At 42.3% G+C, this 144,179-nt stretch overlaps 4 protein-coding genes across 9 annotated transcripts in view; 2 read left to right on the top strand and 2 right to left on the bottom strand.

Moving 5' to 3' along the window:
* DNTT (DNA nucleotidylexotransferase) overlaps positions 1 to 10,117 on the bottom strand; it is a 24,798-nt gene extending 14,681 nt beyond the window's left edge. The window contains exons 1-3 of the mRNA XM_087824153.1: positions 9,915 to 10,117; positions 1,127 to 1,301; positions 290 to 418 (exon numbers count right to left, since the gene is read on the bottom strand). Coding sequence (XP_087680279.1) covers positions 290 to 418; positions 1,127 to 1,301; positions 9,915 to 10,117 — 507 coding nt within the window. The remainder of the gene's footprint in view (positions 1 to 289; positions 419 to 1,126; positions 1,302 to 9,914) is intronic.
* Positions 10,118 to 33,282: 23,165 nt separating this feature from the next.
* Positions 33,283 to 50,559, top strand: LOC107542553 (sodium-dependent serotonin transporter-like). Of its 2 annotated transcripts, XM_087824152.1 has the most exons (14): positions 33,283 to 33,625; positions 35,772 to 35,906; positions 36,335 to 36,554; positions 37,320 to 37,458; positions 38,028 to 38,162; positions 38,523 to 38,626; positions 39,721 to 39,848; positions 40,106 to 40,218; positions 40,889 to 41,020; positions 42,041 to 42,140; positions 43,559 to 43,659; positions 46,491 to 46,658; positions 47,938 to 48,020; positions 50,485 to 50,548. In XM_087824152.1, the coding sequence occupies exons 1-14, from the start codon at positions 33,283 to 33,285 to the stop codon at positions 50,546 to 50,548; spliced, it is 1,965 nt and encodes a 654-aa protein (XP_087680278.1). The 2 variants fall into 2 exon arrangements, with proteins under 2 accessions (XP_087680278.1, XP_016075359.2); XM_016219873.2 differs by lacking the exon at positions 47,938 to 48,020 and having other exon boundaries at positions 50,485 to 50,559.
* A 9,132-nt stretch (positions 50,560 to 59,691) lies between these two features.
* Positions 59,692 to 118,633, top strand: BLNK (B cell linker). The gene is made up of 17 exons (XM_016219984.2): positions 59,692 to 59,854; positions 81,053 to 81,118; positions 84,519 to 84,568; positions 89,943 to 89,983; positions 94,380 to 94,536; positions 96,403 to 96,566; positions 98,612 to 98,693; positions 100,076 to 100,147; positions 103,039 to 103,108; positions 104,719 to 104,746; positions 105,530 to 105,572; positions 106,897 to 106,981; positions 107,428 to 107,459; positions 110,676 to 110,752; positions 111,566 to 111,649; positions 113,412 to 113,567; positions 118,309 to 118,633. The coding sequence occupies exons 1-17, from the start codon at positions 59,808 to 59,810 to the stop codon at positions 118,426 to 118,428; spliced, it is 1,374 nt and encodes a 457-aa protein (XP_016075470.2). The 5' UTR covers positions 59,692 to 59,807; the 3' UTR covers positions 118,429 to 118,633.
* On the bottom strand, positions 116,714 to 142,911 carry ZNF518A (zinc finger protein 518A). Of its 5 annotated transcripts, none has more exons than XM_016219981.2 (6): positions 142,859 to 142,911; positions 140,352 to 140,437; positions 131,931 to 132,078; positions 129,210 to 129,261; positions 128,548 to 128,676; positions 121,592 to 128,398 (listed from the first exon to the last, which is right to left on the bottom strand). In XM_016219981.2, the coding sequence occupies exon 6, from the start codon at positions 128,271 to 128,273 to the stop codon at positions 123,828 to 123,830; it is 4,446 nt and encodes a 1,481-aa protein (XP_016075467.2). In that variant the 5' UTR covers positions 128,274 to 128,398; positions 128,548 to 128,676; positions 129,210 to 129,261; positions 131,931 to 132,078; positions 140,352 to 140,437; positions 142,859 to 142,911; the 3' UTR covers positions 121,592 to 123,827. The 5 variants fall into 5 exon arrangements, 4 of the variants coding, with proteins under 4 accessions (XP_016075467.2, XP_016075469.2, XP_016075468.2 ...); XM_016219983.2 differs by lacking the exon at positions 142,859 to 142,911 and adding an exon at positions 142,378 to 142,418; XR_001603732.2 differs by lacking the exons at positions 121,592 to 128,398; positions 142,859 to 142,911 and adding an exon at positions 116,714 to 117,216 and having other exon boundaries at positions 140,352 to 142,082.
* Between the last annotated feature and the right edge of the window lie 1,268 nt (positions 142,912 to 144,179).

Genomic DNA, 144,179 nt, shown 5'->3' with positions numbered 1-144,179 from the left:
TATTAGATTTCTCAGGATATTTGCCTTTGACAAGAGTCGTGCCCAATAATGACAGCGCTCAATAAATAGTAATCTACCATCTCTAAAGAGTATAATCCGAATATACTTGTCCATTTCCACGATAGAAGTAGACCTATTATTGATAGAAAGAAAAACCAGACATCAGGGTTGGGGAGGCAGGTGAGTGCGGGGAAACTTCCCTAGCTTTTCAGAAGAATTCATAATCTGTAGGCCCAGGGGAAGGAGCTGCACGCCCGTCATCGGCTCTGGGTGTCCACAGCCCCGTTACCGTGAATAGGCGGTTGCAGTTGTTTAAAGTGGTTCTTCTCTGACATGCGTACGGAGAGACCTTTCTCAGAGCAAGTGGCGGAGTCTCCTGGGGCTCCGGGCTGGGGCTCCCTGAATCGTCTCTTCTCACCTAAACAAATGCAGAAGCACCCACTTCTAATAACAATCAATACTAATAGTAATAGATACGTATGAAGACAATATCAGAGCCAATTTAATGGCAATTATCTCTGGAAAATAGATAAAAGGACAAGAGAGTCAAATTGTATGTGATACAAATCTCTAATATTTGAATTTGTTATAATTAACATGTATTATTTTTGCAACCAGGGAAAAAAAAACATGAAAAGGGACCATCAGTGAAATTTTCCAGGAAAAAAAAATGAACCTTCCTCCTGAGGGTTCTAGCACATTGGTGAAGGATTTTGAATTAAGAGCTTAATTTACTTAATTTTTTTCATTACGAATGGTCATAGTAAGAAAACAATAGGAACCTTCTACTTCTCTGGCTGCCAGAGCACCAAGGCTTCAATATTTTGAAGCATTTGTGTACAGACCCCTTCATAAACATAGCCACCACATATGAAGTGCCTACTATATAGGTCAGGTTTTTGGTTAAGTGCTTTGCATGTATGTTATTCTAACCCTCAGCACCATCGTATGAAGTAGGCACTATGGTTGTCCCACATTACAGAGGAGGAAACTAAAGCTCAGAAAAGCCAAGTGACTTGCCCAAGGTCACACAGAGAGTGAGCAGAGAATCCATGTCTGTTGATTCCACAGCCCACGTCCTAACCATCAAGCCAAGGACAATGGAAATCACAACCAGGACACTTACCACAAGCTGGTGTTGTCCCGTCATCTCCACCGGTTTTCCTGCTCTCATGCATTCTATCAGCCAGGAGACATCGAGGAGTTCCAGCTGTGAGCTCGCTTTTACATTCTGTACCTGAAGCCACTCCAGCACATCGGAACCAGAATTATTTTCTGCCACAATGTGGGTGACGGAATCACTGCAGAGTAAGACAAATTACCAGCTGAAGGGGCTTTTAGAGTCAGAAGCTCTCCTCTTCCCTCAGGGTGTTCAGAACATTCCGTCTAATGGAGAAAGACACATACTAGACCCGACCACAGGCACGGAGAAGTTAGGCCTCAGGGCAAGGGAATTCTCTCTATTTTAATAGTGTGGCAACAGTGGCCTGTTACATGTGAGATGCAAGAAGCATTAACTAAACATTAGCAAGATCGTGGTGTCAGTGCAAAGCCAAGGTCCAGAGACTGTGGAAGATGGGATAGTCCTTGAAGTAGCACCCAGCGCTCTGCATGGGGCTTTGGTGAGCTCTTCCATTTTTATTTGTAGAGAGTTTTAGTCTAGTGCCTTTCAAACTGGTTGACTGTGTCCCACAGTGAGAAATACATTTTATATCATGACCCAAAACAGAAATAGACATAGATGTAGATATGCTTATAACCTCCCAGTCACTTGATCACACAGCCCATTAATAGGTAGTGACCAGCCTGTGGGAAATGTTGCTTTCCATGTTCTTCTGTGATGTAAGACGGGCCGGGATCTTTTCCCTAATATCCACTGAGCAGGTACCATGTTTCAGCAATGTCCAAGACCTTTACACACATCATCTTGTTTAATACTCACATAGCTCCCCAAGTAAGTGTATGTCACTCACACTTCAAAAATGAGGAAACTGAAGAACAGAGAGGTTATGTGACATCCTGAAGGTGACACAGCTAGTAAATGATATTTATCCTTTTTGATGATTTTTTCTGGGTCAAGTATGTTATTTTTAGTTTTTAACAAGTCTTCACAGTCAGCATTATATCATTGGGACCAATGATTTTTAAGGCTCTTACAGTTCCAATAGTCTGAAACTGGGAGAGAGCAAGATGCATATCTAGGCATCCAAGAGAAAACTAGAATTCTTTTCTCTTATTTTTCCTACCTTTCATTCTTGACTTCCTTTTTCTCCTCCATTTTTGGATTGACTCTTGGATTCATTCGGTATTTTTTGGTTTACCAAAATCCTCGATGCTCTAGTCCCTTATATAAAATATATAACCTATGCACACCTTAGTATTTGCATATAACCTATGCACACCCTCTCGTATATGTACTTTAAATCATCTTTAGATTACTTATAGCCCCGAATACAGTGTAAATGCTATGTAAATAGCTATTATACTTTATTGTTAAGGGATCAACTTTCTGGAATTTTAAAGTTATTTTCCACCTATGATTGGTTGAATCTGGGGAACCAGTGGATATGAAGGCTCAACTGTATATTCTTACTTAATCCCTCCAAGAGTCTTTGAAGGTGCGCAAGGTAATTTTAGATGAGAAAAACATGGCTTGCAGAGGTTACATGAAGCCAGGATTCAAACCCAGGTGTGCATGACTCTAGCAATCTCTTAACGTTCTACTAGACTGTGGTTAGACCCCTCGGTGAGGTTTTGTTTGTTTTGGTATTTTTCTGTCATGAGCCGTCTATTATCATTTTTCTTCTTAGGAGAAAAAATATGCATGAATGTAATTTTCAAGGACAAAAAAGCCTGGGCTGGGGCTGAGGTAGTATCTGCCTTGCCCCTGAGGCCTGGGCTTCCTTCTTATAATAAAAGGTGATAGGAGGCCTCACACAGCCAGCCCCAAACTTTCAAAGACCCCAAGGCCCTGCTGAGATGGCTGTTGCGGAAATATCAGTGGATTCAGTTCCTTAAATGCACCTAGTTTCTTAGCCATGGCTAATTCATGTGTTGGTCTAGGTTTGGGAGGCCTTGAGCCAATTAAAGCAGTTCTGAGACAGAATTTGTCCCTCAGCTTCCCACAGGGCAAACATGCAGGGTCTTCTGCAACGAGTGCTGGACTGAAATGTTCTCCTCGTGCTCACTGGTGTCCGAGGGCGAGGGGAGTGTTATAATCTGCCTCTTGACAGTCTGGGTTAGAATCATGCCTGGTGCCCAGCACATGGCCAGATTCATAGTAATGGTCAATAGGTAGACCACTGGTAGAATGAATAAATGAACTGATCAATCAATGGCTCTAAAGGAATGTTTCTGTTTTTTTGTTTTTTAAGATTTTTTATTAATTTTTAGAGAGAGAGGGAAACATCGATGTGAGAACAAAACATCAATTGGCTGCCTCCAGCACGTCCCCTATTGGGGATCACACAAGGTATCTGCCCTGACTTGGAATCAAATCAGCAACCTTTCAGTGCACAGGATGACACCCAACCAAATGAGCCACACCAGCCAGGGAAGGAATGTTTCTAAATTCTAGTGTCTACTGGAGACACCCAGGAAGCTGGGTTAAAATTCAAATGCCAGTCCTTATTACCAGAGAATCAGATTCAGTAAATCTTACCTAGGGCCCAGGAATATGCATTTTGACAAAATCCCTCGGTGGTTCTGACATGGTCAGTCAGTCCTAGTTATCTGTTGGTATGTACCAACTGCCCCAAAATGTAATGACTTAAAAAGGGTAATGATTTTATTATATCTGCAATTTTGTGGGCCAGGAATTCAGGCAGCTTGGCTGTGATCCTTCCGTTTGGTGTGGTCCCGATAGAGGTGCAATGTTCCACATGTCTGACACCTCGGTGAGGATGGCTGGGAGGCTGGGCTCAATGCACCTATCAACCTGACACCTTTACAGGGCCTCTCTCAGAGGAGACTCAAACTCCTTAAGTGAGGTTCTGTGATCCAGGGAACAAGAGAAGTCACCAGGCCTTTTATAACTCGGCCTCAAAAGCCAATAGTGTCACTATACGTTGAAGCAGTCACAAGCCCTCCCAGATGCAATGAAAGGGAGAATAGCCCCTGCCTCTCCCTGGGAGTGCCCATATTTTAAAACCCACCCTCAGCTCAAGGACTCCACTTTGAGAAACACTGCTGGAAAGAAAGATCTTTCTTTAACTGCTCCACACTGGATGTTGGGCTCAATTGCAGCAATGTTTCCCAACATGGTACTCATTTCCCTGCAGGTACATCAGATAATTTTAGTAGGCACACAGCTGAACATTTAAAAGGCATATGTGTTTATATATATCTACATTTTAAAATTATGCCTATCAGACATGGTTTTAATGGGTTTTATGGTTTTTACATTACTCCTTAGGACAAAGCTAAATTACTTTTAACAATACAGTTTAGGAACACATTAAGTGTATGATAGCACATTATGGTAAAGCATGTAAGAACCCTAACTGTGGCACTCAGATGCCTGGAAAGCCCTGAGTTACGGAATTAACTCATAAATCTTAGTTCTGATTTTTTTTTTTCTCTGATACCTATATCCTGGCTTTTTCTTCTTTCTTTTCCTAGTTGGTCCTGCCTCTCAGTATAATTAGAAAAACCCTCCTTGGAGAAAGAGGCAGCCATCCCTTTTGACAGGAGCCGGGCCTCCAATCTGACTTCCCCGGTTTTTATCTTTGTTTTTAAAACTGTTTTTTTCCCCCCTGGAAAGGTCGTTCCTGATTCTTCCCATCTGATGTAGGGCTTATTTTATAAGCAATGATTTTAAATAGTAATTTATAGCTCAGCTGAGCTGTTTACAGTTTAAAAACCCTCCTGCCAATTTTTCTTAGCAACTGATCTCTTTCAGAATCCCTGAAACAGAAAAATTGAAGCAGTAAAGACAGGTTTCTATTTCCAACCCTGACAGACTTAAGACTGATAGGGCCTTGCCTTACTTTTTTGGTCTTCTTAAATAGTACTATGAACATTTCCATTAATTTAAATTCCACAAATCTCAAAATACCAAGTAATTTGGACCAGAGCAGGACCAACGTGTACATTGCATGCTCTTGAATTTATAAAAATGAAATCTTTATCATTTTGCTGCTTACAGAAGTAATACTGATATATTGTAGAAAAAAATTTCAATTACTAAAGCTAACCTTGGTTATCACAAGTTCCTCTGCTGGTTCCGTAGCCAGCAGATAAATCATTCTTTTGAGCAAATATTTCCTGAAGCCTACTGTGTGTAAGGAAATTGTGAGAGGCCTAAGGGTGAGGTGTGCGTGATGGCCCTGCAGGCGCCCTGCCCTCCTGGAGCCAGGGAGGGGTTACTGGGTGGGGTGAAGAACAGGCCAAGCGGGAGGCCACGGATCACACCTGTGGGCCAGGGAGGGCGCTCTCTCCTCTAAGAGGGTTTCCAGGGGCCTTAGGTCTTATAGAGAGGTGTAGGGGGAAGGGGTTCGAGGTCGGGGGGGGGGGGGAGAGTAAGAAAAAAAAATAGAGAAAAACCAGGGAAGACGTGTTTGGATATTAGACCTGGAAGGGACCTAGAGATGAGCTAGTTCTAGAGCTGGTAGCATCTTTTTCATCTGGGATTCAGTTATTTTGCAAACAACAATTTTTAATATTTTGATTTCAGACACCATGAATTTGAAGTGATGGGACTTTGTCAAAGATAAACAAAGCTGGACACTAGTTAGAGCTACAAGGATAGATTTTATTTAGTAATAACTTTCGCAGCAGGGAAGACCATCCAGCATGACTGGAGTTCAACTTCAAGGAAACAAGGCAGGAGACCTTTCAGAGGCTGGGGTGTGTTAAGGGAAAGGCCCTGAGGGGCAATGAGGGGAGTCGGTCCATGTGACCAGGCCACCTGGATTTGCTAGCTGGTGCTTACTCAGAGGAGAAACAAATTTCTTGAATCTTTAGGACAGGAGGCAGTGGTGCAAGTTAGCGCCTTTGCCTTCCCGCAGAGAATGGGACTGGGACTTCTCTCCCTGAATGCTTGCCTTTCAAAGAGCCAACTCTCTGGTCTGTGAGAAGACCGTTTGGGGTGGTTGGAAGATTTACATCTCAGAGGCAAAGGGAGGGTTTATAACTTAAAGATTTCTACAGCAACTGCTCCAAGAGGGTGTTCAGGGGCCCATCTGCTTGCTGCTAGGTTTTGGCTGGAACAACAATACCTTCCCCTGGCAGCCTTGAGCTTTCTCAGGCAGGCACTTTTGGGGGGGGGGGGGGGAGGAGGGCATCCTGGGAACATGGCCTTATGCTGCTAGAAACCATGTTAGAGAGAGTTTTTTTTAATCAACATTCAGGTGAAAAACCATGGGTTTCCCAAGGTGAGATTCCTTGGGACGCTGGAGATAATAGTTTGGGATAATGACTGAGGCCCAAGCCACATTTCCAATGTGACATAGGAAATGAATGGAAAGTGCAGGCAGGCGGGGTAGATAAAACTAAGCCAAAATAACACAAGAAGGCTGAATGTGAAGGGCTGGGCAGGAAAATGCTATTTTTTTTAAAAAAAGAAGACCAGTACCTACTTGGAAAATATATTACGGTCTCTTAATTCTAGATGATAACCAAGCTACAGTTGCTGACTCCCTTGTCCAACTGTAAACTCCTCGCCGGCAGGGCTCACGTCTTCTAGTTTGCATCTCCAGAACCAGGCCAATGTGCAGAGCGGGCATGAACTGAACGCCTTCCTTGTGATGGTCTGCCTTGCTGTTTTTGAAGACAATGCCTTCCAAAGGTACCATTGTAGATGAATTATGGAGGTCTGGGCAGGACAAAAGTGTCATTTGATGGATTTCTACTGCTCGAACAGGGAAACTCAGCAAGTGTTAAGCTGCTGGATGGCACCACCCTGGGGAGCCACCCTTCCAGCCCCGGCTCTTTCTTCTTCAACACAGAAGGACGCGCAGGAGAATAAAACAGTGCCAGCCGGCTCCGTGCACCCAGGTGGCCATTTCTAAGCTGTGCGCCAGGCCCAGGGGAAGTAAGAACCAGATCTGCCCGCAAATTCAGTCCTTCCAGAGGCCAAAGAATGTGCCGGGAACCACGAAGGCTGCTGCCTGTTTTCGGAACATACTTTTTTCCTTCGTTCCTCTTGCTCTGATTCTTAATTACCAGAAAGGACAGGCATAGCTAGTCTTCACTATTGAGAAGCATCCTTTCTTTTAAAAATCAGCTTTTATTTTCATTTTTAAAATATATGTATATTGTAGCCCGGCTGGGCGTGGCTCAGCAGTTGAGCGTCAACCTAGGATCCAGGCGATCGGGGTTCGATTCCCGGTCAGGGTACATGCTCGTGTTGTGGGCTGCAGCTGGTCAATGACTCTCTCATCATTGATGTTTCTATCTCCCTCTCTCCCTCTCCTTTCCTCTCTCTGAAATCAATAAAGATATATTTAAAGAAAAAAATAAAAAATAAAATATATGTATATTGTAAAAAATTTGGATAACACAGAGAATAAAAGCAGCCATAATCCTTCCCTACTACTCCTCCCCCTCCCCCAAAATAACCACTTATAACATTTGATGGTTTCCTTCCTGCCTTTGTTCTATTGTTTATATCACTTGACCTAGTTCATACTGAGGAGAAAGAACCCTCTCCTTAGGGTTTTCTGTAAAGGTCAATGGAGCCAGCTGATTAACAAGAAAACAATCACACTTTACATTTGCATAACTTTTAATTTATCAAAGCCCATTGACATCCATCATGGAATTCAGTGAGCACATCAGATAGACTAAACCATGTATCTGGAAACTAAGGTCAGAGAGGAGAGAGGGGGGCCTTGCCCCACATGATGTGGCTGAGAAGGGTCAGAGCCAGAATCTGAGGTCTCTCTATTTCTTATCTAGAGATTTCCCCTACAATGATTTCTATTGTCCTTTCCAATTAAAGCCTTTATGTCTAAGCACAGAAATTCCGTTTGAGAGTTAGGACTTCTACTTCCTGTGGTTTATTTTTGTGCCATTGAACACATTTGTATTTAATGTGTCTGCTGAGCTGCCAGCCTGGGAACTTTGCCACCATCGCATGCACAGCAGCAGTTTGCTCACCATGCACCAGTTTCCTCTGTTGCCCAAGCAGCTGGGCTTGGTCCCTGGCAGCAGGCACCTGGGGCACAGCGCAGCCTCTAGGGCCTCTTGCCAGAAGAAGAAACTTGCCTCCATCATTTCCCCAAGTACCTGCCTCAGCCACCATGTACGTGTTTGTAGCTGTGCCTGTAACCAAACTAGTCAGCCCTTGCTGGAGGTATGGACCGTTCAACAGAGAGCTTTCTGTGTAAGTGGTACCTCAACCATCTGGCTCTCACCTTCCTGCCTGGCCCTTGCCAAATTTCTTTACCACAGAAAAAGCAGTTCTGTGTATGCTAAGGCTTTTAATTTCTGTTTTTTCTATTTCTTCTTGTTTTAATTTCTGATTTTTCTATTTCTTTTTGTTTTAATTTCTGATTTTTGGTCTCTTTGCCTATGTCATCTTTCCCTTCCTAATTTCAGCATTTTATGTAAGTCTGTAAAATTAGGCAGACTTAACAATTTGATGAAATCGAAGATTTCGTAGAAAAAATGTTAAGCCCCCAAATGGTGTTTTGGGTTTCACATCACTAATGAGATAGGGATTAAAGAGAAAAAAGAGGCAGAGAGGGGACAAAGAAGACCATATAGAGAGAAATGAGAGGGGACAGAGACCACGGAAGACTCAGGAATTTCTGAACAGGGCACTTTATTTAGTAAAAAAGAAAATGTTTCTGTGCCATTGCAAATGTTTCTGTTCTCATGTGAATTATAGGTCTCGTGAACATTATCACATCTGATTATCGACTTTTCACAAGCAATTTGAAGCTGGCATTTCTTCAGCAGAAAAGGCTTGGCAGTTTTATTTTTAAACATCAAGGACTATTTTTTAAATGCAAATTTACTTTCACATAGAATCCTTATAGTTTTCCCTGGAGAGAGAAAAAATTCTATAGCCTATTCCTTTGGCTGTGAAAGCTATCGATTGTGTTAGTCACCACTCTTTCGTCACTGCAGGCCCCCTGCTGGTTCTGATTGGAGCCATTTGTGTCACGGTTCTAATACTATTTACTTTTGGATTTCCTTTTGTTTACTTGCCACCTGTTTGAGACCAGCGAAGAGCTTATATACCAGTTAGAAAAGCAATAAGGCAACTGCTGGGATGTGAGTGGGTTTGCAAGTGAACCAGGCCAGGCAGCCCAATGCCAGCTTGGCTAGCTCCTCTTATGCCATCCACCCCATCACTCAGTGTGGGAGCCACCACCCTGGGACAGGGCTGTGCCTGAGCCTTTAGCTAGCATCTCTACAAACCCCACTCAGACTGATCTTTGAAAAAGCAAGATCAAGGCCACATTGGGGTGTCTGTGGTGAGCCAGCTACAGTCACTCATCCTCCTAGCCTGTCACAGACAGTGGTCACCTCAGTATAGCTAGATGTTTAGCTCAAGAGAAAAGCCACCGAAGCATTCTTTCTGCCTCAAAGTAGCTGAATTCTTTTATTGAACTCAGCGGTGTTTTGTGTTCAAACTGGTCAAGAATGAAACTGAGTGGTTTCAGGATTGAATTTTCCAACTAGGTTTCTGTTTATCAGCTTTAGATACCTCATCTCATAAAATTGAAAGGGGAAAAAAAATTGTACCTTATTTTTGGATGCTAACTAGTTTCAATATAATTGTATTCAATATCCACTCATCTTATTTCCCATAACTAATTGGCTCAGATTTGTTCCTTGATTTCAAACCTGTCCTCCCAAAGGGAGCATCGCCTCTTCCCTACATAGGAGAAAACACAGGTTCCTTGGCTTTTGAAGGAGCTGTTCACAAAATTGATTCACAAACGAAATCAGTGGTGTCCTACCTGAGCTCATTCTCAACCCTGAATCCTTTTCTTCGAGCCAGCTCCATGAGGAAGGCCCTGCGGGTAGTTCCCATTTTCTTCTCCAAAATGAACAGGACCAGGTCTCGGAACTTGATGTCCTGAGGTGGGGAAGCCATCGAGCCGCCCATCTGCCTGGATCTCTTCTTCCGAGGGCCCAAGTGGGCCATGCACAGCGAGTCCATGGCAAGGAGCCTGCTTCTGCTCCTGGCTGTGTCTTAAAGTGGTGTCTCCAGAAGCTGGGGAGAGGCTGCCCCTCCTTCATAAGAGCTCTGATGTCACCTCACCAGCACACGCTGAAGGCAAGGCTCCTGGGCCCTGCCCTTACCATGTTCTTCCTGGTGAAGAGTGATGGGGAATCTTTGCCTCTGTTCAGCTCATTTGTTCAATGTGGAGATCACAATGGAAGCAGTAAATTAATTTTTGCTTACCTACACATAATCTCATCAGATCCTTAGAATAATCTCGTTAGAAAGGTAGAGAAGCATTTTTTTCCCATTTAAAAATTTTGTTTATTTATTTATTTGTTGGGGCCCCTCTTGTCTTTATTTTTTTCTCCCTTTTAATCTCCCAACTCACTTGCACTCTCTTTCTCTCATAGACAATCCTTACAACACATTGGATTTCTTTAATTTACATCAGCATCATGATACATTGTGTGTGGTTGTTTTGATTTTGCATAAATGGGATTATTATAGTTCTCATTCTGCTGGTCACTTATGTCACTCAAAGCAATGTTTTCAGATCCATCCACATTGCTCTGTGCTCTAATATGTTGCTTCTAATTGCTCCATAGTACTTCATGGTGGGCATGTTAGCTATGTTGATGCATTTTATATGTGAAAATAACAAGATTCAGACAATTTACTCAAGATCACAGAATGAGGGGCGGAACCAGATCTTGAATTCAGGTCTTTAGACCCCACATGCTTTCTATCTCAGCTTTTTCACTGGACTGAAAGGCTGTCTGGAGAATAGTCCATTATGGAACTCAAAAATTGATCTTTTGGGATGAAATGGGCTGATCTATGAGAATTACTGCCATAAAGAGACATTTTTATAACTTTATATGCAAATAAAATTAGTGTTTTTCATTGATACACTTGATGAATCTCATTTCCTGAGCATCTCCTGTGTGGCAAAGGCAAGTACCGACAAGCCTCAGCTGACTGAACTCTCACAACAACTCTGTCTGGTAGCTACTAACATTCCCACTGGGCTAAACAACCTGCTCAAAGTCACAGAACTAGTAAGTGGTCTCAAGTAGGAAATGATTAAGCCAGGACTTGAACTCAGATTGCTCTTAATCACCAAGAAAACATTCTCTATGTGTATGTTCTCCAGTAAAAAATTCAAGTTCTGCTCCTCGTCTCTGCCATATTTGGGACTTTTGCTACCTCCAAAAGTACATGAGCGACTCACCACAACACCAGGAGAAGACTGACCTGTCAGCTGCCTTCAAGCATTTACAAAGCTGTGCTGCTCAGGAGAGCAAGATAAAAAATCTTCAGGTGGAGCTTGTAGAGTAATAGATCTTAACACTCTGCGAGTAAGGACTTTTTATTAACCAGGGCTGTTGAAAAACAGAGAGAGGCTGCATTGTATATGACAGGTCATGAGAAGTGTTCAAGTAGAGTCTGGACAACTACTTATTGAAATGTTACAGAAGGGATTCAGATATCTGATAAGGCCTTTTTATGCTCTGTGATTCCAGTTTGCTATGATTGCTTGCTGAAGATCAAAATCTGGGGTGAGCCCATTCTGGTCCTTACTGTTAGGCCTTTTGTTACTGTAATGCCGAAAGCTTCAGCTGAGAGCAGTCTTAACTACCAAGAGGCCCTGAAGCATGGAGCAAGCAAAAGATTCTCTCAGTGTACTCGCTTTACCTTTCAACCTTCCAATGCCTATTAAGCCAATGCTTATATTAAATTCTCTTTGTTGAAATGCCCAGTGTGTTTTTCTTTTTACTAACTGGCCCCTGACCGATACACCTTCCAATTAAAGAGAGGTGTAGGAGATGGGGACTTACCTACACTACTCTTTCTAAAGGGAAATTTGACAACAGTGTGAAAAGATCTTAAGGTGTCCAAATCCTTCAATCCAGCATTTCCACTTCTTTTTAGGAAAGAGAAACACATAAAGATGAGTGTGCTAAGAGCTTCACCACAACATTGTGCAGGGGAGACTTAAAGCAACATGAATGCTCAGTAACAGGAGGGTTAGAAGTATGATAGAACCCAATGCAGCTTCTAAAATCATGTCATATGAGAATATTAAAGCATGGGTAAATGGTCACAATATAACTATAAAACCAGTTTACAAAATATTTACTGTATGACATCAATTTTGATAGAAAATATGGCAAGTAATATAATAGTAGATATCACTAGTTGTTTGGTTTATGGGTAACTTATATTTTTGTATTTGTGCTCTTCTGTATCTTAAATTTTCTATAATAAAAATAAATTATAACCACAAAAAAACCCACAAATTACTTTAAAAAATAATCTTAAGTTGACACCATGTGGCCTTCGTGAAAAGCTGCGATTCAAAGGCAGCAAGGTTGCTCTGAGTAAGCTAAATAGTACTTGAAGATGTTTTCTTATAATTAAGGCATAGGGCTGAGAGAGAAACGCTATTCTACAGTATGTAAAAGTCATTTCTTACTGCCAGGCAAGGCTCCAAGGGTGTCAGGTTCCTATGCTGAGGAGTGGAGGGGTTGTGTAATTTTGCCTGCCCATAATTCACTGATGCTGACTCTGGGAGGGAGCTGGAAGCTTCTAAGTGCTTTCTGCTGCCTTATTGTTCCCCTTCCCTCCCATGTCCCTCCCTTGTTTCTGTCAGAGTACTTCCCACTGGCCTTTAGCTTTCCCTGGACTCTTCCAAAAATGGTATCAGTCCCACTCAAGAACAGTCTCGGGATCTCAATGAGACCACAAGGGTGTCCTGAAATGATTCTCAACCTGGGTTCCAGGGAACACCAGTCTCAAAACAGAAAGTTCTGTAGTGAATTAAGTTTAGGCAAGCTAGACAACTCCATACAATTTGTGTTAGAACACTGAGGAAACCTGGTTAATTTTGTTTATAGCCCAGTGTATTCCCAACTTGATTGTTTTTTATTTGTGGGTTTTCTAGAAACTTACAGCACCTTGATGAACACTGCAAATGTTCATCGGCTACATATGTACTAAGTCTGGGAGCTTGGAGTTAGGCATACCTGGTAACCACCTGCCACTCACCAGGTGTGTGATCTTGGGCAAGGCACTTAACCTGTGGAATTCTCAGCTTCCAATTTGTAAAATGGCAATCACGGCCAACTTCACTGCATCGGGAGTGATAAATAAGATGGCATGAACATACCTGCCTGGCCCACTGTGGATACTGAGTCTACCCTCTCCTTTGTCCTGCCACTCCCACATGCTGGCAGACACATCCAGCTCCTGACTTGGGTCAGTGATGACAGCTAAGAGGAAACTGAGGGCACACCTGGTCACTGGCCACCCCTCTCATGCTCTTGTGCTGTTGCTGCTCTTCTTGGCTTGATATTGATTTGTTTTCCCATTTGGGGTAATACCTGGACCCACATGATGGTTCTTAGGGAGCTTTATTGAGTGCGTGTGTATGGGCAGGGAAGAGGGAGAGGGTGCAGGGTTTCCCTGGTTCCGTGCAAAGTGAGGCTCTTCCCATCAACAAACATCACTTTTATCCCTAGGAGTCCTGTTGTTGCTCTGTGCATGTGCATCAGGAGAAGTCCGTTTGAGACAGAAACCTTCTGCTTCCGGCAGTTTTCTTTTATATGAAATATCATGTATCATCTACTCCTTTCAAGCTGTGGATCTGGGAACTTTGCCATCCTTGACTGTGAGGGCAGAGTTTGGTCTGGTTTGGTTTTTTTACCGAGAGCCAGCTTCCTCTGCGGCCTGAACAGCTGTGTCTGGTTCTTGGCAGCAAGTGTCTCCTGCAGCTTAGAGCTGCCTCCTCAGGAAAACTGGTAGAATTGGTTTCTTTTTATACTAGGGTAGTTGTTTTATTTTATTTTTAAACTTTTTTTCAATTACAGTTGACATTCAAAATTATATTAGTTTCAGGCGTACGGCATAGTGGTTAGGCATCTATATACTTTATGAAGTGATCCTTCCTGAATAAGTCTAGTACCACCTGACACCACACAGTTATTACAACATGATTGACTATATTCCCTACGCTGTACTTTGCATTCCCATGACTATTTTGTACCAATTTGTACTTTTTTAATCCCTTCACCTTTTTCACCCAGCCCCCCAACCCCCACCCCTCTGGCAACCATCTGTTTGTTCTCTGTATCTATGAGTTTGTTTCTGTTTTGTTTGTTCATTTATTTTGTTTTTGTAGATTCCCCATATAAGTGAAATCATATGATATTTGTCTTCCTCTGTCCTGACTTATTTCACTTAGCACAATATCTTCTAGGTGCATCCATGTTGTCACAAATGGTAAGATTTCATTCTTTTTTATGGCCAAGTAATATTCCATTGCAGATATGTCTAAAAAAATCTTGAAAAATTTGCTTCTTGCCATTGAGAAGCAATCCATAGTCATATATCCTTGATGCTAATAAACACAAGAAAATTCTGTATTTTAGTGATAACTTGGGGTTTCACCTTCATCCACAAGGTGAGAAATGATGACAAGGACAAGGGAACTGATGGAAGCAGCAGCCTATATGTGACTTCTAGTCTTTATCAAAACTATTTATTAGACTCCAGCTATGCACAAGATGGCAGTAAGACTACAGAGGGGATAAACCACACAACCCCGGCCCTCATGGAATTTGCATTCCATTAAGGGGAAACTGATAATAAATACAATTAATAAATAAACTGGAATAGGCCTGATGGTGATAAGTGCCATGGGAAGAAACAAAGGGGTTGGAGTGGCAATTTTAACCAAGATGTCAGAAGGCCTCACTGAGGAGGTGAGATTTGAGCAAAGACCTGAAGGAAGCTAATTTCAATAGGAATAGAGGCTGGGGGTAAGTGTGACAGATCAAGGAGGTGAATCATAAAGAAGCAACTTTCAAAAGAGAATCTCACAACACTGTAGACAATGAATTAGAAAACAATAGCTTCATAACTAAAATAGTAACATATGCAGAATGAAGACAAACGGTATGTGCTTGTCCTTTCCAGTTTGAAAAGAGTTGGTTGTTTTTTCAGTAATTTTTTACTAGATTGTGTGGGGGAAATTTTATGCTATAGTAGTATCTGTTAACTTGAGGGGTCTGAGATGGTCTTAGGTCAAAGTGAAATGAATAGGAAACAGAGCCTGATGGTAGTAATACAAGGTGTGCAAAAGGAGGTTTACAGCTGTGAGTACACAAAACACAGAGTTTATGCTCATATTATTATTTATTAATTATTGTATTATTTATTTGTATTACAACTGTAAACCTCCTTTTGCCCTCACTGTGTGCTTCACATTCCCCGATGCTCCTTTTCCCTTAGCATCAATCTTTGTCCCTCTCCTGCCATAAACATTCATAGTCGAGGTCACTGAAATTCCCCCATAGTAGAACCCTGATCACTGATAGTAGATGCTGTGGTTTGCTGCCTAGAGCCCCTCTTTAGGTCCGAGGGACTCATTTCCTTTGCTGCTGGGCATGTTGTGAGGTGATGGCTCATTGCCTAAAGGAGCCACTTGGCCTCAGGTCAGGCCCCTTTCTGGTGGGCGTGAGGGGTTATGAAGACCTTGTTTCAAGGGGTGACAACTCTGAAGGGCTCCTCTAGCCCCAGAGCATCCCATGGGATTGACTGAAGCCTGTGACTGCACTGTGGACCAACTGTTCCCTCCACCAAGTCTATTTCCTTCATTCCCCCCACTCCCCACCCCAAGACATTAATCCCAAGGGCAGCCTCAGTAGACTTCCGGCACACAAATCCCCATTGCAGGGCCAGCTTCTGGGGAACTTGCCCTTAGAACACCCATTTTGATTGTCTTCTGCCCCTAACTACCTTTCTTTATGTAGACAAGCATGGCTTGTCTTCCCAACTAGGTCATAACCTTCCTGAAGGTAGGGAGACCATCTTTGACCTCCTTGTATATCCCGGAGAGACTAGAATGGATCCTTGTATGTAGATGACATCTCCTCATTACAGGCTTAGACACACTGTTTCTGCTCCCATCCAGAGAGACCAAAGAATTCTGTGAATGACCCACCCCAGTGCATAGAAAAGAGATGCTGGGTCCCACAAGTGTTTGTGCCAAAGCAGTTCTCTAAAGCTGGCTTTGCTGGGGATGCAGCCAAAACCCTCTCTGATTCCCTGCCAGGAAGTGAAAGTCTTTTATCACCACCTGGGAGGAAAAGGGGGCTCAACTGCCAGGCCCAGTAGAAACAATCGCACATTGGTGAGTATGGTACTAAACTCAGCTACTGATGCAACGACCTTGAGAAATTTATCCTGAATGTGTATTTCTCAAAGAGAATAATTTAGGGAGAGGGGATCAGGGACTCCCTTTTAGCAGAGTAATTGTTTCCCATAAAGGTTTGTGAGCTATTGTTTACTTTTTTCTAAAAATAACAGAAAATTTCATATTCGATGTTTTAAAGTTTTAGAGACAATAATTTAGCTTATAGCTCTTTGCTAAATAGTTTGATTGTATTTAACCAAATATTTTAACTTGTGTAAACTATATGTTATAGTGGAATGAAAGAGCCTGGTTCCTTTCAAAAGTTTTCTGAGGCAGCCGGTTACTTAGTCACGGAGGAAATAGACCTATATACTACTAGTAATTCTGAGCTCTATTAGAAAAAGCAGAAGAGGGTTCAGAAGAAAGAACTTCTGCTGAAGGAAAAAGTTTGCTTCAGAGAGCAAAAGCAAAACCAGCTTGGGAAGATAACATAGGGAGAGAGAGGGGAGAGTTCCAGAAAAATCCAAGAGGAGGTCATCAGCTCTGAGAGGAAAATTCTGTAAATTCTAGATGTTAAGAATCTCTGGGGGCATGGTGAGTGTCTTAGTCAGTTTGGGCTGCTATAACAAAAATACCATAGGCTGGGTGGCTTAGACCATAGAAATTTATTTCTCACTGTTCTGGAGGCTGAAAAGTTTAAGATCAAGGTGCCAGCTGATTCGGTTCCTGGTGAGGGCTCTCTTATGGTTTGCGGATGGCTACCTTCTTGCTGTGTCCTCACATGACACAGAGAGAGCACCCCTCTTGTCTCTTGTCTAATAAAAGCACTAATCTCCACCATCATCACCTAGTGACCTCCCAAAGACCTCACCTCCAGGTATCATCACACTGGGGGTTAGGGCTTCAATGAGTGAATTCTGAGGGAACACAAACAGTCCATAACAGTGGGTAAAAACAAAAGCAAAAGCAAAATCACTGTTTGCTTGTTATATGCATACATTGTTACATAAATACTTGTTCTCTGCTTAGAACATTGGTTCACAACCCTAGCTATACAATAGCACTACCCCAGCTTTTAAAATATCAGGGACCAGGCTCCATCCCAGACTAATGAAATCAGAATCTCAGAGGATGGGGATTAAGCTGGACATCTGTGTTTTCTCCCAGCTCCCCAGTTACCCTCCTGTGCAGCCGAGGCTGACAAACAACTGATTTAGATTTTTGTTGTTGGGGATGGCTGTCATTGCTAACTGTGCTTTGTCTTCCTTTATAAAAGCTAAAAAGGTATGGCAAAATAGACTCCTTCCCTACCCCTTTTTGATATTGCAATTTGCTAAATGAAATCACTACCTTTAAGCAAGGCATCATGAGAAGGCATCAACTCCCGCTTTAAGCACAAACTCCACTTCATTGTCACCCTGTGACACGGTGTTCCCCAATGCCACAAGAACACATGGCCACATGCTTCTTCCATTCATCTGGGAGCTATCTTGAGGGGGTTACATTTCCTGGAATTATCCAAGAAGACTCTGAGTTACCTAATGGGACAGTTTAAATTATTTGATTGGACTGAAATGGACAGATGAGGCTAAACTTTAAAATTTCCCCCACATTCCAGCAAGAAGAAACTCAGCTCTTCTCTAGACAAAATAACAAAGGCTCACATTTTCTCTTCACACAAAAGGTAAAGTAAGTGGTCTTGCACCCTGACACATGAGCTTATAAATCCATTTGCATGTGCTTACATAAGTACAGGGTGGGTAAAAGTAGGTTAAATTATCAGCCATCATTACCTAAAAGATAAATCATAAGTAAGTTTATGAAATAATAATAATAATGCAATAATTAGTAAATAAATAATAATACACAAATAAGCTCTGTTTTGTGTACTCACAACTGTAAACTTACTTTTGCCCACCCAGGTATACATGTCCACACACTGTAGACCAAGGCAGTGTGAACAGGAACTTAGAAGTGCAGTCATCAGTGAGCAGCACCCCTGGCAAGCTCTGGGATTCTGGTCACAAAGAAGAAATGCTAGCTTCTTGGGGGCAAATCCTGACACACATGTGGGAAATGCTGCAAAATGAGGCCAGTCAGTGGCGCCGTTCACAAGCCCATTTGCCTGAATTATTGCAGTTGTTCAGTGAGCTGGCCAATGCCTCGCTTCATCTCCAATGACTGTTGCCCAGAGCATGTGAGGAAGTTCTCATTGTCACCATGCAGTGTCAGTATTTTCTATCTTAAAAGGTCGCTGGATTGTAAAGCAAAGTTCCTGTTGTAGAAAATCTGGAGCATTTGATTGTGAATAAATGACTTTATTTAATTAGATTTTAATCTTCTTCTTAGCCTTAACTCCTTCATTTTCTGCTTTGTATATTTTTCCCCCTTCCTGGTGCAGAAAAAGGGCAGCATCCTCTTAATCCGCAAAGGCCAGCGTAGGAACATATCATTCCTTCATTCAACCAACAAATTCTGAGGATCAGCGTTGTGTCACACAAGCCCCTCTCCCGTGGAGATGTTGGGGTTCTAGATGTCGGCATAGACAAGGCAGACGCAGCAGCTCTGTACGAAAAGAGGCTGTCCCTGGCTTTGCTGCTCAGCAGCTGTGTGGCCTTGAACGGAAAACTTAATCTCTCTGAGCCAGTCTCTCAGGCATAATAGCACTTTTCTTTCAGTTTATCATGAAAATTAAAGGTGTTATTTGCACTTGTGGCTACTTATTGAATGTCTGTTTAATGCTTAGGTAGGGGCTGCTCTGGTCTCGTGGTCCCGCCGCTCTGGGGCTGTGCAATAAATAGCGTGGAGTTTGGAGACAAGTCTGGGTTCCATCATTTACACTTGATGACAAGGTAGTCGGCTTAAATCCTCAATATGTGCATTTAAATTTTTATAGATATTTCCCATCTGCAAATTGCTCTCCATTGAAGATGTACTAATTTACACTCAGATTATACACCAGAGAGGTGGCAATGGACCCATTTCCTCATACAGTGTGTTATAAACTGTAGGATCTTTGCCAATCTGATGTTGAAAAAAGGTATCCCAGTGGAGTTTTCATTTGCATTTCCTTTAATATGAATGAGTTTGTGCATCTTTTTCATCTATCTAGTGGCTATGCCTGTTTCTATAAACCATCATTTATATATTTTGCCTAGTTTCTATTGGGTGTATTGTGTTTTTCTTGTCAGTTTGTGGAATTTATTTACATATTACAAAATTAGCCCTTTTCCTGCATATGGTTTGCAAATACTTGGCCTAATTTGTCTTCTGACTTTTGATTTGGTAAATGGTGGTGGTTTTGAAGATAGATTTTTTTTTTATGTAGTCATATATCAGTTTTATCTTTTATGACTTCTATGTTTTGTGTCATACTTAGAAAGCTCTTTCCCACTCTAAGATTGTAAAACAGGGAGGAAGTGGAGAGGGAGAGGCGGGAAATTCCTTGTTTTCTTTTAGGTTTTTAAAAATGGTTTTATTTTCATGTTTAAATCTTTAATCTTCTTGGAACTGACTTTCATGTACAAAGTGAGGTATTGGATCAAGTTTCTTTACCCCCAAGTAGCTTCCTAGTTGTCACAGATTTTTTTAAATTAAATAATTTCTGTTTTCCCACTGATCTGAAACCTACTAGAGTTTTGAAAGAAGGTCAGTAACTTCTAAATTTGGCAGCCGGAAGATGTCAAGCTGCAGAACTTTAGGTTCTTAGATCGTTCTGAATTGTATCTCTCTTGTCATTTGGAAAAAAAGATGTGTGCACTGACCTGAAAATAGTTCAACAACTAGCTGTGTGGGAGAGTAGAAAAAACATGAGCTCCCAAGTTAGAAAACCTGACTTCACTTTTCCTATTGAGTAACTGTGGGAAAGTCACTTCACTGCTCTGTGCCTCAGTTTTCTCCTCTGTAAAATGGATCTGTGAATAGCATCTGTGTTATACTGTATTGTGAAGTTCAAATGCATTAATACAAGTGAAACAGTTTTATAAACTATGAAGGTCTATAAGCACAATAGTTATTTTAACTTTTACAAGTTGGTACGGCATTGCCAGTTAACTTAAGCAACACAATTCTAGATTTTGAAATTTACCAACTTTCCTGAAATCCTTCCAACTTCTTTGGAGATGGCTAGCTTCTTTCTCCCTGCTGGTGAGTATTCTGGGTTTGCTGATTTTTGTTTATTTGTTTTCCGACAGCATCTGAGTGGGAGGAGGTGGTGATAGGAAGAGAAGGGAAGATTAGGAAGTTCGAATCATCTGCTAGGTTTTGAGGGAGAGGGAGGTGAATCAGCATAGGGGTAGGGGAGTGATTTGGTGGAGAGAGAAAACGGGGAAAACCAGAGGGAGCATGAATGAGCTTATTTGCAATCTTATAATTATTTCCCAGAAAAATCTTAACATGTTTTCTAAATTACCTTACAGTAGGCTTTGTGGGCAGTACAGAATAAAGGGTAAAGGTCAGATAGTGCAGTGACTGAATCTGAGTCCCTCCTCTTTTTGGCAGCCCCAGTTTTCTCATCTCTGAGGCAGCAAGCTATACATATATGCATTCCTCATGCTCATGTGAGACTGGACTGGGGACTGGTGTGGGCAATCAAGAAAATACCTCATGATGGTGACTTGTGTTTGCTCTTGGAAAATGCAGTAGAATCTGCATTTTCTGCTGGAGATGAATACAACTGGAGTCCGGGCAACCACCCTTCCCCATCCCACAGACAAATGCCCCTCCCCACTGTGAAGCTAGCAGATGCCTGGGCAGAGGAAGATGGTACTAACACTCTGCCAAATTTGCAAGAATGGACATGGGACGATGACTCCATTATCACAAGGGGAAGATAGAGTGTCCAGGAGGACAAGGGATGGAGACACTGAATGGGGACTTGGTGGGGGTGGGGAGTCCATGAGATCAGCAGAAGGACTAGGAGACAATAAAACTACCATTCAGGTTGTACCATTCAGTGAAGGAAAATCTGACTGTGATTTACTTTGTTGGAACCAGAGAAACCTGTTCTTCATAATTCTCTTGACTGTAAACCAGGCTTTATCAGTCGGTCTGTCAATCCATTACAAGTGACTAAGGTCGACCATGCTTTCCAACACACAGAGCTAGTCCATGTACATTATTACAAATGCTCTCAGCCCCAGGGGAAAAGTGACTTCAAAGTTCCTTCTCTGTTTAGCACATTCTGAGTTATTAAGTTCTAAAAGTTTGACAACAGGTCACCCCAAACACCCCGGTCATCAGTTGGCCCAGATGCTGTTATGAATTACAATATTTTCTTAGAGTCAGTTATTGTAAATAAGTGAATTCTCAGGAAGTGTATGGAAACCACCACAGGATGTCTGCACTTTTTATGAGGTCACGTTATTAAATTTTCAGCTTGAATTTCTGATTAATTCTATACCAGCCTAGAGAACTGTGCTGTGTCTATATGTATGTGCTCTCATTTAAAAAATCCACTGGCAGGGCCAGCTCCATGGGCACACGACCTACACAGTCACATAGGACCCCACACTCAGAAGAGCCCCACACTTGGTTAACGCTCTGCTATCACCATCCTGAAATTATTAATAATATTTGAACAGGGGTCCACACATTTTCATTTTTAATTGGATTCCACAAAATACGTAGCCAGTCCTGCTCACTACAAAATATTGAGCTTGGTCCAAAAGGGCAAACAAGGTTTTTAAAAATCTTTAATTTGATAGTTATCAGTGTTTTATTTTTCTAAATGCCTTCCATTCAGGTACATAGAAAATACACACCAATGCTTGTAGGGAAAATGTATATACCTTAGGCTAATGTATATACAAAAGGTCTGAATCTTGAATAAGCAACAGTAAGTTAATGGTTTTGAAAGGGGGAAAAAACCCCTATAGTTGAGTTAGTTTCTTTGGTTCAGGAGCATTAATTACCATGTCATCCCTTATAGTTAGAGGAAGTGAGAGAGAAATCAGACTAAATAGAGAAGATCAGTCAAGGGTGTAGAAAGAAAGAGAGAGGAATATAGGGTGGGAGAGTGAAACTACTCAAGTATTGATTAATTGATGCAAAGAAAAACAGTTCACACGGTCACCCCTTCAGCTCTGAGCATTAGCTGATGGTATTGACTTAGTAGGAGACAGATGGGTGGTCTCTTCACTGTGTGGTTTTTAAATTTTGCTGTGTCCGAACTGGCTTTGCAACAGATGAGAAACATCTTGGCGATCTCTTTGGGTGACTGAGCCCGAAGTGACACCAAGTTGTTCAGCTGGCTTTGATCCCTATCTCTCCTTCTACTTGGAGGCATTTTACTATTTTTCCTTAACCTGTAATTATAAAGTTAAAAAATAAGTTAACCTCTTTTCTTATACTGTGCAAGTATCCACCTTTTTCCTCCTAAAATTTCAGCACTGCTATTTTTATTTTTTGGCCCCAGTCATTTTTCCACCAAGTTTCCTCTTAAACAGATATGTGTTCCCCAAAGAAATGAGTCTGTTGCTTTAAGGGGGGAAAAAAATGTTACACTTGGTCAGTTTGAAAATGGAACACCTGGCACCCATATTTAGAAATTTTAAACACACACACACACACACACACACCAGTCTTTAGCACTGAAGTGTACAAAACATTACAGGAAGCTCACTGCTTAAAAGCAGTTGAGTTCAATCATTTATTTGTAACTTGGTTGTTTGGAACTTGAAAGCACTTTTTCCCATAGAAGCAAAGCTATAAATGGTGCTTTGGTCCCCAGGCTCCAATGACTGTTGCAGAAACATCTACTCTGGCAATGAAAATAAACGGTTCTGTGGCAATATAGTAATTGAGCCAAAGAGAAAAGCTAGCCAGCGTAAGAATTTGTTTGCTTTGAATGCTTATGCTTGAAGAGGACTGGCTTTCATCTGAGAAGGTGGTAGAGGCAGCTGGAGGTTTCCAAGGTGCTGTGGGTCACTTCAGTGCCCCAGACCCTAAAAGCTGAGGTGTTCTTCATCCCCAGGGCAAGGGTAAACCACACTGTGCTTGGGTGTAATGCCTTGTTTAGGTTCTATTTTTGGCTCAGAATGAAAAGGAGAGCAAGAGAGGAAGGGATTCTTCCTAAGTGTATAGAGTTTTGGGGAAAAGAAAAGGGTAAATAAAGCTGGGTGACTTTGTGGTACCACAGCTCACATTGTTCCCCTGGAATAGAAAGTCCCCTCTGAACTCCTCTTGCCACACAGGGAACTTCCTACGTGTCTGTAAAGCTCCAGCCCACAAGTCCTCCTCCCTGGGGAGCTGCCCCATTTTCCTAACTCCCCCACTAGCTGTCAGTGCAGCTTAAGTATCTCTCTGTGGAAGCACACTTTACACTGTTTTGTAATTATTTATGTGTCTCCTCCACTTGATGAGGACCCCTCAAAGGAAGAAATAATATAAATTAATTTTTAAAAATATCCCAGGAAACTACACAACATAGGAATGCATATTTCATTTGTCTAAGTTGAAAGCAAGCTGTGATCAGTAAAAAACAGGCCCAAGGGAAGATAGTGGGGACATCATCCCACCAAAGGGGAAGATTGGAGACTGTAGGGAAGAGGTCTCAGATCCGAGCTTACCCATCTCTCCCTACTTATCAGAAGCGTCATTGGCCCAGAACCACTTGCCTCTTATCCAAGATGAATGGAAGAAGGGATCTTGAGGTGGGTTAGGGGAGATTGACACCAAGGATAAGTTACTGCTTCACAAGCTATGGTGGTCATAAAATCACTGACAGTCCTGACGTTCACTTGGGGATCATGTGGGGAATACCCCAAATACATGGGCTTGGGTGGGCCTCTAACCCAGCTCCAGGATGGAGGACAAGGCATCACTTTCTTCTTGGCCTTGGTGTTTGCTTCAGGAATGAATATGTAATGAAAATATCTAATCAGAGTGGATCTCACAACTTTTGAGGGTGCTGTCACCATCCTGTTGTACTTGAACCTGAGGCTGGAGGAGCCAAAGCGGTGGTGTGTTGGTGAAAGTATAATAATTCGCTCTGAAGGGGAAAAAAAGCCCTAATTTATAGTACTTTCCAATTCCTATGTATACACACACACACACACACACACACACACACATATATAGCATTTATCCTGCTGGGTGTTCTCTGAGCTTCCTGGATCTATGGTTTGGTGTCTGAAATTAATTTGGTGAAAATTCCATCATAATGGTTTAAAATATTTATTCTGTTCTTTTCTTCTCATTCTGGTATTTCCATTGCATGTATGTTACACCTTTTTAGTGTTCCCACAGTCCTTGTATACTCTGTTCTGGGGGGGGGGGGGGGGGGTGTTTCTTCAGTCTTCGTTTTCTTTGCTTTTTGATTTTCAAAGATTCTATTAATATATACTCTAGCCTTGAAATTTGTTTCCTCAGATGTGACTAGTCTACTAATAAGCCTGTCAAAGGCATTTTTCATTTCTGTTAGTGTTTTGTTTTTTTTAATCTCTTTCAATTCATTTTGGTTCTTCCTTAGGATTTCTGTCTCACTGCTTACATTGCCTATCTGTTCTTGCATGCTGTCTACTTCATCTATTACACCCTTTAGTAAATTAGTCATAGATGTTTTAAATTCCCAGTCTGATAATTCCAATAGCCCTGTTATGCCTGGCTCTGGTGCTTGATCTGTCTCTTCAAATTGTGTTTGTCTTTTTTTTTTTAACTTTTGGCATGCCTTGTAATTTTTTCTTGCTAGATGGAAATGATGTACTAGGTAAATGGAACTGCTATAAACAGGGCGTTAGTAATGTAGTGCAGTGTAGGGGGAGGTGAGGCATTCTATGGTCCTATGACTAGGTCCCAGTTTTTCAGTGATCTTAAGCCCCTGGACTGTGAACTTCATGAACTTTGCTTTTTTTAATTCTTCCTCCTTAGGTGGGACAGGATGGCTAGATTGAGCTGGAATGGGTATTTCCCTCTCCCAGGACACTTAAACTCTGGATAAAACCCCAGCAGGTTAAGATTTGGTTACCTAGTTTCCCCAGAGGACAGGTTTTGTTAAGAATGAATAGAGTGCTCTGGTGTATTTCATAATGGTCTCTTTTCTTCTCCCCTGCTGGAAGCCCAAGGGGATTTTTCCCCTGATATTTACTGTGGGAACCTTGTTCAGTTTCTAGAGTTAAATTTCACAATATAGTTGGGTTCCCTTATGGCTGGTTCTCCTTGTAATTTTTAACTCTCAGAGTTGTCCCCACTGAGCTTCCAGCAATTTGTCAATTCCAGTTCAGGTTTTTCTACACCCTCGCTGGTTTCCTCCTGAGTCTCTGTTCCAGTAAGAGGCAATGACCTATATTCACCTGTCTCTCCAATCTTGAGGCCAGCGGTTTGCACTATGTCCTCTCCTCTCTTACAGATCTGTTGACTTTTCACTCTGTTCAGCTTTTTACTTGTTAGAATGGAGTTGCAACTCCCAAGAAACTTATGTGTGTGAAGCTGGCAACCTCAAAGTTTTTAACATTAATTCAGTTCCTGAGTTTAAATAGTAGTTACATCTCACAGTTAATTTTTACTTTATTTATTTGCAGGTGTCTTTTAATAACTCCCAGATCTAATTCAGAAAGTATTTATTATACATAAGTAATATTCTAGTTTTGTGTTTGCCATAAAGACCAAAGATGTAGAATATAGTTGTTTTGCTACAATGTTTAGAATAGGATATACACTAGGATTAATATTAGAGTTGGCATATGGCTAAAAGCTAAAACTGTGTTGCAAGTACCAAGAGATAGAGGAAGTCAGAGTAGAGGTCTAGGTGGACCAGAAGACAGACCAAGCTTCCAGGAGGAAGTGGAGCTTGAAGAAGAGTAGAGATTGGATAGGCCATAAGAAATTAGAAAATGGTGTATGAAAATGCAACTGATTTCTGGATATTTATTTTGTATCCTTCTTCTTCATTGAATTCATTTATCAGTTCTAGTAGCTTTTTGGTGGAATCTTTAGGGTTCTCCATATACGGTATCATATCATCTGCAAATAATGACAGTTTTACTTCTTCCTTTCCAATTTGGATGCCTTTTATTTCTTCTTGTCTGATTGCTGTGGCTACAACTTCAACTTCCCCTCCTCCTCCCCCCCTCCTCCTCCTCTTCCTCTTCCTCCTCCTCCTCCTTCTTCCTCTTCCTCCTCCTCCTCCTTCTTCTTCTTCTTCTTCTCCTCCTTCTTCTTCTTCCCCTTCTTCTCCTTCTTCTTCTTCCCCTTCTTCTTCTTCTTCTTCTTCTTCTTCTTCTTCTTCTTCTTCTTCTTCTTCTTCTTCTTCTTCTTCTTCTTCTTCTTCTTCTTCTTCTTCTTCAAGAAGACACTTTAACATTCTTATAATACTGATTTAGTGCTTCTTGGACTTGTGTGTCTTTTTCTTTGCCCATGTTAGGGAAGTTTTCAGTCATTAGTTATTCAGATAGGTTCTTGATCCCTAGCTCTCTGTCTCCTCCTTCTGGTATCCCTATGATGCAGATGTTGTTATGCTTCATGTCCCAAAGGTCCCTTAACTATCTTTATCTTTTTTTAATTCTTTTTTCTTTTTGCTGCTTTGATTGGATATTTTCTGCTACCTTGTCTTCCAAATTACTGATTCTACCCTCTACTTTATTCAGCCTGCTGTTTGTTCCTTCTAGTGTAGTCTTCATTTCAGATATTGTATTCTTCATTTCTGACTGGTTCTTTTCTGTGGTTTCTATGTCCGTTTTCATGCTGTTATAGTTCTCACTAAGTCTCTTGAGCATCCTTATAACCATTTTTTTTAACTCTATATCCTATAAATATCTTGCCTCCATTTCATTTAGCTCTTTTTCTGGAAATTTCTCCTGTTTTTCTCATTTGGGGCATGTTTCTTTTTCTCCCCATTTGGCTGGCTCTTGTGCTTGTTTCTATGTATTAAGTATATCTACTATATCTCCCAGTCTTAACAAGGTGGCCTTATATAGTAGGTGTCCTGTGGGACCCAGTAGTGCAGTCTCCTTGATCCCCTGAGATGGGTGCTCCAGGAATGTCCCTTGTTTGGGTTATGTGGGCCCTCCTGTTGTAACTGAGTCTTTTTCTTTGTTATTTTTGTTAATCCTCAACTGAGGATATTTTTTCCATTGGTTTTTAGAGAGAATAGAAGAGAGGGGGAGAGAGAGAGAGAGAGAGAGAGAAACATCGATGTGAGAGAGATACACATCAACTGGTTGCCTCTCACACACTTCCCGACCATGGCCAGGGCTTGAACCGCATCCCAGGTACGTGCCCTTGACAGAGAATTGAACCCATGACCTTTTGGTGCACAGGCCGATACTCTAACCACTGAGCAACACTCTCCAGGGCTTAAGTATTGCTTGCTATTGGCCCATTCATGAGTAGGGTTGACCCTCAGGCTGTGAGGATCAGCTCTGACCACAGAGTACAAGCTGCTGTGCAGGTGACAACCACATTAAGCGAATTCTCCTCTGCAGGTTTTGGTGCCTGCTGAGATCTCCCTTTGGATATGCTGCTTGTGAAGCTAATTGGATCCTATTCTGATGTTGTCTAAAGCTGGCCTCTGGGTGTGTTTGTTCTGGAGCCTCTTAGGAAGGATTGTGGTGCAGGTCAATGTCAGACACTGCCTGTGACTGGTCCTGGGAAACCTGTTTGGAGTTTCAAAACAATCCACAGTTTGTGGCTGCCTCTGCTGGGCCTTGGCATGGGTGGGAAGGATCAAGCTGTGCACCAAGGCCAGCTTCCACCAGCACCAAGCCTGGGGCCAGGTCAGCAAAAGGCTCATGGCACCCAGGGATCCACTTCCACTTGCCTCCCCCTGCTGACTGCCTGTTAGGCTCAGTCACTGAAAAAGCCTCTGGCAGTATTTGAATTGCATAAGGAAGGTTCTCAGTGAGTCACCAAGTAGGGGGGCAAGTAGTACTCACTAGACAGATACAGGTTCAAACTCAGTACCAGTGCTTGGTCTCAGGCTACTCAGCAAATGTCCCATAGTATGTTAAGTCTAGTTGCCACCTGCAGGGTGCTCACACCTTTGTGGTATGGCAGGGTCTCAGGGAATCATCAGGGTGAGGCCAGCAGTTTATCAGGCCCAAACAGACCAAGATTTGACTGTGTGAAGGGAGGGCTCTGCACCGGTTGAACATGTAAGGGAAAAATTGCCCCTGTTCTAGAGCCACACAACTCAGTCTGCCCCAGATTCTTCCTGGAGCCCAATCTCAGCAGGGTGGGGCCACCAGGAGTCGGAAGGATGGGGCTAGTGGATCTTCCATGAAGGGGAGGTGTTGGTTGGGCTTGAGAAAAGTGGGAATAACCCTTGTCCCAGAGCCACACAACTCAGTCTGTCCAGGATTCTACCCAGACTTCAGCAGCATGGAGCTACCAGGAGTTGGGAGAGTGTGGCCACTGGGAACCCAGAGAGTGGGGCTAGCAGGTCTCCCATGAAGGGGAGGCACAAGCCAGGTTTGCTGGAAAGTGAGGAGTATGGCTCCTACCCCAAAGCAACACAACTCAGTTACTGACACTCCCTGAGTCTGCCCAGACCTCTATACCCTAGCCCAGGGAGCTGACTCCTTAGCAGGGTGCAAGCTCTGTAGGGAGGAGTGACAGAGAGTCCAGAGGGTGGGGCTATTGCTTTCCCCCAGGCTGATACCTTAAGGAGGGAGTGCTTCACCCAAGACAGATGGCATCTGCGGTGTGGGAGAACTCAGCACAGAGCCACCAACACTAGTCTTTTTCTCACACAACTCTAGTCTGCTCAGCCCTCCCTCCGCAGAGCCCAGGATGAGTTACACTGAACAAGGTTTTGTGTGTTGGCCCTTTAAGAGGGTGCCTATGCCTCTAGCAAACTCCTGTCTCTCCCTAACGGATAGAATGCCTGCTGAATTTCACAACCAGATGTTATGTGGGTGCTTCTTCCCAGTTCTGGTGCTTTGGGCTAGGGGTCCTGGCTTGGGGTTTAGACCCCACACTTCTCGGGGGAAATTTTGCAGCTGAGACATCTCTCCCAAATCTCAGCTACCAGCCCTGTTCATGTCTCTGCCTTCTTACCAGTCTCAATGTGGCTTCTTTCTGTAAATTCTTGCTTATAAGACTTCTCTTCAGCTAGTCTTCAGTTGGCTATTCAGGTTTATTGCTCCATCTTTTAGCTGTAATTCTAGTTTGGTCCTGGGAGGAGGTGAGTGTGACATCCACCTACTCTGCTATCATCCCAGATAGATATTATCTTTTTAAAAAGAATGCTTCCAAGAAAGTATTCTTAGAAAGCAACCTTAACAACTCTTACTTCTATATTCCTGGGCCAACTTGCTCTCAATCATTGTTATGTGCTGGTCTCAGTAGAAATAGTTGGACAGTGCTCTGTAAAACAAAGAATGTGGGAAAGGAATCAGGATTCACAGGCAGCATCCTGCAGGCCGAAGGGGACCTTGGCCAAGCCATCTGCTCCTGGCCAACCTGATTAGTAACCGGGAGGGTTTTTTTCCTCATTAGGAGAGGCCTAGGAATGAGTTGAAGAAAAGATGTGCATCTCTATCAATCTGGTGGCTTCAAGGAGCTGTAGCTTATGTGTTTGCACCCCAGGTTCTATGATCAGGGGTGGGAGCACAATAAGAGAGCCTCAGAAAGCAGAGATGGATGGAGAGAGACCAACCCCTGGGGAGATCAATATCTGAGGTGGCTGAGGGACGCTTTCTCATGACTTGGGCCATTTCAGCCTGTTGATAATATTTTTTTTTAAGTGCTGGGGATACTTCAGGAAACAATGTAATGCTCAGAATAAAAATAGATAATAGTGTATATTCTTATAGGAGCTGCTCATGACAGTTGCCAAGAAATCAAGATCAGACAGATGCCTTGGGGGCTGAGGCCCTGAGGACCCTGAAGACACATTACCTTCAAAAAATTCACCAACACACACATTTTCTTACTTCCTTGCAGAGTCCCCCAAGGGAAAAAGTCAATGAAATCTAGAACAAATCACTCGACTCTTGCCACAGGAAAGTGATGAATCACTAGTATGGCTAAAGGTTTTTCCCCTATTCTCGAAAAGGGATGGAGTTTCCCATCCATTGACTATAGTGGGCATACCAGAGAAAGGTTGGGTGATGCTTTGCTCTTTGAGCTTCAACTTAAATGAGAAGAAAGTTGCAGTACTAAAGACAGGTAGAAGAATATTTTGAGTAAAACTTGAAGGTGGAGAAAGAAAGATCAGGCAAGGAGGGCCTCAGTCAGGGGCAGGTTCTGTCATTGGGTACTATCTGGTTGCACATCGTATAGCTCCTTATTTCTGCCATCTGGTCTTCCAGTTCTTCGGTGTTTAATGTGGAAAGCATGCTGTTGATATAGGATGAAGAGGAGTGCAGAAGCCTTCTTCACACAAGAGAGCTAGATACTACCAAGGTCAAGTTGAATTTAGCTATATGTTTAAATTTATTGACATCTCATCATCTCTCTCTAAAAAAAACCCTCTTGGCTTCATATCTTTTTTAAATCTATCATCTATCTATCTATCTATCTATCATCTATCTATCTATCTATCTGTCTGTCTGTCTGTCTGTCTGTCTATCTATCTATCTATCTATTTATTGATTTCAGAGAGAGGAAGGGAGGAGAGAGAGAGACAGAAACATCCATAATGAGAGAGTCATTGATCGGCTGCCTCCTGCACATCCCCTACTGGGGATAGAGCCTGCAACCCCGGACATGTGCCCTAACCGGGAATCAAACCATGATCTCCTGGATCATAGGTCTATGCTCAACCACTGAGCCACACCAGCCGGGGTTGGCCTCATATCTTGACCTCATAGTTATTTATAGTGGATGAGAGGATGTGTGGTTATTTCAAAAGTTCATCAAGCCTAGTTGAGGTCCCAGGGAGCAGGGAGAGGCTGGACTGCAGGGTAAACATGAGAAGAATGGGGTTTTATTTAGATCACTCTTTGTCAGAAATTTGTATTCTTCTATGAGTAGTGTTTGTATTCTTGAGCTTAGGATAAGGTCAGGGGTGGGGACCAAACAGCTAGATAAGGTAGAACCCAGGACACTTACCCCGCCCCTTACACACACACACCCTCTAGCTCCATAGAACTGGTTTCTCTCTTGTTGCTGTAATATTTTTGGCAAAAATCAATTCCTTTAAAATTTTTTATTTTCTATGGTACAGGAGAAAGAACCCAAGAAACATAAAATTCCAATTACTTGTGTCTCTTGATTTGCATGTCTAATTCTTGCCAATATCTGTCATCTTTCTGAACCTACTATTTTGTGTTCTAATTTTTCACTCATTACGTTTTTGTCTTTCTGTTCCCATGTGTGATAGTTAAGTTATATTGACTAAAAGCCCCAAATACATAGGACACATACACTGCCATTTTTATTAGCTACCAATTCCTGGCCATCCTCCTACTGCTGGATTTGCAAGGTTAGGATAAATCTTTGCAGTTTTGAATAGGGGTGGCAGTCATCCCTAGACACTTTTTCCTAGAAAAGTATGTGGTCTGAGCCAAGCAGAAACATGCTTCAGCTCCCAAACCGTTGCCAGAGTTTGAAAAGTTCAGGCCCAGAAGAAATGAAATTAGCTGGAAGGTTTTGGTTGCTTACTATTTTATAACAGGTTGTAGGTTTAAAGTCCAAAAGGGCTCGAATTTCTACCCCATGTTTGACGTCTCAGACCTCAATCCGGAGGAGAGCAAGCTGAGCTGACTTTCCTGTGCCCTGGCCCATGGCAGCGATATGAAGGCTCAGGGGCCCCGGCACAGCCCTCCCCACCACGGTGTGTGGGGACTGAGGTACCAGCCACATCGGCATCTGTAGCCACTGAGCTACTTTCTCTGGATCTTCTGGCGTGAATGACGGGTGCCCCTGATGCCCACTCTTGCAGAATAGCAAGTGGGTTAGTCACGGGAGTTGCTGGGAGTGGCAAGAAGAATGAATGGTGAGCAGCAGTGCTGTGTAAGGCCCAGTAGGACTTGCAGAGGCGTAATGGGAACATAGAAAGAAGCACAGACGGACCGGACATAGCCAGAAGCAGCTAAAAGGCTTCTAAGAGCTGGACAACAGGGAGAGTGAAAAAGCCCACAGAGCAGGGACTGGGGTGCCTCACAAGGGCTGGCCTTTTTGTTTCTATGCTTTGCTCTTTTCCTCTTTAAGTCACATCTATAGTTTACATAAAATATACTTCAAGCGTTCAGCTTAAATGGAAGGACCGTTCTTACCTACTTGCAGGCTGAAACTGCCTCTTTATTTGTTACTCTTTCCCCAGCACAACATCCAGGACCAAGTAAGTACTCTGGGGGGCTTTGCTGAAGCGAACCCTCTTCTTACATTCTTCTGAGTTACTGGTAAATCGAGCTTGAGATTCCAGTCCCAAAGTGAAGCCAATACTTTGTTCTTAAATGGAGCCTGGGCAGTACCTTGGTGATTTGCTGCTGGTTTTGTTTGTTTGTTTTAAAGAAAACCCTTTTTAAAAAAATATGGTTTTTGTTGATTTTAGAGAGAGCACAAGGAAGAGAGAGAGTAAGAGAAACATTGATGAGCTGCCTCCCACACGCACCCCAACTGGGGATCGAACCCAAAACCGAGGCATATGCCCTGACCAGGAATCGAACCAGCGACCTTTTGGTGTATAGGACGACTGTCAACCAACTGAGCGACAACAGCCGGAACTGATGCTTGTTTTTTTGTGCTTTGTTTTTCCTTCTCAAATTACTTGATTGTGGTTTGATAGCTTGTATAGGTTGAAAAGTGCAGTTGACTTTATTGACTCTCACCTAGCAAACAGGATGTCTCACATTTAACAGATGCACCTGTAATCCCATTAACCAGCGTAGTTTAAGATGTCTGATGAGTTAATACAAAGCCAAGTAAAATGCCTAATTCTGTTCTCCTTTCCCTGTGTGCTTTTCCAACAGAGCTCTCAATCCCATTGATATAAAGCTCTGAGGACCCCACAGATCGTGCAACAAGAATTCAGTTCAGGTCCTCGGCAGATGGGTGTCGGTATCATCTATTAGCCAGCAGGATGGACAGCACGTCCTTAAATTCCCAGGGGGAGCTGGCAGTGTGTAAGGATGGAGAAGACTGTCAGGAAAATGGAGCTCTACGGAAGGGTGTCCCCGCCCCTGGGGAAAAGGTGGAGTCCAGCCAGATTGCCAATGGGTACTCAGCGGTTCCGAGCCCCAGTGCGGGAGATGACACTCAGCACTCCATCCCGGCTGCCACCACCGCCCTAGTGGCTGAGGCGCACCAAGGGGAACGGGAGACCTGGGGCAAGAAGGTGGATTTTCTCCTGTCGGTCATTGGCTACGCTGTGGACCTGGGCAATGTCTGGCGCTTTCCCTACGTATGCTACCAGAATGGAGGGGGTCAGTATCATGGGCCACAAGCAATCGTTTCTGTCTTGTTTATCTGATATGGGTCTGGGAACATGATTGCTTAGACTTAGAAGCTTATCTAAAAGAAGCCAACACTAAGTCGGCATGTCTGAGGCTCTCTGGGCTATGAAGTTGGATGAACTCTCCCAAACCTGACCTTAGCAGACCTGCAGCATCGTTCATCATCATTAGTGCTCCATTTATTGAAAGCTCGCTTCTCATCCCTGCGTTATCCAAGCTCCACATCTCCACCCAGTGAGATGCGGGGATGGCCAGCAGCGCTGTGCTGAGCTTCTTCACTCCTGCTGGCAGGTTCTGCTACGAGGAGCCCAGAGAGGGGAGATCTATGTAAGGAAAGAATTGGGAGGCAGTTCTAGAGTCCAGACCCTCCTGGGCCTTTGGACCTGTGTGAGATCAAAGAAGGGAGTCAGCTCAGGTCCAGAGTCTTAAGTTACAGTCTGGGCATGATCCAGAGCTAAACCCAGCCACAGCATGACATTAATGCCAACCCCAAGCCATGCATGGATGTGTCTTGTGTCTCTAACAAGAGGGTTAGGTTTTTGAGGCCAGAGACTATTTCTTGTTTCTCCTCCTACCCTCAAGGCCTCCACAGCAGTAAACTTGTAGATTATGAGAAACAGTAGCCGACTGCAGGCATGGATATGGGAGCCCCAGAGAGAGGAGTGAATAGGTATGGGGCCTCTGGGCCGACATTGGACTTGCTATCAGAATAGGGAAAAGACCAGAGGTGGGAGTCAAATCAGTCGGAATTTATTTTGACAGGAGCTCTGGCAACAGATTTGGGAGGGCAGCTAAAATGAAGTTTTGGGGGAGGGGTAATTCATTTGTGTCCATGGCCTGACACAAAGCTGCCTGTCTTTGCTGCTTTTAAGGGCCATGGTCCATGTAGCTGCAGAGGCAGTTCCTGCTGTGGGGGAGGGGAGCCCAGCACTCCCTGCCAGGGAGGAGCAGAGGTTGGAAGAACCTTATCTCCAGCTTGGGAGGACTCACCTTTAGCCTGAGTGTTACTTAAGGGGCTGGGTCACCAGTGCCATTTCCCCTACACTTGTTCCCTGTGGTGAAGCCAGGCAAGAAAACTCTTTGGACAAATGCCACCAAGAGAACACAACATGGTTCTTATTCTCAATCCAGATTTACCAGAGAGTGTAAGTTAGGTGGGACCTTTCTGAGCTGCACTGACTTCAGGTTTCTAGCTTCAAAGCTCTTTATGGGAGGGTAAGTTGCCTGGGAAAATCACAGGCCACCCATCCTTTGGGCTAAGACTCAGGCTGAAGGTGAGCAACTCTTAACTTGGCATTCCCACAGTCTGCCTCAGTCAGGAGAGCCAGGAGAGACCAGCATGGCAGCTCCACCCTTTCTCAGTCTGTGACAAACTACTCTGTTTAGCCACACCTCCCAAAGTGGCTCCAGAGGGAGCATTCTGGCTCAGTGGGATTATGGAAAACAGTTCACTATCAATAATCAAGTGTCCGGAGTCATGGATAATACGGATGAACAAAGATACTAATTTAGTGAGTCAGATCATTGCAGCTGTTGTACAGGTTGTCACAGGAAATCTGTTCCAAGGGTCCCAAACACTGCTCCATGTACTCTGTCTACTGCTGCTCCTGGCAAATCACCTGGGGAGCTTAACAATTTTTTGTTATAGCCATACCTGGAGCTTCTGCTTCAGGAAGTCTGGGTCAGTGCCTGTTTATAAGCCCACCAGGGATTATGGTGGCTAGATGGGTTTGGGGACCTCAGCTGTCCTCACCCCTGTCATTTTATAGGGGAGGAAATACTCAGAGAGGAGAAGTGGCCCCAGGACCTCCAGGCAGTTAGAAGTGGAGCTGGTCTCAGTGCCTGTTCTATTGACCCCCAAACCCAGATTTCTTTCCGTTTGCTCTCTGCCTCCTCCAAAACCTCACTCTCGCTGTGCAGCTATGTCTGCTACTGCTCCTGACAAAGCACCAAGAGCAGGGAGCACAGGGTGAGGTCACTCAGCATAAGGTGGCTCCATGACATTCAAGCATCAGTTGGCTCAGAAAATCCTGGTGTGGACCCTGGGGTGCCCATCAGTTGGGCCTTCCTGGGACAGATGTGGGCAGGGAGTAAAACTGTCTTTCATCTGCCTCAGGGGCATTCCTTATCCCCTACACCATCATGGCCATTTTTGGGGGGATCCCTCTCTTCTACATGGAGCTTGCGCTGGGCCAGTACCACCGAAATGGATGTATTTCAATATGGAGGAAAATCTGCCCAATTTTCAAAGGTAACTGAAAGGCATGAGTGGGTGGGTTTTCCAAGGAAGGGATGATTTCCATCAGCAGATGGGGCTGGGGACCTCCTGGAATCAGTTAGGCCTTCAGTAACCCTGGGAGAAAATGATACAATAATTAAGTTTTTGACTGCTCAAGGGGTAAGAAACTGTTAAAGGGAAACAGAATAAATGGCAATTAAAAGTAAACTGAATAGAAAAACTTTAAAGCATTACAGCACACACACACATTTTCTGAAACATGTAACCTTGCAAATCCATGTAAGTCATTGATCACATTGCCACTTTTCCACTGCCACCTGCAGTCTTTGGGGAATGAACTGAATGGCAGCCCCCACACTGCCCCTCCCCAGCTGCAGTGCCCTCCACTGCCCTGTTTCAGTCTCCCCCTGTTGGGCTCCTTTTACGCTGGCCTCCCACAGGGCTGGGCTACACCACCTGCATCATTGCCTTATACACCGCCTTCTACTACAACACCATCATGGCCTGGGCCATCTACTACCTCATCTCCTCCTTCACTGCCCCGCTGCCCTGGACCAGCTGCAGGAACTCCTGGAACACTGGCAACTGCACCAACTACTTCTCGGAGGACAACATCACCTGGACACTCTACTCCACGTCCCCTGCCGAGGAATTTTACACGTAAGTGCCTGGAAGTGAGGGGGTGGTCTGTTGAGGGCAGGACACACCCTTGGGGTTTGGCCCCAGGCTGGTCTGGAGTTGGGGGACTCTATTTTGAGTGCTCCATAACCTGGCCCTCTGTGCCATCCGGTCCTTTCTGATGTGCCATGCCAGGTGGTCCCAATGTGCCCAGGATGATCCTCACCTTCACATTCTAAAACTACTTCCCTGCTCCAAAACCACCTTTCTTCCCAGGCCCTCCTCTCAGCCCGTGTCTTAGCAGCCAGGCTCTGACAACTTCAGTAGTTTGAAACTATTCACATAGGGTCTGGTTTTATATGTTCACTTCATAAGTGGGATCTACCCTTTGGAAGAAGATGCCTGGAGCAGGGAGTATTCTTTAATGCTGAGATTTCAGGCAATGGCAGCCCAAAGAGAGTGTTCATTTGGGGTGGGGAAGGAGCCCAGCACACATACGAATCCTCATGTGCCCTAAATCCAGTCATGTCGGTCACATTTCCTAGTTGTTCAGGCTGAGCCAGGAAAGGAGAGACCTGAAGGCTGCCTTTAGGCTGAGCGTGTTTCCTGGGGCTGGTCAGCTGAATGTGCTGGTCTCTCCTTCAGGATGGGCAGAGCCAATCCCAGCTCTTGCTGAGGCTTAGTGACCACTTGGTGCTTGCAGCGCAGTGTCCATGTCTTCTCTTGGCACCTCCTCTGGGCATCACCGGCCATGCGCTCAAGTCACTGTTTGGACTATCTCCTGGGCCTCTCTTTCTTTCACTCCAGGCGGCACATCCTGCAGATCCACCGGTCTATAGGACTCCAGGACCTGGGGGGCATCAGCTGGCAGCTGGTCCTCTGCATCATGCTGGTCTTCGCTGTTATCTACTTTAGCATCTGGAAAGGAGTCAAAACATCTGGCAAGGTGAGGAAGACTCTGACTTCTGATCCAGGCCTGCCAAGGGGCCCCAGAGGATCTCAAACTCAGAACTCAGTAGCCCAGACAGCCACAGACATGGGGACATTGTTTCCTTCTACACCAGACACATTCCATGATGCTCAATTTCTCTTCACCAAACATATTAGAAAGCTCTAGAAATGGACCAATCTCAAGAGCCATTACATGATTTAAAAAAACATCTTTAACCCGCTGGTAGTGTCGCATCAATAATAGTGGCAATAACTTATTGAAACCCCTTGTGGACCATGTTCAGTGCTTTATATACACTGGCTATTGATTGTTTCCTGCGAGATCCCTTCCGCACTTACAGATGGGGAGTGGGTGTAGAGGTAGGTAGTGCCAGCAAGTGGTGGGCCAGATCCCTGTCTGATTCCAAAGGATGTGTTCTTTCTGCCATACCACCCTGCCTCCTACAATTACAGAAAGGGAAAAAAAGAAAGAAGGAAAGAAAGGTAGATCTCCTTTCTTGGAGGTTTTCAAGAATGAAAGACACCAACATCCATGTGGTGATAACCTGTGTTTCTTCCTCACAGGTGGTATGGGTGACAGCCACCTTCCCTTATGTCATCCTTTTGGTCCTGCTGGTGAGGGGGGCCACCCTCCCTGGAGCCTGGAGGGGTGTTCTCTTCTACTTAAAACCCAACTGGCAGAAACTCCTGGAGACAGAGGTAAGACAATGAGAAAAATGGTGTTCACCTATCCACCATTTTACTAAGTGAAGCTAGTCCTCTGAACAGGGCAGGAGCAACAACTAAAATTCGGGTTCAATGGCAAGTCTGCAATGATGCTTTAAGTCAGAAATACAAGCATGAAAAGTATAGTTGAGGCCCCTGGGTTGGTTTATGATTTCGTGATAGGAAAAGAAATCACATTTTTTGCACCTGGTATGTGGCCATCCCTGGAACGAGCCTTGAGACCTGTTTCTTTGTGTCTGTACATAGCCACATGGAGGCACAAGGGCACTGGCCCTGCTGGCACCTGGCATTGGCCCAGGTGTCAGCCCTCACCCTACCTCTGCTTTGTTCCAGGTGTGGGTGGCTGCTGCCTCTCAGATCTTCTTTTCTCTTGGCCCTGGCTTTGGGGTTCTACTGGCTTTTGCTAGCTACAACAAATTCAACAACAACTGTTATCAGTGAGTATCAAGGGCTCCCAAAGCAAAGCTTAAAGGTGGGGTGAGTGTAAGTCAACTTGTCTGGAGGAAGGTGATTGAACCAATGGCCTCAAACCTGGCTAGGCTCAGGCCATGTTGACACTGTGATCCTCAGGGGTGCCACAGGTCCCTGGCCAATTCACCCACGGCCAGAGCCTCACCCGGGCCACTCTGGAGTTGAGAGAGGCCCCAGGCCACTTCTGTTTTGTGAGTCTCTGTATACTAAAAAAAAATAATTAAGAAATTGTAAAGCAGGTTTTCAAAAATTGCAACAGACATTAAATGTTTAGATTTAACTTATTGTACTTAACAACACAATTATAATGTGATAATTTGTTTATGTATATATACACAAAAAGTATGATTGAACTATTTTGATCAACACAAAATGCCATAATTTTTGTGGCAAAATCTCATTTCAGAAATGTTGATGAAACAGAGAGCATTGCACCAATTATGACTTAAATATCACTCACCTTTAGAGTTGACTTGGTTTTAATGTTCTATCACAAATGGCAAGGTACAGCAAGCAAATTATGCTCTTCATAAGATAATTATAGAATTTATTATTTTTTTAACAAAAAGAATTCACATGCACCCCAAGCAACATGGCCTTGCATTGGGACACCAGCCAGGAGTCCAATGATGAGCTCTTCTGTTAAAAGGGTATCACTGTGGCAGTCTTGTAACCTCATTTGTACATAATGTCAAAAGTCTAAATCTGAGGACTTCACAAATGTAAGGCCAAGGTCCCCTTCTGGCTCCCATTCCAAACCAGGCCCTGCTTCACAGCAAGCTTTCTTTGATACTGAGAGGTCTGTGCTGTGCTGAATCACAACAGGACCATATTTTAAAACCACCCCTGACCTGCTTCCTCCCTGCCATGCATGATGATAATGGCAGCTTGTGCTTCAAGGCTGATCCAACCAGCCTGAGAGGCTGGGCGCTAGGAGACACCGGGACAGCCTTGAAGTCCCTGTGAGCTCAGCCCGCTCACCCTTGCCACAGCTGGAGGCGGATGCTCCTTAGACCCCTGACTTGGAAATGTCTCAGCCCCCTTGGGTTTTCTGCTCCAGAGACGCCCTGGTGACCAGCGTGGTGAACTGCATGACGAGCTTGCTTTCGGGATTTGTCATTTTCACGGTGCTTGGATATATGGCTGAGATGAGGAAGGAAGATGTGTCCGAGGTGGCCAAAGATGCAGGTAGGACCTTGGTTCTGTTTAGGTCCCTTGCTCCCACTGAATTGCTTTGCTGCTCTTTGGATCTTTTCAATATCCTTTTGAATGATTTATAAATGTTTCTTTTAAAATTTTCAAAGATTTTAGAAAAATGTAATGCCTTGGAGAGCTCAACCTTTTCCAGGGGTTCAGGCCATGTGCGGGTGGGGCAGCTCCCTTGGCATCCAGTACCGGGACCTTGAATGCACTGTGGCCCTCTCCCCTCTCCCGCTCTGCCTCAGGCCCCAGCCTCCTCTTCATCGCATATGCAGAAGCCATCGCCAACATGCCGGTGTCCACGTTCTTCGCTATCATCTTCTTCTTGATGTTAATCACGCTGGGCTTGGATAGCACCGTGAGTGAATGTGGAGGAAAATCTCAAACTGGGCGGAGGAAGGGGGAGGGGAAAGAGGAGCCTGTACCCATTCCCTCCCATCCTGGCCACCCCAGGTGGTGTTGGCTGCTCCCCCTGGTGTTCCCCCAGCCCCTGTCCACTCCTCATTGACTGCCCTTACCACCCTTTAGTACCTTAGAGACTCATCAATGGGATGACTGTGTTTATACACAAGCACGGGGGAGCGTCTCAGAAAATGTGAGCTGTTATTATCGTGCACTGAGACTGTCCTTTGACCAGATGGCAGTAGCTAAAGGCCAGGGCAAGGTCACTCTGTGTCTCAGTGCCCTGCAGCCCACATTCAGCTCAGTGCCTTTCACTTAGCGTGGAATGAGTCCCGGCTTTGAGTTGGCTTTTCTGGTGCAACCAAAGTCTCCCCAAGAGACCTCACATTAAAAAGTCCTGTCCATGTGCTATATTTTTTCCCCCTTCATGTCCTTAGGGATGGGTTCTAAATGACAGTGTAAACAGAAAAAGATATTTCCAGGGAGGGCTGGTGAGTAGAGGAACTGGTCATGATCAGCTTGACTGGTCACTCAGCAGTCATAACTCCTCCCTCCTGTTCACTGTCCTAGAAGGTAACAGATTTGTCCCAAAGGCTCCCCGGTGACCATCTGTGTGTCCCTCTCAGTTTGCAGGCTTGGAGGCAGTGGTCACAGCTGTGCTGGATGAGTTTCCACACATCTGGTCCAAGCGCCGGGAGTTGTTTGTGCTCGGTGTGGTCGTTACCTGCTTCTTCGGGTCCCTGCCCACCCTGACTTTTGTGAGTACCACGGCCTCAGTTTTGAGGCAGCTTCCCCAAGGGCAACACTACATGAAGCCGTCCCTTTCCTTCTGTCCCATGCTGTGCCCTGGCTGTGAGGCCAAAGGGAGGGCTTACAAAAAGTCATAACTGCTTATAAAAAATTTGTCATCAAGGGTAAAAAGAAAAGTTGTTTCTGCTGGCATCTGTTGTAGAATCTGTGCAAGGTATCTAGAGGCTCTTTGCATTTTACAGTAGATCCAACTAGATTTCAGACTTGGCAGAATATCTGGAAAAAAAACTAAGATTTGCTTTTCCAGTTTATTCCCAGTCCTTAGGGCTGCTTTCATGGCAATGGTGCCCTCATGTCCTGATGCGCAGAACATCTGGATGCTGGCATCTTATGTTTGTAATGTCACCTTGTCTCCTGAAGAGAACTTGCAATGGTGAAGAAGTCAGAACCTCTCCAGTGGTTTTTTTGTTTGTTTGTTTTTTGGTAACTGAAGCAAACACTGTAAAACAGGCATCAGAGAGTATCCACAGGTATCCCAGGCCTGTGTCCTGACTCAGGCATCCTCAAGCTATGACCCCAGTGTCTGTGGAGCTTTGGTGGGGTGGTGAGATCCTGAGCAGGACCCAAAGGTTGTGAGTTAGGACAGACTGTGACCAGTGTGCTTGATGGGTCTGGTAGTATTGTGGACTCTCTCAGATTCAGTCTTTAGGGACCGGGATTCTCCAAGGTAGAGTACACAGTAGGTGTTTGGGAAATTGAAGAAAGTTGATCAAGGCACTTATGAGTTTGTCTCTTAAAACTTAGTGGAGAGAGGAGACAAGAGGAGAGTGTTCCATAGGGAGGAAGAGGTGTCTGATGGGTGGAATCTGGCCCATTCTGAGAAGGCCAGTCCAAGGGATGCTTACACTAAGTCCAAGGTGGGCATTTTCCAGAGTTAGCCTTAGTTAAGGAGCTTCTCTTGGCCCCTATAGTAAAGAGAAGACAATGCCTCAGAGGGCCTTTGACCAGGGTCCTGATCTCCCTTCCAGGGAGGGGCCTATGTGGTGAAGCTGTTGGAGGAGTATGCCACGGGGCCCGCCGTGCTCACTGTCGCCCTGCTAGAAGCGGTTGCTGTGTATTGGTTCTATGGTAAGACGCTTCCTTCCACTTTTCTACATCCGCCCAAAGCCCCCAGAATAGAATAGAGAAGGGCTGATTTCGTGCAAGGCCACGGCAGTGTGCAAGATGTCACCTCCTAGTGGACCTGTAAGATAAGCTCAGCTGAGCACCTTCCTCAGAAACAGGTCCTCATCTCCTCCGCACTCTCTATAGCAGGTTGCCCCTTCCCTTGGGAGGATGTATTTTCCTTCTGAGTTTAGAAGTCTACCAGTGGAGATAGGCTGAAGCATTTCCCTAAGAGCTCATCCACAAAGGATGCCTGAGATACCAGCTGGCTCTAAGAACTGGACAGAACACAAAGAACTAGTGCACAGTGAAAGCATCTGCAGAGTGGACAATATCCCACTGTCATATAGAGTGGCCCTTGATTTAAAATTTGAAAGCCAGAGCTCCCCGTAGAGCCTCAAGGCAGAGTTTAGGAGCTTATCTGCTAGGGAAGAGGGAAGAATGTTCCAGTTTGGATTATGGGCCCTAGAAAACCCCTCTGGTCCTGGGACAGAATCCGATACAGTTGAAACTACCAGGAACACAGGGAGCGAGCTGATGTGGGTCCACTGGCAGACGTCCCAGGAGCCCCAGGGTGGGGGTGGGGAGGGCACAGGAAATTGAAGTGAAGACAACCAGGCTCAGAGATGCCACTCTTCATCTTCAAAATCAAGAAGGGATTACTTAATTCTGAAAATGTATTTATTTTCCCAGTTTCTATGATAATAAAGCAGCGTTAGCCTCTTTGTCATTATGCATAATATGAAGAAGGGGTCCTCATATTTCAAGTTGCATGTGAGGCCAGGTTTTTAAAAAGAAGTCGTCCCCCCCATCTCCTCAGCAATTCAGATGACAAAGTTCAAGTGTGTGAATCACTATAGACCTGCCCAAGGTATTGATTCTCAATTTCCCACCAGTCAGAATCTCACTTCTCACCACCATGCCAGTTACTTTTATAGAAGAACCTTGATTGTGATCTGGCGCATGAATGGGCCATACTGTGGTTAAAATTTTCTCTTGGAAGTTTCCAGTACATAGTTACATGGTCAAAGTCAGTCTCTGTCAAGCAGGCTCATCATTCCTAGACAAAATTTAACTCCCTTTCCTATAGTAACAATAAAATAAAATAGATGCCGAGATCTTAGAAAGGCACTGTGGGCACCAAGAGGCTTTAGGTTTCTCCTCAAATGTCCACGTATCCTTTCACTCTGGAGAAAGAACATTGTTTGCTATGAAATGAAGTTCTGTGACAAGTCACCCTGTCCCACTTCTAAGCCAGATTGGTGCCCTGAGGCCCTCCCATGAGAAATTTCAGAGCTGCTTCTCTCTCTGAGAATCAAGGGATCGGACAGTCCATGTCCTCTCACAGCCAACCAACCTCTTTCTCCTTCGGCTGATTGTAGGCATCACTCAGTTCTGCAGCGATGTGAAGGAGATGCTGGGCTTCAGCCCTGGATGGTTTTGGAGGATCTGCTGGGTGGTGATCAGCCCTGTGTTTCTCCTGGTGAGTTGTCATTTCCCTCCTCCTTCTGGCCCTGGAGAAAGATCCACTCAAACACTTACAAGAAATAAATTTTATTGAGGTGTAACATATATTCAGAAAAGGGTGCAAAGCCTAAGTGTACATCTCAATGAGATTTTATAAGTTAGGCACACTTTTGTAACCAAAACCATACCAAGAAACAAAGAGAAGACGGGAAGACCCTCTGCGTCCCCTCCCAGTCACTGTGCCCCCCATGGTTAACCACTCTTCTGATTCTAACACCACAGAGTCATCTAGGCCTCAGTCACCCCATTGCTTCCCTCCCCTGCTCAGTGATAATGATAGGTAACACTTACAGAACATGCAGCACCAGGCCAGACTTGGAGCAAAACTTACACCCATCACTCTTTTTAAATCCTCACAACAAATCTATGAAGTAGTATAGTTATAATACCGTTTTACATTTAAGGAAACTGAATCTTAGAGACAGTAAGTAAAGGGTCCGATGTCACATGAGCAGAAATTTTAACTGTTTTCAGTGAGAGGGTTGGTCTGAATCACCTTACCTGCGGTTACTAGAAGCCGAAGTCCTGACATAGATGGTTATTACCAGTGCTTCTCCATAATTTACTTAAATCCTTTCATTTGTTTTTCAAAGGAAGGGGAGACACTGAATTGGTTCCTGAGGGGAAAAGTTGTGCTCTTTTGTTTACATTTGCATTCCCCAGACAGCGAGGAAATGATGTCAAGGGCTAAAATTTGGGAGAGGCAACTGAGGCACCAAAACTCTCAGTAATCAAGATAAATGCTATTTTAAAGCAATATTTTTAAGGAATAAAAATTAATGCACCAAAAAAAACCCCTGATGAACAAAATATCAACATTTTAAATAGACAGGATCCGACCTTACTCCCAGGACCCTAATCTGGACAAGTCGGATCCTGTCTTTTTAACATACCACACTCAAAAATTCTTTACCTTGATTGCTGTTTTGGCACCACCTTAAGAGCTGGGCCAAAGGCGAATACCTCACGTGTGTCACCCTGATCCTGGCTGCGGCTTCTGCTGTTTTCATTTCTGTGCACTGCTGGCTGCCTAGCAGACCCGATGAACTCTTGGTGTGCTGCCTGTGAGTTCCGGTGCCCAGCAAAACCCACGTACAGATCTGGATTCAGACGCATTACTCATAATTCCTGCGATGTTTGCTGTACTCACTTCCCCTGAAGGCGAGTGCTCCAGGGCACGGGGAAAAGGAGGCCATTCTGCCTCCCACTTCTGGATTTACTTTAGATCCCCTGCTCTGGACTTTTTAAACAATAGTTTATTGATTTTCAGAGAGAGAGGAAGGGAGAATGAGAGGGAAAGAGAAACGAGAGAGCACAACATTGATTTGGTGCCTCTTGCAGTCCCCCTACCGGGGAGCAAACCAGCAACCTCCTGGTGCATGGGATGGCGCCCAGCCTACTGAGCCACACCAGCCAGGGCCCCTGCTCTGGGCTTTTTAAGGCCGCTTTAGGTAAATGATGAGTAGCTTACTAAAAATATTATTTTTCACTGAAGCCAAGTAACAAAAATATATATATTGTATACGAGCAAGGAGAAGCTGGGACATGCAAAGGGTATCTGAAGGCACATGTCCTGGCTGCAGCGGGAGCCTGAGGTCCCCCTGAACTGGTTGGATTTCATCAGAATGAGACCACTTACAGCAGGGATGGCTCCTAACCAGACCCCCTTTCCCTGTTCCAGAACTATCTTCCTTACTGGCCGAGTCTAGGAGTGAGGAGAGTAAGTCAGGGGAAGGTTTTGCTATTGTCCGGGCTCCTGTTTTGAAAGCTTCCTCCTGGACTTAGACTAACACTGTTTAGAAAATGGATGTGTATTTGACAGTTTCCCACTTTATTACCTGCAGACATAGAAAAAAGATATAAATAGATGTTTAACCACACAAATAATTGATAGTACTGCCTTGTTTATGACTATGAAATAATAAAATTAAATCAAGAGCATTAACAATTTCAGCACAGTGGTTACTAGGTAAAAACCGATATTTACACTCTCTCTGGAAACCAAACTGAAATAAGAAAACTCAGAAACTGGGTGTTGGGAGCACACCATGGAATTTTTCTTGGTCAAAATTCTCACTGAATTTTCAAGTAAAATGTGCATTATACTGTTTTTTCCTTCCATTATTTCTTTTATGACGAGGGCCTGTGGCAGGCAGGCATTCATTGTTGAAATGTCTCATGGCACAGCAGGCCTCATTGAAACCGCAGGCTAAGGCGCTTCATGCAGCCAGCAGACAGCTTGCGAGAAGGGGGCAGAAGGAACACGTACCCAGGAGCCTTATTATCTCTCCTGGACACAGGTACCTTCCATCTGGCCAAAACCAGCCGCAGCCAAGGGATGCAGGAGGAAATGAAAGCAAAGCAGAGAGGAGTAGGAAGCCTTAGGATTGGCAGTGGCCATGGAGAAGTCACCCACCTTATTGTTGCACCTTCTGATAAGAGGGGCCCAAACCACTTCTGTTGGATGCCAATCTCTTCCCCTTTGCCCTAAAGAGGGTGCTGTGATTCCCTTAAATAACATTCTGAGGCCTTAGCATCCCCACTGAGGAGGTTGAGGTAGGGGTAGGTGGTGGGGAGGAAAAATCAACATAAGCACCTGCTATTTTATTTTTGCAGAAAATTAGGCACAAAAATCAGTGAATTTTGTGTCAGAGCTCAACCTAAGATATGTCACATTTTAAGAACTTCCCTAAAGTATCTTAACTTTAAATTTGGTGTTCATGGTGTCAGAATTGTCTCTAGCTGCACAGATATTATTTTTAATGTTTCTTGGAATTTCTGTTTTAGTTTGTCATTTTCAGTTTTTTGATGACCCCACCACAGCTACGACTTTTCCAGTATAATTATCCTTACTGGAGTGTCATCCTGGGTTACTGCATAGGAACCTCGTCTTTCATCTGCATCCCCACGTATATGACTTACCGGCTGATCGTCACTCCAGGGACACTGAAGGAGGTGTGTGCTGGGGGGTGTGTGTGTGTTCAGACTGGTAATTGGGAGAAAGGAGTTTTTGAGTTATGCTCTATTCTCAGGAGATAAGTCCATCCCATGAAATTCACCTTATATATTTATATAACATACACCAGCAGACTCTAATGGCTGCCACTGTCAGGCATTTCCCATAAATCTCAAATACAACAGGGAAGGAGCAAGCCGATCACTTGGGCACATAGTGTGGGGGGGTGTAGCGTCCTAAACTTACCAGATAACTACTTTGCCTCCTGCTTGCCATTGGCACGGACATGAAATCAGTAGTGTTTGGGGCAATACATAAATTTTGATTTAAATGGAAATTATGGTGGGAAATGTCTAACAGCAGTATAATAAGGGCTATTTTAAAAGTCATCACTAAATAAGGATATTGCAATAACATCGTAGCTTTAGCTCAAGCCATTGGAGTTTAAAAAACAAAAAGTGGCCATTATAGCAAGATTCATTTCAGTAATTAATAATGGGCTGTAAAAATTTTAATCACAGAACCTGACAATTTGTATAAGAGTGTGTATTTTTCAAAGCGTCTTCGTGTAGATTATCCCATTTTGTTATCAAAATACCTTGTGAGGTGGATGGGCAGGTATTAGTAGCAGACAGTGATATGGAGGCTAAGAATAATACTGCTCAAAATGTCCTATTTCAGTGACTTGTCCAAGGACACACAGTACAGGAAGGCTCAGAATCTAGGTCTTCTGGTTCCTGGTCCAGTGCTTTCACTTTAGGTGCAGTTTCCCCTTTGTCCTCAATTTGCCATCAACAGTTTGCTAAATGTAGAAATTGGTGCTAGAGGTTAGGGAGAGATGAGCTGCCATTTTTGATCCTATGTTGCTAGAGTTAGTAACCTGAGTCACTTACAAGTCTGTGGGTGGGATAGGCTCCAAGGGGGAGAGTGATATTTGGGGAAAGCTGGAAGGGACGGTACTCTACAATGAACTGAGAACTGGGATGGACTGGCCTGTGGGCCTTCAGAAGCAAAACTCAAGCATGAGACCAACTCACTCATCTTCCTAAAACATTTAAAAAGAAACATGAAGCAAGGGAACATGAGGCAGTTAAACATCAGCTCTCTCTGAGCACTGAGCTCATTTCTTTTTCCAGATGGGAAAACTGAATGCTAGGTGAACAGAACTCTGCAAGGAGTTAGTAATTCCCTACACCCAAACCAGTCCTGCCACCACCTTGTTCCTCCCAAAGGGCCTTGGACTCTGGTGTTGCTTGAAGCACATGCTCAGACCTAGAGTCGCTGAATCTGTTTCTTCGGGTTGTCCTTTACCGCAGTCACAATGGTCCACTGGCTCTATTAACTCAAACCTGGAGGCCAAGGTCAGGGGTGGGAACTCGGGTTAATAAATGTCAGTATTCTTTGGTCAAAGACTGCACCTCGAATCTTTGTCATTTTTCTTGCAAATAGTCTCTGTTGGCCACAAGGAAATGTCACCCATTAGTAATAGAGGTAAGGCTGATTGTAGGGCTGTTAGTAATAGAAGCAAGGCTGATTATAGGGCCATTAGCAATAGAGGTAAAGCTGATTGTAGGGCCATTAGTAATAGAGGTAAGGCTGATTGCCATAGGCCACCAGATAGGGAACAGTGGGTTGCCAAGAAGCATACAGCCAGTCAAAGAAGATGGAGAGGGAAAGACTAGTCAGCCATAGCAAGTTGTTCACCTTCTCTGGGCCTTAGTTTCTTCATCTTTAAAATGTGCTCATTGGATTAACATTTCCCAAATGTTAATGTATTTGAAGGAGCAGTAGTTCCATGGGACATCATTGGCATTACTGCTGGGGGAAACAGTTCTGGAGAATGCTGCATTAGGACAAATTAAATAGGTTTCTTTATTGCAGGACTTTGCAAAAGCCTTATATACCCATGTGCATGTTTGATCTCTGAGAGGGGTAAAGCATGCCATGTTTTTTGCCAAGAACACCAAAGGACTATAATTCTTCGTGAATAGCATACTTGATGGTCTGTAACATTCTGTCTATGAGGGAGGAAGACTTCATATGAAATTTTGGTGTGAGTAAAAAAAAAAAGACTAAGAGAAAGGTAAATTTCTTAACTCTTTTGGCCCTGGCCATACACAAGGTTGGAATTTGTGGAGTGAGCCACGACTTGCTTAGCTGTAATTTGGAGGATGTCCCATGCACCTGGCAGCCTGGGAGTCTCAAAATTGGACTTATCAGCTTGATTAGGTCATTCTCAGAAGTCCCTGGTACTCTGCACAAAGATACTGGTCCTTAAGAAGTAAGCGTCCAAAGGTGATCCATTTCTTAGATAATCACCTTGCAGGGCTGGCCAATTTTGAGAGCAATAGTAGTTTGGCAACTGAAATGCTGCCAAAATATGAAAAACGAAGGTGGGCCTGGCATTTGGGGGATCAGCAGCCAGAAAGGCAGCAGACTGGGTGAGTGGGGGCCAGGGCACAAAAGCCAGATATTCTACTTTACAATGTGGTTCATCATGGGCCTTGCCTCCACCATACACCTTAGTGCTCTTCTCTTTCTGCACAACACTTGCGACCAGTTAGAGTGATCTGTGTCCAGTTCCCAATAAGCAAGACATAATTCTGTGTAATCAGGTTACATCTTCGATCAGTTACATACTCATCTGTGGGGATGGATGGTTTGTAAAATTTTGTTTCCTGTGACTTCACATGTCCAGGTAGCTGCTGAGCACTGCAGCAAGTCATTTTTAAATGGGTCTCCAGTGTGAGATTTCAGTATTTGAATATGATGGCCATTAGGAACACAACATGTACAATTCTGTGCATTTCATTAACTATGAGAATGGAACTTTCTGAATTCCATAGGCCCTGCTCCTTAAAGAAGAACAAACTCCCAGAACCAGGAAATAAAAAAAATTGAAGGGGACGACGTACTTTTTCAATCCAAAATAAAAAGAACAAGTAGTAGAGCTTCATCTGAAGTCAATGAATCTAAAGATGCTTTCAGATCTAATTTTGCCTGCCTACCACACAGACAGACTTTTGCCATGAATGGTTTTACTAAGTGACTTAGCAAGGATTCTCCTAAGCCTCTGCAGTGCTGCTATTTCCCCTGCTCCGCATCCCCGAGCTGCTTCATGTCACCCTGATGCTTTTACAAGGCGGGCTGTGTATGTCACACACAAGCCCAAGCATACTTCAGATCTGCCTTGAAGCTCCCGTGTGCCTCAGCTGTCCCTGATGTAAAAATTCTCAGCCTTTTCCCTGTATGAGTACAACATCAGCATGAGGTTACTTTAGGAGTGATTTCAGTGGTCACATCTTTTTAATTACGTGATGATTTGCACCCTTGTATGGTGGATTCCTTAAATCAGTAACATCCTGGCTGATGCCCATGTGGATTGTGCCTGTAGTGTGTGTGCAGGGCTGAGGGCAGGGGAGGGGGCCAGGATCCAGCACACACCCTGCTCCCCAAGCCCTGTGTGGCCACACAAAGCCCCCACCTCCACCCGTTCCAGAGAAAAAGATGCATTTTCCCAGGTGGTCAGAGGCATGTTATAGGCCAGCAGAGGTTCTATTGAAGGCTCATCATTTTCTCCCATTAGTGATATAACGACTTGCATAATTAGTTTACAGATGCTTATAGTTCCTAAATATTCCATTTTAATTCACACTTGAGAATAAGGTAGAAATTCCTTTCTTAAGGAAAGTCAATGAGACTATTCCAACTTACTATTAAATGCCATTAAACTGCTTTCAAACTTTGTTTTAATATTAATGTTGAAATATTTTTTCAATATTAAGTTACAAGAATGTTTATAACATCATATTTTCTTCCCAACAGCGTATTGTTAAAAGTATCACTCCAGAAAAACCAACAGAAATTCCCCATGGGGACATCCGCTTGAATGATGCATAAAAGGCTTCGATGAGAGGAAAGTGGCTTTCCAACAACCTTTCCCCCCCACCCCAGTTCTGACAAGTCGCACCACCTTGTCCAGTGAATGAGTTTCCAACTAAACCTAACAATGGAAGGCCTTCCTTCACAGAGACACAGTCCCAAAAGACCGTGGTGCTCGGACTCTCACGGCCTCCAGCCACTTCTTTCTGTGAAATTTCCTGGACATATTAGCACATTAGACTCTGTGATGCACCTGAACTGGACTGCCTTGGATGCAGGAGGGTGTATATGAAGGTGATGAAAACCACCACATAACCAGTTAGGATTAGGTTTAGAATCAAGTCTGTGAACATCTCCTATACCATTTCCTGTTATGATCATTGGTACTGTGGCAGGATAGTAAGAAGCTATGGAAATTCCTTGACAAGTGGAATAAGGGAAACTGAGACAAGATAATTAAACAAGGCCAAACAATTTGAGCAATTTACAGCCAGCTGATGAATCACAAGGTTTTAACTTCCCTAGCCAAGGACACTTAGGAGCGAACTGTTTATACATTCCAGACCATCCTAGGACAGACCAGACTTCGCCCCTGTCCCTCCTCAATGACATTCTTTAAAAATAAAACTAACCAGAAAATATCCCTGACCCCCTATATGAACATTTTGATGAATCAACCTATTGAAGGACACACCTGGAAAACTAATGAATATTCTGTTAAGACCCTCACCTGAGACCTCCCCTAGAAGTCCCACCTGCCAAAGAAAGATAAAAAGCCTCAAGACAAAGGACCCACAGTGCACTCTCACTAGAGCACATCCTTGCCTTGTATCTCTGCTCTCTTTCTCCTAAACTCTAAGGGTCCCCAAAAGGCTTGCAACCAGGGGAGCAGCAGGCAGCAGCAGCTCGTCCCGGGCTTACCCCCTGAACCTGTCTCCAAGGTCCCCTTTTCTCTGACTTTCCAGTGAGCTAACAACAGCCCCACCTTGGCTCACTTCTATTACTGTGATTTCTATTTCTCAGTGAGCCAAAGCAATCCCACCTAGGCTCTCTCTTGTTGCCTCTTCTACCTTAAGCCCTTCCTTTGTTTCACTGTCCCAGCTTTAATAAACAGACTCTCAAAATCACCGGGACTCGTATTGTAAAATCTTTCCGGCACAAAGTCAAGACCCCACACACTACCAGCCTGCTTGAGGAGACCTGCTCCAGGCCCAGATCCCGTCTGGTAACAGTGCCTGACATCGGTTTGCTTCTAAAGTTTTTACTGTTCATGGATGCATAAACCATGTAGAAGGCAGGGATGCTGTCTTGCTTGCCATATATTTTCTGAGTAGCATAGAATTCCATAGCTGTGTCTACTGGAACTCTGTCAGCCATGTGCCACTGGGGAGTCAGGAGAGGAAGATGGAAGAAATTAAACTGAAAAATAGTGTGTACAGAGGAGCATGTGTGTCTGTGTGGACTGCTGTTTCAGTGTAGCCTTATCTTTATTCCAATACTTCCGACTCATTACAAACTATATAAATTTCCTCTCATTTTTCTTACATTAACAAATTCTACCTACTCAAATTGGGTGTACGTTATTACTTCAAGGGCATAATTACTACAACAGGCTCTGCCACCTTCAACTTTTCCAGGGACATTACTTGAGCCCACACACCTTCCTTTATGGGCCAGCCTTTAGCATTTGTTAAACTTTATTGCCATCTTTCTGTCTCTCTGCACTAAACATTTAGGATAACGTTCCACAGGCAAATCTAGCCTATTTTGTTAGTCACTGTGGCTTAACTGTGAACTGCTTTGGAGATGGATATTGACAAAGGCATCTTCGGTGTTCAGTGGCTATCCAATTTAAGCTCTGTGTACTCCAAGTAACTTGAGTTTCACCGTTGAGGTTACTTTGCTTTGTGAAGAGAAAAGAGATCCAGTTCTCACTTGTAGGGTACATAGATTTGGCACCGTAACCTAAACCAAGGTCATCCTCAATCCAAAAGTAATTGGAGTGTCTGGGATATCCTTAAAATAAATGCCCTTCCTCCAGCCCCTTGACCCTTCCTTGTTCACTACCAGGATTGTGAGCCCTGCAGATAATTCTCAAGATTGAGTCTAAGTAAAGTTGATTGGAAAAGGGTCAGTTAAATGAATAACCTTTCACAATCCACATATAGCCCTTAATACAGATCAAGTAAGTTGAGCTTCGCTTCAGTGGTGTATGAGTCTCAGATGCACAGGTAAAGAAGCAAACTTTACCTTATGTGAGATTTTCTTATCAAAATCCTAAAGGGCATAAAGCCTAGTCAATGATGAAACAACTCAATTATCTAGCTCCATATCCCTTCAGGCCTATTTATAAATCAAATTTAATTCTAACGACCTCATAGAAAACATGGAAAGAAGATCCACATAAAGGAGGCCTGGTTTCATTCATTTGTAGTTCTTCCTCCCTTGGGATACTTCCCCCACAATCTTCCCTGCCCATCTTCTTGTATTCCCCTTACATTCTTCTATTTCCGAGTCCTTGCTTTTTCCAAGGTATTTTCCTTACAGATGATACTGGCTGAGTTTTCTGAACTATTACAGGAAAGAGGAGGGGGATTTAAAAATATTCCCTACTGACCTACCTTCATTATCTTCAGTCTTTCATTGCTTCTTGCTACCTCATTTCCATTCTCCGTTTTCTAGCATACTTAAAGGCAGCATTCTATTAGGGGCAGCATATTCAGTGGTCAATAGCTTTGCAAATCTTAACAACTTGCTTTATAAAGGTATTTGGATATGGGTTCTCCCCCATCCCACACACACTTATGCATTCTTCAAAGATAACATTTTTTTAAAAAGCACCCTTTCAAACAGAATTAGAGTTTTGCCAAAACAGGTGTTAAGGGAATTATATAGATGTTTTGAAAAGTTTTTAAACCTCACCAGATTTTTAAAAAATTCAAAATCTCCGTTCCACATAGTTTGCACTTACTTGGCCCCTATTTATCAATATTACTATGGATTTTTTTTAAGGAACACTTAGGAGTAGGTAGATGGACTTTAAAATAATCTTTTAAAGAACTTTTACATCTAACATAGCATTTATATAAAAGTAAAAAATAAAAATGGAATTGAATTGTAAAGTTACTTACATACTAGAGTTAATTTTTTTTTGCTGTTTTTAAAACCATAAAACTCCTAGAAGAAAATATAAGCAGTAAAATTTCAAACATTTTTTAAAAATATGTTTTTATTGATTTTAGAGAGTGAGGAAGGGAGAGGGAGAGAGAGAGATGGAAACCTGGATGAGAGAGAAACATCAACATCAGTCTGCTTCCTGCATGCCCCCTGCTGGGGATGGAGCCCAAAACCTGGGCATGTGCCCTGACAGAAAATCGAACCAGCAACCTCCTGGTGCATGGGTCAAGGCTCAACCACTGAGCCATACCTGCAAGGCATCAAACATTTTTCATAGCTATATTTTTTTCTGATATATCTCCTCATGCAAGGGGAAACAAAGGAAAAAATAAACAAATGAGACTACATCAAACTAAAAAGGTGTTGCACAGCAAAGGAAACCATCAACAAAATGAAAACACAACCCACTGAATGGGAGAACATATTCACCAATGATACATCAGAGAGGGGGTTAATATCAAAAATTTAAAAAGAACATATACAACTCAACACCAAAAAACCAAACAATCACATTTTAAAATGGGCAAAGGACCTGAACAGACACTTCTCCACAGAGGACATGCAAATGGGCAATAGACATATGAAAAGATACTCAATTTAATCACCTGAGAAATGCAAATTAAAACCACAATGAGATATCACCTCACACCTGTCAGAATGGCTGTCATCAATCAATCAACAAAAATAAGTGCTGGTGAAGATGTGGAGTAAAGGGAACCCTCATGCACTGTTGGTGGAATTGCATATTGGTGCAGCCACTGTGGGAATATATATTTCACTTCTGAGGCTATACCTAAAGAAATCCAAAACACTAATTCGAAAGAATATATGCATCCCTATGTTCATTGCAGTGTTATTTACAATAGTCCAGATTTGGAAGCAGCCCAAGTGCCCATCAGTGCATGAGTGGATAAAAAAGCCTTGGTACAGTCACAATGGATTACTACTCAGCCATAAAAAAAAAAGGAAATCTTAGGTTTTGTGACAGCGCGGGTTGACCTGGAGAGCATTATGCTAAGTGAAATAAGCCAGTCAGAGGAAGACAAGTATATATGATTTCACCTATATGTGGAATCTAACGAACAGTATAAACCAACAAACAAAATAGAAGCAGGCTCATAGATCCAGAGAGCAGACTGACAGCTGTCAGAGGGGAGGGGGTTGGGGGGCTGGGTGAAAAAGGCGAAAGGATGAAGAAAAGAAAAACTCACAGACACAGACAACAGTGAGGAATATGATGTATCCTCAAGGTGAGACACAGTCACATAGGTACATGAATGACATTCATGCTTGACTCTAGAAGAAAGAAAAAGCCTCCGAAATCCTTAAGAAGAGTCAGTAGCTGTGAACGAGGCCTGGGAATGAGAACGGGGGTGGATCTGGCTACAGAAAAGTAGCAGGAGGCTGAACAGTGATCCAGGTGAGGGCCGAGGCTGGAGTGAGAGCAGGGCGAAGGTGGAAATATTACAAAGGAGAATTTTGTTGGCAGATTGACTCTGAGGACAGAAGAGAAGGGAGAAGGTGAAGATGACACACAGGCCAGGAATTGTCCCTCCTGACTACTGGCTATTGTAATGTTCTCACCGACCAGGGACTTGGACTAATACAAAGAGGCTGTTTTCTTCTAAGCTATTCTCCTAATTATACAGAGGCTACACTCCAGGCTAATTTGATATGTAAAATATTGAGTTTACTGAATAGATAAAACAGGGAACTGATTTGTCTCACAGAAAGTGAAGTCTTGAGCTCTAGCCTTTGCCCGTTTGCTCGAGTCACAGATGTGCGCCCTTCTTCCTTCTTACTCCCTTCCTGTCCCCCAGCTCCCCACAAAGGAGAACAGACGGACTGCTACCAACATCTGCCACACTTCCTTTTCTCTCTCTCTGCCTTTCCTTGGCCTCTTCTGCTGTTTTTTTCACTGGCTTACCCAGGCTCCCTCCTCCATCTGCGCCTTTAGCTGGCACTGGCCAGTTAACCAGGCCGGGTCTGACAAACAGCCAGCTACTGCTACTTTGGCCTGCATGTGTCAGAAAGCTGCCAGGGCCACTGTACCTGCAGGACGCACCTCCCACCCACACCCACACCCCAAGAAAGGGGCCAGCACAAGAGAGATAGAGTGAATGATGGTATGGGGGTTACGAGCCCTGGCTTAGTGGTCAGGAAGACAAATGGCCTCTGGTAAGTTATGTCACCTTTCTGAGGTTCAGGCTTCACATCATAATATGCGGATGATAATACCCCCTCATAGAGTTGTGAGGCTTACTGCCACACTGCATTAGCACCAGTGCCTCACCTTGCCTACTTTTTTTAGCAGTTTGCTAAACCAGACCTGGCAAGAGAAAAGCCATCAGCAGGTGGGTGGCAGGGCACAGAGGGTAAACCATGGCTTATTTCCCAATTCCAGTGAGGACTCAGACTACTTCCAAGGCTCTGTAAACTGCCACATACCTAGCCCCACTTTGGGAAGCAATCTAGTATGGATAATCAGAGCCTTCTCTTCTAGAAACTGAGAGTGTTTCCACTGGTGGAATTCAATTTCTGGTGCACATGGCCCAGTGTCCAGGTGCCAAGTCAGAAGGAGCTTGAGGCTTCCTTGAATCCCCTTTTCTGTCCTTAATGGTGAGAAACTGAGGTCAGGGAGACTTAAGGTCATGTGGTTAAGTTGGTTCCTTGATGCCAGGATACTGAATCACAAATCTCTCTTGCAGTGGTAAAACCCTGTGATCAGCAGCTTAGACTATGGAAACAGGCTTGGGTTTGAATCCCAGCTCTTCCTTTGATGAGTTGCACAACTTTGGGCTCTACAAATCAGTTTCTTCACCTGTAAAATGAATGTCATCATAACACATGGACACGAAAGCATTCAATAAGCATGCTGCTTTTTGTTATCATTAATAGGTGCAAGAAAAAGAGCCCAAGAGCAATCAGGGCTGGTTGGGGCTTAACTCCAAGCTTCACTATAATCTGTCTTGTTCTCAAGCTTCACCATCTTGCAAAGCCAGCTAAGACTGAGGCAGGCTGTCCTGGCTTTGCACCATGATTCTAGTCCAGATCTTTTTTCATTTGTTTTTGTTAAATATTTAATACATACAGTAGGGACCTATATACCCACCACTCAACTTAAGAAATAGGACACTGGCATTACCTTTACGCCCCGTCACGCCAATCCTACTCCCTGGTAACCATTCTCCTGAATTTTATATTTATTGTTCCCTCCCTTGGTTTGACCATATATGCATGCATCCTAAATTATATATTAGTTAGTTTTACATGTCTTTAATCTTAATATAACTGGAATCATGCTATATGATCTTCTTTAACTTGTCTTTATAGCTTAAATTATTTTTGTTATTTATCCATACTAATGCGATTGTAGTTCACTCTTTTTCACTGTTGAATAGTACTCCATTGCGTGGATATGCCACAAAGAATGCATTCATTCTCTTGTTGATGGGAAATTGGGTTATTTCCAGTGTTGTTTTATTTTCTATTAGAAATGGTGCCTCAATGACAATTCTTGCACACAACATTGGCGTACAAGGAATACTCTTCGTGCTCAGTTATGTCTATGACCCATGCTGTGTCACAGGTATGTATGTCATTGCACCTACTTATAGTTATTGGCAGTGTACAGGAGTTCTCAGTTTTCTTTAAGGTTGGAATTATCCATTTTTCATCTGTGAATCTAGTGCTTAACTAATTTCTACACTGTGCCGCGTAGATAGAGACTGAGCTGTTTACCACGGTATGTTGCTCCCCATGGGGTGTGGAAACCATGTTTCGTGACTTCATTCCTCTTGAAAGTATCAGCTAAGACTTGGGGTCTTCAGCTTCCGTGCTTGCGGCTGACCTTCTTGGGAAGCCGGCGACACCTGCTGAGTGGTCGGGGCAGGCTGGAACACTGTGGCTGTCACGCTACACACCGCATGGGGCAAAATGTCCAGCCTGGAAAAGCAGACTCTCATTTTCATCATGTCAGACTAAATACAGTAAAAAGAAGAAAGGCAAGTGGCTGTAAAAAGAAAAAGCAGAAGTGTAACTCTTGCCCTTGGTCTTTTTCTCTGGGGAAATAAGAAGTTGCCTGTCCAGGTGCTGAGCAGAGTTGTTGGCTGAGAGAAAAGTCAAGCGGCCGATGGGGTGCCCTTCCCAGTAACGCAGCAGGGTCAGGCTGATGACCATCACCTCGTTCAGTGGAGCTTGGCTTCTCTGGCCCTTGATGACATTACACGTGCCTTAATCACCCTAGACTACTGGTTTCAGCCAGCAACTCTGGGAAGAGGATGGGCTGAGGTCTAGAGCTCCTTCAGGATACGTTGCAAAACACCTGAGCTCCTAGTTTGGGGAAAATAAATGATGGGAGTTGGCAAGAGTTCACATTTTTCTCCCGAAAATTGTCTGCCCTCTTGCTGGCCTGGCCAATTCAGTGGCTTGGCCAAGCAGAAGGGCCCCACCCTTCAACAGCTCTGAGGCTTCAGCTCTTGAACATCTGGTTGAACGAGAAATGCAGATGCAGTACACGAATGTGACTAATCAAGATGTACCTGGAGAAATGCAGAATCTCTGTGCAAAGGAGAGGCACAGGAGGGACAAAATCCATCTGCTGCTCCCACCTGTGCCATTGCCGCTGCTTCCCCCCCCCCCCCCCCATCGCCTCTCTTTTGTCTCTTGCGCTCTATCTTGGGACTGTAACAGCAGAGGTACCTGGAAGCCCTCTATTTCGTCCCTTCTGTGTAATCTTCAGACTCGGGAGAGAACTGGTCACCTGGATAAATGTGGGAAATGCGCACCTACCTTACAAAGGTGAGCAGGGCATTCCTGCTGGCTATAGGGAAGCTTGCCCAGGTCTAAAAGGAACAGTAGCTCTCATTTCCTTCCTCCCTGACCCTGAACTGCCTTCTACTTTCTAAATAACAGACAAATTGGAGGCTTTCAGAATAGGTCAAAGGGACAGGCAGGTCTTCCAGAAGGAAAGCGAGCCTCTCCGGATGGGTCAGCTCCTGCAGGTGTGCTCCCCCCTCCCTGCTCCCCGCCCCACCTGCTGTGCTTGGGGTGCCCTTACTGCTCCCCGGTCTGCATATCACTCGGTCTGGTGAGGGGATGAAAGCAAGCAGCGGATGACACCAGAAAGGGACAAAGGCAGTGAGGAGAGTGGCACCCCGTTTCAGGGGACTTCCAAATGGCCTGCTGTCAGAATTGCGCTGCTGGGAGACTGTTAGATCTGTTCTCAGCTGACTTGCGGGTACATCCTGGTTTTGTTCGAAAGCATCTGGCAACCAGTATAACTCCTGCCTCCACCAACCCTGTAAGGAAGACACACATCTTCCGATGGAGAGCCTCTCCTCTTTCCAGGTCACCTGTCTGTTCCCACCTTGCCTAGAGAATTGTCCATCCCATTCTAGGTGGATCTGCAGGAAAGGAAAACGCTAATGCTCCGAGTAGACTATTATCTGAGTACATTATGTCTCTGCCAACCCTGATATTTATTTTAGAAATATGTGGGAGGTGGAAGGGGCGAGCAGAACAATATAAAAATGCCATTTTCATATCATGGCTCTTCAAGTGGAAAAGTTTACCCATGACTTTATGCAAATGAGCATAAAGTTTCAAAGAAGCCTTCAGATGGAGTTAATTATTCTGCTTTTGCTTGAGCCCGGGAAGCTGCTGGGGACAGCGTGACACCTGCTGAAAACAGGACTAGATGTGTTCGAGACAACAGGAAGTAGTGACCAGCCAGAGCTTGCCCTGACCTGGTTACAAACCTGGTTATAAAAGAAAGCAGCTGGAAAGAAATTTGCATGCCCAATAGGTTTCACTATTAAAGTTTACACAATGTGGAGTAGTCAGCCAAGCTGGCTGGCTACCCAGATCACATGATTATGTAGAAACATGAAACTTGGCTATGTGTTCAAGCAAGTTTTACTTCTCCCTGGTGCAAGGGTGTTTGCCAGCCGCCTGCACTCTCGGAAATCAGACTCAAGTGACTGGTGCCCTTGAGATCAAAGGTCTACCATGCTACTCCCTAGGAAGGCCGGGGACTGCTGACGTTACCACTGGACGGTTATTTGTGCCTGTTATCATTACCAAAAAGAATGGACAAGCTTAATAAAATAACTGTCCCTGCCAGTCAGAAGTTGAGGTAAGATTTTTCCCCTTCAATGCCTCTTTTTCTCCTCCTCATGTTTTTTCCAATGATCTTACGGCATCTCAGAAAAACTGAAATCCTGGAATACTTTGCTCATTCTAGGGCAGTGGGTGGCAACTGCTATAGGGAAGTGACAGAATTTTTAAAGAAGTATGTAGGAATAAGCGGGCTTATTCTAGCTGGCTTCTGCCAATAATTAAGTGTAAAACTCTGGAGAGAGAGAGACAATAAAAAGAAATGCCAAAGGTTTAGATTCTACAAAAGGTCAGCTTTCAGAGTCTGAATACAACCAGCTTTTTCTAAAGAAAAGCCTAATCTGATTCTCAACAATTTCATCATGGATTGCTATGTAATGTTAAGGGTTGTGATCATTTGTAGTCATTACAGTTTGACTGTCTCCTATTTATTCTGTGGGTATATATCACAAGTGTTTTGGGAAGATCAGATCTGTTTTTCTCATGTCCTCATGTCAGTGTAACAATTATCTATAAAAGCCCACTTAGAAAGAATAAACCAGAATGACACAGGGCAAGAATCAAGAAGCTTCTTTGATCTATGGAAATGGTAATTTCCCAAATTTTGAGTTTGAAAGCCTTCTTTTTGTTTCATTGCAAAGGTGCCATGATTTTTGGAGACTGAAACTTTTAAATGTTCAATGACTGTTTTATATTCCAAGTACCATTTGAATTTCAATTTTTCACGGGTGATATGACATGTGTAGCAAGTTATCACAGATATCAAGGAGCTAGAGAACTAGAGCTTTTGAGGCTAAATTTAAGAGAATTCAGTCTGCCATTGGCAGAAGGACAGCCCTTCATAGTTAGAATGTGGGTCTTATGCCTTGAAGGTGCCTGGTAAACGAGAATTTGAAATGGGCCTGATCTGGAGCCGGCAGGCAGCATCGCCAGGCCAGCCATTTTGAGGGCATGTTGTTGAGTGTTTCTGTCTGATCTGCACACACAGGGGACAAGAAGGTGCCTCATTCTAGTCCTTGGTCTCCAGTTTCTACACCCTCATGGGAGGGGCAAGGTAAAACAATGGAAGTAACAAGCAACTGAATGTAAGAAAGGAATTAGAGTAGCTGGGGAAGGTTTCGCGGAGAAGATGCTTGCTTCAAGAGCTAGGGTTCGAAAATATCTTCTGTTCGGTTGGTTGCCTTTTTGTTTTGTTGGTGGTTTCTCTTGCTGCACAGAAGCCTTGTAGTTTGATGTACAGATCATGAACCACAGACTTGTACACTTCAAACCTACATAATCTAATTCACCAATGTCACCCCAATAAATTTAATTTTTTTAAAAAAGAGCTGGGCTTTGAGAGGCAAGTAAGATAAAAGTAGGGGGAAAGCATTGTGCTGGGAGGGAGGAAATACAGAAGCTGACACTTGGAGCTGGACTTGAGGATGGTCCATTGTGGGATGATGAGAGTTTTCTGTCCAACAGAAACTACAGAGTAGGGCGTGTGGGACTAGAAGTTCCTGATAAGGTTGGATACATGAGGTGTGGCCAGATTACCAAGGACAGTGAGGCCTCTAAGCACAAGGTTGAGAATGAGTTACAGTGTCAGAGATGTCACGCCAGCAAGCTTATGGGAGGCTGTCAGGAAGCACTGGAGGGGGAGGGACACTGGAGGAGGGATACTCAGTAGGTGGGGGCCGTAGAGTAACCCAAGCATCTAGTGTTGCAGGCCTGGATTTGGGGCACAGCAGTGAGAAAGGAAAGGGAAGGAGGGGTAGGAAAGACCTGCTAAAGAAACTAACAAAGAACGGCTAGTAGGGCTTCTCTCAAATGAACAGGAGGGTTTTTAAAGGTCTTTCTCAGAGATATTCCATAACCTGGAGCTATACTAAGTCTTAGAACTTCTTTCAGGAAATTCAGATGGGAATTTAAATAAAGAAAAGCAAAGAACCTAAATCTCTTGTTGATCCCTCCCTCTGGGACAAAGTCCAGCTTGATCACAGAGCAATCATAGGTAATCTACAACCAGAGATTATGGGGTAGAAAAGCAAAATTATATTGTGGATAATCATACACTACATTCATCTGCTTAGGCAGAAATAATGTTTTCTTCCACTTGTTTACTCTGTTGTTTTTACAGAATTGGCCTGTTTTGGTAAAATGTGCACTGTCAACGTGGAACTTTTCAAAAAAATGGAATTGTAAGCACAATAAACTTAAAGCACAGTCTTAAATCTTTTTCTGTAATTATGTGGGAGAGTGAGAAATAGGTAAATGAGATACTTGATCCCTATGGTTTATATCCTCTGTCCCGACTAGTTAACACCAATTCAAAAGGTTGCCTAGCTGTGCAATTATTTGGCACTGGATGACAATATTAGTGAAGAGTTATATTTATACTCTTAGGATTATCAAAGTTTATATGAGACTTTGCTTAAATTCTTAGCCACAGAAATAGAAAGATAGTGAGAATCCATCACTGGTGGCTAAAAGGGATGCCCCTGATCTAGGGGGTATATTCCGAGGGCTGAAATGAAACTGGAGGCAGAAGGAGTGACCAGGAGGAGAGAAAAGAAGAATTAACCAAGGAAGGAGAGCAGACAGGATTAGAAGGAGACAAGGGATTCTCAAAATGAAGGAGAAAGCAAAGGTTCCTAGTTGAACACTGTTGGGGATAAGTATTCACCCTGAGACTTCATGCTGTGGAAGAATTGAGGAAGGCAAGGCGGCTAAGTTACATGTGACCACAGAAATGTGTGAGCACAGATTCTCTCTTTTTTTTCTCCCATCGAACACTACATGAAGTAGGTTCCTCTGTTAGTAGGAATTCATAAACTCTTAAGATCTTTTAGTTGATGTTTAGCCATGATTTCTCCTGGATTTTATAAGATAATGATGCCATCAGAAATCCAGCTAAGACCTGGGTTCTCAATCCTTCCACAGTAAACATTCCCATGATCATAAAAAGTTTACACTTCTAGGTAAACATTTCAAAATTTACAATTCTGTTCTGATCATATTGACTATGTTCTTTTTAATTTAGTGAAACTCGTTTGAAAAGGAAATTTTATACTTTTATACTTTTAATAACCTCCCAGAAACTCATCATCTGTGCTTGTGGGTTTTTCTTTGTAGCACCCACACATATCATTTATTTTTACAAATGCAAAGAGTCTTGGGCATGAGTGTGGTTAAGCCAAGCCTCTCCAATCCTTATCTTATTGGTTAAAGAGTATGGTATTTTTCAGTAAAACTAACATATGTGTAACTTTAGGAACATTTATTTAATCTCCCTGGTTCCGGTTTCTTTTCTTCAGCTAGTAAGACAGAGATAATAATGGTATCGATCTCATATGGCTGTTGAAAGGGTTAAATAATTTGTGAAGCACTGACACATAGTGATCCTGGCACACAGTAACTATTGAATTTTAAAATGGCAGTTATTAATATCAATATTATTATTAATTCCATAGGTGTGCAGTTGATTTCCTGAACATAAACGTGGGACTTTACATTGATCCTTGATAAATTTCATGTTAGTTTCAGTTCTTCTTTCTGGCTATTTTGGTTATTTTACCTGTTGATTCTGCCATCTGTGGCATTAAGCTTTGCATGGACTGTAGATGTGAGAAACGTCCCTTCTCCACCTTAATTTCAGTGGCTAATAAAACTGTTGAGCATGACAGACCCCTGTCATGGGTGTTCAGGTCTTAATGCTAAGACTCTCCCTTGGAGATCTTATTTAAAAGATTCGGGGATATAACTTCTCTTCTCAGCTCTTGGAATTCTCAATTGGAGTTTCCAGTTTCTTGACACCAATTTCAGTTCTTCAGAGACAAATTCACCTTCTTTTCACCTCTCTGCCACTAGTGCCCTCTCTGGTCCCCCTTGTTTCTGTCAATAGTATCATCATCAGCCCGAAGTCTGATACGTTCTTCTCTCTGCACCTCCACTCGCATACTATATCCTGTAGTCTTTCCTTTATGATGCTTCCGTATATGCCCCTGTCTTTCCTTTTCTACCTGGATAGACTCGCATCTCTCTTGTGTCCACCAGAAAGGAGTTTCTCAGTCCCTCTCAACTCTGATGCTGTATGATCCTTTAGGCATGGAGACCATGCTTAACATATATTACATCCCATGACACTATCATTTTATCCCATGACCCTCAGGAACTATTTCCTGATTGAATTATCAATGTATTTGAGACAGTTTTCAAAATAGTTTCAAACTCTTTTCTTATTGCTTTGAAAGCTGCCCACCTCTGAACACTAGGGTCAGAGAATGGCTCTAGACAGCATCCAGATGAGATTATCTAGAAGGTAGCTCTGATATTTAGAAGGAGAAGGTAATTGGAGCCCAAAAGGGCTGGGTCTTGAAGAAGTCACTCAAGTTTTCTAAGCTTCAGTTTCTTCAACCGTCAAGTAAAACTAGAGATGCCTTCCTCACAGGCTTGTTGTGAAGACCAAATAAGATAACATGGGCTCAAGTGCACTGAATAATATTTGCCCATGGTCAGTATAACCAAGAAAACCCAACAATCACTACTTCAACCCAGAGCAACTCTTGAATACACACGTGTCTGGGGGCATCTCTCCTCTAGCTTTGTATAAGCTTAGGTTAGAGGCCAGTGCTGATGTGGGAAGGCAAACAGGAGGCACAGCATCTGATGGTAGAGATTAGATAGACTTTTTGGGAAGTGTGGCTTCCCATTCTCTTCACACTGCATTATGTCATCTGAGAATCCACTCAGCTGGGCCATCTTGTGTCACACTGATGGATGACAAAGCCTCTTTGTCCTATGGACAAGCTACTCAGGAGCCACATTTTTAGAAGTTTGCTACATATGTGTGGATCTCAGGATAATCAGCTAAGAAAACTCAAAGCACCCTTTCTCATCCATGGCTATGCCAGGAAAACCCTAAGCCAGAGTCCACATATCCAAGGCATGTCCTTCCCTGAATCCAATGATCGCCTGTGTTCCATGTCTGAACAACTCCTTGCTTATGCAACTGGTCTCCAAATGGGTAATGATGCAGTTAATTAGGTTTCCAAGAACTGAACCACAATTACATTCCAGCCCTGCCTCCTACATCACTGGATTGGAGGAGACTGGGCTGGTACCAAATGCTTCAGGCACACATTTACAGACAATCTCTTGCTTTTCCCCACAGATGACTAATCTCTTCTGTTCTATGTAGAATTTACTAGTTTTGTTCCTTTTCAAAGAGGATCTAAGTATTGCCCTTACGCAATGACATCAAAGGATCCAGGCTTGTTAAAGAATATGGCTGAGAAAAAAAGAGAGGAATTAAATGATAGCTTGTTATAGGGAAATTGAAACACTGAGTGGCTTTCCTTGGCTTTTCAATAAACCCTAGAGAGGTATCCTACCCCTGCCGTTCCCCAAGACATAGTCACATCATTTAGATGAGTGGTTCTCTACCAGGGACAATTTTGCCCTCGAGGGGACATTGGGTTGTCACAGTTGGGGAAGGGGGTGCTATAGGCACCTAGTAGTAGATACCAGGGGTGCTTCTAACCACCTTACATTGTACAGAGCAGTCCTCACAGCAAAGGATTATCTGGCCCAAAATGTCAATAGCACTACTGTTGAAAGACTCTGATTCAGACCAAGAAGCACATATCTATTTGTATGTTTTTATAGTGACAGTGTGTATTTAAAGTTTAAAATATAATATATATAACTTTGCAATTGATGTAGCCTCTGCTCTCTGGACTGATTTTCCTCCGTCGGGGATGGTTTGAGTAAGGAGTTGCCAACGGGAAGGGCTAGAAGTACTTGGGCTTATATTTCAATGAGTTGTTTTTTAAAAAAAAAAAAAAAAAAAAATTTGTGTTCAACAAAACTAGATTCCATGAACTACATGCACCATTGAGTATATGTTGCTCTCTCCTTGGTAGAGAAATGGGAAGCAGGAAAAAATTTCCAGACATAAGGTCATCTTAGAATAGTCTCTGTTTCTACCTCTGTAAGTAGACTTGGTGAACCTCGAGTGCAAACTCTTAGAGTTGGGATAAAAAGCAAATTAAGTGATAACATGGCTATTAAGAAGGGCTTATGGATCTGACCCAGTGGCCAAATTCCAGACAGAGGTGGACATGCTGTCCTTTCCTGGAGCCAGCTTGCATTGCCCTGAGGTCCATGGGTGGAACACCTCCTGATAAAGACAAATTGAAGGGTGGAGGGGAGATGATATGTATTTGTTTGTCCATCCTTTAATGTCTTCTCCATCACACATGAAGATTCTGCAGGTCTGTCTGGAGGCATGGATTTGGAATAACTCTTTCATCAGCTGGGATAGTTTCCACTACAGTATTCACCCTCTCCTGCCTGGCCTCCCTGTGGTCAGTGATGTATATTTTGTGGATGGAATTTGAGGGTGCAACTTAAAAAAAAAAAAAAAAAGTGTATTCCAGTAATACTATAAAGCAATCTTTTATCTCCCCCACCCCCCATCATGCCATCCCCCATGACTTTTTAAGTTGGTATTGATCCTTTCCAGATGTTAGAAAACAGTTTGCCCGATTCTCTTATGCTATCTGGAATGATGAGAGGATGTGTATGTGAGGGATGCAGGCTGGTGCAGAGCTGCTGTCTAATGTAATGTCAGATGCTCAAGGCTCCTGGCTGATCCTAGATTCTGCCTCCAAGCTAAAGGGGCTTCAGTGCCCTTCACAACTATAGAATTGGCCTTGCCAAGGAAACCTTTTAAGTTCACTTAACCAGACAGCTGAGGGCTGTCTGCTCCCAAAGAGCTCCTCCCATAGGCCCTTGCTCTCCTGGTCCGACCCACCTTCTCCTACCTGCCCCACTTCACCTCCCTTCTGAAAAGGCATCAGTCTGCAGCTACACAGGCAGGCTTATTTTTAACTTGGATGTTTTTACAACCCTTTATGGTCTAGGCCCCCAAACAAGCCATTTTCCTTCAGTCCTGCATGGCTGTTTCAGTGCTCATTTCAAAAGCAAGGCAAGGCCCGGCCGGCTTAGCTCAGCGGTTGGGCATCAACCTAGGATCCAAGAGACTGAGGTTCGATTCCAGTCATGGCTCATGCCCAGATTCTGGGCTCAATCCTCAGCAAGGGGCGTGCAGGAGGCAGCTGATCAATGACTCTCTCATCATTGATGTTTCTCTCTCTCCCTCTCCTTTCCTCTCTCTGATATCAAGAAAAATATATTTTTTAAAAAGGTTCTAACTACATAAGGTTTGATGTGAAATTTAAAAAAACAAACAAACAAAACAAAAGCAAGCCATGAAAGCCACCCTCAGGGACATGCTATGCCTCTTTGGTGAGTCATGCTTCTCCATTAGCCGATTTCCTGAGAAAGGAACTCATAACCCCAGAGGTGTCCCTGCCTCCCCCAGACTAGCTGGGGCCTAGACCTACTCCACCCAGATCTCATCCCTCTCCGTAGTGCAGGGAACAAACAGCTGAGCTCCCCAGCAGTGTGGCCATGCACTCACTCAGGACCCGGTGTCCTGAGAGCCCCATGCTTGGGTTAATTCTCTGCTGTTGCAGTCTTAAAATTCTAATAACTTTCAACAAGGGGCCCTGGGTTTTCACAGTATACTGCGCCCCAGAAATGAGGTAGCCAGTGCTGGCTACAAGTTCCATGAGCCATGAGCTAAGCCTGCTCCCCCTGCAAGGCTTAGCGTAGGGACATAGGCGTCAGTGGAGGAACCCCCACCCAGGTCATAGAGGTTTACCTGCCAAGGACTGAGAGGCCATCTCTTCAGCCCCTTTATTTCTCAGGTGAGAAAGTAAAGGCCCAGAGAGGTGAAGTTACCTGCTCACACTCACACCAGCCTGTTCCAGAACTCCACCTCAATGTCTGCCAGCCAGGAGATGAGTAGGCCACACCCTCCTTTTTTTCCTGTGTCATTTACCAGCCAATAAAACATTTTAGCTTAGCCTGTATTCTAAATTTATCCTAGACATTTTTTAAAATTAAGAGGCAACTAAGTTACTAGTCAGAATCCCCAGTGAAGCCCTACTGAATCAAGCTGACAGTATTTCAGGCTCTTACATGGTTCCAGGTCCAAACTTGAATTCCACGCTTACTCAGATGTGTTTGATACCCTACCCACGTACAATTTTAAAGAACACTCCCACCGGCCAGGTGCTAAATTTCCGTCTCTCCTAGGTATCTTACTATGTGGAGACTTAGCACCTCTACAGCTGCCTCCTCTTTCTTACCTCTTCTTTCTTTTTTTTTAATTTTTAAATTGAATTTATTTGGGTGACATTGGTTCACAAAACCATACAGGTTGCAAGAGTACAACTCAACAAAAACATCATCTGCAAAGTGCATTGTGCACCCGTGCCCTTTCCCCCTCCTTTGCCCCCCTCCACCTACCCCCTGCCCTGCTTCCTCTCTGGCTAACACTACATTGTTGTCTGTGTTTACACACACACACACACACACACACACACACACTATATATATGGTGTTTTTTTCTTAATCCCTTCACCTTCTTTCATTCACCCCCCAACTCCCCTCCCCTCTGATGGATGTCTGATCAGTGATTCACTGCTTCATTCATTCATTCCTCATTCTTTCCTTTCTTCAGTCAAGAGACATTCACTGAGCATTTACTATTCAGTAGGCACTGATCTGATCACTGGCCTTGAGGAACGCAAGTCCACTGGGGAGAAAGACATTTAACCAAGTAATTCCAATAAAGAATTGTTGGGAAAGGCAGTCTCTTGCATGCAGGGTTTCAAAGCCCCACTCAGCCACAGAAGAATGGGCCTTGGGCCTGGAATACTTCCTTACGGAGGGATAAGGGGTTCATACAGGCTGTCAGGCTTATTACCTGGTTTGGGAATACCTTTCCCTGTTTTAGGCTCAAGGAGTGTTCCTATTCCTCTGTTCTGCTTAAGCGTGTATGTCAATGGCCCTGAGGCATATCACCACCTTTCAGGTCGGGGTCCTTCTGCTGCAAGAGAGAGGAGTACTGCAGGCCAAATGGCTGTGGGGGCGGGGGGCAGTTAGCCACAAGGGACCACTGCACACCACTGATTTTGATTTTGCTTCTCTCTTCTCTATGTGAGTAAAGCATTGTTCCATCTGAATTAATATCTACATAAAATAAAGAATGCTCCCACAGTAGTTCGTGCAATCTGGAAATGAGTTATAATTATAAAGAGCAGAGTTGGTCTTATGTGTAGACTGAGTGTACAGGCTGAATGTGGTATAATTTAAGAAGTGCCCCAGAAAGATGTTTTTGCTGTACTGGAAAGAATGTGAACTTTGGAATCAGGCAGACCTAGGTTTGGATACTTGCTCTGCACTTACTAGCTCATGGTCTTTGAAAAGGTCACTTAATCATTTTTAGCCTTAGCTTTTAGCATCAACTGGAAAATGGATAGCATAGACCATAATAGGGGTGTTGTAACAGTAACTGTGTTGACTAGAGAGGAAGAGTTCAGTGAGTGTCTCCCCCCAAATCCTCCTGGTCTGGGCTTTCTTGATGCCCTAAACTGTGTCATTTAAAGAGGCAGCCACATGGGACAAGGCAATGTCTCCAATTCCTGGATCAGAATGAAACACCACCAAGTGTCGTGGGCTCAGGCATTAGTCACTATCTGTCAAGAACACCCAGGCAGGAATCACTGGTCTAAGGCCAGCTCAGACCAAGGTGGCTCCATCCACAGCTGTTAGCTGAAAGAATGGAACATTGTTCAGGAGAGTGGTGATAAGAAATAGGGAAAGGTCAGGGGAGGGAGGCCACGTCTAAGTGAAGGAATTCCCAGGGGAGGCCAGACTAAGGGGACTTGGACTAGAGGGTTCGAGTTGAGTTCAAAGTTAGAAGAAATGTCCTCCCATGTTCAATTCTTCATTGTTGTTGTTTACTTGATAACTTTACTTGGTTCAAAGTATAAAAAGTGGCAGAAGGAAAAATAATCTTTTTAGTACATAAAGCGTGTTAACGTCCATATTCAACACTGAACAGGAAGGAAAGAGTCATTTTATTTTAGTGCAAATAAACACTGGAGAATCAAATACCAACATGAGAAACCACTTCCAAAAAACAAGATGGAAAACGTAATAATAAATCATTGGAAACTGAACCCTCTACCTGTCTTTGACTACTTTGCCCTTTAAAAGGTCTCAATAGCCCATCCAGGGTCAAAGTTCTCTTTTTACAGTGGAAAGATGATTCCATTTCGTCTCCACATTCAAAGATCATCACAGTTGCCAAATCAATCCCATGATTGGGCCTGATGAATTCTGAAGACAACCTCTTAACATAATTAAAACAAAAGCTATTCATATAAATGCCTCAAAAGTTAATTAGAAAAAAAATCTGCTTTGAAATTGCTAAAGACTGCTTTACGTGTACGAGGTTCCCTTCGGGTGATGAGAGTGTTTTGTGACCAGATAGCGGAGGAGACTGTGCAGCATGTGAATGGGCTAAATGCCCCCGAGCTGTACACTTTGCAGTGGTTGAAATGGTGAATTTTATGGGTATTCTACCACAATAAAAAAAAACCAATAATGAAATTATTTCCCATACTTAGCATAAAATAGTATATTTGGGGGACCCATGATCATGTTCTTATTTGACTGATTAGACATTGTTTCAAAGTTTTAAAAAATGTATTATTCATAAATGTTTCTGAATGGTTTTTAAGGATGACAAAGCTTCCCTCTACTTCAATCCCTACACATCATGTTCCCTGATATCCTTTACTCGGAGCCCAGTGAAATGAGCTTAATTGAGTCCATTTTTTTTCCAGTATATGGGAAATACCATTCCTCAAAGACCATTCCACACTCTTTACTCCCTGAAAATACTTCAGCTGTGCAAATGGATGCTTGGACAAGTGGGTGTCAATATTCTAGTGTACCATGTACACACAGCTAAGACTCATTCCCCCACTTAAGGCTAATTTTTAAAAGAACATGCTCAAAGTCTTAAAAGACATTCATTTTCTAGAAGTACATAGGATTCTAGTTCAGAATTGTCTGAAACCTGATTAGAATTGTCATTTGGTATTACAAATCTGAGACTCATCAGTTTCATACAATAATGTATGCCCTTTCCCAGGCCCCTCCCTGCAGTGTGGGTGGGTAAGAGCAAGAAGCAGAAAGGTTTTCTCAATGCAAAGAGGAAGGAAAGTACTCCAGCCTTTCAGGACCCAAGGGCTCTTGTCCATAAAATCAGGGACAGGGAGAGCAGTGACAATTTCGTCACATCAAATGACAGAAATCTTCTAAGAACTTTTAAGAGCTAATATAGTATGGTTTCCTTGTCATCTCATCAGTTTAGGGAGCTGTGTCTCAGACCGAACTGCCTCTGATAGGGTAAAGCATGCCAGGATTTTTCTTTTTAAACATTCAGGGTTTTAATAGGATCATCTCTACTCATAGTTATGCCAAGTCAGGCCAAATTCTGTCTGCTTAAAACCCAGATCAGCAGTTCAGACATGCCAAAGACTACCACAAAATATTTGCAAATCTCAGTAGGACAAAAAAAGAAATGGTAGAGTGTCCAGAAAAACTTGCAAATTGCTTTCTCCAGTTAATACGTGGTTAGTAAGACAAGCCAGGCTGTGAGATGCTCACGTGGAACATGCACACGTTCTCTCCACCCCAGGGTTCCTAGGTTGTCTTTCTCACTAGTGCATCGAAAAAGGACACGTGAGGCTTTGGTGCTCAGGCCTCCTTCCAGCTGAGTCCAGCCATTCCACTTCTGAGTATGTTCCAGACCCCAGAGAACTCGTGCCACATTCTCTCCTGCCACCTGTGTGCACTGCCCTCTCTCGTTCCCCTTCCTCCTGCCATCTGTCCCTTCCTCTTTTCTCTGCCCCTCCCTAAAGACTGCAGCATGCCCCTAAGACCACATGCTTCCCTCTAGCAAGAAGTCTGACCTTGGGGGCCAGTAGCAGGGCAGTGTTGGGGACATGTGTCCCCAGTAAAAACTACTTGGCTGGCAGAGGGACTAGATGCCTTCTGCAGGGGCAAAAAGGAAGGTGCCCGAAGAGGCACATGGTAAAGCTGGTCACCTGCCCTGGTGAGGGGCCAAGTAGAAACAAGTTAGCAGGTGACACCCAGGGGTGGTTGAGAGCACAGGTCCTGGAGTTAGAGGGCCCAATTTTTAATCGCATCTCTGTCATTTGCTAGTTGAAGGACTGGGGGGAAATTACTTAACTTCCTAGAGCAAAATTTTCTCATCTATAAAACTGGGGCAATCACAGCAATGTGAATACACAATATGTATATGAATACTCTACTGAACTGTTCACGTAGAAATAGCTAAGGTGGTAAATCTTATGTTATGTGGTTATTTTTATCACAATTTTTAAAATGGGGATAATTATAGGACCTACCTGTAATTGCGAGGGTTAAATGAGATAATGCCTGCAAAGTACCTAGCACATAATACATGCTCAGGAAGTGCCGGCATTCACGGTTGTTGCCGCTGAGTCTGACCGCTGGTGTGGCCTGTTGGGCTCTGACTGTGACTGCGGCTCTGGGCTGCGAAGACGCAGTCCCTGCCACGGAAAAGCTGAGCCTCTAGCAGGAGACTCCAGCCATGCGTGGAAAAGGAAAGAACAGGGTACAATGGAAAGAGCTGGAGGAATCCTCAGCTGATTCATCTTGGGGCAACGGCAACATTGCCCTGCAGAGTAGTCTCCTTCCTTACAAAAAAGGAGGTTGACTCAGGACGTTCCTTAAGTCTGTTGCACTGCCAAATTCCTGTGACTACTTTAACGACAGGCGAAATCAGGAGCTGGGATATCAAAGCTGTGTGGTCTGAGACAAGCATCAAGACCTCTCTGGGCCTCAGTCATTGCATCTGTGAACGGCATTGGGGGTGCTAACTCAGCCTTGGGAAGCTTCCTAAGGTTATCACGTCTCGAAATTTCTGTGCGAGCCCCACATGGAAGCAGACTTGGCTGCTTACTTTGAAAATCTAAATATAATATCAATAAAGCCACAGCAAGGCCAGGCTGAAGGAAGTGGGGCATGAGGAAGCTGGGCCAGGACGAGGAGAGGCTATATAAAGGGCAGAGGGGGAAGCTGAGGACCAGACTAGTTCTGCTGCATGCAAATAACAGCCTCGTCACTAAAAAGTGCAGTTCTGTTTCAAAATGACAATGGTGGCCAGAGACCTCAGCTTTGAAACAGATATTATCCAAAAGGAAGCTATTTTGTGTGAATCACTCATCCCTGTCTATACCTGTCCTCTGATTTCACATGGGTCAGAAGGCTTTTGTCACACCAGACGGTGGCTGAAGGGACCTCTTCCCTGCATTACCAAAGGGCAGATTTGTGTGGAGCTTAGCTCTGGGTCTGCATGTGCCTTGCTCAGTGTGCATTCACTGGATATTGGCAGAATAAATAAAATGAATACATGTGTAAAACAAATAATAACATTAAACTTTAAGCGGGGGAGCCTCTCAAATCAGTAAATCAAGATAAATAATATTTAGTGTAATATTTTAAAAATCAAAATTAATGCAAAAAAAAATTCCTGATGAACAAAATATTGATATTTTAAATGAAGACAGGACTAGTCCTGGCTGGGTAGCTCAGTTTGTTAGAGCATCATCCTGATAAGCCAAGGTTACAGGCTTGATCCCTGATCAGGGCACATACAAGAAGCAACCAAAATTAACCAATGAATACATAAATAAGTGGAACAACAAATAGATGTCTCTCTCTCTCTCTCTCTCTTGCTCTCTGTCTCTCTCTCAAAATCAATAAAAATATATCCTCAGTGACAATTAAAAGAACAAAAATGAAGACAGGACTAGTGCTGCTGATTTATTTTGCCTCAGGCCCCAATATGGTAGGTAGGGAATTGTGTCCAGGCAAAGTTCTCTTTGAGAGCTATTGGCATTGCAGCCATCAATTCTTTCCCCTGCACAGATAAGGACCGAAATGACACTCCTAACATTATCCCAGGGCTTTTGGTGTCCCTCGGCCTTGGCTCAGGCTGGGGCTCAGGAGAGTTGTCTTCATACTGATCTCACAGCCAGCAGAGTCCCAGTGCTCAGGCCTCCCCCCTAATCCTCCATTATTCTCCCCTAATCAGGATACACCACTGAGCAAAGGTCTCCAAAGGCTTCCCACAGCCTATGAACCCCATTTCCTGGGCCTAACATAGCCCTTGACTCCTTGCACCCCATGCTTAATTTCTTACTATCCCCCTCCTTCCAATACCCCCAATTTTTGCCACTCTCAGTTTCTCACTACACCCCAACATCCCAGACAATTTCACCTCTGAGCCTTTGCACTTGCTGTTGTACTACCAGGCTGCTGTTCCTCACTCTTCTGCCTCATGAATTTCTATTTTGCAAGAGGATCCAGCTCCCAGGTATCTTCATCTTAAAACCTTAAATCAGTCGCCCCTTCTCAGGATCCTCCCAGCTCTCCGATCTTCCCTGTTCCCAGAAAAGAATTATGAGTAGTTTTCACTTGTTACCTATCTGGATCAGATGAATTTTAAAAAATTAGCTTGCATTCCTATCATAAATTAAAGAAACAAAACTATTTTCAGTTTAGTGCCCCCCCAAAACTGTTTCAGATATAAGATACAAAAGATGTCACATGAATCAAATAATAGCTCAAAAATTGCTATTAGGCTGGAGATTTAATGACCTGAAGTGCTACTAATTCAGGATACATAAAAATAAAACTTAAAGCTGAAAAGACCTGAGTGTCCATATAATCCAATCTTGTCATCTTATAGGAGACCATGAAGCATTGAACGATGAGGAGAATTGCTTAGGTTTGCACAGCCAAGAAGCAGCAGAGATTAGAATCTCAGAACTCTCATTGCAGTGCTCTTTTCCTAAGGGGACTCCCTTCCTGTGCCCAAGAAATCATCTGGAAGGAGAAGGGATGACTTAAGCTGGGTCTTGGGCTGAGGGGATAGAATGAGAACAATTGTGGGTTCATTACAGTGGGTTAATTATGTTTAAAATGTTTGCTTGGGTCCAGATTGTAAAGGCCTTTGAATGTCAAGCTAATGAGTTTGTAGTTTATCCTGCAGGAAATAGGGAGACATCAAAGACTATCCAGGAGTAGAGTTACATGATGAAAGGGGCAATTTAAGAAAATTAATTGGGGGCAGGGGAGAGGCTGAAGGTAGGGAGTTCAAATGGGAGGCCACTGGCATAGTCCATTGTCCAAAGGGTCACAATGGCTGTTGCTGAAGGAAGGGACAGGAGGGGACTGAGACAGATAAGATTCGTCTAAAGATGAATTGACCGGTATTGGGACATGAAGAGCCAAAGAGAGAGAGAGTCAAAGAAAAATCAGAAGTTTAGTCTGAAGATCCAAAAACACCAGATTACAAGGTCTATTTCTTTTTTCTTATCAGACATTTTCATTTTTCTATAACAGACTAATATTAAAATTTACTAACAAAAATAAAATACACTATAAAAATTATGAGCAGCATCTTAAAAAGAAACCAACCCAGAGTCAAAAATGTGAGATCATGTAAACATTTGAAAAAGAAGAAAGTCAACCAAAGAATCAGCAGGCCTAGAAATGATCATTACATTTCAAAAATCCATTCACAGCACAAAGTAGATGAGGGACTAGATGTTGCCTCTGCCTCTGTATTAAACCAAAGAAAATATTCCTTCTCTGACTGGAGCTCACAAGCATGCAAGTTGGAGGTACTGGGCGAGCTGTGAGAAGATGTTCTAAGGGACCCAACCAAGTCGGTGTAGATAATTCACAGGCAGCCACCGGTCAGTTCTAGGCGCTCAGGGTGAGACTAGTAACTCTCGGCCAAGACAAAAAGTCCGGCTTGGTTCAGGGGACACTGGGGAACTGCTGCAGGCTTGGAAGGAGGAAGTGGCCTGCTGAAAGCTGGGTTTTGAAAACATCAGCCAATAGGGCCCTGACAAACCTTCAAAGCGTGGCCTGGGCGGGCATGCTGCCGGGCACAGCGTTTTCCTGGTGTGAAGGGGCAGGTGGAGGCTTGGTCTTGGCAGCGAGAGAAGGGCTGGCCCTCCAGACGCTAAAAGGATGAAGCTCCTGAACTGGAGCCGAGGTTAAAATGTGGGGATGAAGGCGGAGGAAGGGGTGCCCTGATCTTTTCATTTGCCAAGAGTTGCTTTAATATGAGACCTTCTTTAATCCACCCCCAAATCCAGGTTAAACAGGGATTTTCTTACTGCAATAACTTCATATGTACTGTCACCCGATACTTCCAGAAGGGGTGGGACTATGATTGTCTAACCACTATGCTATACATCTGAAACTAATACAAAATAATATTGAATGGGAAAAAGAAATATGCTTACAATAATTATAATTTTAAGGGCTTTTTCTTTAAAAAATAAAAAATAAATGAAGAAATAAGCAGGGGTTTTTCTCTGATTAACATTACTCTGCATTCCACCTTTTCTGGAAAGACAGAACGAAAAAAATATGCTATAACCTGCCCTTTTCATGGTCCTCCGCAGATGCACTAAGGAGCTAAAAGGAAACGATGTTTTCTGATCCTTTGTTGTTTTTTACTAAATTTTTAAAATGATACTCCTTGCAGCTGATACCATCTTTTGAATCATCTCTTGTATTGAATAAAATATTGGAAAGGTATTATAAAATACTGCGAATTTTCTCAGATTATTCTTTGGGGATCCGGCCAAAATATCCAAGCACAGCTGCCCTCCCCGTGCCCCGTGGCCCTGGTGGAGCTCTGCGTCCCACCCGCCCATCCTTCCTGGACTTGTTCTGTCTCCCCTCCTCCCACCCCCACGTACCTGGGACTGGTCTCAGCCCTTCTGAAGGGCAGTCACCATCTACGGATTCATGTCCAACTTGTGTGCCCTTAGCCAGCGGGACTTCCCTGGGGATCTACAAAGAACTCCTTCCTATTCTGATAACACTGCCAGTGGTTCTCAACCTGGCCCACACACTGGTATCACCTGGAAGCCAACACTCACCGAAGGCTAGGCTCCTGGGGTCAGAGTCCCTAACCTGGTGCCAGCCTAGGAACAGAAGTATCTGCCGACGAGAAGCGTCTCTGGGCCTACTTGTATTGATCTGAGCACAGGTGAAGGTACAAGCTGGTCAGCACCCACAGATGACTCTTTCTGCTCTTTTTCCCTGTTGAAAGCAGACGTCATACCATTGACCAGAACTCCTGCGTGTCAGTGTGTGCCTTTCTTGGGGACAGTGTCTGGATAGGCCTTTGGCACCCCATTACGGAGAAAGAATAAGATTTGCCACTAAAGATATTTCAGGCAACAGCAGGCAGGTGGGAAGATATTCTGGAGGTTGGCAAGCCTTCTCTTCGGCTCTTGGCAATTAAGTCTGGCCTAGAATGAGATAAACCTGACCTGGTCCTTTAAGAAAAACAGGTTCTCAGCCTTCCGTGTGCATAAGAGTCACCAGTCCCAGTAAGGTTGTTAGAATGCAGATTGCTGGGCCCCACCTGGGACTTTTATTCCATTGGTATGGTTCAGGGCCCAATGATCTGAATTTTTCATTTAATTTTATTTTTAGCAAGCACATCATTTTTATTTGTACGAAACTTAGTGTTGATTAAAATGCTTTCTTCTTACACTTGGATATAGATGACTACATGGAAGCATTTGTTAATATTAATTCTTAGTACACACTAAGAACCTCCAAAATTCATCTATTTGCAAATGGCATTACTGTAGGTTAGAGGTCAAAATGCCACTCCATGTCAGGGAACACGAATACCCATAGTTTTATGCAGAACTGAGGTCTGCAGACCATTCCCACAGGTTGGTGTCAATCAGCCATGCCAGGTCAGGGAGGGTTATCAGCCAGCTCTTCCTGCTATCACCCATCCCCCTCCACCCCACAAAACCCAGTGACAGCAACAACAAAACCACAACCAAACCCAGTTTGGTAGCACCTTCTGGCCTGGAGGAAATCTACCCAAGTGGAAATGCTTTCACTTCACATCTCCAGCAGGCAGCCCTGACTTGAGTTTTGTTCCTGGTAAATCCAGTCCCCGGGGTCTTAGAAAAGCCATTACCCTGGCTGAAAATGCCGGTGTGGGTAGGCACTTCACATCTCCTTGCTGTCGTTTTCACACCAACCCTGCAAGGTACACACTACTGTCTTCATTTTACAGATGGCAACATTAGGGAGTCTTCAGATCATAGTGCAGGGAACTGTTTTGGAGGGTGGTCTGGGTTCAAAGGCACAGGAGGGAACCTGAGATTGTCTGCTCTCTCCTGTCCCTCAGGCCTAAACCCCCTGATCCAAGGCTCCCAGAATCAAGGCATTCTCTTATTCTCAACAGCATTTGCTCCTCCTGGGTTCCTCAAGTCTGGCCTGGTCTCTCGCCTCCCTCCAGCACAGGGTCCCGACATTTCACTATTGTCATGCCCACCTGGCTTAGAGTTTCAGCCAGTCAAGGCCCTGGGAGTGTGCGGAGGGAGAAAGGTGCAGATAAAAACTAGATGGCTATAATATCGTAATAACAATGCGTGGTGCCAGGTGGGCACTAGGCTTATCAGAGTGATCACGTCACAAGGTTAATCACTATGTTGAACACCTGAAACTAATACAGTATCATGTGTCAACTGTAACTAAAAATAAATTTTTAATTTTTAAAAAATTCTTCCCACTGTTAACCTAAAAATAAAAGATCTTCCAAAGTGGGGAAGAAGAAAAAAAAAAAAAAAGACTAATTGGCTAAGCAGTCAAAGCCTAAGGGTGGTGCTCACTTATGAAAATGTTGAAGATATGAGTGGAAAATGCAGATTACAAAATGTCAAGGATGAGCTTAATCATGTAAAATCTATGCATTTATACATTGTGGTAAAAATGGGAAGGCTCCAACTAAATGTTAATAATGAGGGAGACTGATATCTTAAGTTTTATTTCCAAATTTTGATACAGTGAGCATCTCTTACCTGTAGCCACCAATGCAGTATCATACGAAATAGTTTCAGTGCCCTAAATGTCCCATTTCACCTATTCACCCCTCCCTCCCTCCTCCTGAACTGACAAGCTGTCCTCTCATCCTCTGAACTGCTCCATCCTCACTGAAAAGCTTTGCAGTGTAGGCCTTCTAAATCCTTACAGAGCCAGAGAATATTTCCCCCAGGCTCCCCCCAACCCACAGGGTTTCATAGACCTATGTTAAGCCTAACTGTGCACCACTATCCACATTTTCCAACAAAAGGCCTAGCGTCCAGAACCAGAGACTCTGCATTCAGGTTTATGGGAAATCACAATTTTCTCTGGGTACAATAGCTGTGTACAATCTTTACATTTTGTTAACCAAAGAGCCCAATCAAATGGTTTTCTCAGAACACAGGAAAGGCTTGTCTGAAAGGTGAATTCAAATATCCTACTCTCTCAGGGCAGAGCCATGTTATTAGGAAGAAAATGAAACATGGCCCTATACTCCAACGCTGTTCACATGTTTCTGCAGGTATGTATGTAAAACAGATAGGAAAAGGGATATAGTAAGGTCCTGGAATGAAGAGCCAAATAATACAGAAAAATTTTCATCATAAAGTCTCCTTTTTATAAATAGAAGCCCCCTCTCCCACCCGAGCCACTCACCCTCACTCTCCAGCTCTAAGGACTGGAAGGGGCCGAAATCCCTTTGTCTGCCAAGCTGTGTCCCCGCCACTGGGCAGTGCCCACGCAGAGAAAAGGGGCACCTTTTTCTAATGTGTGTGAACGCGCTCTGTTGGCTCAGAAACAACCTTTTAAGGACCTCTTGCATATCTTTCTAAAAAGTTTTGTAAATACCAGCACATATGTGCGTGTATACAGACCTTTTCCCTCCACAAAAAGGCACCTGCTACACACCATTCTGAACGGCCACCCTTCCTTCTTTTTTCTTTTCTTTCTTTCTTTCTTTCTTTCTTTCTTTCTTTCTTTCTTTCTTTCTTTCTTTCTTCCTTCCTTCCTTCCTTCCTTCCTTCCTTCCTTCCTTCCTTCCTTCCTTCCTTTCATTCGTTCTTTCTTTCTTTTCCATTTTTGTTTAACTTAATATTTCTTGGGGATTTTATACATCAGCAATACAAATGTTTGTGTGTTTTTTAAGGGTTTGTGGTATTCCATTGTATAGCTTTATCAAAGTTTATTTAAGAAGTTCCCTTTTAGTGATTTACGGGTGTTTAGGTTGTTTCCAGGTTTCTCAGGGGGAAGGCAGAAAGGATTAGGGTTATTACATACAATGCTCGCATGTGTATAATGCGGATATCTATAGAATGGTATAGTTTTATGACCATGTTCATAGGACAATTCCTAGCAGTGGAATTTTTGAGTCAAAAGGCATGAACATTTTCAATTTTGACAGATACATACTGTAACAATTTACATTCCCAAGCATATCTGTACTCTCATACCCTCGGTAACCATGGGTATTACCACAATCGTTAAGCTGTGCCAGGCTGATGAGCAGGACCTCTCTCGTTGTTGTTTGATTTAGATTTCTTTAAATATAAGTGATGTTAAGTATCTTTTTCTCCATCTGTTGGCCACTTGTATTTCTTTTCTGTTAGCTGTGTGTTCACGTCCTTTGCTTATTTTTCTACTGAATTGTTAACCTTTTTTTTAACTGAGTTGTGAGATCTCTCTGTAAATCAAAAATTACAGTCATTGTTGTCGTTACCATTGTTATTGTTATCATTGTTATGTATTGCAGATATTTCTTCCGCATGTCATTTATCTTTCGATTTTGTGCGTGTTTTTGTTCTGCACAAGTTTTAAATATCTGTGCAGTCAGATTCACTAATCATTTTTTTATGGATTCTCTATATGTGCAGCTTTTAAATGACAATTTTTCCAGATGCTACCTCGTAAAATTAACCAAAAAAACCTTGGGTCTGATTTCGGCTTATAATGTGTGCTTCAAGGTAGCCCCATCCTTGCAATATAGGTGCCTGACGGACAGGAAGTGATGGCAGTGAGGCTTCTGGGGGGTCAGAGGGCTTTGGCCTCCCGTCTCCTCGGAGCGGGCAGGCCCGGGCAGGAGAGTTCCCCTTCACTGCCGCCGGAGACGGGCCCAGGCACCCAGTGACCACCCTCCTTATAGGGCCGTGGAATCAGTCGCCCTCTCCCTCTACTCAGGCAGCAGATGGTCAGCTTAGTTAATATAATTAATTAAACCTAAATACAATGTCATTCATGCTATTTGGGGTTTTATTGTAGGATTCTCTCTCTCTCTTCAAGAAGGATAGAAGACTTTTAAAAAATCAACCTAGTCATTAATATTGTCTAATTTTGTCTCTTACAGGCAGTTTCAAAAGATGGTCCATGATATTAAGCACAACGAGGGTGGAATAATGAACAAAATAAAAAAGTAAGTTAGACTCCGACATGAGCTATGACATGAGCAACGTGTCGCCAGCCATGGGGGGGGGGGGGGACAAAGTCCTCTGCTGCCCCAGTGAGGGGTGGCGACCTCTCCAGCCTGCAGCCCTTTCTCACCCGTGGCCTAGAGTCCCCGGCACTCAGACCCGCACTCAGGACCAGGGCGAGTGCACGGGGTGATTCTCGGGGCCCTTGGCTTTTCCCTCTCACGGGCCAAAAGGCGAGCGATGACATTGGAGGTGCTGGGCAGATGTCAAAATGACGCTTACCGAAGCAGCAAAGTCAGCTTCCAAAGCCATTTAGCTAAGGGCTTGGGGGCATGGCTGGGGACACCCAAAGGAGAAGTTGTAAGAACCGGCCCCAGCTTCTTTAGGGTACATATCTGTCTTCCATACTTGGATTTCTGCTCTTACAGTTATTGCCTTAAAAGGTGTTTTCACCTGGCACCTGGAAAGGGAAAGCTAGAATTCTAAATCTTCCCCCACACCCAAAACTCTTAAGCTTTTTCTAAGAGAAGAGAAATTGTACATGAAGTGCACATATTTACATTTGACACTCAAAATCTAAATCAAGAGGAAAGGGGAAATGTTATTGTTAAGTTTTTAAGCTGTTGGGGTTTTTTAAAGAAAGTAACACAGATTCATTGGGGGGGATCAGAGATAAATATACTTCTTCATGTCCCCACTTTCACCCACTGCTCCCCAGAAACAGACATTGTCTCTGTGAGTTTGGTATATAAATCTATGTGAATGAGCTTGTACACACACGCATACATACATTGGCATAGTTATGATGCACACCTATGCACACATATAGATTTCATCATGAATGGCATCACACTTCATAAACCATTCTACCAACTTGCTTTGTCTGGTCATCTTACTTAACGCTATATCATGGATGCCTTTTTTTGTTGGTGTGTGAAAATAAACCATATTCCCTTCTAAACAGCTGATTAATAATCTACTATAAATGTATTATTGTTCATTTAACCAACTATATATTGTTGGACATTTTTAAAGGGGGTGTTAAACTGGAACAACATTTTTAGAGGGCAATTTGATAATATCAATTCAGATAAAAATCAAAATTTTGTGGGCATTTCTTTCAGTTTAACTGTCACAAATAACATTTCAATAAATATCGTTTGCAGACTTTGAGTATACCAGAAAGCTAAATTCCTGAAATGAAATTTCTGGGTGGAAGGATTTGTGCCCTTGAAGTTTTCATCGATATTAGCAAATTGCTTTCCTAAAATTTTGTTTCACCAATAATGTACGAAAGTACGTTTCTTTATGCCTTCAGAACGGAGTACTGTCTTCATTCTTTTTGGTCTTTGCTAAACTCAAAAGTAAGAAATCGCTTTTTGTGGTGTTTCAGACTATAAAATGTAAATGAGTCTCAACGGGTATAAGTGATATCATAAAAGAATGAAAATAACCTTCTGCTTGTGGGGCAACAGTCTCTCATGGAGGAGGAGAATTTGTTTTCATGGTCTGTCCTGTGACTGGGAGAGGTGTGTGATTATTTCCACTTGTGATTTCAGAATCTCACTGAAATGAGAGAACCCCCCAGGCAGCTGCCAGTTTACAATACACCAGTTTTCTCAATAGCATGCAGCTTCTGCATAAAATGTCTATTCCGCGGTCAGTCATACTTGCAGCAGCCATGGGGATCAAATTTTTCCAGAGTTTCCATTGCGTTATACCCGTTGTCCCCAAATGACTTTTTCTTGGCAAACCATGTTTCCTCTCAGCTTGGAAAATGCGGCCGCCGTAGTCCCTGCCCCTGGGGGAGTCAGTGGCCCTTCGGTTCGGAGTGACATGCAGTTCTTAGCTCTCACTCGTTGCCAGGCAACAGGTGCCACCTTGAAAGGAGGAAGCACGGTTGAGCACACTGGTTTCCTAAGCCAAGACCGTGACAGAGCCGTCACTGGTCATGGTCGGACGGGAAAATAAGGACCTTGCAGGGCTGGGGGTTGGTGTGCAGCTGCGGCTGCTAAGTGGGCCCGAGCCACAGCTTTTATTCCTGGTCGGTACTCAGTGACCCAGTCCTTTCTCTTTTTATTACTATTATTTTTTAATCCTCACCAGAGGATATTTTTTGCGTTGCTTTTCAGAGAGAGTGGAAGAGAGAGAGGAGAGAGAGAGAGAGAGAGAGAGAGGGAGAGAGAAACATCGGTGTGAGAGAGAAACATTGATTGGTTGCCTCCCACAGGGGTCCTGACCAGGGCCAGGGATCGAGCCTGCAACTGGAATCAAACCCGGACCCTTCAGTCCGCAGGCAGACGCTCTAACCACTGGGCTAAACCCGCCAAGGTGACTCAGTCCTTTCTTGAGTCTGTCCTTTATTCTCAGATGATGACCTTCACATAGTCGGGGGGTATTGAAATACCCTTTCTTTTCTTTTATGAAATGATTACAAAGATGGGTAATAGTTGGTTTGTGTTTTTTGAAATATTACTGGCCCATGAATAGACCTGGCCCAGACCCAGTTTAGTTTTTGTTTTTCCTTCCTACACCTTTGGTAATCTTCCTTTCTGGACCTCATCACGGGTCTGATGGTCGTATCTTCCCCAGCACACCCTTCTGGCAGGCTTGTTATGAGAATCAAATGAAATAATGATATGAAAGCCTTTGGGGGGGGGGGGAATGCAAAATTTCTACACAAATATAAATATTGTTATTTTTGTAACATTACTGTTCTGGTTTATAAGTCTTATTTTTTGTAATCAAACATGAATTTCTGATCTGCTTTGGTTTTCCTCAAGGACTGAAATGTGTTTTGTATGTAATCATTAGCTTATATGCTGCTTCTAAAGGATTTGATATTTTAGTAAATAAAGTCTACTGGATATAGGTTTCATTTATATATTTTAAATTTTTAATTAAGTAAATCATTCTCAAATAAAATGGGTAACTATTATTAAAAATAACAATTTACGATAAACCTTACCCATTTCAAATAATGGAAGGGGCATGTTGCCAGTACTTATAAAAAGCCTTAAGACTGGGATACATTTTTAAAATGTAATTTTAATTTTCTTCTCTTAATGAGTGGGGAAGTATTGTGAATATTCAGAACATTTTATATGTGTATAAAGATACCACAGTCATTTTGAAAGTGCTTGAAGCAGTCAACTACTAAATAAGCAAAATATCACTATCCCCAACCTAGAAATACTCACTGCTCACTTATTTTTCAGTTTTTTAATAGAGCAAAAATAATTTCAGTCCAACCTACAATTAAAGTACTCATTATAACTGTTTCCTATTAAAGCATTTATTAAATTTGTTTTCTATCTATTAACTCTATATCTGCTTATATCATAGGTATTGACTACAGTTGTCTTACCCACTGACCTTTTGTCTAATGATTGTTATCTACAGGCTGAAAGTCAAAGCACCTCCAAGTGTTCCTCGAAGGGACTATGCCTCCGGTAAGAGTATTTCTAAAATACTTACATTCTTGATTAATTTAATGTTTATATTTACTTCCTGAAAAGGGAACTATGTTCTATTGACATGAAAACAAAAGGTGCCCATCCTAATTTTAAGAATGACCAAATCCTATCCATCCATCCAGCCATCCATCCATCCATCCATGCACTCATCTATTTATCAAACATTTATTAAGCACCTTCCATGTGCCAGGCACATACAAGTTCTTAGGTAGAAATACAGTAATAATCAAGATAGATATAGCCCCACACTCACAGAATTTACAGTCAAGAAGGGAACACAGATGGTGTTAAAAACAATTACAACTCAGTGTGATCGGGAAGCACAAAGTTCTACACCAGCATCTAATCTAATCTAATCTAATCTAATCTAATCTAATCCAATCTAATCTAATCTAATCTAATCTAATCTAATCTGAGGCGGAGGGTGTGGAGGTATCGGGGAAGGGAAGGCTTCCTGGATAAAGAGCTGTTCAAATGGATATTTGGGGGGGGGGTGGAGATAACTTATTGAGGGCACACGGTTACTCAGTCCTCTCCCATTCCAACTGGGATCAACCTTGTCAGCGAAGAATAGTTAGTCTTGAAGTTGATAGTTTTTATGGCAGTGGTGAACAAAGTCAATTATCTAATATACTTCCCTTTTCTAGAACAGATGCCTTAGAAGGGCAAGTCTAAAATATGTTTCTAATGGCTTAAACATAAAGATTGCTTGGACATGGACAGATCTATATAGCCCTCAGTGAAAACACACACACAAAACAAGCAAACAAACACCCAAAAAACTCATTCTTTTCTCCAAGTTCTAAAAAAAGAAAGAAAACAAAGCAGACTATACCTGTTAGGCACCCAAAGTTTTGATGGGAAAATTATAAAATCATGGAGTGCCAGGTTTAAAAGGAGCCCCAGAGGTCATACAGTCTAGTATCCAATCCAACGCTTAAACCTACCCCACCAGCATGTACCACAAGCAAGGCCCACTTTCTGCGGGGACATCTGCAGTGACTGCCCACGCCTGTCTGATCCACTCAGGAACAGGCGTCCCTGGCGGGATATGGATGTGATCCATTTCCTTGTGGCTTCCAGAGTCTGTCCTGATGGCCACACAGTACAAGCCTTTAAATATTAAAGAAAGTAGAAATAGCTGTTCTGTGTAACTTCAAGGCTAGAATTAAGAAGTTAGGTCATTTGAATGTTTTCTTCTCTAGAATAAACATTTCCAGGTGCCTCAGCTGTTCTACACATTTTATGATTCATTCAGCCAATATTACACACATGTGTCCTGCGTATACTCACTGTGCTACCCAGCACAGCGGGAACAAAATATAGTCCCTGACCTTAAGGTACTCATTAACTAGTAGGGAGGCAGGTAATAAGCAAGAATGCCAACAGGTAAATATAAGTTACCGAACATGGCCCCTGCATATAAGGTCCTTCAATGTCTACCCACAAGGCTCTGTAATCCTGGACAGCGCACCCCTCTCTCCTCATCTATACCACGCAGAGACTGAACTAGAAGCTCTGTCAGGTTCCTGCCAATGTTAATACTTTACACTCACAGAAACACAGATCTTTGGAGCCCAGGGCCCAGGGATGAAGCAAGCTTCTCCTAAACTTCTCTGGCTTCAGGAAGTTGCATCTTCCAATTTGTACTTGACCTCTCTTGGGTCTCAGCTGGGTCTTCCAAGCCTCTGCTTCCTAAAGTGCAATCCCTAGTGTGCAGCATCAGCTCTACCTAGGAGCTTGTTAGAAATGCAGAGCCTCTGCCCTGCCCTAGAACTAAGGGATCAGAATTTGGCATTTCAACTACAGCTCCAGGAGATCTGAATGCATGTATATTAAATTTGAGAAACCCTGCTATAAACCACCAACTGTCCTTACCGCTGTTCCTGCACTGAGAGACAAATCCACTGAAGTTCTAGGATCTCAGAAATCCATCCTATTGTTTCACCAAACCAATAGAGCCTTCCCTACTGTCCTCTGCTCTGACACCCAGTCCCCAGAAAGGGTCCTTTTGGCTAAACCACCATCACCACCTGCACTTAGTACCTTCCTTGCCTTCCCCTCCCCACCCCCAACTCATGTCCTAGAAGCATTTCCAGCTGCTTCCTCTGAGCCTTGGGGACTCTGAGCAGTTGCAAGCCCAGGGCCTCAGAAACCAGCCCTGACAGCTTCTCCAGAACCCAGGGAGTTTGCAAGGTCCTCAAAGGTGCCAGTACTTGGAGATCTTAGCCCACCAGACCTCCGGAGGCCCAGAGGCCAGGCAAGCACTCCCTAGAGGCCTCTGGTCCACCAAAGACTCCTGTAACAGCCCACCTGTCTCCCCGAGATGCTGGAATTATGCCCTTTTTCCAATCCTGGAAGCAAATGGCTTCCCCACCTTCTAGCCAGGGAAGTGTGTTGACCTTGGCAATGTTCACCTTCAGAAAGTAGAGCATGGAAAGGGCCAGCGCCCCCCAGTGGTCAGCTTAAGAAGCATCACAGTCCCTCCTCTCCTTAGACTAGAATAGAAGGACAAAGTTTGAATTATACAAAGAATGGAGGCCTGGACCTCCTACACATGCAGACCAGGCCAGGATGGAGCCTGCTGCTTTCAGTTCAGACCTGGCAACCCTGCTCTGCCTCTGAGGAGGGCCATTGCCTGCAGGGACCTCGTGGTCCTCTGAGCAGAGTATATTAAGCCCAAGTAGCTGGTATTTGGGAAAGGAAGATATCCAAAACATGTTGTATTTACTGTCTTCTGGGCATTAATCGAAGCTCTTTTCAGACATTAGCTCATTTACTTTCCCATCAGCATCATTAGATAGAAATGACTACCTCAGTTTCCCAGGTGAAGAAAATGCATCTCAGGAACATTAAGTAACATGCCCAAGGTTACTGCGGCCACTACAGGAAACCCACCCTGGGCTCCCATCCCACTGTTCCTCCCTGTGAGCCAAACAGAGATGGTTACACTTTACTAGGGAATTTCTTACTACTCTGAAGGCCCAGAGCCTCTGACATTAACACCAGAACTTGCTTTCCAGTTCCTGCGCTTTCATGGTTGAGCAGCCTCCTGTATCTTTCAAGTCTGAGGTCTAGCTTGGGAAGGTGGGGAGGGCAGAGCAGTTGTGGTGGCCCCAGAGTCTGCTGGGGTCATTGTAGAAGCTCCACTGATCACTCCACAAAGCCCTGAGAGGTCAGAGCTGAATGAGGCCTTTTTCTTGGTACACTTGGGCTCTACTATCCAGGGGCTGCTGTGATGTCCCCAGGAGGTCCACCTTGTCTTCCCACCACTGAGGTCATGCAGGGAGGAGATCAGAGCAATGACAGGGTGGGGCAGAGGAAGTTACCTGGACAGGGTTTCTTGAGTAAATGTCCAGCACAGAAGTAGAATACACACATAACAACCCTTTGTCCACAAAGGAAGTGAAACATAACACTGCTTTTGCCCCTGCCCTGGTCCTCTGTGAAGCCAGCTTTCACTTGGCGTTCTGTCTCCCCATTTACACTCTAACTGGTGGTACCAGCAAAGTTCACGTGGGGAGATTCAATCAAGATCACTCCACAGAACCCTTTGCCATCCTTCCAGCCATCCCTTCCCTTCCCCAAGCCCCCCAGCCTGGTTCAGCCTTTGTCTCTTCATGGTTGACTTACTCAAACACCATCCTCTTCAGCCACCCCATCTCCAGCTTTTCACTGGGAAGCTCACTCATTCTGTGCACATCTGTGCCTCATGGATGCCCCTTTTGGCCTGGGGTGGAATCCCTTAAGCACTGTGTGAACCAAGAAAAGTTTTGTAACTTTCCCAAGCCTCAGATCCCTGATCTAGAAATAAAATTACCTATCCTTCTGGTTATTGTGAGAATTAAGGAGAAAGTCAATTAATAGTAATAACTATCATTCACTGGGCCCTTACTCTAAGTCAGAGACTCTACTAAACACTTTCCATGTGTTCTTTCATTCTCTCAAAACCTTATGGCATAGGTACTTCTAATGTCCATTTTAGTGATGAGAAAACTGAAGCCCAGAGGTGAAGCAATTCACCAAGGTCACACTGCTAGCAAGTGGCAAATCAAGATTTTAAGCAACACAGCCTGACCCTGTGTGTCTTGGTCTGGAAGAGATGCAGAGATGGGTGCCATCCTAGCCATTAGCACGTGTCTTATAGTGCCTGGTGCTGTGCATAGAGGCCTAGGAGGGCCACCTGAATCACAGAGCCTGGGCCAGGCAAGTGGAGGAGCCCCTCTATTGTGTGTAATGAAATTCTGACACAGTCAATGGAGCATAAACCCCAAACCAGGCACATGACACAATAGGAGTGACTTTTCCCGACAAGCAGGCCCAACCAGCATCTCAGCTTCCTGGCAGGGGCTTGAAATCCCACACCCCAAATTACACCATCTGGCCCATATTTAACTTGAATTTACCCTCCTGAAAATGTCACCCACTATATTGGAGGCTGTTCTGAATCCATGTTCTTGTGGTAAGCATACCTCATGGTTGCCCTTAGAGTGGAAATAGAATTAATACTGTTTTGAGGGTTTATTGGGAACTGTCAATACCCAAGACAACAATAAGTAACATAAATATGGCACTTACTGTGTGCCAGGCTTTGCAAAGCACTTCCTGTGTGTATTACTTGACTCTCATAAAAACACGGGGCAGGCACTATTCTTACCCTTGTTTCACAGGTGAGGAAATGGAGCTTTAAACAACTAAAGCACTGGTCCACTGCCAAGCATGTAGCAAAAGTCAGAGCCAGGACTGGAGCCCAGGGAGCCTGATTCTAAAACTACTATCTGCACACCGTCGGAGGCTCCCTGAGATGCTGCAAAGCCACCCGCTTCTTTAGATCTAGTGCTTTGGCTTGTCACGCTTTTCAGTCTGGGCAATGGCCTGCAAGGTTGTGACTCTATCAGATGATGCTGTGAGTTGCTTGTGGAACCAGAAGAGTGGGCCACCATCAAGTAACCTCTACCACATGATGCTTTTGTCTCTTTGCTGCCCGATGGTCCTACTGGGTTACTCTAAGGTCCCCAAATGTCCCTTGACAAAGACAGACATGGGTCAGATGCACCATTTCTCTGCTCCCAGTGAGACTTCTCTTAATGCTTTGAGAATTGACTTTAACAAAACAAACCAAAAAAAGGATTCGAAAGTGAATGAATATCAGATGACTGTAATAACAGTTCAAGGTCAAGTACAGGGGAAACGGAAGCCCAAGGGCAGGGAAGGCAAGTACAGGGGAAACAGAGCCCAAGGGCAGGGAAGGCAAGTACAGGGGAAATGGAAGCCCGAGGGCAGGGAAGGCAGGGTGGAGCTGCCAGCTGAGATTCCTGTGTGTGAATTCTGCCTCCTCATGCCGTTTCAGAGAGCCCTGCTGATGAGGAGGAGCAGTGGTCAGATGACTTTGTAAGTATTTGCTCCTGGGACCAGGAGGGTGCCGTTTCCACCAGGGCCTGTGGGAGGCTTTTCTAAGGGTTTGTTTCTGAATTGCACGCTGGTGGTCAGCTGTGCATCACAGAGAGGAGACGGGGAGCTAGCAGGGCACCTGCAGACAAGGCAGCAACGACCTCAAAATGAATGGCTGCTCTGAGCCAGCACCGTGCCAGGCCGAGAGCTTCGTCCGCGTTACCTCACCTAACCCTCACTGCAGCCCTCCGTAGGCATTCTTATCGCCATTTTCTGCTAGTCTAGTCAGAGTACTCACCAGCGCAGCCAAAACAGATGTTAGAATGTTTAAATATTTCCATTTTAGTTGGCAAAAGCCTCTGTCCTGAATTCGCCAGTGCCCATCACCTCCTGGACCCTGCACAGGAGCTCAAAGAAACCAACAACCAAAGAGTAAATGCCTGGCACATCAGGGGGCCTCGGGACATTCTTAGGGTCAATAGTCAGTATCTGCGCTGTATTGTAAGACATTTTGAATATCGGCCCCACCCACTTTACAGGTAAAGAAACCAAGGCATGGAGAGTTTAACTTGCAGTTCCAAAATTCTCACTGAGATCTCAGACTCAGGCTTTTAAACTCCAAGGTGCTTGCTGCGATGGAGCAGGTATTAGCAGAGCATCGGAGGCCAGAGAGAGAGGGACCTGGCCATGATGACGTTGGTTGTATGTCCAAATTAACTGTAAACCTCTTCGAGGTGTCTTTATGACCCACAAAACCCCGAAGCCATTTTCTCTTAGGCCGAGTCTTACAAGACATCCTAAAACTTTTCTTCACAACAATTATTCCTCACATAGCAAATTCATGCAGAATATTAGTCTGCCCCGATCTGTGACTTTTACATCTGGAATGGATCCAAGAGGGTCTCCACACAACAACACACCATATAAGGAGACTGAGGCCAAGAGAATCAAAATGATTCTCTCTCATTTACTTAGCCACCGAGAATGAGAACCCAGGACTCCTGTGAGGTGCCCAGCATTGAGCCTGGGCTCCATGTTGTGTATGCCACCTGGAGTTTACTCAGAGTATGAGGAGACAGGAGTTCCTCTCTTTTCAACTGCAGGGAAATGATTTTTTTAAAAGAGGGGACTAGATGGCCTCTCTATGGGTAACTGGGGCATGGACTTATTTCCCAGAACCCAGCAGCCACTGATCCCTCAGAAGAATGGTAGTTGTGCCCCCTGCTGGCTGCAGGCACCAAGCCACATCTTAAGTAAAGTTAAGAAGCTGGTCCCCATGCTGAGGGAAGCCAAGAAAATTTAACTTGCTGGCTGGATAAAAAGAGCACACAGTGGGGACTTCGGAAGCACAAAATAAAATCACTCTGGAGCGGAGGAAATGACTTGTGTCTCAACCAACCAAAACCAAGGTACCAACTATAGTAAGGATTGAGAAACATTCGCTCACAATTATTTTGACCTTATTGGATGAAATCCAGACTTGTTGCTAATACCTCCAGGCTTGATGAAATCTGGCCCCTGTGGACCTGTCCAGCCTCCCCACCCCCACCCCCTTCCAGCAGAGCTTTGCCCACCACAGCCCAGGCTCACAGGCCTGCCCATGGTTCCTACAACATGCCAAGGTCCTGCCTGCCTCAGCAACTTCAGACTTGTGGTCCTTGGGCAGGAAAAGCGAGAAAGCAAAAGAGGAAAAACCAAAGAACATTCTTCTGTTCTTCCCCACTTGGTCAGCTCCTTCTTGTCCTCCAGGCTTGGTCTCAACGTCTCCTTCTCAGGAAGGCCTTTCAAGCACCCCATCCAAGGTAGAACCGCTCCTCCTATGGCTGTCTGTCTCAGGACCCTGATCATTCCCATCAGTGCATCTATCACTAGTGATTGCTATTTTGTCTGTTTAAAGGCCTACTTATTATTTACCATTCGCTATTTGTGTGTTGTGGGTTCCCTTGCTAGAATATGATTTCTATGAGCGCAGGGACTGTGCTCAGAGTCAAGCACGATGCCTGGCACATATCAGGTACTCAATAATTAATAATTGATTAAATGAATAAATGGACAATTTGAAATTTTGTCTTATTACACATTCACTTCTTCAAAGTTTCCATCAGATTGTCCAACATATTATACTTGTTGAATATTGAGTGAATGAATTTTGTTTGCCAGAACTTAGAATAATTTGAGAGAAGAGGAATTTTCTTTTTAACTCTCACACGTTTGAACATATTCCTTTTTTATTCTGTTGATAAAAAGAATAAAATGCATTCCACTGTGTTTGAAGCAGGAGGGGCTCACGGTGTGTCTCCCACTAAATAGATTTTCCAAATGAAGGGCCAGCAGCCCACCACTTCTCCTGAGAGCCCATTCCTTCCTCCTCAGTCCCTTCAGAGCCCAGGGCAGCAGCTCAATTCATTCACTCATTCCACAGCGGGGTAGTGGGCACCTGCCCTATCGCAGGTCCTATGCTGGGTCCTGTATATACAGTCTCAGTCCTGTCCTCATGAGGGTTACCACCTGGTAGGCAGCCCAGTGTCAGAGGAGCAGCTGCCAGGAACAGCTGACATGGAGTCTCTCTTCCTCTATCTCTCTGCCATCTCTGCCAATGTGGTCCCCTCATTCAGGCTGCCCAGCCTGAGGGGCTGCAAGGACCCCAGAGCCCTCCCCAGGATGCACACGCTCCTCAGCCTCCAGGTTATTAAGTCTCAGAAGTCCCATCCCTGCTCCATGAAAACAGAAACAAAGAGGGATGTCCAAACTGTCTCCCTCTTAGGCACACGTGTCTGGGTCCCTGCTGATTCACTTTCCAGATGTGCATTAAAGCAGCTGCTTCTCAGCACTTTTACTAATGTCTCCCTGAGAGGCCGCCACAGCAGTGATTGGATCCTTGGCTTGGATGAGGAGGGTTCCCACCACCTCATGCTGAACTGGCCTGGCCTTGGGAAGCCAGGCTCTCGCCCTGTTGAGCCTCCCCTGGCCACCCTTTCACCCCCATTTCACCCCCTAGGAGCCCTGCCTGAGAAGAGTCATTGCTTCTCCAGAACACAGATTGCAGACTCAATTACTCAACTCCTCCGTGCCTCAGCTTTCGCCACTATAGAGTGGGATTTTTAAAACACTAATACATGATTGTGGTGGAGTAAATGAGGCATGCGGCTCATAGAAATGTCAGTTATAAGAAAACTATCATCACTGTCATTACTCTATTCAGCCTAAGTTCATGGTCACGTTCAGGAAGGATTATTGAGCCCCCCTGCTATTACAGGGATTGGGGTTTGGGAAAATCCCCCCACAGGACTTTTCTTATGTCACCCTAACCACCTTCTCTCCCACTCTGGAACAACGACACCCACACTCTTTTCAGCCTCCTGTCTCATCCCTCGTGTCACTGTTCACCCCATGCCTCTCCCCTCCCATCTCTGTACAGACCGAGGAGGGCAGCAGACCTGCTCATGCATGCATGCATTCATTCATTCATGCATTCATTCATTCATTCGCTCACTCATTCCAAGCGCACCGAGCGCCTCTCCTGTGCCAGCCGTTGCGGGCCCCGAGGATGCAGCGGTGACGAGCGCTGCGCCCGCATCAGGTGTACCCGCGTGAGTGGTCCACGGCTGCAAGGAGACGGGCCAGAGGGCAGCGCCCCGCCCGCGCGGGGAAACCACGTGTGGACCGTGCATTATGTCAGCGGTGTGGGGGCCCTGGGGGCAATGGACACAGAGGCCAGAGGACCTCTTAACTCCTGAACCAGATATTTCTTCCACAAGAATATGTGCACGCACGCTGTTACACACTCTCTCTGGCCAAAATGCAAGAGAAGCGGGCAATGCCGTTTGCCTCTGCGGAGAGGAACTGAGTGGCAGGGAAGGAGACTTCGGTACATCCCTCTGAGCTGTTTGAACTTTAGAACATGTCAATGCATTTTTCAATAGTTACTTAAATACAATTTATATTTAATAAAAGAGAGAGAGAGGACTCGAGTCCATTTGAAGCCCAGTCCCTCTGGCTTACCAGCTCTGGGTCTTGTTTTTTTAACTTTTAACTTCATCTCCTGTTTTCCTGTGCACCCTTCTCTCTCCTTATTAAACTTACTTTTTCCTCAACTGTCAGCATGCAGGATAAATAAAACCTACCGGTTATTTTATTTTCTTGTCTTCTTAAAATATATTTTCTCTCTGATGGCTCTTGCCCACATAGAGTTTTAGGCACCCTGCAGGTTAAAGGTCCCCCTGGTCCCCCCGGCTCCCACCCGGGCTTCACCATGACCGGCTGCCTGGCCTTGGTGACGGCCCATCCAGGCCTTGCTTCCCTGTCCTGACATGGAGGGAGCAGGTCGGGCCCCTAAGTCAGTCTGTCCTGATGACGAGGCACAGCCGGGCCCTGAGCATGGTGTCTGCACTTGCAGGACAGTGACTATGAAAACCCCGACGAGCACTCCGACTCCGAGATGTACGTGCTGCCCGTCGAGGAGACGGGGGATGACAGCTATGAGCCGCCGCCCGTGGAGCAGGAGACGAGGACAGTCCACCCAGCCCTGCCCTTTACCAGGGGCGAGTACGCAGGTGAGGCACCCGGAGCCTGGGTGCTCGGCGGGGAGGCGGGGGCAGGCCGAGGGCGGCAGGGACCCCCATTCCTACCGCCTCCAAGGGGGCCACCTGGCCACTCACAGGCAGTGGAGCCCCGGTTGGCAAACTTGCCCGTTTGAGGGGGAAAATGATCCTCCCTGAATCAAGAATATTGGAAACGGGCAAAAGATAAACGATCACGCCCTGATGGTTGCTCTCAGCTCCCGACAGCCTGAGAAATCAGCCCCGAGACTAGGCCCTGCTTCTCTTCCCGCCTCCCGTGCACAAGGTTCCGAATTCCTCCTGAACGGTCTATACAGAACCAGTCTGACCACCAAGGACCCCAGTGGGTTAATGCCCCTCCTCCCACGCCCACGCCCACACTGGCTGGCACAGCAAAGCAGATGCCCTAGTGGCTGAGCACAGCTGCTCCGTCCAGGAGGAGCTGCCGCGGAGGCACTGAGTGTGAAGTTAGCCCCATACCTTCAGCAGGCATGTGGGCTGAGGGCAGGAGGGGCACCAGCAGGAGAGCAGAGCTGGGGGCACGCAGGCAGTGCAGCTGCGGCAGGCTGGGGGCGGGCCCTGGCAGGAGCAAGCGGCAGCAAGTCAGTGTAAGCCCGTCTGTCCCCAGGATGGGGAGCACAGCAGCTTAGTCCTGTGCTAGGACTTTCCCACGATGGATCAGTCGAAATCCACGCTCACAGAACCAGCCAGGCCGACATCATGTTGCCTGAGCCTTCCACCACCTTCTGTGGGTAATACTGGCTCCGTTTGTTAGGTGTCAACTCTGCCAGACACACTGCTGCTCCTGCTCTCGCTGCTCTCTTCCTGATCCCTACAACATCCCCCTGAGGTGGATATGATGATCCTCGTTTTAAAAATGAGGAATGTGAGCCCCAGAGAGGTTGAATAACTAGCCCAAAGGAGTGCAGTTAGTGGGTAGCAGAGCAGGGGACCAAACTCAGGGCCATTTAGCTTCAGAGCCTGGACTCCCTTCCTGATACCTGCTTGAGTACAGTCCTGTGCAGGGGAACTTATGGATTCTTTATGATTTGAGGCAAATCATTGAGGACAGGAACTGTTCACCCAGATGAGCAGTCACAACCCTGAATACATGTTAGAATAACCTGGGGGAACTTTTAAATCTATAATCTTTCCCTACTAGTTATGTCTGGGGTGGGGTCTGGGCCTTGACTTTTTTTTTTTAATATGTTTTTATTGATTTTGGAGAGAGAGGAAGGAAGGGAGAGGGAGAGAGAGAGAGAAACATAGATGAGAGAGAAATATCGATCAGCTGCCTCCTGCATGCCCCCTCCTGGGGATCAAGCCAGCAACCCAGGCATGTGCCCTGACCAGCATCAAACTGGCTACCTTTTGGTGCATAGGATGATGCTCGACCAACTGAGTCACACCAGCCAGAGCTCCTTGACATTTTGTAAAGCTCCCAGGTGGTTCTGATGTGTAAGTGGGATTGAGAATATCTGCCCTTAAGGTTCATAGAGCAAGTGAACCCATGGAGGAGCATCCCTGTTAAACCCCTACACAGCCAAGGTCATCATGCACCTGTTGGGCAGAGCCCTGGGCTGTCAGCTCTACTGAGCCTGTGGGTCTCCATCTCTCCCCTGGGAGGATGTTTTTTGATGAGGCCCTTCTTCTAGTTTTTATGATGTAAGTCAATGGGCAGTTGAAATTTTTTACCTAACATGTCATTTTACTCTTAAGGAATGTCCCAGTTAATCATTTGTGGCTACTTAGGTGCTAGAGGTTCTATACTTTCTAGAACCCGGTAGTTTCCCTCCAGGGAATGACCCAGAGCCCCTTTCATCTCACGCTTTGTTGTTGTTGTTTGTTGTTCTTTTCAAGACAACCGATCAAGCCAGAGGCAGTCTCCACCACCCTTCAGCAAGACCCTTCCCAGTAAACCCAGCTGGCCTTCAGCTAAGGCGAGACTAGCCTCCACCATGCCCTCCTCGACTTCTCTGCAGAAACCTCAAGTCCCACCCAAACCCAAGGATCTTGAGGATGAGGTAAAGTAAATCTGTGCCAATGGCTTCCCAGACCTAGTGGAAGGCAGGACGCAGCGTAGGGGAGGGGGAAGGCACCAGCAGTCTGGACTCAAGCATGTCTTCCTTCCTCCATCCCTGCTCTCAGGTCAGCACTAACCACTTTGGGTCTTCACTGCCCCCCCCCCCCCAACTCTCCAATATTATGCTGAAAGGGTGTTCTTTTTTCTCTAAAAATGGCATATATGACCTTATTGTAAGCATTTTCGACCACTAGAGGCATATGGTATAATATCAATACTGGGTCTGTGCCCCCCTGTGCCCTTTCTCTTCCCCTGGTTTCCTGTGAATCTTCTCTTTCCCCCACAGGACAGTTTCCTACCTTTACTCTCTTTCGCTTCTCTGCCCTGCCCACCAAGCTTTCTCTCCAACACCTCTTTCCTCTCTGCTCCTCCCTGCTCCTCCTCTAAGATGCAGAGGGGTGGGATGCATAGAGGAAGCCCCTACTCTGTAGAGAGAACTGAGGGTAGTACCTACCTTATTAAGCCGTTGTAACAATTAAGGGACACAACACATATGAAGTATTCAGGTGAGCACCTGGCAACAGGTACTCAACAGATGTTTGGTGTCTGTTTCTCTCCGTACACATCTTGGCTACCCACTAAGGCAGGTGGTAAAATCACTTTTGAGATCGGATTACCTCATTTGCCTCATATTGATATAAAAATCACTCCCTCCCTATATTTCAGATCAATTGATTAATAGCAAAGGTGCCAGGACAATTCAATAGGGAAGGAATAGTTTTTAAAACAAATTATGCTAGGATAACTGTGTAGCCACATGCAGGAGAATAAAAGTGGAGGTCTGTCTCACACCATACACAAGAATTAACTAAAAATGGACCTTAGACCTAAATGCAAGAGCTAAAACTATAAAACTTTTACAAGAAAGCATAGGTATAAATCCCTGTGACCTTGGGTTAGGCAATGGTTTCTTAGATACATCACCCAAAGCACAAGCAACAGAAGAAAAATACATCACATGAACTTCAAAATTTAAAACTTTTGTGCTGCAAATGATACAACCCAGAAAGTAAAAAGACAACCTATAGGGTGGGAGAACATTTTTGCAAATTATATATCTGATAAGAAACTTACATTCAGAACATTACAACCCAATAATAAAAAGACAATCAACCCAATTCAAAATGGGCAAAGGCATTGAATAGACTTCTCTAAAAAATATATGTATAAGCACATAGCCAATGAGCACACAAAAAGATGCCCAACATCATTAACCATCAGGGAAATGCATATTGAAACCATAATTAATACCACTTCACATCCATGATGATAGTTATAATAAAAAAGACAGACAACAAGCGTTGGGGAGCACATGGAGAAATTGCTCGTGGGAAACAGTGTGGCGGCTCCACACGCTGTTTGACGTAGGGCTGCAACGTAACCCAGCGATTCTACCACGAGGCACGTTCCCAAGAGAGATGTGCCTCTACACAAAAACTTGTACATGAATGTTCCTAGCAACGTCATTCATAATAGGTCAAAAGGACAGACAGCTCGAGTGGCCATCAACTGTTGAATGAGTAAACACAATACAGCATATTCACACAGCGGCATGTTCCTTGGCCATAAAAGGGAACGAAGTAGTGATATGTCCTACCACGTTTGAGCCTTGAAATTGTTATGCTAAGTGAAAGCAGTCACAAAGGACCGCACATTATATGATTCCATTTACACGCAATGTCCAGAATGGGCGAATATTAAAGGCAGAAAGTGCATTATTGGTTATCTAGGGAAGGGAGAGATGGCGAGTGACTAATGGGCATAGCATTCCTTCCTCGGGTGATGGAAATGTTTTAAAATTAGGTTACAGTGATGGTTTCACACTCTGTAACCATACTAAAACCCAGTAAACTGTGCACTTCACATAGGGAAATTTAATTGCATGCGAATTATATCTCAACAAAGATTTTTTTTTAATCACTCTTTCCCAAGCAATACCCTATGAGTGTGCAGCGTTCTTCCCACTCATTTCTGCGTTTCCTTTAGGCCGACTACGTGGTCCCTGTGGAAGATGAAGATGAGAACTATATTCATCCCACGGAGAGCAGCTCGCTCCCATCTGAAACAGGCAAGTGTTTGAGGTCTACCAGTTGATGGGGGTGCACAAGGCTGTTCGGTAGGAAGCACCCAGGGGCTCAAACGATGGTGCCCAGGCCTCTCTCCTCTGTGGCCACAGCGTTTGCCTGCTTTGGCAGGTTGAGTGAGCTATCTCTGTGTTTCTTGGTCTTTACTTTCTTCCTCTGTCCTCTCCCATGGCTAATATCCTATCTTAAATTATGAAGCACTTAGGCCCTCATCATTAGCTGTCCTCAGCTGGGATGGATTTCTCATAAAACCTAATACTCACAAAGTCGCAAACCACTATGTTGGCCTTACAAATATTGCACCAGGAACAGCTTCTGCAGAGGACTGAAAAATTCGAAAGAGTAAAATATGCTCTGTGTCCTGCTTCTTTAAATTTAGTGCTATTTCAGAAACATTTTGTTTGTAAATGCTTCACAGAATTACAAATGCAATTATGAACAAATTATCTTAAAAAGCCAGTGCAGCATACCCTCTGCGGAACAGTGCCTGGTCGCTCTGGATATGGTCACTATGAAGAATATATTCCTGCGTAAGTGATACCTCTTCAAGTTACATTACTCATCTAATAAGCTCGACCCTAAAGTAGCAGTATTCAGTTTTTCTCTGCCATTATGTCGCAACCCTCTCCTGCATTCCCTAAACATCACCAATGGCTTCAGGACCCACCTGAATTCCTGAGCCACCCATCACCATGAAAAGAAATACACATTAAACATCCCCTCCCCAACAAACCCTGTAAAATACAAAAGCAATGGTATGTGTTGGAAGGGAGGGTGGGGCTATTAATTTGGCCCCTTCACTATTAGGTTCAATACACTTCTCCTAATTAAAAAAAAAACAAAAAAAAACAAAAAATCCTCTTTCATCTCCTAGACTTCAGTTTGTGAAAGGAAATTCCAAGCCAGTATTGACTTTAACAAAATCCCTGTCATAAAATATTTTACTTAACCCTTTAATCATTGATATATGCATTCTAAAGGTTTTTCTTCTGAGGAAGATTTCTTTTTTTTTTTTTTTTTTTTTTTTAATATATCTTTATTGATTTCAGAGAGAGAGAGAGATAGAAACATCAATGATGAGAGAGCCATTGACCAGCTGCCTCCTGCACGCCCCCAACAGGGATCAAGGCCTGACCAGGAATCGAACCGTGATCTCCTGTGTCCTAGGTCAATGCTCAACCGCTGAGCCATGCTGGCCAGGCGTGAGGAGACTTTCTTTAATGGCCTATGTGTTTGATCCGTGTGCTTCCATTCTCTGCAAATTCTCTGGTCTGCTCCGTCATTTCCACAGTGCATTTTCCCATAAGTGCGAACCCCTCCAGCAGGTCATATCTGTGACCCTTATCTGCACATTTGTGTGTTTAAGCTCCCATGGTGAACAGGTCAACCAAGCCAAACAGCAGCTCCAAGCCAGCGCCTCCTCCAGTGGCAGCTTCAGGTAAAGTATATGTGTCATTTGGTGTGTTTTTTAAATCTCAGAATGATTACATTTGGGAGTTTAGTTTTTAATCTATTACACATAAGATAAACAACTGAGATCTGATATTAAGAAATAATCACTTGTATCTTAAAATGTCTTGATAAATGGTAACAGAAGACCTCGCCCTCGCTCACTGTGTGGTGGCACCAATGTTGAAGGGGCCCTCCCCACCCCTGACTGAGGGTGTCTGCATCATTCAGTCCTCAGCCCTCGCTCTTCTTTCAGAATATCGGGTGGTTAAGAGCTTGGGTTTTGAGCCAGACAGATCTGGGTTGGGATCCCAGTTACCAGCTGTAGCCCAAACTGTTCTGAAATTCTTGAACTAAATCTCTTTCTTTTGTAAGAGTTCGTGCAGTGCCTGAGGGCGAGGGCGGCTCCAGCTGCTGTGCAAGCCCCTAATGATAATGGGGTTTCTACAACAGCTAAAAGGCAGTTAAATCCCCCGGCTTAGAATGCCAACGCTGGGATCATTATGAAATAAGGAAACCCAGACGATACCTTAAAGAACTGGACCCCTGAAACCTATATAACCAATGTCACTCCAATAAATTCAATTAAAGAATCTTTTTTAAAAAATAATTAAGGAAACAACACACTGTATGTAAAACTAAAAAGGGAACGATGCATAAAGTACATGTTCGAGGAGCTTTGGTAAGCACCAGCTTGTCTAAAGCCTGCACTGTTATATCAAACAGTAACATACTTTTTTGTTCAATACAATTAAAACAAATCTTACTTTTCGCTTTTATCATTATGCTTTTGGCCACATCTCCCTCTATCACATGCCCCAAGTTGCCCTTGGAGCATTTCAGCCAAGAACTTGGCTTTGCTAGGAAGCGAGGATCCTGGCAGTGAGGGGGCACCAGGTTCTCCCACCCAGCCATGGCCTTGGGGCCAGCTTCAGGCCCAGACAGCAGAAAGGGTCGCTGGCCCATGAAACAGAGGAGTCATGCTCCATCCTCCAAGAGCACCCGCAAAAGCAGACCTCTGCTTCACTAGTCTTTCCCCAAATGAGGGAGAGACCGAGTGGATCCGCACGCCAAATCATGCCCCAAAGTAATGTTCTGAGGTCCTGGCTGGAGAGGAAGGTGCCTGCGGGGGCCTTAAATCAAATGGTCTTGGTTTTCAACCCCAGCCCTGCCACTGAGCCTCGCTGAGACTTGCTGTGCTCCAACTGATGCTAAGTGAGGCTTAGAGATGACCCATTTAAAGTGCCTGGCACAGGGCTCAGGTGCTGCGGTGGTTCATAACAAGGTGATAAAACAAAAACAGCAATAATCACATTCACTGAGTTCCTTTATGAGTTATAACTTTTCACTCATTTTTCATGTACAATTCAATTATTTTTGTAAACCGTTATTACATTTACAGAGTTTTGTAACCATCACTGCAATCCAGTTTTAGAAAATGTCCATGCCCACCTCAACTCTAAAAGATCCCTTCTGCCCATTTGTGGTCAATGCTGTTCCCACCCCCAGCCCCAGGCAACCACCAGTCTGTTTCTTGTTGCTATAGATTTGCCTTTTCTGAACATTTCATGTAGATGGAGTTATAAAATATGTAGTCTTTTCCATCTGGCTCCTTTTACTTAGCATAATGTTTTTAAACCTCAAATACTTTTAATCTCTTTCCATCAATATTACTTTCTATCTGGCTAATTCTGTACATTTTTAAAGCTGCCCTATTATCTTACCACAGTCACCCTGAGTTAGGTAAGGTAGGTGGTGGTGTCCCTGTTTCACAGAGGAGGAAACTGAGACACAGTGGCTTGGAAGAGGTCTCCCAGCCAGTTTTCTGGCAGAGAAATAACTAGAACCATGTCTTCCTGATGCAAGACCATAGGTTTCCACCAGCTCTGTCTCCCCCCACCACCACCAGAGGAGAATGGAGAATGGGCCTGCCCCCTGATCTGATCACAGAAGTTGTTTATAAGGAGGGAAGGGGAAGGAAGGCGTTGGCAGACTGTTTGGAGATATGAAGGAAAGGGAAGCTTAGTGGAAAAGCCAGGCAGTAGATGTGACAATGATAATAAACCCAGGCCAAATGAGCCCTTCGTATTTAAGGAGGGGGAAAACCTCTGGGAGGAAATTCTGACTTAGCCATTCTTTACACTTCCTTATTTTTCAGACAAGGTTTTTGTTCCTCTTTCCTAAAATCTTCATTAAAACCTATGAGTAGCACTTACCATGACTCAGCAAAATCACTTTTCATGGCTCAGCAAAATATCACTTAGCATGACTCAGTGAATTCGCTTATCATGACTCAGCAAAAATTGCTTACCATGACTTAGCAAAATCACTTATGACTCAGTGAGGGAAAAAATCATCATTTATGATGACTCAGCCAAATCATCTAGGTGACTCAGTGAAATAAAAAAATTTTAAATAAATCTATGAATAGCCAAGTGTAGTTCTTATTTATTGATTGATTTTGAGAGAAAGGAAGAGAGAAAGGCAGAGAGAGAGATATCTATTTGTTGTCCCATTATTTATACATTCATTGCTTGATTCATCGAACGCACAACCTTGGCATATCAGGATGACACTCCAACCAGCTGAGCTCCTCCGCCAGGGCCTAGCCAACTGTATTTTAAGTCAATCTCAGGTGTGAAGACTTAGAAGAAGAGTATCAATTTGATATAGTAGCTAACGAAACATAGCGGTACTCATACTACATACTAAGATGACAGGTTTTCCCCAAGAACCTCAACGTAACCACCTATACACGCTTAACTGAAAGTAACAAAAAATGTGCATGTATTTCTGAGCCTGCCAAAAGGGCCAGCCTCACTGTGACCGTCAGCCCCAGATTCAGGACTTGGAGACTGACCCGTGCATCTTTCTGTGCAGGTCGAAGCAGCGGGGCCTGGGACTCTAAGTCATCTTTACCTGCTGCGCCATCCCCACTGCCCAGGGCCGGGTGAGTACCTTTAGCTGAGAAGCAGCTCTGTTAGACTGCAGCCTCGCCGCTGCTGTGAGTGGGGTCCTGCCGAGAATGAGGAGGGGGGCTCCTCTCCACTGACCCATCCAGAAGAGCACGGCCGCCCAAGCTCAGGCAGGTGCACCTCACATCACAATAGATGTGATCCTGAAGAGTGTGGAAATGGAAGCCTGCTGCCCTGTTCTCCTCCACCCCCACAGCATGCTTCAAGTTGTCCTAGGGGTTTGAAATAAAACACTAGTAATCTTTGATGAAATAAATAATGAAATTAAAAAAATAGTAGTCTTTCCTCCCATAAACTTTTAGTTGAATCTTGAGTTCTTTGACCTTCAGTGTTCCATAAGACAGAAGTTCCAGCACCTGAATAATTTTGAGGCCCACTAGGCGGTTTCATCTTTACTCTCTACTCCTTTCAAGCAGTTAATGATTTCTAAGTGAACGTAGTTTGTGCAGCATTCACTGGGGTGTTCAATCAAAGCAACATGGCCAAGGTTCCTTTCAAAAGTGAGATGAGAAAATCACTGTCTTGTTGAACTTCAAAGGGCTTTGTAGACTGTCAGGTGAGGATTGTAATGTGCTAATATTACAGTGACCTCACAATTTTCTATTGGCTCAGTGGGTTGTCGTAAAAGCCCTTTTAAATATGTCTCAGCTGGCCTGTGTAAAGCAAAAAAATTCTTAATTTCAGGGGTATTTATTAACCAAAACTACACATTTCCCACATGGCGCCTCGTCTCTAAAATGTAGCAATAATATCCACTGTGAAGTTTAAGTAACATGTGAAGAGCCTAACCCAGTGCCAGGCATCTTAGAGGTACTTGGGAATTGTTAGTAGTCTTCCCCAATATTTCCAGCAGTCAGCCAAAAACAAAGCAAGAGAGGCAGACAGACGGTATTTAAAATAAACACCAAAGAGAAGCTTTAAACTTGAGCAATTTTAGATTCCAATCTCTACTGGAAGTAAAACAAACCAGAATGTTAGCTTAGGCAAACGCCTTCAGGACCACAGATCACAGTGACTTTCAAACTTCTGTTGGTCTCGGATTTTTCTGTTCGGAATGAAACCCCAGGCAGAAGCCTAGTAGAGAACAGCCACCTAGAAGCAGCGGAAGCTGGCATGAGGAGGTGCCTGCTGCAGCTCCCCTGCAGGGCCACACTCATGTCTCCAGGCGGTAGCCTAGGGGTGCTGTTGGAGGAGGGGGGCTCTGTGTCCACATTGAAACACATGTTCTTGTCCTCACTTTACAGATGAGGAAACTAACGCTCTGACTGGCCTCACAGCCTGAGATCACAGAGTAATTAGTAACAGAATTGGAACAAGAGCTCAGTTATGCCAACTCCCCGGCAACTGGCGCTCCTGTGATCTCCAATTAACCCGTCTGCCATCTGCAGTGGACCCTGTCTGAGGTGGGGGTGGTCACAACTAAATCCTGCTTCCCCCCCCCCCCCCCCCGCCCTTCCAGGAGTCTTCCTACACACTCGTATCACTTTCATTGCTCCAGTTTAAATTTGAGGAGAAAATGATAAGCAGTTGGCTCCACTTTCTCTTTTCGGGTTTTAACAAAGCCAATCTTTTTTTATCCCCTCAGGAAGAAGCCAGCTACCCCACTGAAGACGGTAGGTTAATTTTGCGCTTAAACACTCTTCATATTTCCCGCAGTGTTTATTGGCCATTTATTTAACGTTGACAACGCTTCCAGCAAAGGTGAACACAGCAATCTTAGCAACTGAAGGTGTTGCCTGGACCGTCCAAGAAAAACTTGGAATCCTCGTTTAGCCTGGGAAAATGCTGCCGGGAGGAGGTCATCCTCAAGCGACCCCGGCGGCTTCACTGGGAGGCAGACCAGCGGCCAGGCTCTCTGCCTCCCGCGACATCTGTCTTCCCCTCGGGGATCCCGTGTCCAGACCTGACCGTTGCGTATCAGGCACACTCAGGCCTGACTAAACTCAGGTTCTGGCCAGAACAAAGACCACCTGGACCAGCCCACTATTCAAGGAAGCCCACCTTGACCTGGTACCTACTCTGTGGCCTGACATTTATAATCACCCAGCAAAGCCCTGAAACGAGGCGGTGGGCCTGGGACGAGAGCCATGTGCGGGGTTCCCACTGTGCAAACATTACTGCCCTGCAGCTGCTGCGGGCATGGCATCCACCAACCCTGCCGACAGAGCGGGGGCCCCACACCAAGCCCACGCTGCTCCTCCCGAGACACCGCCAGTCATTGTCACTTCATGCCAGGCCAGCCTGGAGACTGCGCGCTTTCAATTGATCCTGTGATGTAAACAATGGCTATGCATCAGAGAAATGTTCGCCCCAAATACTTATTTTAATAATATTGCTTTGACTTTTATTTCCACATTGAACTGTATTGAATATCTTTGTTTTTGTTTTTTTAATAGACTCCACTTGCTTCTCAACAGAATGCCTCAAGTGTTTGTGAAGGTAAATCGATATTATTTTAAAGGTGGAGCACGTCTTCTAAATGTTATTTTAATTAAGGATTTGCATGTAAATGCCTTCTAAGTTCTTTCATTATTTATAAGGTAATTGTAAATATAAAACTCCATTTCTAAGCCAAGTAGCCTTCTCATTGCAGTGAGTAATGAGTGGCAGAGCTGGTCAGGACCTAGCTTGCCTGGGCGGCATCTCTGGAGTGGGTTACAGTCCACTAGCCCAAACCTGTCTGCTTGCGGACGGGCGTGGCTCGCCACAAGCAGCACCATGGACTTCCGCTGGTGGGCTGATTCAGAGCCACTCATGTACCTTACACTAATGGTTTAATTAAGGAATGAAACTTTTCAAAACCTGTTGATGTAAACCAGTTCTTTTGCTAAGTTTTCAAAATAATTTTTTCAGAGTTCAAATGTCTTAGTACATCTTCAAATGCTTTCTTTGTTTTATCAAAACCCTAAATCGTTACATAAATTTTTTTTATTAGAATGTTCCCATTTTAAAAAATATTAGTATTTGAAAAATCCTGGGGGAGGAAACAAAGAAGTAAGAAGCATCTATAATCTCAACACTTAAAATACTATATAAAAGTTAAAAGTCAAATGTCTGTGCCCATCTGATTCCACACTTGAAGATAACTAATGTTAAAAGCTTGGTGAGTCGCCTGGCTGGCTTAGTGGTTGAGCATTGACCTAGGATCCAGGAGATCAAGGTTGGATTCTCCGTCGGGGAACATGCCCGGATTTCGGGCTTGATCCCCAGCAGGGGACGTGCAGGAGGCAGCCGATCAATGAGGACTCTCTTATCATTGATGTTTCTCTCTCTCTCTCTCCCTCTCCCTTTCTCTCCGAAATCAATTTTTAAAAAAAGAGATCATTCAAAAAATATCATAGCTTATCAGTAAGAAATTTCTTGTAGTCACATCTTATGACTAAGATGTTAGCCGGGTGTGGTGACACCTGTGTGGACGCCATAGAAAGCAGGAGGTGCTAAAACTTGCTCATCTCTGGTTCCCACCTGAACTCACGCACTTAAAGGTCCAGATCCCAAGGGTTCAGTCCCCATGTACTTTACCAAGAGCTGAAAACAGAGGCAGGAGGGTATGCGTGTAACACTGGGGAGTGGGTGTCCTGGTCCTAACAGCACAAACACATCACCAGACAGACAGGTGCACAAACAGATGACATCCTGGTGAAAGATATCTTCATAGGAAGACATCTGGCCAAATCCAGTGCTTCTCGGTTGGTATTGCTGGGCTTTGGCATGAGGACAGACATTTCACTCTAATTCTAATATGCAAATTTTCTTGATGCAGAAAAACCCATACCTGCTGAACGCCACCGAGGGTCTAGTCACAGACAAGAAGCTGCGCAGTCACCAGTGCTTCCTCTGGCTCAGAAGTAAGAATCCTTTCCTTTAAAAATGAGTTTCCTCTGGTTGCTACAGGCATTGATGCCTGCATCGCTATACCACACAGGGGCACGGGCTTGTGGTGCATGGTAAAGATCTGACATTTCATTGCTTTGCAATTAAATTTTAAAGGGTGTTCAGTTTTTAAGTAGATAACAACTTTAAAAGAACTGCTTAGGATCTCAGACACCTAATACTATTGGACTTAACTAAAATGTAACCCGTTCATCGAGGCTCCCCCTTTTACAAAAGCAAAGGGAATAATTTTTCTTATCTTGAAGGTTTCAGCGTCTCTCCTACCTTTAGAGCTGGGTCGCTGGCCATTCCTGTTGATTCCCTGGTGATGGGTGTGTTCAGAGTCTTCACTGGAAACAGAATGTCAAACTTATTCATCTTGTGCTTTGCCCTTTAATTAATCTGAAATTCTTCCTTTCAGACAAGTCCACCAGAAACCCATACCTCTGCCAAGTAAGTACTACGAAGTCATGAAGAATAATATCGGGTAGTGGTTAAGGCTGGATCGTCCTGTCTGAGTCACCTGGCTTCTAACACAACACTGTCACTTCCACCTGGAGGGTCTTGGTATCCTTCTAGCTTGTTTCATCTGTAAAATGGGGCCAAGAATATTTTTCATAGAGTTGTTTTGAAAAGTACATGGATTTGAGATAATTTTTACTTTTTCATTTTTAGTATTGATTGAATATTTTACTAGTCATGCTAGTCATATTTTATTTTTTTTATTTTATTTTTTACAAAACCAGTACAACTGTTTTCAAAAGTTAAGTCAAACAGTTTACAGAGAGTACCTGGTATAATGCTTGGCACATAGAAATTCCTCAATAAATGATAGCTATTTAAGTTAAATCTAAAATACATTTTAATAATCATAAATAGATCTACAAAAGGTACCCTGAAAAAATTTGAAAAATACCTGGATAATTTTCCCAAGGCCAACATTACCTCCCCCTAAAAATATATGAATCAGATAAGTCAGGCTTGCAGAACTTAGCTGCCCAAACTTTGATTTGCTTTCTGTTTAATGTAGGGAAATAATAAAATAAAACAAACCCTACTTTACATGGGTAATTTGGAAACCATTCCAAAATAATCAAGATTCAAAAAATTCAAATACAGAGAATAGTTGTTATATACCAAAAAGTTTTTGCGCATTTACACTAAATGTAAATCAGATTTTTAGGTTTTAGTTTGAGTTTTCATGCATCTTAAATAAGTGAAACTTAAATACAAATTTCTTAAAATTCTGAATACAAAGTAAAAATGGTTGGGCTATAGCAGTTTTATGTTGCACTGTGTAAAGCTTTATTATACCTTTGATTGTTTGCAACCCAATTGATAACTATTTATTGACCACCTGCCATAGCCTAGACTCAGGGACTAACAGCAGTGAGTAAAACAGAGGCCCTGCCCTTACGGAGCATCTATTCTACTGGAGGAGAGAGGCAGAAAAAATAAACAACCACGTAAATTATACAACATCAAGTAAATGCTCAAGTGCTATAAAGAAAGAGAAAGCAAGGTAGCAGAGGATGTCAAGGCGAGTCAAGGCGGCAGTGAGAGCTGCTGTTTCAGACGGGCCTCGGGAAGGCCTCCTGTGCAATGGGTCTAATGGCTCCTCCCGCAAAGGCTGACGCAAGGACAGAATGAGCTAAGATGTGGGGAACAGGACAGGACTGGCGCGCCTTTATAGCTCGTAAAAGATCCCCCAACTGCCCAAACTGCAGAAGCCATCAACCATCTTGTAGTGCGTGCCTTGGGGGAGCCGAGCACCCTCCGTCTTCTGCTGCTCCCACACCCCCAGAACCGCCCAACCTTGCTGGGCCTGCCAGATCCTTCCTGCTCCCTCCTGCTGCTTTGAACTTCTGCTGACTCCTGTGAACTCCGAGGATGCTTTCATCTGAAGCACTCAGTTTGTCTAAACCCACTTCTCCCACAGATTTCACCTTTTTAAAAAGGACAACTCTGGTTGCTCTGGTCACCCTTGACCTCCTCACTTGCTTTCTTCAAACACATTCCAACTACTTCTTCAAATTATATCTGGAATCTAACAACGCTCACTACTTCCATTGATGCGATTTGTTCCAAGCCACCATTGCCTCCTGCCTGGGCTTGCAGAACACTGGACTGGCCTCCTCTCTCAGCTCTTGCCCCGTTCTATCTATTTCCAGCCCTGCAGCCACAGTGACCTTGTTAAAAGACAAGCAGATCACATTACTACTCTGTTCAAAACCCTCCAAAAGCTTGTTAAAGCTCAAGTCATGTCAAGGGGTCCACCAGGTCCTACAAATCTGGTTCCTTCATTACCTCCTGTCTGACTTTACCCCTTATTGCTCTCTCCTTTCCTCACTGTGCTCCAGGCACAGTGCCCCCTCTCTGTTCCTCAAATGCCAGGCTTTGCATTCACTGCTCCTTCTCCCTGGGACAGTCTTTCCTGGGATAGCACATGCCTCCTACCTCTCCGTTCACTTATCTTACCCAAGGGTCACCTCAGTGAGGCCTTCCTTCCCAGAAGAGCATTTTTTTAATTTATTTATTTTAAAAAATATATCTTTATTGATTTCAGAGAGAGGAAAGGAGAAGGAGAGAGAGAGATAGAAACATCAATGATGAGAGTCATTGATCGGCTGCCTCCTGCACGCCCCCACCTGGGGATCGAGTCCGAAACCCTGGCATGTGCCCTGACCGGGAATCGAACCCCAATCGCCTGGATCCTAGGTCGACGCTCAGCCACTGAGCCACGCCCGGCCAGTTCGAGCATGTTTAAATTCTTCTTGTCCAAGGCTATCTCCAGCCCCCTTCCCTCTTACTTTTCTCCATAGCGTTTATGACTCTAATATTATATATTTTTTTTTTTTTTTTACTTACGTCTTTATTGTCTCTCACTCCATTAAAATTTAAGCTCCAGGAGGAAAGGGCATTTTGCTGTTTTGTTAACTTGTATATTCCCAGTGCCTTGATCCATGGCAGGCACATAATCATGAATGAATGAATGAATGAACGAACGAATGAATGAATGAACACAGCTAAGTATTTTCTCTATTTCATGTGTTTTCACTCTTATACTGAGCTTATGCCTTAAGGAAGCAATTCTCAAACATTTTGGCCTTGGGACCATTTAACACTCTTAAAATCAGACCCCAAAAACTTTGGTTTACATCTTTCTATTGATACTGAATGTATTCATTACAACAGACATTTCAAACATATTTAGTAACCTATTAAAATATTAAACTCATTGCATGTGAACATAAATATTTTTATGAAAAATAACTATATCTTCCAAACAAAAATAATTAGTGGGGAGAGTGGCACTGTTTTACATTTTTTAAAAATCTAATGCCTGGAAATACAGAGACAACTGGATTCTCCTACCTACCTCACATTCAACCTGTTGCAATATGCTTTTCTGGTTGAAGTATATGAAGAAAACCGGGCTTCACAGAGCCATGTATTTGGAAAGACATGGCAAACCCCCTGAAAGGATCTTGGGGATTCCCCGCATCCGCAGACCATGCTTTGAGAACCATTGCTCTTAAGGATTTTTTGGTGTGTGTGTGACTTTTCAGTGTGTATGTCCCCTGCAGCACCTACCACAGTGTTGAGGTAAGGTCATAGTAGCTGCTCAAGAAATACTGAAGACCCATCGATTTTTCAAATCCCTTTCAGGATTTCCGGAAGGGAGCAGCCCAACTGTGGATGGCCCATTACCCAGCTTTACATCTAATTCCAATGTGTCAGAACAGGTATGAAATGAACTCTTATCATTACCAGTTAACTGCAGGAAAGGGCATGTCTTCTTATGAGAGAGTTTAGAGTGAAGCTCGAGAACAGACTATATTTTAAGTTGGCTTATGGGTACCCATTTGCTGATGGGTACAGAATACATTGGTTGTTTTCAGGTATTAAGACCTTGCTCCCTTTGTTCCTAGATGCCCTAAATAACAACTTGCGGTTCTTCAAAACTAGAAAAAAAGTGTGTTGCTTTTTACTGTTCTTCCTCTCACATAGCTTCTTTTATAACTACGTAATTTTTTCAGAACAGATCTGTGGGGGCATATGATATTCACACACATGAAACAGCACAGTCTACAAAGAGAAAGGACTCCCTGTGCCCTTGGGCAAGTCTAAGTTTTCTCAAGTGAAAATAGGGATGACAGCATTTATTCTCCTTGCCTTCAAACTAGTTACAAGAATCGAATAAGAGAACATTTGTGAAAACACTTTGGAAATTGTAAAGCACTCCACAAAGCAAAATCAATGAGATCACAATGGAAAGCGAGGTTGTAACTTACTTAGGAGGAAGGAATGAATGGTTCAGGAAGCAGGATTTGGTTCTTATGTTCAATGACTAAGGTTAGCAGCTAAGGCCAGATGGAGGAAAAGTCAATCACAGAACCCCATGATTGATCAAAGGAAGCATAAACTCCGCACAAATCACTGATCCGCATGTAGTCGGCCTGTCTTGGTAACGCAAAATCGGGCTTTTCCATGCACAGAAGAAGGTACGGTGTCATTGAAGGCCCATCTCATGCTTAACACCTCCCTCTACTTCACAGGAAGCTGATGTTCACTGTAAGCCGTGGTACGCTGGTGCCTGCGACCGAAAGTCTGCTGAAGAGGCATTATACAAATCAAACAAGGTTCGGCCACTTTTAAATCTCATATCCTGACCTCAGCCTATAGTAGGCCTAGTTGTTATCCTAATAATATGCTAATTAAATAACTGCAACAATTATGGATGCAGGGATCTTTTTTCTTTACTTACTCAAGAGGATCTGCCATTCCTTCCTCTCTTTCAAGCATCTCCCTCTTTGTTCCTCCATCTCACCGCTACTTGTCCTTTCATCTCAACAAACAGTGGAAGAGAAGAGAATCCAGGGGCAGAGCTCTGAAAGGCTTCGTGCTATGTGAGATCCATCCAGGAGTGAAAAGTAACGGGCTATTTTGGATCAATGCATGCAGTAAAAGATTGAGGTCAAGATGGCACAAAGTACCTGAAGAGAGATTTTTGGAGCATCTAAGCCCAGTCATGTAGGAACACTAGGGACAGTTTGGACAATCTAAGATTAAAGTGCCAATTTTCCCTTTCTTACTCTTCTCCCCCCTCCCATTTTTTTCAGTTGCACCCTTTGTCAGAATATATATTTACATACTATTTTTGCCACCCTTGTTTTAGTCCTAACTTTAGAATTAAACATATTAAATGCTTTCCATCATTTCCTTTGCTGGCTTCCCGTTATCTTTTTGTTTGATGAAGCTCACTTTGTACTAGATTCTTAGGAAGAACTGTGTTTACATTCCCTGAGTTCTTGCATGCACATTCAAAACTGTTATTTTCTTGCCCTTATATGTAATTTGATATTTTAGTCTAAAACTCTGCAGACTTTTTGTTTTTAAAGTTTAATAGTTTTACCAGAATATACCTCTGAGTTGATTTCCAGGTCAAATTTTTTCAGGTAAATGGAAGCCCTTTCAGTAAATAGATTTAAGTTTTCTCTTATTTCCAATATGTTGTCTTAAATTACAATCTTAAAGAGTACTTGTTTCATTGTTCTGTTTTTCTCCCTTAAGGACTCAAATCACATGCATCTTGGACCTTTTTTGTCTTGATTCCAACCACTCTGACCCTGTTGCTATCCTTTTTTTAAATCTCCACCCCACTCCCTCTATCTTGGTGGTTTCCATGTCTTCCTTCAGAGATTTATTTAAATCTTCATTTGAGGCAATTGTCCTTTGGGCATCTTGTAATTTCTTCTTCATTTCTGAGACAGGTTTGTTTTTATTTTCTTCGCAGTTTGATCAACTGTGGTTGGATTTTTCTTCCTGCTTTCTGTCCTTTTTTTTGTTCATCATTTTTGAATTTATGATTCTAGAATATTTTATAAAATATTTAAATTTGTAATGTTGTGTTACAGTTCTTATCTGCTTCAATATAAGTTTTGGGGGAAAGAATTTTCATCAGCTAAAATATTTTTATCCCCAACTTCTACTTTCTTCTTATAAGTGTTTTTGAACAAAATGTTTGATAACTTTTTTTATTCATATACTACTTGTGGACATGGTTCCTAGTTCAAGAGTGCCCTCTGGGTTTGACCTTAATGTGTCCCTTCACACATTTCTAAATCCTATAAACATAATTACCTTATTTAGTGCATCAAAAAGTACATTGATCTCACTCAGGATTTTCTGTAAGTATATATAAACATGTAAATATAAAATGTTATATTTTGTATAAGTATGTAGTTTACTGAAGTATTTTTTTTGGAAAATAAAACAAACATCAATAATAAAAATTATATAAAGAATTATATTTTGAATATAGGCATTTTTCATAAACTGATGTCCAACCCTTGGAAATATAAGTAATACTAACCATAATTATGTTTTTTGTTTAATAAACAGGATGGATCATTTCTCATTCGGAAAAGCTCTGGCCATGATTCCAAACAGCCATATACATTAGTTGTATTTTTTAATAAGCGAGTATATAATATCCCTGTGCGATTTATTGAAGCAACAAAACAGTATGCTTTGGGCAGAAAAAAAAACGGCGAAGAGGTCAGTAATTTCTCTTTTAATCCAACTCTATTACTATGTATTGAACACAATGGCATCGTACCATATTAGATGCTGTAGATGAGAAAAGGGGATACAAGAGCACTTGGTCGAAGGCTTGCACACGTTATAAACAGATAAAGTACTATGTTTGGGCAGAGTATCCTACGAGAGAACAGACAGGAGGAAAGACTGGCATGAGGTAAAGGCTACATTTTAGTCCTTTTACCCTGTTACTTAGTGGAGTCAGTCTGATTCAGTATTTTAGTCCAGGGACACATAAAAATCAAGATTGAAATGTCAACTAGAATTAATGTTGTAAAAATCAAGGTCAGCGTCCAGAGCTCCTAAGTCGAGAACTAGGATCTCAACTCAAATCCCAAGGTGGATGGTCAAGGAAGGATTAGAAGAAATGCAATAACCCGAGTTGAAGCATTAGGCTACACTGTTGGGCCAGAATGAAAAAAGAAGCAAGAAAAAAGCATTGCAGTAGGTCTCGAATACTAACCAACCGTGATTTCAACTCTTAATCTGGACCAAACTCAATGCTTACCACATCTCCGTTTCCCAGCTTGTTCCTATAAGTGAGCCCTGAAAATGGTCAGAAAGGGGGTGATACTTGTTCTGGTCTTGAAAGATAAGTTGAACTTGAATAGATAGAATGAAAGTTGAAACGGATGAGAAAGAAAATAGAAAGAACAATCTAAGCAAATAGAATTTTAAAAGTTCAAAAATGTTTATTTTCAGTATTCCTTCAGAAATAACTACACCCGTTCCAAACCCAGCATTTGTCAGTGAATTGTTAGAAAGTGTCATAATTTCTGAAGTGTATGTCTCCTCCGCTAGATGAGGCCAGGAACTAGACTACGTCTTGTTCATCTTTGTATTTCTAGAACCAGAGCACAATGGCTGGCTTCAGTGGATGCTTGATAAGTGCTTATTTAATGAATGAATCGATTTGTTGATTGAGTGGTTACAGGCAGGAGAACAGCATTTGTAAAATGAACTGAGAGGGTCATATGCCAATTAGGATACTCTTTATTTTGCTTTTTTAAAAATGTGGTAAAAAACACATATAATAAAATTTACCATATTAACGATTTTAAGTATACAGCCTAGTAGTGTTAAGTATACTTACGGTGTTGTGAAACAGATCTCCAGAGTTTTTTTATCTTACACATATGAAACTCTATACTCATTGAAAACTCTCCTTCCCCACTCCCCAGTCCCTGGCAACCACCATTTTACTTTTTATTTCTATGAATTTGACATTAGATACCTCATATAAATGGGATCGTACAATGTTTGTTCTTTGGTGACTGCCTTATTTCACATAGCATAATATCCTCAAGGTTCACCCATGTTGTAGCATGTGACAGGATTTCTCAAAATTCCCTTTTGAGGCTACATAGTATTTCATTGTATTATATATGACATTCTGCTTATTCACCCATCTGTTAATAGACACTTGGGTTACTTCTACCTCTTGGCTATTGTAAATAGTGCTGCTGTGAAAATGGGTGTGCAGATATCTCTTCAAGACTCTGCTTTCCATTCCTCTGGACATATATCCAGAAGTGGGATTGCTGGATCATATGGTAGTTCTATTTTTAATTTGGGGGAGAGGTGGACCACCATGTTGTTTTCCGTAGAGATTGCATCATTTTATAATCCTACCAGCAGTGCACAAGGGATCCAACTTTTCAACATCCCTGCCAACACTTTTTTTTTTTTTAAATAGTAGCTATCCTATTGGGTGATATTTCATTGTGGTTTTGATTTGCATTTGTCTGATGGTTGGTGATGTTGAGCATCTTCTCATGTTTGTTGGCCATTTGTATATCATCTCTGAAAGAAACACCTATTCAAGCTCTTTTCCAATTTTTAAATCAGGTTATTTGATCTTCTGTTGTTGAGTTGGAGTTCTTCTTCATTATTCTGGATATTAACCCCTTATCACACACACAATTTGCAAATATTTCCCCCCATTCCATAGGTTACCTTTCACTCTGTTGACTGTGACCTTTGATGAACAGAAGTTTTTAAGTTTGATGTAGACCTATTTGTGTATTTTTGTTTTTGTTGCCTATGTTTTTGGTGTCATATCCAAGAAATCATTGTCAAATACAATCTCATGAAGATTTTCTCCTATGTTTTTTTCTAGGAGTTTTTATAGTTTGGGGTTTTATTTTGCTTTTAATAAAGTCTCAGATAATTAGAAAATGCAAAAGTCTTGAATCTGAAAACACAAACACTGATCAAGGTTAAACTTGAGTTTTAAAATATAGATTGTATTATCATTTAACAGCAGTTAAACTTTAGCAGGTCTGCTTTTCCCTACTCACAAAAACCTTCATTCTTACTGCAACCTTACATATCTTTCTAAATAAGTGCTCCTAATAGTAGTAATCAGTGGTAGGAGATGGTGATAATCCTGGTAGGACAGAGTGACTCTGGACAGGTGGTTTCATTCTAAAGCCTCCCCAGTACTTCTGTAAGGCTTAAGGGTGGGTGAGGGAGCTGTCCTCGTTAGAGGTCCTGAAATTCTCTCCTATAAATACTGAGCTCTAAGGGGCTCTGGACTTCCTTGTTCTGCTAGGAAACTCTGGTAAACAAGGATTCCTCTTGGCCTAAAGAATCTTCATCCCTACCTCAGAATGGATAGATCAGAGCTTTATCTCTCTCTCCATATATCCAGCCTATGGATACCAAAATAAATAGTATATTATTATAATGGCATCTGAAAGTACTGACAGAATCCATTAAAATCCTTACTTAAATTATCCGTAACAAAAATATTATTTCTTCCATATACTGAATATCTGAATGGAAAATGAGAACTTTAGTTACATGATGTCAACCATGAGGATATTTTGAAAAGTCTGTGTCTGTGGGTGTATATAGGTAGAAAAAGTAACCAATTAACTGTTTAACTTTTTTTTTTTTAAGAATTTTTTTAACATATATCTTTATTGACTTGAGAGAGAGGAAGGAAGGGGTAGACAGAATCATCAGTGATGTTGTCATTGATTGGCTGCCTCCTGCACCCCCCCCCCCCACTGGGGATCAAGCCCACAAACTGGGCATGAGCCCTGACCGGGAATCGAACTGTGATCTCCTGGATCCTAGGCCGATGCTCAACCACTGAGCCACACCAGGCCAGGCTGTTTAATGTTTTTATGCAACTGTTTTGGCATTGTGTATATACGGTATTAAGTAGTTTACAGCTCTGATATCTGTTTGCTTTATTTATCATGATTTTCAGTTATCAAATGAGATGTTTGTCCATATACGACTATCTTGAATACACTGGATTAGTCTAGACAGGAAAAACAAGGGCACTGAGGGAAAATGCAACTAAGTTATGCTCAATTCTTCATGCAATTAAATAAAAAAATATGTCAAGAGCACTCTCTTCTTCAAACATTTCAACTCAGCTCCTTTCTTCAAGCATTAAATCCCCAAGCAATACGCAGAAATATTCAAGGGCTAGGAAAGGATGTTTGTTTGTGTAAGTATAGCAACTCTCTCTTAGGCTTCCTGGGTTCAGAACACACCTTTTCCCTTGGAATCCACTTCAAAGAGGTTGTGCTATTTCGTTTCCAGTTCTTTAGTCCATCAATTTAACTTCCAACTGCATCAGTTTAACATGCTATACCAAACAAACAGAATGAATGTCTTTATGAGTATCATTGGCAATTGCAAGAGAACTGAACAATTAAAGGGAAAGTAAGAAATAAAGACTGAAGATACTCAAAGGTCCCTATTTCTTACCTCTCCACCCAATTATCTAAAAGAAAACTGGTATTTCATTTTAAAAAGTTGCCCAGTATTCTGAATACTTTATTCAATATATAGATATTTGGAAGCTATCCACAGAGTAAGGCTTTTTAAAACTTTTATTCCAGATGTTTGTCTTTATCTAAAAAATTAAGACAATAAAATCAATTGGTGATAATTGTTAAATACATGGCACTGTTGCAAAGCAATCATCACTTTTTAAAAAGTGATTCTAATTGCATTTACTTGATGATTGTGAGCTTATAGCACTTTTGTATAATTAATGCACTTGACTTCATGGTCTGTATTACATTTACTTTACCTTTCATTTAAAACACTGATTTTTCAGGGGAGAAAAAATATAACCTTGAAATCTAGAAAATAGGAATTAATATATGGAAAAATAAATATGTATGGTAAGAGTCCAGCATGAAATTCCATTATCCATTAGGTACTAATTTACTTCTAAACTTACTGGGTGCTGAAGCAAAAGTGGAAATATAAGGGTGTATAAAAAAATTCCTTATTCAAAAAAGAAAACAAACACATGAATCTGGGAAATAACTCTTTCCTGACACTAAATTCCAAGGTTAATTTATTACATCAGTCCTTGTATTTAAGACTGTGCAACCTAACAATAATGTAGAGAAATTCACTGTGTGACAGTTTTACACTAAATAAAAAGGCAATACTAATATATTACATCATAACTCATTGAAGCAATTTCTCTAAGTACGCATACTAATTAAAGCTGTCAGCTGTTTTTTTAGTCTTATTGAATACAGAGAAGGCCAAGGTCTGCCACCTTGAAGGTTAGACTTTGTTAAATTAGTTATTTTTTGGTAGACTGTCAGCTGGGACCTAATAACTTTGACTAACTTGAGAAAATGGAAGAAGATGGAAGGAGTGAAGCTCAGTTAACATAAATGCCAATGAATAATTCATTTATGTTTTCTTGCTCTAGTACTTTGGAAGTGTTGCTGAAATTATCAAGAATCATCAACATAGTCCCCTGGTTCTTATCGACAGTCAGAATAACACAAAGGATTCCACAAGACTGAAATATGCAGTTAAAGTTTCATAAATTTTTAAAAAGGAGCTCAACATCATTACTTCAGACATTTGCTCTATTTCTACTTTTAAGACAAAGTCCCGAAGCTTCATATTTTGGATTATGAATCATCCAGTATTAAGATACAAGACGGAGGCAGCTACTGAGGTGGTCATCCGTTTCCTTACCAGAAACTCACATGGACTTGTTCTATTGCCTGACCTGATGAACTGTTAATATCTGGTGAGGCTGAGTTAATCATGCTATTAATATTCTCCAAATAAATGTTTTTATTTAAAAGAAACAGGTGTAAAGTATTTTCAGTCATGTAAGAAAATAACACTTTATTTTAAAAATAATCATAATCTTGGATAAAACAAAGCAGCTGGAAATTTAGGCCACTACACTGCTCACTGGTGCGCTAACGTAACTAGGACATCTAGTGACAATGCTTGACAATGATGTCTTGGTTACGATTTTTGTTATGTAAAGAATTATGTTCCAAAGGACAAGAGTGTTCGCCAAGGCAATCCAAAATGCACTGGTAAGAGGAGAATGAGCATCACGGAGAAATCCACTGGTGGGCCCTGGCCAGAGTTGCTCAGTGGTTAGAGCATCGGACTGCTCACTGAAGGGTCACGGGTTCAATTCCCAGTCAAGGGCATGTAGTTTCGATCTCTGGCTCCCTCAGGGTGCATGCAGGAGGCAACCAATCGATCTCTCTCTCTCATATCTCTCTCTCCCTCCCGCCCCCAACCTCCCTCCTACTCTTTCTAAAAACAATCAATAGAAAAAATATTCCCTGGGGGTTCTGCTCTGCTGGCCAGGGCTAATTTTCATAAACACTGGCACACTGATAGCAGCACTTCAATTATCAGAAGCCAGGAGTCTCAATTATAACAATTGACAAAATCTGGGTGTCGGTCAAGGGGGCTTGACTCACAGACTTGTAGATGAGGTTAACCACTGAGGCAGACTATGAGCAGCCAATAAGGGTGCTGTTTAATATATATATATATAAATATCCCTTCCTGGTTCCAGTGTGTTTTTATCTATCAGTGGATTAGGGAAGCCAGGTGACAATCACTAGTGAGTTTCTCAGCCACCTCGCAGGTCACTTGTCTTCTGGCCTGGAGCATTCTCCACTGAGCTTTCCTGCCATCTCTCAGGCCTATTTCTGCTCACTGGCTCTAGCCCACCAACGCTCACCAATGCTGAATTTCCTTCAGCCACCCAGTAGGCTCCGGCTTGGTCACACCTCTAGTGAGTTTCTTTGGCACTCAGTGGGGCAACTTTCTGCCCACCGGCTCCAGGCTGCCCACAGCGTCCAGTGAGTTTAATACTCAGCAGGCTGTTTACAGCAGACTAGCTCTAGCTGGCCAGTACCCTCTGAGTTTCACAGCCACTTTACCCAGTCATCATTTTCATTACATTTAAATTCATTCATCTCATTTCATTCACTTTTAAAGACACATCGACATTAGTAACTTTATATACAAGTGGTGTACATCACAAGAACTGTATCAAATGCCTGTTTTTAATAAAAATCCCACCTTAATAGCGAAATTCTGACAGACAGCAAAGGTTGGTAAACTACTTGGTGGGCTAAAGCTGGTCCACTGCCTATTTTTTAAAAAATATTAAAACACAGGCACATTAATTTACTAATGTATTGTCTATGGCTGCTTCTGCATTATGACAGAATTAAGTAGTTATGACAGAGACCAGAGAGCCTACAAAAGCCTAAGTTACTTACTATCTGACCCTTTACTGAAAAACCTCACTGACCCCTTAACAAAATCAAAATTTTTCATTAAAAAACTATTACATTGCCCGGCCGGGCGTGGCTCAGCAGTTGAGTGTCGACTTAGGATCCAGGCGATCGGGGTTCGATTTCCAGTCAGGGCACATGCCCGGGTAGCGGGCTCGATCAATGACTCTCTCATCATTGATGTTTTTCTCTCTCTCTCTCTCTCTCTCTCTCTCTCCCCCCTTTCCTCTCTCTGAAATCAATATATATTTTAAAAAAACAAAACTATTACATTGATTCTGTGATACTGAATGCTTAGTTAAGATAAAATGGTAAACTCTTTAAAAATTAAACTTATTTTTAAGTTAATGCCAAATAGTGAGGCACATATTTCAATGGACAAATAGGGGGGAAATGAAACAAATTCCTGACTCAGAAGTTAGATTGCAATAATAAAATGTGCTCTTCTAGTTGTAATAAGTACTTCAAACTACTGAATATCATGTTTTGTAAAGGCATCTTTAGCTCAGTTTCAGCAGAGAGAAAAGAAAGGATAAAGGGTTTTGTTTTTTAATTTTCTGCTGTGGCAATAAAGTAGCTCCAAGTAGGTTTGTCTCCTTCAGAATAACCTAAGTTAACAAAGTCAAAAAAAGTAGTAACTAGAGTATCTGGGGCATGAAGTGTTTTTAAACGGCTTCTAAAACTTTTAAGGCAAAAAGTATGTATCTCAACATTAAATTTTTTTATACTGGTTTGGCTGTTCTGAAATGTATTTTTTAATTAAATTTATTGGGGTGACACTGGTTCACAATACCACACAAGTTTCAAGTGTAAAACTCAACAAAACATCTGCACAACTGCATTGTGTGCACACTGCCCAAATCAAAGTCTCTGTCCATCACCATTTATTCCCCCTGTGCCCACCTCCACCTACCCCCTTTTCCAGCTCTGGCTGTCACCACTGTTATCTGTGTCTATGAGGGTTTTTTGGGGTTTTGCTTAATCCTTCACCTTCTTTCATCCAGACCCCCAACCACCTCTCCTCTGACAGCTGTCAGCCTGTTCTATGTAACCATGCCTCTGTTTCTATTTTGTCAATTTATGCTGCTCATTAGATTCCACATGTAAGTGAGATCATATGGCGGTTGCTTTTTTTCCATTGCTTTTCAGAGAGTGGAAGGGAGGAGAAACACCGATGTGAGAAAGACACATCGATTGGTTGCCTCCCACATTCGGCCTGGGGACCAGAGCCTGCAACCAACGTATGTGTCCCTGGCCAGAAAACCCGGGACCCTTCAGTCCACGGGCCAACAGTCTAACCACTGAGCCAAACCGGCCAGGGCAATCACACGGTATTTGAAATGTACTTTTACAGTGCTGCAAACATTGGTGAGATAATTCTTTCTCTTCTCTATTAACAGAAAGTGATGCACCCTAATAGATCTATCCACAAAAGAGCATTTCAATTTTATTGCTGTTAGGTTACTGAATGGCATAAGCCTCCCTATTGGTTTCCTTACCAGCACAACCATAGTAAAATTATGGTGTTACCCTTCTCAAACAAAATTTCAAATTTCACCTGTGATTTGGGGGGAAAAAATCACACATTTTATTTTGCATAGTCCACTAGAATAAAAATAAAAAAACTTTAAAATCTAAATTATTTCCCAAAAGAATAAAATTCCCATTCAATTTTAGCACAGCAGAAAAATTGTGTAAACGCAAACTTAAATTTAATTGAAAACGTTCATTACAGAAATTAACAATGCTTACCATTCTTTAAACACCATATACATTATTAATATATACTGTATATTTCCAATCAACTCCATTCTTAGGCTCAATTTAAGAAACACAATTTTAACAGGTTTTATACAAAAAATACTTCACTAAGAAAGTAGACAAAATGCACAAAAACAGTACATGTATAATGTGCATAGCAAGATTAGCTTGAAGCATCTATGTATGGCTTTCTTTAAAATAAAACTATTTGGGGAACAGGCCCATTTGGGACCTACTGTTACAGTTGATATATGTAAACTGTTTCACATCTTTTAGGCACAATAGTGTTCAATCCCTGAAAAATGAATTTACCCCCCCAAAAAATTCTACATCTGAAATAAAAACCAAGAAAATAACATGGGTAAAGTCTTATATATTCCTTTTAAATTAAACAACCAGTTTTATTAATGCATGCATAGAACTAAATTGAAAAAAATAAAATAAACTTTTTATGTCAAAAACTTTCTGTGCAAATTTACAAGACTGAAAATTACAAAAATATGTACAGGTTTAAATTCTTTGTTATATACAGAAAAAAAGCCCTGAAGTTTTCATTCAATCAATGAAAATGTCATAATACTTTTAGTAACAATGTAACAAAAAATTATATAGTCTATAATTTTGCAATAACAGAACTCCATTTTCCAATGATCCAACAAAACTTGACCCAAACTTACAAGGTGAAAAGTTTGATGATTCTGTCGCTGCCATGAAAATATCCATTTTAAAACTCTACCTCTGTTGGGCATGTCCCATAGGAATCTGTCCTGAAGTTTTATGCACCGTCATTGGATCCATCATTAATGCTTACTTTCAACTGCCAACAATCAGTAAATAATATGCTTTGGGTATGTCATACTGAAAAGTTGCTAACAAAAAATGGTTTGTCCCAATGTGGAGATGTTGAGACACTAACTGTAATTAAACAGAGACAAAAATATGACTCATTTTGCTAATCTCGCTTCAAAATAATTGTTTCTGTAGAATTTTTTAGTTTTTGAGAAAAGCTATTTCCTTGAAAGTGTTTCTATGTACCACTCTTTTTAAAGGGATGGCAACAAAGAAAAAATGAAAATTTGGTTCGTGGGGGACAGTTTAAATGAAATAAGCATAGTTCTATAGAAGGGGATCACTGGAGAATATAATCACTCAACAGAAGTGTTCAAGTTCTTTAACTGGACTTCATCCTAGAGTAAGAGAGTTTAATTCTTCTTTCAAGACCGCCCATCTACTGCAATGTTTGAGATAGCCATTTAGAAAATCACCTTGCAAGGGTATTACAATCTGATATGGGACACAGCTTATGAGAAAAAAAAATTGTCAAAAACTCTTTTGAGCATTATGAATTGTAACTGTAGTGAAGTAAATGTACTCTCAAAAGAACCTATACCCTTCAAAAGAACTATATTTAGCAGCTGTACAGTAAGTTCTTTACCCAAGCTCTTAGTATATCCTCACAAATGATGTGAAACTCCTTCAGTTCCATGGTGAAAGAGCTCTCCAACTTCAGAGGAACTACACTTATCAGATTCATAAGGCTGGTGGAAGAAGAGAAGGAATGGATGGGGCTGTCAGCCATTACCAAGTCACTGAAGAACTAAATTGGGAAAACATTTTTATCAAAATTTTCTTTAGCCTTAACTTCCCAAGAACACAGTTTTTAAAAGTCAAATCAAGGTATATCTGTGCTATGATGAATTTCTTTCAAAACTTATGTGTGCAGTGAAAGCCTTTTCAAACATCACACACAAAACTTTTTCTCCTCTATGGAATATAACCAATTTTTAAATGTTTAATTTCAGGTACAATACTGAAATAGAATGTCTGCATTAAGGTGATTAAACCTACTGTTTTCTTCTGAGATAATTTTACTTTTTTTTCCCTTGGTAACTACACTAAATTATTCTAACATATTCCAATCACGAGTAGCTTCCATTAAATGTCTCTGCCCATGACCAGCCCAAGCATCCTGATTGTCAAATACTCTACCACAAAACCAACAGTTAAATTTAGCCTGCAGAACATTTTCAGAGGTAGTTTTCACAATCTGATAATTGTTTTTGCTTGTCTTTTTGAGTGTGAGTTTTAGCACAAATCTTTCTTTCACAGAACTAATAGGTTTAAATGTTTTGTGCCTCTTGGAAAAATCACCATAAGTTGTTTTAGAAGGGTTACAACAAACTGGTTTCAGTAAAGCATTGATAGTTCTCTTTGACAATGAAACCTTGAGTACACGTCCATTAAATTTGGAAATCGTTTTCATTACATTTACTACTTCTGGTACATCTGCATCCGGATGATTCAACACCACAACTGGTTGGTTTCTCCTGGGACATTTCACAAGCTGTTTGGAACTAAAGGGGAAAAGTCGCAAAGTTCTGACTGAATCTTTTGAAAGCCTAGGTCTGCTAAATGCAAATGATTCATGGACATCTTCAGGCTTAACCTTTTCTTTACACTTTCTATGTAATGTTGCTTTTTTTCTTGGAGGTTCTTGGTAACTATCCCTACACTTTCGTTTACAATTTCTGTTTCTAGATACACTGGCAGTTTCAGAATCTTTACTTCTTAAACGCGTTTTTATTCTTGAAAAATTTTTTTTGGAAGTCTTTCTTCTATTAAAGCTCCTCTCAATTGTACAATTTGTTTTATACCTCAATGTCCTGCCCTCTGAACGGTCAGTGGTACGTATTGGTTCCTCAGAAGATTCTGGGCATGTTGCAGTAGAAGTTATCACAATTTCATTTGCTGGCATCATATCATCTAGTAAGTAGGGTAAGGCATCTCTAGAAGATTCAGGCTCTTTCTGCTCTCTTCCTGCAGTCTGATTAGATGATACATTGTCTTTCTGCAATGAGGATGCAGAGTTGCTTACTGAGAGATTATTAGCAGCAGTCACATTTAAAACAGGGTTAAAAATTTTCAGCAATATTTTTTGTGGTGTTCCTTCAGGGTTCTTTGGCTGTATATTTTGATAGTAAGTATTATTTTGGACGAATTTAGGCTTAAGCAGCTCAGTTTTATTTGGCATCACACATTTTAAAAAAACAGCCTGTTTGCCATCAGGCAAAAGGGTAAAAAGAGGTGGTTTTGGAAAAGTCTCATTCTGCTGTTTTACTGAATCCAATCTATTTGACTTAGTGCCCTGATGCTCAGATATTATTATATTAGGAGTAGGAACAGCTTTCACTGAAGAACTTGCTGGTGTTTTAATAATGTAAGGGCCTTTTAAGGGCAAAGGATTTTCTGAGCTACTTTTCATGCTCAAACAACTGCCAATGCTGGAACAAAGTGTAGGTGTCAGACAATTACTGTTCGGTTCTACCTTTAAAAGAGGTGTTCTGCAAGGCTCTTTTGTTGTAGTTCCACAAGCTTGAGCACTCTCACTTTTGACAGTGTTAACACCTTCAAATTTCCCATTATTAAGTGTTAAAATCATCCCAGGTTTCTTGTTTAAAAGAAGAGTAGCAGGTGCACCTTGTGTATTAACCTGTGGTTTTCCTGAAACAAGATGTAATCCAGGCTTGTTAGCGATGTGCAATGGTACAATAAAGCCATTTGCAGTCTGAACAAATATAGCTTTTTTTGGTTCTGAATTTACAAGTGGACTCTGCACATACAAAGAACCTAAATTTTGTGTAGTGGCTCGTAGTTTGTCTTTTACAAGCTGCTGTGTTATTATTGCATCTGACTGAGTCTTAAGTAATGTACCAATACTTGAAATTCTAGGTGTCTTCTCTGAATCTCGCATGTCTTGTGACACTGATAGCATTTGTGTTTCTTTTCCATTACATTTTAAATTCAGGTCACTTGTAGGCACATTAATCCCCATACTACCAGATGGAACTGGGAAGCCTTGTACTTGGAAGTCTTTTGAAGATTCAATAATTCTGCCTTCTCCCTCATGTTTCTGAAATGACTGGTCACAGTGAAGTGACAGGGCTTTATCTGGAGTGTTACTAGAGTCTTTTTTTATATCAGATTTTGTTTTTAATACATCTTGAAGTAACTGGTTTACTTCAGGTGGCAAAAATTCTGATGCCTGTTCACTCTGGAGAGAGAACACAGATGTGATTCTGGGCATCAAAGGTGACTCGACACTGGGAATGTCGTCATTAGGCTTTTCAGTCACGCTCTCCAAGTCCTGATACTCATTAATGTACAGGTTCTGTTCATCAGTGTTCTGCCCTTTTTCTAAGACACACTGTTCTTCGATTTCAGCTTGAGGTTTTAAAGTTTCATCTTTAGTATTTAAAAGGCTAACAGATGCTAACATGCTATCTGGGTTTGCGCTCTCCTTTTTCACTAGTGATAAAACGGACTCACTTATTGGTTGTTGAACAACTGTCTTGCTTGATGGTTCCCTTTGAGGGCTTTCACACATCGTTCCTGAAAACCTACGACGCTTATTAGAATTATTCACTTTTGAGTAATTATGAAAAGGTAATGACCCTTGGTTGGAAGATTCAACAGGTATTTCAGAGTTGACATAATTAATGCAATAGTTATGCATATCTCCACTGTTGTATGCATTTGGCTTGGCAGTAGAGTTGACTTTATCTGAACTTTTCATGGTACCTGGTACTTCAGAGAGACTGTGAGTAATACGACTTCCCAACAAGTCAACATTATCTCTTGATCCAACTTTTGTGGTCAAATTCACCGATGACGTAACTAATTCTGATGATGTTGGCAAAGAAGATACCCTTTTTTCATCATTCCCTGTTTGAAGCGTATTACTCATTTGAGATAGCAAAGCTATTTCTTTTTCTGAAGTTACTTTCCCTGCAAGTACAGGAGATGAACATGAAAATGTAGCTGCTTTCATGTAAACTGTGTCACTTAACTCAGTTGTTACTCTTGTTAAAAACCCAGTGGTGTCCAAAGTCTGCAGCTGCAAATTAGCAGTTCTGTCCTTTGCAACAGCTGACTGTGAGCATGGTGAATATAAATTCTGCTTAATGGTAGGCAACAATTTGATTACAATATGTTGTTTACCATCCACCATCTTGAAGCCCATAAACTTAGCACTATAGTTAGCTGGAACTGTTATTCTATTATTTTTCACCATTAACACTGTAGGTCCTTGTACAGCATTTTTTGAGACACCTGAAGTAGAATTTGATAGCTCTTCAGCTCTGTTATACTGTCTAGTGGACGGAAGAGTTGGCTTTTCAGACTCTGACTTAGCAGGCTTATCATTACTCTCACAGCATAGTCGTTTTTCCTTTTCTTCATGCAAATGTTCTTGAATAAGATGGCTCTGCTCTTCAGATTTAGCCTGTGTTTTGTTCACTTTTTTAAGTACTTCAGTGTTTTGTTCTATACTTTGATCACTTCCATTGTTGATTTTCTTACGTTTCCAGAATATCTTCCTAGATGCACCTATTTTGTATCTTTTCAGTATTAGCTTAAGTCCTACTGAAGTCTGTGCCATCCTTTTATCATATTTGTCTTTTTCCAGTTTTTCTTTCGCATATAAATGTTCTTTGTGTAAAGTTAAAACGTGTCTTACAAGGTGCTCTCTCCTTGTGGCACCATAGCTACAATACTGACAAGTGAAGGGAAATGTAACATGAAGGTGTTTCTGAATCTCTCCTCTGGTAAAATATATATGATGGTATTTATCACTTTTATAATGGATTTCATTGTGTCTATGAATGTGCTGAACAAACGTGCCAACATCCAGAGTGGAGAATGTGCACTTTTCACATTGAAAACTACCATTTACACAATGAGTGGATACAAAATGTTTTGTCAAGTCTAATAAAGTATATATATTCTCATCATTACAAATGTCACATTTTACTAAAGTGCCTCTATGGATTCGTCTGTGTAGTTTAAATATCTGGAAGTCATTTGCTGAAAAACTGCACATTTCACAAGGATAGGAAGGTAATTCACCATGGTGCCACATTTGAAAGTGTTTCTGCAAATCATTTGGGCTGTATCGAGTGCTATCTCGGCATTTTAAACAGTTGAAACTGAGTATTTTTGCAGACATTTTTATACCTGCTTCTTCAACACTCTCAGACTTATGGAGCAACATACACTCCTCTACACGGCTTACAGTCTTTATATTGATAGATTTCCTTGCAGTCTGTGGTTTATGCTGAAATAATTTTCTGTATTTGTCAACTTCATGTTTCAACAGGGCTTCATTTGGAATATTTATCTTCGGCAAATCAATTTTTACATTTTTCAGTTTATAATGAAAGTTACTTTCCAAAATTTTTGGTTTAATTACTGATCTGACAGTATCAACTATGTCATTTTTCACATCATAATCTTTTTTTAAAGTAGCTTGTTTTTCATCAAAAAATAACTGTTTCTGTTCAGATGGCATGATTTAACAACAAAATCCCAATTTTTTTTTCCTGAAAACTCTTGAAATTACTTGTAATTTAAACAGGAAACAATATTATGCTGAGACATCTTCAAAATACCAGGATTTTTCCCACATTAACTCACCTAAAACCAAACAAAGAGTTGAAATTTTCATCACAAAAGTTATCAGTAAACTTCATATTTTAAGTTCATTCTGACACAAGCTGGGAATGTTGCTCAAATACATAAATTAAAAAATAAAGGATCTGTTAATTACTTTAAGAACAGCTTACCAAGAAGCAATAGTTTGAAGTAGAAACAACTCTAACACGGAAGTCAGGGAATACAAGCTTTACTTCCAGCTTTGCTCTGTCACACTGGTCAAGCTTTGCTTCAACTTCTCTGCACTTCAGTTTCCTCATCTAAAGAAAACCACAATTGGAAAAGCACCCTTAAGCTCTAAGACTTTTACATTAAGTTGATGCTATAGTTTTTAAACAGGATTTTTTAAATCTTAAAAAGAGAGCCCTAAAACTTTACATTCCAATTACACACATGTACCATTAATTTTCTCACTTGCTTATTAGTTGACCCTATAGCTATTAATAGCATGTAAAAATTTCAACAAACTTCTCTCCATATTTCCTACTTTCTTAAGTGTCTCAGGGATAATTTATGTTTAAAATAAAAGTTTCATTCATCTTACAACAGAATGACATTATCTGCTTTCTCAAGTTATCATTACTAACATGTAAAAAAAGAACAAAACAGAAGAAATGAAAAGGAATAGAACATTCCCCTGAGGTATTCCTAGAGTCTACCTACTACCTTTCAGGTTGCCTAACATTGTGGCTATTTGGCTTTTTGTCCCTAGAACTCAGACAGCAGCAAGGAAAGCCCTTGGCAGATCAGAATGTACCCATTACTATCTGCCTCCATTAATTCAAACACTTACTGGTTTATGTTATTCTAGACAAGTGTCAATTTCTGTGTCTTAGTTTCTTCATCTATAAAATAAAAAATGAAAAAATTAGTACTTCCCCTCTTTCATGAAATTATTGTAAGATTAAATGAGAAAACATGTGTAACAGTATCCTGCCAAGTGCTAAATAAATTGCAGTTACCTTACTGAAAGTAATTACCATGTATAAGAAAATGATTCAAATTTCAGAAGAATAAAAAAAAAAAAGTAATAAAAGATATGACAATAATTTATTGCTGAGATCAGAATCTGAGTACTGAAGGTTCAGTAGGTAAAATATCAAATTGTGTATTAGAAAATTTACATTTTCTTACTTTTGTAGTCTTAAGTATATATAAATAATAGATAAAATTAGGTAAACTAAAGAAAATAAAGTAAAAATCACATTAAGCTTCATCTATGTCTATCCAAAGGTCTCAGCTTTAAATTTCAGTTAATTTAAATAAGTAGGAACTTTACTGTTTTAGAAATCCTTTATAATCCTTCTAATTGGAAGTCACTTTGGTTTAAACAGTAAAAGTTACTTTTAATATTTCTCAAACAATACTTTTGGTTGGATCTAAAAACACATTCTTCAATATTCTTCAAATATATATAAATATGCTAAACTGATAATAAACTCATTAGAAAGGTACCAGTTAACTGAATTTATACTATACCTAATACAGTAAAATATTAAAATTTTTACTGTAAATTTTTTACTATATTATTTAAAACTACGAAATGAAAAGCTTTTTCTTCAAAAGAAAAAGAGCCCTGGCTGGTGTGGCTCCGTTGGTTGGAGCACCACCCCGTGCACTGAAGGGTCCCAGGTTCAATCCAGGTTCGATTCCCAGTCAAGGAACATACCCAGGTTGTGGGTTCAATCCCCCTAAGTTGGGGCACCTGCATGAAGTAACCGATTGATGTGTCTCTCTTTCTCTCTCTCCCTCCCACCCCTTCCTCTCTCTAGAATCAATGAAAATATATCCTCGGTGAGAATTTAAAAAATAATAAAAAGAAAATTTAAAAAGAAATATAATAAATGGCTAGGAAAAAAGTTCAATGATATCTAGTGGTTACTACGCACGAACTGAGAAGATTCTCTAAAGATTATCACATTCTCAACAGTGACAAGTATCATAATCACATACGGAGTTTTCACCATAACAGAATCTGAGGGTGGGGTTAAACATATGAAATTTAAACACACCTAGTAATGGTTCTTCTCCATTTGCCGTAATATCATATTGTGGTCATTCTGGATTATCCATACCCAAGCTTTTCTACTATTACATATTATTAAGAGGAGACCATATCATGAGTTTCATTACAAAAGGTAAATTGTTTTTATGGCAATATTTCATGTGTCCAAAACTATGTGTAATGCTAAAAATGAACAGATCTTGATATTTCTAAATACCATTAATTCCATTTCAAAATATCTACACAACTTAAAATTTTTCTTATAAAAAAACACATATCCCAAAGTCTGACAACCAGTGTAAAAATATGATTTTAAAGAACTCAAGCAACTAACACTAACAAAAACCTACTATGAATGTGAGGCATTTTGATTAGTGTCATGGAGAGACTCAAAAACTTGGTCCTTACCCTACTGCAGCTTACAATCTAAGGGTGGAGACAGGATATATACATTAATACATTGCTTATTCAGAGTTGATGATCCAGGAACCTCACCTTTTCAGTACACAAAGAATAGAAAATAATTAAGTAGGATACATGGCAGCCAAATGAGATGCCACAAAGGTTACCTATTAAAGCACACGCTCTTGCCTCACAGGCAAAACAAAGCTGATAAAAGGAACCAAGTTATTAAGAAATCTACTTAGCTTTTACTTATTTGATAACTGCTAAATAATTAATGTTGAATGTCATTATTTTTTATAGTTAATGTATGGGATATACAATACAGTACTAGGGGAGTTTGTGTATTTTAGGTAGTTCTGCATTTGTTATTTGCCCTCAAATTTTAAATCTGGAGAATCTATTCTGTCTTCAACTATGTTCATCCTATAGTAGTACATGGAAGAAATCAAAGATAATACCCTGGTAGCAAATTATACTAGGGTTGCCACCTATGGGGGGAAATGTACTGAAAGTCGGGGACATTTCAGATTACATAATAAAAGGAAAGAGAAATTCACTATAATTTTAATCTTCCAATTTATTAGCTAATGATCTTTCACTACAGTCTAATCTCTACTCCACCAATAAGGATTACTGATTTTAAATCTTCTACTTAAAACTACTGCCTTCTATATATGCATTGTTTCCTCATAAGACTTGACCAACATCTATCTCATCAAGCCTTGAAACAACACAGTTTGTATAAAGTATGACTGGCCCTTTAAAGCAATCTGAAGTTTCCTGCACAAAGATGGAATCTTAAGCAATTTGATTTCCTTCCTTTCCCAATTACCCACTGAAACACAAACCAAAAACAAATAAGAAAATCCTACAAAATGGCTAGAAACTAGAGAACATTCCATACACATACTGCAAGGTTTTTGGGTAGGAAACGGTCCAGAGAAAGTAGAGTGAAAACAAATGTTGACTAACTGTCAAGCACCACTTTTAAAGAAGAGGCCTATTAGGGGACATTCAACCAATATTTAATGAGTATCTATCTATTACACCCTTTGTAAGGAAATGAGTTAACACAGTTCCATCCACTCCCTCCCCTAAACATACCTTGAGAGAGAAAGCAAGGGCTTGAAAGAAAGGGCTTGGAGGCCCCCGGAACAACGGAAGTCTCCAGCTGAGGTATGGGGAGGAGGGTGAATCCAGAGCCCTGATCTGGGGCCAGAGGCCAAGTGGAGTTGGGGGTTGCCAGCACCAGCTGTTAGGAGAGATGTGAAGAAGAAATCATTTCTGAACGAAGATACATCTTCCTATATCCCTGGCTATCACCTTCTGCTTAAGGCTTCTGTCCTTTCTCTACATAAGTAAATAATTATCCCTAAACTGTTAGAAAATCATTACATTAACTTTCCTCCACCCTCCATCCAACTTAAAAAAAAAAAAAAAAAAGGAGTATCTTGGTTTATTCTCTAAGAATTCATCTCAACTACCAACGCCATCAAAAAAGGTAAGTAGGCAGAAACATCTCTGGATGCAGTTGCTCAACAAAGTGCAAATAACCTGACTGCTCACTAAGCCCACCTTCCGTCCTCCCACCCGGCAGTGAGCAGTTAACTACAGGCAGTTAACAAAGGAAAAAGGACAAAGATTTAAAAAAATTGTTTTTTAAATCAAGTAATAATTGGGAATCTCATTAAAACCTGAGAAAATACACGAGGGGGGAGATACTGCCATGAAGGAGAGAGCAAAGTAAATGGGGGAGAAATAATGATTTTGAAAAAAGAGGAAAAAATTACATTGAGGTTTGTTTTTCTTAAAACTTGAATTCTCAAAACCAAAGGCTCCCCAAATGCCTGGCAGGGTTATTATGGGAAGAGAATATAAAACTCAGTATCTACAACTTATGCTAGTAAAATTTTTGAGTTTAAAAGATAAAAATGAAATGTTATATATTTTAAAAATGGTGGAAAGGAACAGTTACCTAAAAAGGTATTCGAAGTTTCATCCACAACGCCAACCTTAATCAGACATTAACCAGACATTTTACTCACAATTCTATATGCTAGAAACAATGAAATAACATTTACAGAGTTCTCAGAGAAAAGAATTAACAACAAAATTAACCCTATACCCAGGTAAACTCTCATATGTGAGGGAAAAATACAAGTTTAGATATGCAAGGATTCAGAGAATAAACTACATATATACTCTTTCTGAAAAAAAGTAACTGAACAAAATTGAATTTTAATTAGAAAAACCTAAAAAAAAATAATTCAGAGAAATCTGTCAGCAATAAAACCTAGAAAATAGAAATAAATGTATTTTGTTAATATAATTAAGAAAGCAGAAAAGCCCAGCCGGATGTGGCTCAGCGGTTGAGCATCGACCTGGGATCCAGGAGATTGTGGTTCGATTCTTGGTCAGGGCACATGCCCGGATTGCAGACCTGATCCCCAGTCGGGGGCGTGCAGGAGGCAGCTGATCAATGACTCTCATCATTGACATTTCTATCTCTCTCTCTCCCTCTCCCTTCCTCTCTCTGAAATCAATGAAGATATATTTAAAAAAAAAAAAATTTCCTCAGCTTGACTAAATTAAAAAAAAAAAAAGCAGAAAAGACTGAAGAAGGAGAACATTTGCAACATAACAAATATAACAAGTCCTTAAAGAAAAGTTAACAAAGGGAAACAGAAGAGGTAACAACAGCAACAAAATTCTAGACACTGGAAAAAAGATAAATTAGTAGTAGAGGACTTTGTACACCCAAGAAAACAATCCCAGGCAGACAATGGGTAAAGCTAAGAACCAACCCATTCTACACTTTGAATCTTCAAAAGGATTAGGAAGGGGCAGCACCAAGTGACTCTAAAATGGGAATGAGTAGGAAGCTAAAATAAAGAGAAATTTGGAGAACGCTGCTTGAGTTGGTTAGATGCTAAGATTCCCCTCCCTATTCCATGCTAGGTAACTGCTGTTCCCCCACCACAGTAGAAGTCTGGAGATTTATTCTCTGCAGAGGGTAAAACAAAATCTCTAAAATAGGGGTAACAGACACAGCTGAGAGAGTAGGTTCCTAAGGGTAACAATCAGAGGTGTTCATTGCAGCACTGTTTACAAAAATCACAAAATTAAAAATAACTAAATGTCCATCAAAAAATATAGTATTTTCATTCAATGGATTACTATTCAATTTTTACAATATATTATAAACATACGCTTATTAACAGGAAGATATCTCCAAGAACCATTAAGTGAAAAACCAGAAAACAAACAGTAGATATATCAGGCTACAACTATTGCTGTAAGCAGAGAAGAGATGGATAAACAGACAGACACACGGACCAATAGAAACTCACGTAAAAAGTGAATCATACACACATAAAAATGTTTACAGTGATTACTGGTTATCTTTAGGTCAGTGTTTCTTAAAACGTCCTTGGATCACTATGGCCTCCACATTGTCATACTGTACTTCCTTATCAGAGCATAAGCAAATAGCTTACATTTGGATATAACAAGAATGACAATCTCCTTGTACTAGACCACAATATTATGAAACTTTATAAAAAATGGCATGAAGCCATGAAAATTTTGAAATTCTCAAACAAAGCAAGTGACTTCTGTGGTAAACTGAGCTTTTCCTGAACAGACTCAAGAGTAAACTTGAGCCAATTTCAAAACTGATGAATGTTGACACTAAAGGTGAAGAAACCAAAATAAAACAGATAATACTCAACGTCATACTCCTCATATCAACACACAGGTACCCAATCACACCACTACAAAAAAGCTTTTAACAAAGGTAATAGCATACATAACACTTAGAGAATGAAGAATTATGCTATTAGATGTCACTCATGCTTTATAAATTCAAGCTATAAGAAGTGATTTTCTGTTTATTTAACAATTAATCTGTGAGCCACGATGTTATCTAAAAAAAAGTGAACTGGCACCGACCAGCAGCTATGTATGCAGTATTGTTATACAAATAAAAAGTTATATGTATTTTATATAGAAAATAAATGATATTCAATTAATAATATGTTCGTGATCTTGGTACACTATTAAAAGAATAAGTAGTAAAAATTATAACATCAATCCATTTTTTCTATATACTACACAAACGAATAGCAAGTATGATGTTCAACAATTTTTGCATTAAGTGTATCATTCTTTTTTTTTTTAATCTTTACCCAAGGATATGTTCATTGATTTTTGAGGGAGAGAGGGAGAGAGAAAAATATCAATGTGAAAGAGAAACATCAACAGGTTGCCTCCCATACAGACCCCGACCAGGGATCAAACCTGCAATCTAGGTATGTGCCCTGACAGGGAATTGATCCTGCAGCCTATTTAGTGTACAGGTCAAGGCTCCAACTGAGCCACCTGGTCATGGCTAAAGCATATCATTTTTCAATAAAGTTCTGGTTGTATTCTGACAGAATTTTATTTAGAATTTTCTTTTTTGATGCTTTAACAGTTTTGCTATTTCTTCTGCCCTGGAACAGTTCACTAAACATGAGAATTGCCCACTCTTTAAAACTGCATAGACTATACCAACAAAACCATATGGGCCTGGTACTTCTGTGGATTTTAGGCCTTACAACTTTGCAAGTTCTTCTATGGTTTCTGGGCTCTTCGAGTTTGCTTGAGTCACTTTTGGCAATTTATATTTTCCTTCAAAATAATCAATTTCCTTCACATTTTCTAAGTATACTCCCATAATCACGTTTTACATTATAACCTACAGATAAAGCATAATATATAGATATATATCAGTATCACTTAAATGTCCATGAATAGGAAAATGATTATAGAACATCCACATGAAAACATTATAAAGAAGTACATGTACTGAAATTACTTAGAAAGATATTTATTGTGAATTTTTTTGTTTTTAAAAAATTTAAGGCAAGTAACACATTTTTAAATTAGGAGAAAAGTTCCTCATTTTTATATCAGAAGGAAAGGTCCATGAGTGTATTTTTATATAAACAAACACAAATGTATAGAAAGATATTCTCCAAACTACTGAAAACACGTTAATTTTTTTAAAGGAATGACACCATGGCACAGCAAAAATCAAACAAACCAAAACAGCAACAGGGAATCATCAGCTCTTCTAGCTACCCTAACTGAAACCAAGAGGGTAATGGCACTACCACAAGTCTTTACTGAGGCCTGCCTGTGTATTCCTGCCTCTGAATTCTAGGAAATCCTGTATTCTTTAGATAATTCCCCCTTTTCAGCTTACACTATCTTAAACTAGCTTAACTAATTCTATTAGTTGTAACCAAAGGCTCTTACTTAAGACATTAAGTTGATAGATCGATGTTAACTGTGTTTACTTCACATAAAAGTAGATGATCCTTTAAAAAGCAGTGGGACTTAAACATGTAATGAGCAAAGGCTACCTAGACCAGAAAAACAGAACCAAAAAAAGCTGGAAGAAAAGCAGTTTTCTCCTATGGCAGTGCAGGATCTAGATTAAAGAGAGAATGTATAATGAGGACTTAAGTGCGAACAGACTATAGAGGGCAGATCAGAACTTGAAATAAAAGATAACCAGGAACCACTGTTAGTTCTCAAGCAGAGAGAAGTTATAAAAGCAAGTAAGGTACAACGGAGAGAGTAAAAATGAAAGCGAAAAAACTGGAGGACTAAGTGACAATCCAAATAAAGACTGAGGCTCCAGAGAACTGCAGTGTTAGCGTAGATTGGGAGTGCACAGTAGGTACCCATAATTTTAAAAAGACAATTCTCAAAGTAAAATGCAAGGATAAGGAAGCCTTGAATAAGTAAATAACAAAGTACAATTCCTAGAGTTTTGTTTGCTTCCTACAACAGATTAAAAAGCAAACATATTCTTTAGTTTTAGTGAAATGGTATTAAAAGGAAGCTATGGCTTATTCACTACATTTTAGTTGCTTAAACACTACACAAAGAACTAAAAACTCTGATTTTAGCTTAGCCCTATTTGTGACTCAGCACAGTAGCTCTGTAATTTAACTAGTCACAATACATATATAGGAAAACTAATATAATTAGTCATTATTTTTATAACTATTGCATTCCTTGAGTCATCAATTTTTTCTGCAGAGATAACTGAATGAAAAATGGTCATATGAATATATAAATGGATACAGAACAAGAGCAGCATGCAGCAGTAAAAGCTTAATGAAAAATATAAGGTTCTGCCTAAAAGGAATCTAAAACGCACAAAAAACCTAAAACTCTTTTTTTCAAAGCAGAACCTATTTTAGTGCTTTCAAGATAACCATTATCTTTTCATGATTTGGTACAAACATTTGGGCTTTTTTTTTTAATGTAACTGTTTGAAGTTTCTTCAAAGTTTACTTGAGGGCATAATGCCTACCATATTTTAAACAAGTGAACGAATAAATTTTATAGAACTTATATATACAGTGGAAGCCAGCTCCATTCAAATCACTGTAGCCTAATGAGCAACTTAAACACAGGAAAGAGAAAGGAAGAGCTAATTATGCAAATATAATAAGTACAGATCTAGAAATGTTCAAAATGCTAATGTACATACGAGCCACATACCATTCAGGTATGCAGGTGGCACTAGTATACAATTATGAAGGAGTTCAATTATGAAAGAGTATTATAAAGAGAATTATACGGAAAATTAAAATACAGAAGCAGTTCCTGGTTCAGGTGAATCTTATTTCTTATCACTCTGTAACTTTGCGCTTCCCCCCTCTCTCCCTCCCTCCCTCTCTATATGTATATATGTATATTCCCCAACATAAGATGCTTTCTGCTCCCCCCACTCACACACCTTTGTTTACCTTTGTTCATACTGTTTCCTTTTGTCCCTTCTCTCTATATTAATTCAATACTAGTCAAACTTCCTTTCTAACTCTACCTCCTTTAGGGATACGAAACCTTCTATAAAGCACACCAATCTCTCCCTTCTCTGAATACTCATTTAAAGGATAGCCATCGCTCACCAATTTCTTACACTGTTTAATAGTTAAATCATTTCATTTTTTTAAGTGTTGCCTCCCAAGATAATTTATAAGCTTCTTTCATAAGCTTCTTAAAGACAAGTTCTATGTGATATTTTTCATTTATCCCTCACAAAAACCAAGATGGATACATAGGAACCTAAGACATTCTTAATTCATTTATTCTTTTATTTTCAATTCAAATATCTCACTTCCTGTGATTTCAGATTAAGTCACCTTACAGCAAATACCACTGATCATGTAAACTTTTCTTGCTGTAATGAAGTTTGATTTAAAACACACACAAACACACAGTTAGAAATCAAATTTTTATTTTGTAGGCATTAGGAAAGAAATCAGAAATAATGTGTCCAAAGTGAAATAAAGGCCACTGAATTCAATATGGGAAGGGAAAAGATTAACTCTCTCTCATTTTTTCTTCTGTTTGTCATTTTGCTGTGGCAGTGATTTAGGAGACAGGCAGATTTACTTAAGATTTTGAACACATGCTCAGTGGAGGGGGGTCAAAAGATTTATTGCTCCTTGATTGGAAGAACATGTAATGCATTTCCTCTCAGTTTTCTGTTTAATTTTTCTCTGGCTCTATAATTACCCAGTCTCTATGGATAAAACAAATTCCACTCTGCAGGCTTCACCATCGTAGTATATGGCACCACAATCCACCCAGTTACCAAACCCAGAAATCAAGCAAGTATTCTTGATATATCTCTTTCTCTTATTTCCCACATAAATCCACAAGCAAGTCTTGTCAATTCTATCTCCAAATTACATCTCCACTGTCATCATTTTAGCCCACTATCATCTCTAATTTCGACTAAAGTACTAGTCTTGCTAAGTGGCATTCCATGCTTTCCCCTTGCTCACCATCATTCTGGGGCTCCATTCTCCACACAGAGGCAAAAGTAATCTTAATATAAATAGATCGGAGTTTCCCCTGCTTAAAACTCCTTAGTGGCTTCCCAAGGCACTTCAAATAAAATGTAATCTCTTTGTCAAGGCCTGCAAGGAACAGTGACATCTGGTCTGGGACCTTTCTCTTCAATTTCATCTCACACCACTCTCCCCATCTGTAAACATATTCCAGAAAACTACCAAAGATAGTCTTTCACTTCCTCAAATGCTCCTTTCCTATCTTTCTTGTCTCCGGCCTTTGCACCTGCTGCTCCTCACTTGAAATAGCCTTTTTCCCATTCTTCATAAGGCTAGATCCTTCTCATCTTTTAGGTCTCAGCTCAAATGTTACCACCTCAGAAAGGCCTTCTCCAACCTATAAACCAACCCCTCCTCAAACAGAAAAAAAATGTTCTGTATTTTAGCTCCTTGAATTTCTTTTTTGTAATACTTTTTTCTCTGGCAATATTTTATTTATTTGCCCATTTATTTTCTAACTGCTCTACCACTGGAACAAAAGCTGTGTAGGTATAAGGCCCACATCTGTCATGTTCTTTGCTCTAACACCAGCATCCAGCATAGTGCTGGGCTTGCAGCTAGCAGCAAATCTGTGCCAATCTTTGTTCTAAGCATTGGGAAGACAGCAGTGAACAAAACAGACAAAGATCCCTCTCCTCACAGAGCTAACATTTTACTGGTTATTCAGATAATAAACAAAGTAAATTATATAATATATTCAAAGGTGACAAGTGCTATGGAAAAATATAAGGCAAGGAAGAATACGCAGAACCAAAATTTTGCCATTTTAATAATCTTAGTATTTTTAAAAGATTTTTAGAGAGTACTGTCTACTTCAGCTATTTCAGTAGTTCCATACATATATTTTAATCCTAATTTAGTGTTATACTTATATGTATACTTACTGCATTTGGTGAGGGGTAATTTTTTTTTTTTAATGACACTGTGGTATCACAGGAACAAACAGCAAGAGACTCATGTTTAAAGACACTTGTGTTTCAGGTTTTTGTGTTGTTGTTGTATTTCTTTTACAAGGGTACAATATTTTCCACTGAGTTTAAAAAGCTTTCCTTAAAATAACATGGATTTGTTGGCAAATTCTTTTCTGGTTTGTTTTTTTTTTCTTGGTCCACCCAAAGATATTCAGATGATTGTCTCTAGGAAAGCAGTCACAACTCTATAGTGATTCCCAAGTCCCCTTTCTGACTCATAACATAGTCATTAATCATACTAGACAATTTTTCTTCAGGTACATTACTTTGTGCTCACTACAGAAAACCACAAACATTCTTCTGGCCATCTATATAGCTTCAAAACATCTTCCTACCAATTTATCTCCATCGTTTATTACCCAAAAGCCCTCAATGCCATCTTTATATTTAAAAGGATAATATAGTTAAAAATCATCTATAGATCGCTAATGAAATATTAAATAATAAACAATAACAACAAAAACTACTTTTTCCTGCTCATATTAAAATGAAAAACCATGTATATTTTATTTTATTTAAGCCAAAAATAACCTATGAAAACTCATATATACATAACTATATTATTTTGTCCAAGATTAAAACATATTAACTTACTTAATAGACTATATAATATAGTACTTCAATCTTTACCATACCTCTTTCTTCAAGGAACAAAAGGCACACAATTTAATGCCTGGACAAAGCCACAATCAGGAACAGTGATCAAAAGAAGAGATGATATCTGGAAATGAAGACCAAGATTTTAAAACTTTGACTGCAAAACCTATTAGTAAAATATTTTTATGCTCTCAATTCAGTTATGCTTCATATTCAACTTATGTGTACAAATTTAGCAGAAAAACAAACCTCTCTGCACTTATATAAACAACCTATCATTGATGCCCACTGACAACATCATGAATTTACAAAGTCAGAAAACTCAAAGTTTAGAAGGGAGCTTAGATTCAAACTAATTCAATATCCTCATTTATTACAAGACAGGGAAAATGAGTCTTGCACAAAGTAACAAAGCTAGAACTAAAATCTGGACCTAATTCCAACCCAGCCATCCTACCACAATGCTCCCTCTTAATACACACTTCTGATATGTAACATCCCATGAAAAATGCTCACCATTTGAAGCCAATACCCCATACGGAACTGATAAATTCACAGCCTACACACCTGGGATCAGATAATAAAAATTTCAACTTTATTATAAATTTTTTCGTCTGTGCATAGTGCTCTGCCAAAAAACTTTTAGCAGGATACCTGAAGGAAATGAGCAAGATTCAAGTCTCTTATCATTAAAAAAAAAAAAGTTGTAGTAAGTGATCTAAAGAACAGAATGCTTCAGTTAACAACAGTTCCAAACAGAGAAGTAAGCAGTAAAAGTATTTTAAAGGGCATGTGTAAAATAGGTTTTAAAGTCAAACTGTACATTTATGTTAAAATATATTCCCTCTGGTATGTTTTAAAATATAAAAACTTTTGAGATCACAGTATATTGTTACCAGAGAGGATAGGATAGGATCTGAAGTGTAATAATGATAAAAACCTCAAGCATTTAAAGAGCTCATATGTTATCAATGTTCACAGCAGGTATTCCTTGTGGTTGCTGTCCTTTAATTCTTCCATAAAAGCAGATATAAAGTGCTTTGAATTGATATTTGTATTTACTTTGATGGCAACAATAAGGAAAAATTTGATTGTGCAAAACAGGTTGTTAGATATCTATATTTTATCCCTTGCTCCCCTTTTCTTAACAATTTTCTAGAGTAGGGGATCATATTATTTATGAGAATTTTAACAAAAATTAACGTGGTCTTCTCCGCTTACCCTCCCTATGAAAAGTAACATCCCCAAAATGTTAACACAATGCAACGTCTTTATGAGTTTCAGAAGAATACAGTTTTGCTGAAAGATAATGAATCCACTTCTCTTGATTAGCAATTAAACCCTGAAAAATGTTAGGGTATTTCACTGAATCGATTTTAATGGTGTCTATCTATTCAACCTGAGAATATTAATGTCAAAGTAATCAGATTTCCGGCTGCATAAAAACCAATTCAACAATATCAGTAAACTAGGCCTAACACACAGCTGCTCAAGTTCACGAAATTCCTACCCTAATGTACAGCTTGGCGTTTTCATGTTTAACCATTGTGGCAATCGTACAAAGTTCAACACTCTTAAGAATTCCTTAACTATTAACTCTATTTCTCTAGGGATTTTTAAACTTCCGATAAATACCTCACAAACACTAAACGCCTCCAACTTTACACCGAAATGAAAAGTGAACCTTAACTTTTGCATTTTTAACTTCAAAGCTACCATGTCTGTTCCGTTAGTCTATTTAAGAGTTACAACATTCTACTTCATCTGCATTCACCCTGTATTTTCAATTACCACAGGCATCTAGGAAGAGACCATCTACTTGACAATGAAGACACCATGTTCAGAAGAGACTCAAAATGGACCCTACACGTGAGCAAGCCAGTTACAAAGAAACGCATCTGCCACCGGTGTGACTGAGGCTTGCAGGGAAGGGCGCCCTTGGTCAACTCGGAGGAAGAACACGCGCCGGAGACCTGAGCTTATCTGCAAGGCAAGACCTCAGAAACCACAGGCTGGACCCACAATGGGGACGCCGTCGAGTTGGGGTGCCGCGGGACTGCGAACCTAGAGCTCGAGGGGTGCGGCCTGAGGGTGCCCGTGCCGTCTCCACCAGCCCCGGAACGCGCCGAGTGGGTGCTTCGAGCGCCGCGCGCCCCGCTCCGTCCCGAACACCGCGCGACCCGCCCCTTCCTCCGGGTTCCGCTCCCCTCGGGCGCGCGGAGGCACACGGCACCGCGCCCGCGCCGGCTGCTGCGCTGCGAGGCGGTGGCGAGTTGTAGACGCCCGCACGCAAAACAAGCACAGCCTACGGTTAACTCTTGCAGCCGGCGAGAGAACCAACTTCCCTACAAAAACTTTGGGGCAAGTTAGGCGAAAGCACTGAATGGCCGGGACTATTTTAACAGGCGCTTCCTATCTTGAGGCGGATCCCTGAGCCGGTTCGGGGGACCCTGACGCCCCGCAAACTCGCCGTTTGCCCCCGGGCTGGCCCTCTAGAAGTCTCGGCATCCTAACCGGTCTGGGCGGCCCCGCTCACAGGGAATACCTGTCGTGGTCCCCATTGCCTGCGAGTCCCTGATGGCGGCCATTACACTTCCATCCGGGTATTGCCGAAAGCCGCCCGCCGCGCTACCCAAAGCGCCTGCTGCGGCGGATGGATCCGCGCTGCACCTGGAGCAAGCGGAAGAGGACGGAGGCCGGCAGGGCCCGCGTCTCCCCCTGCGAGACGAGGCCATTAGCTGGGCTGGCCGCTGACCTCTCAAATTAGCGCTGTTGCCCGGCGCCGGCCACGGCAGTGCCTGACTCTCCCCTTTGGCTCACCAGTAGCTGGAGAGATCCTACTCCCAGTGGGATGGCAGCTAAGCATCCACTCAGTGCTCTCCAGAGTAGACACCAGAAGCAGGAACCGTGCTATTGGCAAGCCCCTGCTGCCTGGGAATGGTGTCAATCCTGAGATTTTAATCATTTCCGGCTTTGCAAATGGCGTCTCCCCTCCCCTTGCTATTGAGACGCTGGGTTTTGTGGCCTTTGCAGCCCATGTCAATGAAGGAAGATGCCACAAGCAGCTGTAGAAGACAGTGAACTCCAAACAAGTACATGTTTAATAACTGATAAGAAAACTATCGTTACAGCGAGGGAGGCTCTCATCCCCATCGAAGGAATCCTTCCGCGTCACAGGACGGGGCCAGACAAAGAGGTCAATTAATATTATGCCTGCGTTTCCCCCCAAAGACCAGTATGGCTCCCGGCTTCTCTTTTGGTGCATTTCTGAAATCCAACTTATTCACCTCACTTTTAAACAAATTGTTTTACTTAAAAAATGGTAGATGATAGATAGATAGATGATAGATAGATAGATAGATAGATAGATAGATAGATAGATAGATAGATAGATAGATAGATAGATAGCTGGAGTGGAGAAATATACTAAAATGTTAAAAGTGAAACTGATAGAGTTGTCTATTTTTTAATGTCTTTTTTTTTTGTAAGTATACGTGGAGTTCATAATTGAAAAAAAGTTGTTTATCATAAGCATTTTTCGTCTTAGAGTATGCTTTTCAAAATATCACCCTGTAGCTATACACAAATTGGATTTTAGAAGCGCTCCAAGAGAGAAACCCGGAGCTTTAACAAAAAGCTCTGTACTTTAATAAGAAGTAGACTGAAGTGACCTCACTTTGTCGTCCTAGAAAAGGCGCGTGAGAGGCTATCCACAGTAGATGTGCTCCTGTATCTCGTGTGCGCACGCCTTTACACCAGGAGAAACCTACAGTTGGTACCGAAAGGAATGCCCTTATGCAATGGGAAACATGGAATGGGTTTTATTTTGCATTAAACATCACCCCCCACCCCCACCCCTGGCTCCG

The sequence above is a fragment of the Miniopterus natalensis genome, chromosome 14 (genome assembly GCF_054644295.1).
Source record: "Miniopterus natalensis isolate mMinNat1 chromosome 14, mMinNat1.hap1, whole genome shotgun sequence".
NCBI classification, from domain to species: domain Eukaryota; kingdom Metazoa; phylum Chordata; class Mammalia; order Chiroptera; family Miniopteridae; genus Miniopterus; species Miniopterus natalensis.
Note: the sequence above shows the minus strand (reverse complement) of the source record. Positions and strands in the feature narration are given on the sequence as shown.

Coding starts and splice junctions, on each gene's coding strand:
- LOC107542553 (XM_087824152.1), top strand. CDS start 33,283: ATGGACAGCACGTCCTTAAATTCCCAGGGGGAGCTGGCAGTGTGTAAG. Junction 39,849..40,105: donor CGAGGTGGCCAAAGATGCAG/GTAGGACCTTGG, acceptor GCTCTGCCTCAG/GCCCCAGCCTCCTCTTCATC. Junction 43,660..46,490: donor TCAGCCCTGTGTTTCTCCTG/GTGAGTTGTCAT, acceptor TTTCTGTTTTAG/TTTGTCATTTTCAGTTTTTT.
- BLNK (XM_016219984.2), top strand. CDS start 59,808: ATGGACAAGCTTAATAAAATAACTGTCCCTGCCAGTCAGAAGTTGAG. Junction 98,694..100,075: donor CTCGCTCCCATCTGAAACAG/GCAAGTGTTTGA, acceptor TGTGTGTTTAAG/CTCCCATGGTGAACAGGTCA. Junction 105,573..106,896: donor TGCCTCAAGTGTTTGTGAAG/GTAAATCGATAT, acceptor TTCTTGATGCAG/AAAAACCCATACCTGCTGAA.
- ZNF518A (XM_016219981.2), bottom strand. CDS start 128,273: ATGCCATCTGAACAGAAACAGTTATTTTTTGATGAAAAACAAGCTACT.